General features: G+C 40.0%; 3 protein-coding genes across 6 annotated transcripts; 2 read left to right on the forward strand and 1 right to left on the reverse strand.

The window, feature by feature from the left end:
- The first annotated feature begins 33,203 nt into the window (after positions 1-33,203).
- proza (protein Z, vitamin K-dependent plasma glycoprotein a) lies at positions 33,204-41,404 on the forward strand. Of its 4 annotated transcripts, none has more exons than XM_026207739.1 (10): positions 33,204-33,436; positions 33,609-33,701; positions 34,812-34,981; positions 35,793-35,817; positions 36,392-36,505; positions 37,775-37,903; positions 38,678-38,793; positions 39,145-39,259; positions 39,343-39,668; positions 39,943-41,404. In XM_026207739.1, exons 2-10 carry the CDS (start codon positions 33,626-33,628, stop codon positions 40,147-40,149), a joined length of 1,278 nt encoding a protein of 425 aa, XP_026063524.1. In that variant the 5' UTR covers positions 33,204-33,436; positions 33,609-33,625; the 3' UTR covers positions 40,150-41,404. The 4 variants fall into 4 exon arrangements, with proteins under 4 accessions (XP_026063524.1, XP_026063523.1, XP_026063522.1 ...); XM_026207738.1 differs by having other exon boundaries at positions 33,204-33,421; positions 33,605-33,701; XM_026207737.1 differs by having other exon boundaries at positions 33,204-33,421.
- A 3,817-nt stretch (positions 41,405-45,221) lies between these two features.
- Positions 45,222-70,252, forward strand: gprc5ba (G protein-coupled receptor, class C, group 5, member Ba). The gene is made up of 5 exons (XM_026207741.1): positions 45,222-45,662; positions 50,808-50,867; positions 57,157-58,174; positions 58,250-58,362; positions 65,952-70,252. Exons 3-5 carry the CDS (start codon positions 57,157-57,159, stop codon positions 65,994-65,996), a joined length of 1,176 nt encoding a protein of 391 aa, XP_026063526.1. The 5' UTR covers positions 45,222-45,662; positions 50,808-50,867; the 3' UTR covers positions 65,997-70,252.
- Positions 70,253-70,761: 509 nt separating this feature from the next.
- On the reverse strand, positions 70,762-91,479 carry iqck (IQ motif containing K). Its single transcript, XM_026208716.1, has 8 exons — positions 91,121-91,479; positions 90,783-90,852; positions 90,575-90,701; positions 89,908-89,960; positions 89,713-89,787; positions 89,430-89,514; positions 85,881-85,995; positions 70,762-70,970 (listed from the first exon to the last, which is right to left on the reverse strand). Exons 1-8 carry the CDS (start codon positions 91,176-91,178, stop codon positions 70,762-70,764), a joined length of 792 nt encoding a protein of 263 aa, XP_026064501.1. The 5' UTR covers positions 91,179-91,479.
- Positions 91,480-111,700: the final 20,221 nt, after the last annotated feature.

Consider the following 111,700-nt stretch of genomic DNA (forward strand, 5'->3'; position numbering starts at 1 on the left):
AATATCAATGAGGAAGAACCACCTCTTTAAAGAGTTAGTTCTCCCAAAAATGAAAATTCTGTCATTCGCATTTTAGGGGCTAAATATCACGTTATTGGTATTGTCGCTTCGACCTGCGGACATGAAAAACAACCACAGACTTGGCAACACTGGTTGGCATATACTACACAGAGCCGTAATTCACTGACAATCTACACAAAATCGATTTTTTTCTCGATTTTGAAAGCGATTTTGTGTTAGATGTCGGTGGACTACAGCTCTGTGTAGTAACTGCCGCTCCACCTGAACCAGTGTTGCCACATCCGTGGTTGTTTTTCATGTCCACCGGTCGAAGAAACCCCAATCCCAATAACTTGATATTTAGCGCCTTAAATGTGACTTTTACCAAGGCAACCCTTCCAATAAACGTATATTTCAACCCCGAGAAGCAATTTTTATCGGGGAAACTCCTGGAAACGCGTTTTTGGCTAGTTTTGGACTAGTTTTGAGAAGCAACTGGTCAGGATTTGTTGTGAAAACCTGGCAACCCTGATCTGAACGCATGTGCTGGAAATATATACTACTAATTACAGGAGCGTTACTGATGAGATGAGCACGAAAATCGCATTCGACACAGCCCTACTGAAATTTCATTCACCGTGGCAGGCAAAGAAGACATCTCAGCCAATAAGAATCTCCCTTGACTTCAGTGAATTCAAACATATCCTTGAGATATGGCCATGGGTGATTCCTGTCGGGAATCTCGAGATCATTGCGGGCAGCAAGAGCTGCACTATCACCTATTTTAGCGGTCATCTTCCACCTTGAACTAACTGCTGCGTGAGCGCATGTTGGCAAAAAAACTTGCGTAGTCGCGCGTTCTTTTTTTTCAAAAGAAAACCAAATTTTTCATTGGTTTGTAAAATCAGTGTAATAAAAACTTGAAGCGGGCATGGGGAAATGTATCGGAGTAAAAAGTAAACTTTGTCTTTAATAAAGTAGTGGAGTAAAAGTGAAAGTAGATGCAAATAAAACATACTCAAGTACAGATCCCCGAAAAAAATACTTAAGTAATGTAGCAAAGTATTTTTACTTCGTTACTTACCACCACTGGTCCTATGTCACAAAGTCCAAAGTCATACACTTAACACTATTTACCTTATTTAAAATAGCACTATATTAGTTTTAGCAAATAGTATGCTTAGAGAACATTTTCTCATCTTCTATTCACTCACATGTACACCACTGTCATTTTTTATGGTTTTTAATGTTTTTTTGTTTGTTTGTTTTTTAAGTCTCATATGCTGACCAAGGCTGGATTTATTTGATCAAAAATAGTTAAAACAGTAATATTGTGAAATATTATTACCATTTAAAGGTACAATTTGTAAGATTTTTGTTGTAAAATATCCAAAAAATACTAGGCTAGTGTTATATATTTTGTCCAGCTGATTACTGACAATATCACTAATGTATTCAACTACTTGTAAATTATGAGAAAATTCTAAACAGTGACATGGGGCAGTGCAGTCACCTGTCAATGACGTCAGTTACCCTTTGTTACCGCCTTTACTGACGTAGAAACCACATGACAACAGTGTCGTGGACAAATGCGGAAGTAGCTTTGCGACAAAATTCAACTAGAAAGAGATGCCGATCTCGCTTGTATTTGCTTATTAGTTGTTTTGATTCGTATCTTTACAGAAAACGTATGCTATTATAACGATTAACAAGATTAGTATTATGGGGCGCCAAACGCAGGGCATCGCGTCTGATCCATAGTCTGATCGCGTCTTTGCATTGACTTTGTATGTAATCTACTCGTGCAAATCGCTGAACTCGCATTAAATCCATGATTTATCTTTCCGTCTAATTGACGGCCGTCAGCGGTTGAGTAGAAGACAACAAATCCCATCATTCCACGCTCCTTCTTAGCATCATCAAACCACATGATTGTTATTGTTTTGGTAGTGTGCCCTCTCGTGGCAGGTCCTACAACCTGTACCTTTACATTTAGTTTTTATATTTTGATATATTTTCAAGTGAAATGAATTTCTGTGATCAAAGCTGTATTTTCAGCATCACAGTCTTCAGTGTCACATGATCCTTCATAAATCATTCTAAAATAATACAAGCATTTCTTATTATCAAAGTTGAAAACTGTTATGTCACATTTGATCAGTCTAATGATCTAATGTACCCTTACTATAAAAAAAAGTATTAAATCCTTTAAAACCAAAAAACCCTGAGTAAAAAAGTATTTACAGAGAATGGTATTTATTGTAACTTCATAATACAAAAAATATCAAAATGAAATTATGCTGAATGGAAGTGTTAATTTCAGCATATTTTCATTTTAATATTTTAAATTTAAATGGTAATAATATTTCACAATATTACGGTTTTGACTATTTTTGATAAAATAAATCTAGCCTTGGTCAAACAAACAAAAACAAACAAACAAAAAAAAACATTAAAAACCATTAAAAATGACAGTGGTGTACATGTGAGTAAATAGAATTAAAATATAATCTTTATTACCACATGATCAGGGGTCTTATTTATAGATGTTGCTTAAGAACAAAATGGGCATAGAAATATGTGTACGCAATTTTCCATGCACATATCTGTGATTTATAAAAAAAATAAACTTGCCGTAAATAAGTACACACCATACGGAAATTCTAGACCATGGAACATCCATTGTCCAGTTTGAATAGGACCAATGATAATAGCAGTTGTTCCCATGCATTGATTTATTTATATCAATCTGCCACAATATCAAAATTGGCCACCAAAAATCGATTTTTCAACTTTGTTGAATAAACAGGAGCACTACATGTTTCAAAATCAATTAGAATTTTTAATGAGCCGGTTTAATGAGGATTTTTCATGCGGGCTTAACATGTAGAGCAGGATTGCAAATGTGAACCAGTATATATATATTTATATATATATATATATATATATATATATATATATATATATATATATATATATATATATATATATATATATATATGATCTATTTTCCCCATGGAAAGGACCTCCAAAAGTGTACCACCTGTATTTTCCATTGTTACCCCCGATGATCGAATGTTGATCGCTGCATCAGCGGGTGAGGCAGACTTTTCTGGGGAGGAAGATCCGTCAGTGCTGCTGCCCTCTGGGGATCCGGAAATGCTCTCCCGGGCCGCCAAGAGTGCGAGCTTGATTGGAAAATTCCACCAAGTCTTGAACCATCGACGATAGATGAATGGTATCTCGGGGTGGCTCGCGCTGGTTCTCAGGGCCCCATCCTAGTGCCTTTCTTACTGTAGGTGGATGATGAGCTCACTGGGTTGAGGATGGCACCTTTCACTGCCATAAACCGCCCCAGTGGCCAATCCTTCCTCACCACTCTTGTTGGTGTTGCAGCTAGGGCCTGTAGGCATTTGTTTACTCTGATCAACAGTGCTTATACGGTCTGTGGAGAAGCTGCCTCCACCTTACATGCTATATTGTTGTTGCAAGTGCACCAGGCTAAGGCACTGAGGGACTTGCACAAGGGTGACCATGACCCGGAAGTTCTCAAAGAACTCAGTACCGCAACGAACCTCGCACTAAAAGCAATGAAGGTTACAGCACGGTCTCTGGGTCATGTGATGTCCACTATGGTGGTACAGGAGCACCATCTCTGGCTGTGTCTGGCCAACATGCGGGAAACGGACAAGACACAATTCTTGAACGCCCTCTTATCCCAGACCGACAGCGACATACATGGTGGAGAACTTTGCCCAGCAGTTCTCTGCTGCCCAAAAGCAGACTGAGGCCATCAGGCACATCCTGCCCTGGCATGCACATGCTCATTGCCTCCCTTCACATGCTCCCATTCAAGATGCTCATGCAGAAGTGCATCTTCAGGTGCAACCATCCCCAAGATTGGTTTGCAGCGATCAACCTAAAGGACACGTACTTCCATGTGTCTATCCTTCCATGCCACAGGCCATTCCTGCGGTTTGCGTTCGAAGGACGGGGTATCAGTACAATGTCATGCACTTCGTGCTGTTCCTGTCACCCCTTGTCTTCACGAAAGTTGCAGAGAAAGTTACCCTGGTTCCTCTAAGAGAACAGGGCATTTGCATGCTCAACTACCTTGCTCAGTCTCGGGATCAGTTGTGGGATCACAGGGACTTGGTGTTCTCACACCTCAGCCTGTTGGGAGGACAAATGGGAAAAGAGCAAACTCTCCCCGATGCAGAGGATCTCTTTTCTCATTATGGAGTCTGACTCGATCAAACAGACAGCACACCTCATGCAGGAACGTCAGGGCAGGGCCTAGCATTTTTTTGGGCCCTAAGCAGATTTTCAAAAGGGGCCCCCATACCAACAGTTTCACCTATCCAGCTAGCATCCCATCCCTGTGTACACATTATACACTAAGACCTAAACGTCAAGTTTTACCATTTTGTTTTACTCAATACATTTATCTTTCAAGATATAGATAGGAAATATATTTTGGTAGTTGACAAATATGCAGTAAAAACAATATTCTGGCCCTTCAACTAATTAAAGTTGTCCATGGAGTTTAAAAACAAGATATGGTGTCACACCAGAGGACAAAGTTTTATGTGACATATCAAGTTTATATGCTTTTAGAAATATGGGGATGAAATATTGTTGCCCATTACTAAAATAGACATTTGTAAAATTATGCCTGAGGTATTTATTAACAATTGTATACTTCTCTTTTTCATTTATAAAAGATGTCATTTAATGAACATCCTTGAGACAGTCAAACCAGGAAAATTTTGAGGTTAAGCTCAAATTTAAAATAATAACAATAAGAATCAATCTATTAACAAAGCAGTTTTTATAACAATGGCTCCATGTGAGATAAATACATTTTAAATGACAACAATATTATTCAAATTTTTTGTCTTGTATAACACTGAAAATACCATGTCATGTCAACAACCCATTTAAGCAAACTTATGATTGCTTAAGATAAATGTATCAAAATTCAGTGAAATTAATGTTTCAAGCATAAAGGGTAGGGGACCCACACACATTTTCATTCGATGATTCATGCCTAGAGTTCGGGGCGGATGATTACCAGGTAACCCTGAGGCCCCGGCCCGGCTACATGCCCAACGTTCCCACAACTCCCTTCAGGGATCAGGTAGTAAGCCTGTAAGTGCAGCCCCTGGAGAAGGCAGAACCGGCCCTATCTTTGCTTTGTCCCATCCGAGATGTTACGTAGACCAGACACAATGCTTCAGTGCCCGGTTGCATGAAACTCCTTAAGTGAGGGTTTCCCTGAGGGAGAAAAAAATCCCTGAGGTAAGGGATTTCATTAAGAGCATTGCAAGAAACCTCTCAACTGTCACCCTTACCTAAGTGTTTATACAAAAAACTTAATAACAGCCTTAAGTTCCTTAAGGAAACCCTTAGGGTTTTTTCTTACAACCCAAGTTGTTTCATGCAACCGGGCACAGGACCTCAGACCAGCTCTTTGTCTTTCATGGAGGCTGGCAGAAGTGGAATGCCGTCTCCAAGCAGAGGATGGCCCACTGGATAGTGGATGCTATCAACTTGACTTATCAGATACAGGGTGTGCTCTGTCCGTTCAGGTTGTGAGCTCATTCAACTCGAAGTGTTAGATCCTCCTGGGCGCTGGCCTGTGACACCTCGCTGACAGATATTTGTAGAGCTGCGGGCTGGGTGACCCCTAACACATTCGCTAGATTCTATAGCCTTCATACGGAGCCAGTATCCTCCTGTGTTCTCACCTCAAACAGGTAGAAGCACTAAGTGGCGACGGCTTTGGGTCAACTTGCTTTAACTGCTCCAGAGGTCCATAAAGAATACCCTGTTGAGCTTCTCCGTCCATTAGGCAGCGAGATGTGGCAGAGCATCCGGCGCCAGGCTCTCACTCTATGAATCCGCTAGAGAACCGGTAGAGGGCTGGGTTCCAAATGTAGAGACCTAAGTAGATCCCATATGTGTAAAGTCCACAGTATAGCCTCAGAGCCTGTGTTTCCCTGGCAGACTTCTGTCAATTCTAAAAGGGTTACAATCAACTCCAGTCTTCCATACACACCTAACGGTCGGTCATATGTGTATGTGTAGTTTCCGAAACCCCCTTCGGTAAGGCTGGGGCTTCCGAAGCGTCCCTGTTCCAAGTGGATCGGGTACATTTTCCCAGTGTTCTCCTGTCTTACTGAGTAGGTACTGCCATAGTAGTGGTAGCTGGTCTTCTTGTGCTGAGTCCTGGCCTGTGCCAGAAAATAGGGGCACAGGTGGCTTTCACAGGACAATGGAAGGGGCAGTCGCTGTGGCCCTTTGGTAGGGATCTCAATTCGTCGGTCATCTGACGTGGCGTCGAGAGTGACCGACTGAAAGGGAGACATTTGTTTCTAAAGAATAAGGGGGAATACTTTTTTAAAAAGCAAAAAGTATTGATAATACAGCTGTAGTTGAATAAAGAATTAAAGAAATAATATTTTTGTAAAGGATCCTTATTTTTGACTTATATATATATATATATATATGTCACACCCAGGGGCGGGCTATGCTTTGACCAAGCCACACCCCCTCTCAACTTCCACCTCGGGGAGGTCCCCAAAGCCAACCCAATGACCAAACAACACGAGAACAAGTAGGTGATAAAACAATCTTTATTTAAATATTTAAAAATAGCTTGGGGAATGGGGAAAGGGCAATTAAAACTAAACTGACTCGGCCCTCCAGATGGGCTACGGCCGGGAAGAGGTCAGGGAGCAAGGGGGCCACGGGGATCCGGGGCGTGGGACTCGGGCCCCGGCCTGAGTCTTAGGTATCCGTAGCGCCCTCCTTCTTCCTCCTCTTCGCTGAATACAGCTCACGGTAAGTACTGGTTCACACAGTTCGTTCTTGGGGTGCTCACTCTCTTTCTCTTCCTCCACAGGCAACGGCTGGGACACATGTGGTGTCTTTTGCCGGTTCTCAGAAGAATCAAACTCAGTCAGGGATTTTTCTCTCAGAAGAAAAGACTTTATTTCAAGCAAAACAAAGTCGAGCCCCCTTGCAAGGAGATCTCTCGAATGGTATTTCGTTCCTCCTTATATATTCCTATATGGGGCGGTTCCACATAGTAAAACTTTTCCTTTAGACTATACTTTTCATAAATCACAAGGGAGGGGAGGCCCTTAATGTATGTCTGACCATATGCTTTTCATTAGCTCTGTACATTCCAGGGCGTAGGCAACCTTCTATTAGATTTTAGGCCTATAAGAGTTTAATAGAATAACTTTAAAACAAAAATGGCTAGATTCACATTGATTATATACTTGATTAATTGAAACTTTACTAATAAAAATCTTCCACATATTCTCCCCTTTGAGACTTAATAAGTCTCACATTTGATTATTCTTATCCAGAGTGCTACTCCATAATCCAGTCATATTAGTTATACTACCTAGTGACTAAATAAGTCACATTGTATTATCCCCAGTGACTAGATTATGGAATTCCACTCTGAGGGATTACTGGACCAAACATCTCTCTCCTTATTTGACGAGGAGGGAGTAAAAGATCCAGTCTCCCAAATTCCTTCTTTAATAGTACACAATGTTAAAAGCGTGAGCGTGTAATTGGTTCAGCACTTGCCTGTGGTTATCACAGTTATGTATAAAAGACATAAAATACATACATTACATCAATAATTGAATATCACAAGATTATAAAAGTTGATCTTCAGCTCAGATACCTTATGTATCGTAGAGAGCCTCCCTGGGCCAAAGTTCAACTGGCACTTATATCCAGGGTATGGTTCACCCTTAGACATCTTCAACATCCTCAGAGTCAATAGAACTATCGTCCAAAGTTTGCTCATTCAAGTTCAGTTTGTTTAGCCATCCTTCATAATATTCCTCCAGACTCTTTTCAATAATCCTTTGTTGATTATTTGGGACTTTTATCACTCCCATTTGCTTAACAGTAGCATTGATGATTAATGATCTTAATAAAGGTAATACACAGCAAAATAATAATCCTCCTATTAATATGGCAACTCCTAAAAACATTCCTAGTTTAACAAACCATGCTCCCCATGCTCCAAATCTCACATCAATCCAATCCCAAATGTGTTGGTCTCTTCCGGCATTTGTTGTAATTTCATTTCTTAATTTTTTAATTTTTGTCATAACTTCACTGAAAGCTCCTCCAGGGGCGGTGTTATTTGGGATGAATGTACAACATTGATCTCCAAACATAACACAAACTCCTCCCTTGTCTGCCAAGAGCCAATTAAGAGCCTGTCTGTTTTGCCATGTCATTCTGCTTGTTGCATGCACTTGGTCGCCTAATAAGGTTAAGGCCTCATCAGTATAATTAATGAATCTTTGTTGATTATAATAGATATAATTAATCCACTCTGTATTTTTGTTGGGTGTGATCCAAACCAGGATAGACTCAAAACCTCCTTTTATTTCACTTCTTGCCTTGAATTTATTAGGAATTCCTCTTGGCTGTCCAATTGAGTCTAAATATACATTGGGGTCTGGCTCGTATCCTCTTTTAGTTCTATTGTCTTCCTTGTTTGTGCTCTGTTCTGTTCCCCATTGTGCCATGCTAACTTCTTGAAGTAACCGTACTCTTACACATATCCCTTTCCATCCAACTGGTAATGAAGGCAATAATATTTCCCCTCCACAGATCCAAAAGAAATCTGCTATTATTAATGATTGATCTTCATAAATTTCTATTGGAGGTAAGGCTATAGTTTGATTTTCACATTTTTCAGGTGCTATCTTACTTCCTTTAGTTGTTCCGAATGCTAAAAGTTCTGGAGCTCTAGAAGGAACTCCTGATTTCCAAGAATTTTTCTTATCTATATACCAAATAATAGCACATCTTCCTTTGAATTTACCCACATCTTGGGTTCCTTTTGGTTTATGGAAACACTCATATTCTTGTTTATAATCTATGCTATACCATTTTGGAATCTCTACTTTTTGTTTTTCAATTTTTATATTTTGACCTATATCTGAATACTGACACCAGGATCCCCAGAGTGGTCTAAAGAAATAATCTGTTAATTTAGGATTTCCTAAAAATCCAAGGCATTCAGCAATACAATATGGCCTGGTAAAATCTGTTAAATGACAAAAGTTTCTCCCAAATTGGGCACATTTTCGGTAGTCATATGGATTTGGTATGGCTACTACTTTGTTTAATGGAGATTTGGAGCACAGCAAGCAATTTTCTTTTCCTGTTTCTTTTGCTGTAAAGGCTGCCCATTTATACCATTCATTGTTTTGGGCTGTATCCCATAATGCATCAATTTGACTTACGTCTTCATCACCTTGAACATCATAATCAATGTCTCTACGATTTTTGATTATCGTTGGTTCTGTTGAGTTGATCACATTGTCAGTTTTGTTCAAAGGTTGTAAAGTCAATTGAAGGGAAGTCAGGTTGCTTTCTATCGGTTGTGTTTGAGTCTGCATTATGAGATGCATTAGGCATAGGATGGTCTTCAGACATGTTGTCAGACGTATTCTCTGTCTTCTCCAGTTTGTCTGACAGGAGGAAAGAGCTCTCGTCAGTTTGCACTTCATCATGTGTCTCTGATTCTTCCTCATTGCTCTCTCCTGCATTGTCTGGTTGTCTGCTTTCCTTTCTTTCTGCCTTTCCTGTGGGAACTCTAGTACAGTGGTTTAGATGATACCAGGTTGTGCTTCCCTCCACTTGGACTGCTGTAGGAGTAGCTCTCACCACTGTGTAGGGTCCTTCTCTCCTGGGCTCATTCCATTTTCTCCGGAATACCCTCAGATAAACTTGATCCCCTGGAACAACTGGACAGGCCGTCTCCGATTCCTCACTGGGCTCTTTTCTTTTTTCCTGTAAATAGATAGCTTTATGTATGGCAGTTAGTTTCTTCATATAAGAGCGAAGTTCCATTTGTAATTGTTCTAGAGGCGGTCCTTTATAGGGACCTCTACAATATGGCACAGGCATGGGTCGACCCGTAAGCATTTCATGCGGTGTTAAGTGTGTGTTCCTGTTAGTTTGCATGCGATAGCTCATTAGTGCGAGCGGTAATGCATCAATCCAATTAAGTTTAGTACTTTCACATATTTTGTTTATTTTGGCCTTGATCACTCCATTAACTCTCTCCACTATCCCTTGTGACTGAGGTCTATAAACGCATCCTAGTCTCTGTTTTATTCTTAATTGTTGCAACACTTGTTTCACAGTTTTTTGTATGAATGCCGACCCATTATCTGAACTTATTTCTGATGGAATTCCAAATCTAGGAATTACCTCTCTCGTTAGAAATTTAATTACAGTTCCTGCTCCTAGATCCGCGGATGGTACTGCTTCCACCCACCTGCTAAACCTGTCTATGATAACCAGCATGTATCTTTTGCCTTGTACACGCTTTATCATATCCACATAATCACATACAAGATGTTTAAAGGGGCCTTCAGGTGTTGGAATATGGCCTATTGGTGTCACCATGCCTTTTCTTACATTGTATTTAGCACATACTTCACATGTGGCCAAAAATTCATCCACCATTGCATATAAATAAGGAGACCAATATCCTTGCTGTTTAATTTTTCTTACTACTTCTCCCCTTGCACAATGGTCAAAACCATGTGCATCTGTAATAAGAATATTCAACAGTGAAGTAGGTGCAACAATGTGTCCTTCATGTGTACGCCAGATCTCCTGTGAGTCTTTTTTAGCTCCCCTTTGATGCCACATTGATTGTTCATATGGGCCTGCTTGTTGTTGTATTCGAATAATGTCATCCAATTGAGGATGAGGCTCGATAAGTACAACAGGTGCTAATACTGCTACTTGACACCCTGAAGCTTTTTTAGCTTCTAGATCTGCTGCATTATTTCCTTTGATGACATAGTCATTTCCCTTCTTGTGTGCTTGACATTTGATTATTGCTAGTCGTTTTGGTAGCATCATAGCAGAAATCAATTGCCCTATTTGTTCACTATGTTGGATGGGAGTCCCATCACTCTTTTTGAAACCTCTTTGTTTCCACACTGCTCCGAATAGATGACATACACCATGAGCATACGCTGAATCTGTAAAAATGTTAGCAGTTTGTCCTTTTGCTAACTGACATGCAGTTGTGAGAGCTTTTAATTCTGCTAATTGAGCAGAGCAGGGCTGTACACAATGTTGTGATATCACAGATTCAAATTCTTTTTTGTTTTTCTTCACTACTGAATATCCTGTATGATTTCCTTCGTGATCCCTAAAGCTAGAACCATCTACAAAGTAAGTTACTTCTGCTTCAGTAATGGGTATTGATTCTAGATCTGGTCGTAATCTAGTAAATGCCAAGGACTCATTCACACACTCATGAGGTTCTCCTTCGAAAGCCAAAGGAATTAATTCAGCCGGATTAACTGTATGGCATCTTTTAATGGTAACATCTGGATATGTGAGTAATGAGGAATAGGCTAGAATTCGAGCTTGTGTCAGAACAAATTTCCCTTGTTCTATTAATTCCACAACTTTGTGATGGGTATATATTGTTACTGGATACCCCATAGTTATTGTGGATGCTTTTTCATAAGCATAATACACTGCAGCTAAACCCTGTTGGTAACATGGTGGGTATCCCTGGGCTACATTGTCTAACTTTGTGCTGTAGTATGCTATAGGCTGTTTTTTCCTCCCACTACAGGTCTCTTGCATTAATACAGCTGATGCATAACCATCAACTCTATTTGCCACATATAGATGAAACATTTTATCATATTCTGCCATTCCCAGGGCAGGGGCCTGTTGTAATTCTTTTTTTATTGCTTCAAATGCTAGTAAGGCATCTGTGTTCCATTTTAATGGATTTCTTAAATGTTGTAATCCTGCTTGTTTCATCATTTCTCTCAAAGGCCCTGTCTTTACTGCATAGTCCTCTATCCAATCGGCACTAAAGCCTGTCATTCCTAGAAACGTCATCATTTGTCCTACTGTCTGAGGTAACGGTGTTTTACTTATACCTTCTAACTGAGCTGGAGCTATAGCTCGTGTACCAAATGCAATTAATCTTCCCAAGTATTCCACTTGAGGCTGGCAATACTGCAATTTGTTTTTAGACACCTTGTGTCCTCCTTCTGCTAATTTTGTCAACACCTTAATTGAGTCTTTGTGACATTGTTCTAGTGAGGTAGAACAGATAATTAAATCATCCATGTATTGTAATAGTGTACCGTCTATTACAAGGTCTTCTAAATCATCCTTCAAAATCTTGTTGAATATATGTGGTGAATGTTTATATCCCTGAGGTAGTCTAGAATATGTATATTGCTTATTTGCATGTGTGAATGCGAACAAATATTTACTCTCTTCTGCAAGCGGTACACTGAAGTAGGCAGAGCAAAGATCAATTACAGTAAAGTATTTGGCATCAGGAGGGACATTTGTCAGTAAAGTGTGCGGGTTTGGTACCTCAGCTGGCATATCTTCCGTTATTTCATTTATTGTTCGTAAATCATGAACAAGTCGCCATCTATTTTTGTCTGATTTGATTACAGGCATAATTGGAGTGTTACAGTAACTAGTTGTTTCTATCAATACCCCTGCCTTCACTAAGCCTTCAATTGTGTCCTTTATCCCTGCTTCCGCATCTGCCCTTAAAGGATATTGTGCTTTTCTAGGCAGACGTGCATTTGGTTTAAGTTGAACTCTTACTGGATTTGCTGATTTTATTAATCCAATATCTGTGTCATGTTGAGACCATAGTTCAGTTGGTACCTGACACTCCATTTCCTTAAATAATTCAGTCTCATTTGTGTTTATTAAATCAGATGCTGTAGTCATCTGTGTCACTTTCTTTTGGCTGATAACTACTTCCTGTGGAATTCCCAGCAAACTGGTTGCACACAGAATTTTGATGTAATTTTTGTCAGCTGAATGAAAAATCAATGGGTTTTCTGTTGATTCCCATTTGCTTTGTTCTGCCCTTTTCATCATTGGTCCTAAATCTTTTGCTTTCCAATTTCTTCCTACATATACTGCAATATGCGGGACAGAGTTATTTACATTGAACCATTTTTTGACAAATTCACTTTCTGGTATGTTTAAAACTGCTCCTTCCTTACCTATGATGATGTACTGGGAGACTATCTCAATCTGCTGTCCTTTTGTTTCTTTTTGCCATTTCTGTTCTATATCTTCATCTCTTTCTTGATCATACATCATTGTGCAATGAAATTCTGACTTTGATAGCTGTGCTTCAGGTATCTGTGCTTCAATAAACTTTCCCCATTTATTGACTGTCTGTCTCACATCTTGTTCTATCTGTCCTATCCAAAAAACATTTGCTTTTGGCTCTGCAACCATCATTTGTTTTTCTGTTCCTATTGAATCAATATATATACCTTCTGGAGAGCACCAAATTTGTAGTCCTAATTTACATAATGCATCTCTTCCTAACAAATTAATAGGAGTTTGATTTGATACCAGAATGGGCATTGTTATACTTTGATCTTTCGTTTGTAGACACACTGGAGCTGTTATGGGAATCAATTGCATTTTTCCCGAGAATCCTATTGTCTTTGCAAATTTTCCAGACAAGGGGAGATGTGAAGCATATTTCAAATTAATGCACGTTAAATTTGCCCCTGTATCAACCAAAAATGGAAATGTATCTCCCTCTATTTTAATCTGCATAATGGGCTCTTGATCAGCTTTTGTTGATAAAATTGGAAGCTGACTCTCCCCTTTAGGATTCTCTGGGCACCCCTAATAGCCTGGATTGGGACCTCCCCAAGGGTTTACTGGGCCCTGCACTGGACCCTGAGTAGGCTGTTGCCAGCTCATCTCCCTTCTACCCTGAGGTTGCTGTGGCCATTGTTGTGTTGGACAGTCAGCTTTGATGTGTCCGGGCTGCGCACAACCCCAGCACAATGGTGGAGGCCTGTCTCTGCCTCTGCCTCTGCCTCTGCCTCTTTGCTGTATGGGGTTTTTTCTCCATCCCATTTGTCCTGGCTGTTGAGTATAAACATTTATTATGGGCACAGAGTTCAAGTGTTCATTTGGAGGGACTGCTGTAAGTGGGCTTGACTGAATAGTAGGTTGTGGAGCAATTACTGGAGGTACTAGAGTCATTTGTTCTGCTGTTGCATTTGTTACTGAAGCTTGAATATTTTTCTTATTTTTCTTTGTGAGTTCTTCAAGCTGTAATTGAGTTAGTTTACGTTGTAACTCTTTCTCTTGACTCTTAAGTTTTAGTTCATTTTTTCTTTGCTGTTCCACTGCATGAGTCACATGATCTAAAAACTCTTTGTGTGTTTTAGAAGTTAAACCGACCACATCCTCCAGCTTGCTTTTTACCGCTGGCGGCATAGCATCAATCACAGCTTGTCTAAACAAGGTTGACATTAATGGGTCTCCCTCGGGATCCCCCTCAGTTTCTTGTTTCCACCTTTTCAGCTCTTTTTGGACATAAGTGGTTGGATTCTCTAAATCTCCAATTCCTTCTCCCTTCAGTGATTTAGGATTCAGTCTGATCGGATACTCCGCACGCAATGCCTGCCATACTGCTGGGCGGAATGCATCAAAAACAATCCCATCCATATTGTGAGAGTTCACTGCTCTGTTTAGAGTCGTTGTAAGAAGAATTTCATCCATCTTTGTCCCTCCAATAATTTTAGCCAGCAGAGCTTTAACATCTCCCACTGCCAATAGCTTTCCCATTGTTTCCTCTTCAAACACTTTAATGAATTTCCCTGCACCCTCATGAATATCAGGAAGACGAGTGACAAGCCCCTCGAGGTCCTGTGAAGCCCAGGGGACATACTGTCCCTGCTCACCCTTGATTAAAATTGGGAGCTGTGCGGCCAGTGGTCTAAGTGTCCCTTTATCTCTGCCCTGTTCCCATTTACCGTTCTCAAATAACTCCTCTGCCTGATTCTCATCCTCACTACTGTAGAACAACTTACTCTTTCCTCTCTCCAACTTATTTACCTCTCTGATCTTCTTCCCTGATTCTCTAATTTTCTCTTCCATTTCTTCTTCCAAAGCTTGTACTTGTGCTACAAGATCTCTATCTTCCCTCCGCTTTCTTTCTAATCCTTCCTCAAACCAGGTTTTATCTTCCTGACTTGCTTTCATTTTTTCTAACGCTGTACGTGCTTGTCTGTAACAGTCAAGTTGCAAACCTTCTGCACTTTCCTGTCTGGTTTGCCTCCGTGTTTTTACAGCTGGTTCCTCTCTACCATCCATCTCTAACTGCCCTTCTAACTCTAGTTCTCCTGTTACCTCCATGGTTCCCTTGAGTATTGGGAATTCTCCTGCTAAAGGCAGATAAGGAGGGGGGTCTGCATATTTCTTTTCTTTTCTCATGTTATCTTTCTCTGCCTCCTTCAGGACTTTCCTAGCCTGTTTTATACTCTTCAACATATCTTCACCTTCTTTTTTAAACAGTGAAAGTATTTCTTTCTCTTTTTCCCTTTTTGTTTCTCTTTTTTCTTTTTTCCTATTGATGCTTTTAGTTTTATAATTTTTTATCAGAGTTTCCATTTCCTCACACAATGCCACATCAAATGTCCCTTCCTTTGGCCATTTTGTTGTCATATTTTTTGTTCTCTTCTGCCATTTTTTTGAGATTTTGTCTATTTGCGCTTTACACAGTGGATTTTTTAATCCAATGATTTCCACTGGTGTGGCTGCCATATCTTTATTTATATTATTACCACCAAAAATCAACTTTTTAGTTTTATATAGTAACTTGGTTACAATCTCTTCTTTTCCTTTTACTGAATTTAACTATTTTTTACCCATTTCACCCTACTTTCTATTCTTTTTTATGTGTCATACCCTTTTGAATTTAGTTTTTTATTGTCTAATGCGTTTACACTTTTTAAATTTATATTGTTATTTAACTGTCTATTTTATTTACTCTATTTTATTATCACTTTGTAGATAACTATTTCTAACAATAATTCTTTATTTTTATTTTTACTTTTCTTTCCTTTTTTGTCCACCCATGTATTAAAACTTTAATGTGGGAACTTCCTCCCTTGCTCTCACCCCCACTGTACCGGGCTCAGAAAATGTTCTCCCCTTTCACACAGACATCCAAAATGCAAAACTCTATTATAGATCTCGGTTCAAACTTTATTGATACTATTTCCCTAAGCCCATTCACACTTGCTACACTCTTTATTGAGCCAGAGTGCTTATGCTTGCATACTTTTTCCCTTTATCTAAGGGATAATCAGTCATTAATTGTCCTTTTATTATCAAGGCTCATCATACATTCATCCCTCTCAAGTGGGTATGGGTTGAGTCCAATTCTGCCGGTTCACACTTAAGTGAAGGTCCAGGAACGGTGCTCAACCCTTACCCACTCAATACGGAATTTATTTGTTCATACATTCATCACCATTCACAAGTTCATTCGTCCGGACACAGACACATCCACACAACAAAACACAGCTCTTCCTAGAGCTCCTTAAGGGCCCACCTATTTCTGTCCTTTGAGAATTTCACCTATACTTTCTCAAAGCGGTATCCGTGGGACTTTTTCTCGCGATTCCTTAATCTGCTTATCCGTTTATCACTGTCCTACTTGGTACAGCTATCCAATAAACACAGATTTTACAATGTCCTTTTTGCCTACACTATTTCTGTTTTAAATCTAGGTTACCTTACAAGGCTTTCCTATTAATAAACAAAATATGTGCATGCAGTTATTTCTTCTGGAGTAAAACCCCTTTTTCAATTTGGATATCCTATTTTTTTCTAAATTTGGAAGAGTAGTTTTTAAGTGTCCTTACCACTCAGAACTGACCTCAACCAACACAAACGAATTCTATAAGCAAAAATGCTTACCTTGTTTTATGGTGGCCACCCGGTTGTGTTGATCATTGGTCAGCTCAAAAGCGGTTGTCCACTCTGTCACTCTTGTCCAGTCCCATCTGGGGTGCCAAATCTGTGGTGTCTTTTGCCGGTTCTCAGAAGAATCAAACTCAGTCAGGGATTTTTCTCTCAGAAGAAAAGACTTTATTTCAAGCAAAACAAAGTCGAGCCCCCTTGCAAGGAGATCTCTCGAATGGTATTTCGTTCCTCCTTATATATTCCTATATGGGGCGGTTCCACATAGTAAAACTTTTCCTTTAGACTATACTTTTCATAAATCACAAGGGAGGGAAGGCCCTTAATGTATGTCTGACCATATGCTTTTCATTAGCTCTGTACATTCCAGGGCGTAGGCAACCTTCTATTAGATTTTAGGCCTATAAGAGTTTAATAGAATAACTTTAAAACAAAAATGGCTAGATTCACATTGATTATATACTTGATTAATTGAAACTTTACTAATAAAAATCTTCCACACACAAAGGCACAGTTAATTCGGCTTGGTTTTGCTCTCACCTCTTCGCTGATTACAGCTCACAGTAAGTACTGGTTCACACAGTTCGTTCCTTGGGTGCTCACTCGCTTTCTCTTTCTCCACAGGCAGCGGCGTAAGTACAGTTTTCCTCGGTCTCTCCTCGTGTTACCCACTCTCTTTCCTTTTCTCTCCACAGGTATCAACTTGGGCACAATAGCACAGTTAGTTTGCTTTGAATGGCTCTCACCTCTGGGCTGGACACAGCGTACTGTAAGTACAGGTTTCGCTCTATTTCTCCTCGCGTTATCCACTCTCTCTCCTCCTCTCTGCAGGTATCAACTTGGACACAAAACACAGTTACTCTGCTTTGGATGGCTTTCACCTCTGGGCTGGACACAACGTACTGTAAGTACAGGGTTCGCTCTATTCCTCCTCGTGTTATTCACTCTCTCTCCTTTTCTCTCCAGAGGTATCAACTTGGGCACAAGAGCACAGTTAGTTTGCTTTGAATGGCTCTCACCTCTGGGCTGAACACAGTGTACTGTAAGTACAGGTTTCCTCTGTTTCTCCTTGTGTTACTCACTCTCTCTTTCCTTTCCTCTCCACAGGTATCAACTTGGACCCAAAGCACAGTTACTCTGCTTTGGATGGCTCTCACCTCTGGGCTGGACACAGCGTACCGTGCTATCTCCGGAGATCTGAAGCACGCTCACAACATATACTGTACTGAACTAGGCTAGGACCAGCAGTCTCCTTGTCCTCCCGCGACGAAGTGCGTGAAGGGGGGTTTATCTGACAGGACACACGGCAATACACAGCAGCCCACAGCAATATACAGCACCATGTCAAAATTATAGGTTTTCACAGCACGAAGACTCACCCACCACACTCAGTGTACGAAAAGGACACCCGTCTTCCTTCACTTCGGTTGGTTCGGATCTGGCGATGGAATATGTGGCCTAGCTAGTGATGTCGTCGTTGTGACTACTTCAATAAGTATTCCTTTGGCTCTCCCACCACGCTATATTAGGGGTAGGGCCGCCCTCCTCCTCCTGGAGAGATCTACACAACGCCAGGTCAATATACAGGACACTTTCGACTTGCTCTTAGTACTCACATCAATGCCGCTTCCAATCCCCTTTTTCACATCGTCTCAGTTCGCCGTATAATCCGTTCACTTCTCAACCTTTAAGGTTCGCGATGTCTTCACAATCATACAATTCCAGCCTGAGGCAGAGAGAGAGAGTTAGACAGCCACCAGCAGCGCACCAAGACGGGCACAACACAGTGCTTCACACACACCAGAAAGAGCTCCCAGACTGTGAAATAACTTGGCCTTAAGTACTGCCTTGTCCAGCGTATCCTCCAATCACCAACCGCTGTCCCTAACTAGGCACAGGTGCATCGAATTCCCTGATTTTCCCTCTTACGGCGTGTTCTGTTTTTCCGGTCCGGGCGGAAACACTTCCGGGCGGAACCAAACTTCCCGAATTTTGGTTCCGCCCCTAAAGATCGTCACCTTGTGACATCCTCCCCCGCCAATCCGTTCTAGTCCCTAGAACGTCCTCGGGCTGTCCACTCCCCATAGCGGGCAGGGGGTCGGCCTCGGTTCTCTCGCTGGGATCGTCTCACTGGTGAATCGGGCTCAGCTTGTTCAGGGGCTGCTTCTGGTTCTCTCGGGGCGATCGGGGGTGGTGCCACCACGGGTCTCCCTGGTACCACAGCCCAACCTTCAATCCAGGGGGCCGCTGGTACAGGTTCCGTGGGGACTTCTTCCACGGCTTCAGGGTAGTTAGGGCATGGGCGAATCATGTTCCGGTGCACCACACGGTCGGGGCCTGACTTCCCTTCTGGCCGGATGGTATAGACCGGCTGTCCCGGCCTCTGCTGCCGGCAGACTACATAAGGGGTGGCCTCCCAACGGTCACTCAGTTTCCCCTTCCCCTGCCGCCGATTATCTCTCACCAACACCCTCTCTCCTGGCAGTAGAGGGGCTTCTCTAGCAGTCCGATCATACAACCGCTTACTTTTCTCTCCTGCCGTCTGTATCCTTTTCGACACCTGCTCGTAGGCGAAATGCAAGCGCTGGTGATGGCGCCCCACCCACTCCGTTACACTTGCTTCCTCTTGGTCGGCTGTCACTCCTAGGACCAGGTCAGTAGGCATTCGTATGTGTCTGCCAAACATCAGGTAAGTGGGGGCGTAACCCGTAGTACTATGTATACTATTGTTATAGGCCTGTAGGAGGTTTGGCAATGCACTCACCCAATCGTCCTGCCGTTGTTGGTCCAAGGTCCCCAGCAGCCCCAATAGGGTCTGATTGAATCTCTCACAGCCGCCGTTCCCCTGAGGATGATACGAAGTGGTGTGAGTTTTCGTGCAACCGTACAACTGGCATAGTTCTCTAATTACCCTGGACTCAAAGTTGGCTCCTTGATCGGAGTGCAGAAACTCCGGGCATCCGAACGTCTGGAAGACGGCCCGCCATAAAACTGTAGCGGTGGTGGTTGCAGTCTGGTCGAGGGTGGGGATAGCCCAAGCGTACTTTGTGAACAAATCCGTTATTACCAAGATGTTCTGGTAGCGATCTCGTGGTCGGCCCAGTGTCAAGAAGTCCATAGCCATGATATGAAGGGGGGCCTTCGCATGGATGGGTACCATTGGCGCTCGGACCTCCAGTCTGGACTTAAACAATATGCATCTCGGGCAAGCTTGAATTAGGGCGTGCACCGATGCCTCTAGCCCGGGCCAAAAGAAGAATCTCCTAAGCAGGGACACGGTCCTCTCCTGTCCCTGGTGCCCCAACTGGTTGTGGTACGCCGAAACTAACGCCGTTACCTCATCTGCGTGTACCACGATCTGGCGTACTTCTTCGCCCAACTTCGGGTCACTGACCCTTCTGCACAGAACGCCATCTCTCAGCTCCAGCCTGTCCCATTGCCCCAGCAGCCTCCTCCCAGTATCCGTCTGGGCTAACCTCTCCGCTGGCGTCAGCCGTCGGCCCTGTTCCAGCCATTCTCTTACCAGCCGCACATCTTGATCCCTGGCCTGTCTCTCCCTCCACCGACGGGGATCCCATCCCCAGTTCTCAGGCACGGCCTCTTGTCTGCTGCCTGGTGCCTCTACTGCTCCTACCATATAGCCCTCCTCCGGGCTGGCCCCTCCGGGGCTTTCCGCTTCGGGCAGCCTTGAGAGGACGTCCGCGTTCGTGTGTTCACGCCCTGGTCGGTACTGTAGTTGATAGTCAAAGTTGGCCAGTTGGGCCACCCACCGCTGCTCCACGGCTCCCAGCTTCGCCGTCTGTAAGTGTACTAATGGGTTATTGTCTGTAATGATCGTCACCTTGGCACCCCAGAGGTAGTCTTTAAATTTCTCACTTAGGGCCCACTTCAACGCCAGCAGCTCCAATTTGAAAGAACTATAGTTCGCATCGTTCCTCTCGGCTGGGTGGAGGCTCCGGCTGGCGTACGTGATGACCCTCTCGACTCCGTCCTGCTGTTGAGCCAACACCGCTCCCAGCCCGAGATTGCTGGCATCTGTATACAAAAGGAATGGTTTTGTGAAATCTGCGTATGCCAAGATAGGGGCCTGTAGCAGCTCCTGCTTCAATGTCTGGAACGCCGACTCACAGTTTGCATCCCAGTCTACGTTGGGCGACCCCCGGCCCCGGTTACGACCTGTGCCAACCAGCAACTGATTAAGGGGTTTAGCAATTTTTGAAAAGTCCTTTATGAAACGCCTATAGTATCCCACAAATCCTAAAAAGGATTGCACTTGCCTCACTGTCCTCGGGGCCTTCCAGTCCTTCATGGCCGATACCTTTCCAGGATCTACGGACACTCCAGCCGCACTGACCACGTGGCCCAGAAAGTTGACTTCTCTCCGTAGTAAGTGACACTTATTGGGCTGTAGTTTCAATCCGTACTTCTCCATGGCCCGAAAGACTTCCTCGAGGTGCCTCAGGTGTGAATCAAAATCTGGGGAGTAGACAATCACATCATCCAGGTAAACTAATACTGACTCCATTAACTGACCTCCCAAGCAAGCATCGCTGCATCAGCCGCTGGAAGGTGGCCGGAGCGTTACAGAGCCCGAAAGGCATCCGGTCCCATTCAAATAGTCCAAACGGGGTTGTAAAGGCAGTCTTCTCCCGGTCTGCTTCGGCCACCTGCACCTGCCAGTAGCCACTGGCCAAATCTAGGGTAGAGTACCATGCCGACTGCGTGAGGCTGGCAAGCGAATCTTCGATCCGTGGCAAGGGGAAAGCGTCTTTCTTAGTCACGAGGTTCAGCTTACGGTAGTCCACGCAGAATCTCCAAGCCCCCGTCTTCTTTTGCACCAGCACTATGGGGGCCGCCCACGGGCTGCTGCTTTCCCTGACAACTCCTTGCTTCAGCATGCCTTGCAGGAGTGTACGTACCTCGGTATACAAAGTGGGCGGAATTGGGCGATACCTCTCCCGGCTGGGCCCTGCATCCCCGGTAGGTATATGATGTTGTACCACCTGGGTGCATCCGTAGTCTTCATCGTGGGTGGCGAACACATGCTGCCATCTCCAAAGGAGGGCCTGTAACTTCTGTGTCTGTGCTTGCTCTAAATCCTCCCCTTGTAATGACTCACCCGCCAGGTGGCTCGGCACACTCCTCTCCATACCACCCCGTGGGGTGTCTACTTGTGTCAGGGCCACCTCGATGACAGTGGGGCACACCTGACGAAAACTAATATCCCTCTCTTCCCTTACTTGGTGGGGTGTAACCGTTGTCAGACGGGCTAATCGTTGGTGCCGATGTAGTTGCACCGCGTATGGGTGGACATTCCGTATCCTCATGGGGACTCTCCCCCGCCGGACCGTTGCTAGTCCTCGTGCCACTTCCACTTGTGGACAATCCACATGGGGCTCCACCAGCACCCACTCTTCTGGGCCCGCTCTTCGGGGCGGTACTCGCGCCCACACAACAGCCTCACTTTTTGCGGGAACAGACAAAGCAAAACGACACATCACTCTTCCTACCTCTTCCTGTTCTCTGCGGACTTGGCTCATTTGCACCCTTCGACAGTCAGCTACCACACACTCCCACTTGGGCCTCTCTGCAGGTAGTATCTTCGATACGGGCCTAGCCCGAAATAGCTCTTCCCAGCAATCAGCGAGGACATTCATGCCCAACAGGGCTCGATGTGCACCCAGACAATGGTCTTGCACGATAATCACACCTTTCTGGGGGACCATCACTCCGTGAACCTCTAGGTCCGTCAATCGGTAGCCGATATATGGGATGTCGAGGCCGTTTGCGCCCTTCAGAGTAAGCCAGGGGGCCTCCGCCCCTGGTGCCCCTTGTTTCCCAAACACTTCTTCGGATAAACTCTCAGCAAATAACGTCACTTGGGAGCCTGTGTCTACCAGGCATTGAATCTCCTTGCCGCACACTCTCACCTTCGCCACGGGGCTACGCCCAATCATCTGGCTCCTAGAGCCATCTCCTCTTCCAGGGTCTTCTCGAGGGGTCCCGGCCACACGACCCACTGTGGCCGGCCGACCTAAAAACCCCCTTCTGACGCCCTGCGGGGCCCACACTGGCGGCTATAGTGACCTGGTTTGCCACAGCGGTTGCAGATGGGTCGCCCTTGCTCGTCCCATTCAAAACGGGGCCGGTTAAAGTGGTTCGGGCGCCTGAACGGCTCTCGGCCTCCCTCTGAGTACACTCCGTCTCGGGGCGCCGGCCGTGATTCCTCCCGCGCCCGTCCTTGGCGCAATTCTCCTACGAGGGCTTTAGACAGTTCAGACATCTGATCGCGGACATCTTTCAAAAGTTCAGCCTTCAGTGCTTGCTTCCAGTCAGGGCCTCCGGGTTGTGCTGGTGCTACTTCACTGATGGCCGCACACACTGGGGGACCACTCACCTCAGTCTCATCACCTTCCAGGGCCAGTGCCTCTTTCTTCAGATCTTCGAACGTAAGACCCGGGTCCCTTCGAAACTGGATACGTAGGCTCTGTCTCACCGGACCCTCCTTCAACCCCAGAAGAAACTGGTCCCGCAATAGAGTCTCTCCATCTCCCAACCCGTGGTCCCGACGGGTCTGTAGTCGGGCGAATTGCTCTCGCAACCTCAGGGCGAAAGCTCTAATCGGTTGGCGGGGGCCCTGCTTACAATTGAAGAACTGGGAGCGAAGGACAGCTACGGGGGTGTGGTCACCATACTGTTCAGTGAGGAACTGGAACACGGTTTGGGCGTTGGCTCTAACGGCTTCGGGGGCGGCATGCACCTCTCGCCGCGCTTCTCCATCCAGGGAGTTTAACACAAATTGAAGCCGCTGGGCTGCACTAAGGCCCTGTAGGTCGGCCAGGTACTCTAGTTGGGCCTTCCATTCAGACAATCGTACCTCGGATTCTGTCCCCCCATATTTTTGGATCCAGGGGCTCCCCATAAAAACGGGCATGGCACGGGGTTGGGCTGAAGGCCCCGCGTTGTCGGTCATTGGACGACCTTGGTTACTCAACTCGAGGTGGAAACCCTGCCGACTACGCCAAATCTGTCACACCCAGGGGCGGGCTATGCTTTGACCAAGCCACACCCCCTCTCAACTTCCACCTCGGGGAGGTCCCCAAAGCCAACCCAATGACCAAACAACACGAGAACAAGTAGGTGATAAAACAATCTTTATTAAAATATTTAAAAATAGCTTGGGGAATGGGGAAAGGGCAATTAAAACTAAACTCTGACTCGGCCCTCCAGATGGGCTACGGCCGGGAAGAGGTCAGGGAGCAAGGGGGCCACGGGGATCTGGGGCGTGGGACTCGGGCCCCGGCCTGAGTCTTAGGTATCCGTAGCGCCCTCCTTCTTCCTCCTCTTCGCTGAATACAGCTCACGGTAAGTACTGGTTCACACAGTTCGTTCTCGGGGTGCTCACTCTCTTTCTCTTCCTCCACAGGCAACGGCTGGGACACAAAGGCACAGTTAATTCGGCTTGGTTTTGCTCTCACCTCTTCGCTGATTGCAGCTCACAGTAAGTACTGGTTCACACAGTTCGTTCTCTGGGTGCTCACTCTCTTTCTCTTTCTCCACAGGCAACGGCTGGGACACACAGGCACAGTTAGTTCAGCTTGGTTTTGCTCTCACCTCTTCGCTGATTACAGCTCACAGTAAGTACTGGTTCACACAGTTCGTTCCTTGGGTGCTCACTCGCTTTCTCTTTCTCCACAGGCAGCGGCGTAAGTACAGTTTTCCTCGGTCTCTCCTCGTGTTACCCACTCTCTCTCCTTTTCTCTCCACAGGTATCAACTTGGGCACAATAGCACAGTTAGTTTGCTTTGAATGGCTCTCACCTCTGGGCTGGACACAGCGTACTGTAAGTACAGGTTTCGCTCTATTTCTCCTCGCGTTATCCACTCTCTCTCCTCCTCTCTGCAGGTATCAACTTGGACACAAAACACAGTTACTCTGCTTTGGATGGCTTTCACCTCTGGGCTGGACACAACGTACTGTAAGTACAGGGTTCGCTCTATTCCTCCTCGTGTTATTCACTCTCTCTCCTTTTCTCTCCACAGGTATCAACTTGGGCACAAGAGCACAGTTAGTTTGCTTTGAATGGCTCTCACCTCTGGGCTGAACACAGCGTACTGTAAGTACAGGTTTCCTCTGTTTCTCCTTGTGTTACTCACTCTCTCTTTCCTTTCCTCTCCACAGGTATCAACTTGGACCCAAAGCACAGTTACTCTTCTTTGGATGGCTCTCACCTCTGGGCTGGACACAGCGTACCGTGCTATCTCCGGAGATCTGAAGCACGCTCACAACATATACTGTACTGAACTAGGCTAGGACCAGCAGTCTCCTTGTCCTCCCGCGACGAAGTGCGTGAAGGGGGGTTTATCTGACAGGACACACGGCAATACACAGCAGCCCACAGCAATATACAGCACCACGTCAAAATTATAGGTTTTCACAGCACGAAGACTCACCCACCACACTCAAGGACACCCGTCTTCCTTCACTTCGCTTGGTTCGGATCTGGCGATGGAATATGCGGCCTAGCTAGTGATGTCGTCATTGTGACTACTTCAATAAGTATTCCTTCGGCTCTCCCACCACGCTATATTAGGGGTAGGGCCGCCCTCCTCCTCCTGGAGAGATCTACACAACGCCAGGTCAATATACAGGACACTTTCGACTTGCTCTTAGTACTCACATCAATGCCGCTTCCAATCCCCTTTTTCACATCGTCTCAGTTCGCCGTATAATCCGTTCACTTCTCAACCTTTAAGGTTCGCGATGTCTTCACAATCATACAATTCCAGCCTGAGGGAGAGAGAGAGAGAGTTAGACAGCCACCAGCAGCGCACCAAGACGGGCACAACACAGTGCTTCACACACACCAGAAAGAGCTCCCAGACTGTGAAATAACTTGGCCTTAAGTACTGCCTTGTCCAGCGTATCCTCCAATCACCAACCGCTGTCCCTAACTAGGCACAGGTGCATCGAATTCCCTGATTTTCCCTCTTACGGCGCTACCGGAAGTTCCGGTGTTCTGTTTTTCTGGAAACACTTCCGGGCGGAACCAAACTTCCCGAATTTTGGTTCCGCCCCTAAAGATCGTCACCTTGTGACATCTATATATATATATATATATCAAACAATGACATTTGGCTGTGGAAGCAACATGGTCACCCAGCAAACACAGAACGTTGTGAGGACGTCGCCAGTTAGTCGTCATTTGGTCAGCGCGACATTACTTTATGCTAACGTTGTGAGGACGTCGTGATAAAGTTCCATTTTTTGAAATCTTGGCTAACTTCCCAGAAACGTCGTGGGCACGTCCTCAAAAGACGTCGCTAGTTAGTCCCATTGGGGACGTTGTAGCGACGTGGTCAGCTGGTCTTCAGATAACTTTTAATATTATTGCACTAGATGTATTATTATTATTAAGATACCATTTGAACAGCATATTCTTTGGGAAATATACAAAAAAATTAATCAAGCATGTTAAAAGAATTTTATATATATATATATGCCATCAGTTTAAGAACAATAAAATAAAATAAACAATTTACTTAGCAAATGGTGATAATGTTTGTTAATGAAAGAGAGTACGGGACAAATGAACATTTAAACCTTAAACTAGCAGCGCACGTCACTTTCTGAGTGAAGTGCGCGACGTGCGCGTGCCCGTCATTTTGTAACGGTCAACTTCCAGCGGACAGACACGGAGGAAAGGTAAGTCCTATAAATCTACTTTTATTCATATATTTTAACTGATATAACGTTAAATGCCATCAAAGAGGAGTAGTGTTTTGTATTTTTGTAGGTTTTCTCTTTCAATTTAATAAATAAATACTCTGTTTGGTTAATTAGCTCAAAAGCAGTCTCAGAGGTGGTCTAAGGTAACGTTAACTGTTAAAATCGAATATAACCTTACCTGTTTTAAATTATTTGAAATTTAACACTATAAACTATACAGTATTCACTTTCTAATTATTCAATTTTTAACCGTAGTAACGTTAATTAGTTTGTTTGAATGCCTGCCGCTCGAGCTTGATGATGCTCATGCTAGCCATTCTGTGAACTTGAATATAAACCGCTGTATAAAGTTTAACGTTAATTAGACCGAGGCTGCCGAAATCATGTTCAGTGTAACGTTATGCGGGATTAATAATTTCCCCTTTTCTCCCTCAAGTGGCAGGCTTGTAAATTCTGTCATCTGTTCATTATTGGTGTTGATGGTGTTTTTCACATGCATGCTTTTTAATGCTAGTTTAATTCTCAAATTGATCTGATACTTTCGGTTCACAAAAAGTAAACAATTTGTTAACTTTTTTTTAGGTCTTTACCATAGACTGTATAAAAACAGGTCCTTACTGCCACCAGTTGAGTCAATGATTCAGTGAGTTCCTTATAAGGAAATATATTTGTTAGCACCTAGTAATTTAAATGTATTATTTATTGCTTTAAAATGAGCACATATATTTATCATCAGGGGAAGAGACAGTCTGGGCAGCAGCAACAAGACAACTATTACAAGTAGAGATGGGTTTCAAGAACTGGTACTAATTTGGTTCCTGACTTGTTCGGTACTGAAAACATTTACATAAGCTACAGGATCAATAGTGCTGCTATCAGTATTCTTGTAACATTGATTCATTACCCTTTAGACACAACCACATATCCTCCAAATCACCTTCGAGTGGATGGCAGCAAGGATCCAGGATCAAGAGATCATTCTTCATGGAGACTGTTCCACAGGAAGCAGTTTCTCCTGGGTGAAAAACTAAACCTGGTTGATTCAGCATCACTCAGGCAAGACTAAATACTTTTAAATTGATTTCAGTTGGTTATGTGTTTCAGGTCATCCTGACCATTCTGCTGTCCTGGATGTAAGGCCGTGCTGGAACTACATTTCTCGTTGTTGATAGATTTGTGCAGCGGTATCCAGACATATAACGCCCTATCACACGGGGCGTCAACGCTTCTCGTTTACTTTTAAATGGAGTGACGTCAAGCATGGTGAAATTAATTCTAGAAATTAATTCTAAATAGAAGTTGAAGACTTTTCAAGCGCCAATGCAGCCGTCCTCCAGTCAGAACGTCTTATGCAAATACCCTAGCGCAGACGCAAGCCAATCAAGTGCATGCAATACCAGAAAACTAATGTGATTGGCTGTCACTGTGAGAAGAGACAGTAATTCCGATCCGATATCAGTGTCGTTTTTTGGATTTTTTTAAAATCAATATAGAATTTCTATACTTCTGTGTAAGGGTGTCAATTTTCAATCATTTCCATGATCGATCGTAGTTTAAATTAACGATCAATTAATCGATTAATCGTTAACCTTAATGCTGCAAAATGAGTCTATTGCAGCAACACCCAGTCACCGGTATGACAGGATGTGCAAAAGTGTGTGTGTGTGTGTGTGTGTGTGTGTGTGTGTGTGTGCGCGTGTGTGTGTGTATGTATGTATGTATGTATGTATGTATATATATATATATATATATATTTACAGTACAGACCAAAAGTTTGGACACACCTTCTCATTCAAAGAGTTTTCTTTATTTTCATGACTATGAAAATTGTCGAGTCACACTGAAGGCATCAAGGGCTATTTGAGCAAGAAGGAGAGTGATGGGGTGCTGCTCCAGATGACCTGGCCTCCACAGTCACCGGACCTGAACCCAATCCAGATGGTTTAGGGGTGAGCTGGACCACAGACTGAAGGAAAAAGGGCCAACAAGTGCTAAGCATCTCTCGGGGAACTCCTTCAAGACTGTTGAAGAGCATTTCAGGTGACTACCTCTTGAAGCTCATCAAGAGAATGCCAAGAGTGTGCAAAGCAGTAATCAAAGCAAAAGGGGGCTACTTTGAAGAACCTACAATATGACATATTTTCAGTTGTGTCACACTTTTTTGTTATGTATATAATTCCATATATAATTCCACATGTGTTAATTCATAGTTTTGATGCCTTCGGTGTGAATCTACAATTTTCATAGTCATGAAAATAAAGAAAACTCTTTGAATGAGAAGGTGTGTCCAAACTTTTGGTCTGTACTGTGTATATATATATATATATATATATATATATATATATATATATATATATATATATATATATATATATATATATGTATGTATGTATGTATGTATGTATATGTTGGTGTGTATATGTGGGTGTGTATATAATGTATGTGTGTGTAAAATACATTTCTTTCTTCTTCATTCTTCACAGTAATGAAGGCAGCAACACGTGGCAGATGGGACAGAACAAGAAAGACTTAATAATCTTTCATTGTGCTAATGTATTATAATATGAAAAGGTATGGCTCCTATACAGTGTGCAGTGCTTAAACACAACCAGTGCGCAGATTAATACGCAACACAGAGTCACAGCGTGTAGCATTACTCATAGAAATGTTCAAAACACCAAGGGAAGAGATATTAATGTTGTGTATTATATGTGTGCAATATTTTGAGCCTTTTCTTTTAACAGTTTTAAATCTCAGTTATTGTGCGCTCTTGAAGAGAGTTGTTTTGACTGTAGTAACTAGGGCTGGGATGATATGCTAATCTGCCAAATCAATACTATCCTGATACTTGTGTGCCTATTCAATATATATTTATAATTATATATATAATTGAGTATTGTGATTATAGTTATATAACTATTGCAATTTGTGACTTATCCAAATTGTCTATAAAATGATTTGTTTGTTTCTGTAGATTTGAGGGAAAGATTAAAAACAAGGAGGTCTGGGAACGACTGAGGGGAACTGACAGCAGTGAGGGAAGGAAGTAATCACCAGAATGTAAGTTCTTTGAGAATGTGTTCATTGTTTATTACAAGTTGAGTTTTCATTTAAATGTAGCAATGTACACAGTTGGTCAAACGTTTTAAATATATTTTAAAAGTATAATTTATTTCTATAATGCACAGCTATATTTTCAGCATTATTTACTCCAGTCTTCAGTGTCACATGATCTTCAGAAATCATTCTAATATGCTGATTTACTGCTCAATAAATTTTTCTGATTATTATCAGCGTTGAAAACAGTTGTGCTGCTCAAACTTTTTGTCTACACTACAGTTAAATTTTTTTGGGGGAGGGGGGGCCTAATAGCAAGAATGCATAAAATTGAATACCAGTGGTAGAGAAGACTTTTGTAATTTTACAAAAGATTACCTTTTTTTTTCAATGTTTTGAACTTTGTGTTTTATAAAATAATCATGGAGAAAAAATTTGACTTTCCAGAAATGCTAAGTTTTCTTCCCCATCATTTCTAATATGGGGTGCGTTTCCCTAAAACCAACTGTGGTCACAAGTTCCTTCGTTACCAATAGAGTTCAGTGGAACTAATGACCGTAGTAAGCTAACTGCAGATGTGATTCACATCATTCATGTACGTCATGAGCAGATGCACACTTTGATCATAGAGCAATAATGCATGTAAATGCACTGATTGATGATAATCAGCAATGTTTATGAAAAAGCAGCAAATCAGTGAATATGAAAAAATCATGTGACACTGAAGACTGGAGTAAAGTTACTGAAAAATTCAGCTTTGCCTCATAATTATTTCAATAAATACGTTTAAGTTTATTCAAATTAATTAATTAATTTAGCCTTGGTGAGCAGAAGAGACTTCTCTTGAAAACCATAAAGAAAAGATTTCCAGATTTTGACTGGTTGTGAACATGAGCAACATTAACAAGATGATCCTCCCTTTCAGCTACCAGAGAAGGATGTTGACAGTGCAGGCCCAGGATGAAGAAGAGGAGGAAGAACACATTTAATAATTTTCTCATAAACTTTCCATGTGTTACAATAAAAACAATGAACATGACTACAGTAATATGCTAAATGTTATTAAAAGATTCCAGTTTGCAAGAAATCTGAGTGTCTGACTCTACACTAGAGGAACTCTTTTCTGAAGAAGATCAGGTGCTGAGAAGGAGCCTTGTTCTACAGCAAAACACTGCATCAAGCCTCCTGTCCTTCCCTCAGAAGAGCCTGTCTTCTGCTGCTGGGGTAAGAAACACCCTCTTCCTCTTCTCTATCAGCTGTCCTGCACCTAACTCTGCCTCCTCAGCACTGTCTGAAAGAGTCTTCTCCACAGTCAGTAATCACAGATCACAGATTCTTCTGAGAAAGTCAATACGCTCATTTTCTTTAAAACTTTTGTTTTTTCAGGTGGGACAAATAATACAGGAGAGATGCTAGAAATCTCGATATTGTTCATTTTTCATATCTTTACGCTTTCTTTTTTTCTGAGAAGCTCAAGAATTATGGTTCTTTGGTAATTGCTTTATTGTTTAGGTTAATCCTCTGATAGTGAGCACAGAGCCCTGATCATGACATGCAAGAAAAAGAAAGAAATCATGTCCATGATTTACTAATTCGTTTTTTATACTATTTATACCAGGAGCCTCATATACGATGCTCACGAAAACAGTTTTACTTTGTGCAGTATCTCGGTGCAGTATCTGCTGAATTGTTTCATATCTATTTATCATGTATTTTTTGTTGCACTAAATTATGTACAGTTGTATCAATAAATGTACTGATAATTATATATACTTTTCACTGATGTCATTAACTATCCCCATCCTTAATAAGACAAACATTTTCTATTGTTTATATTGTGTAATCTATGAATTGATGTTCAGTTTTCTGTGCTCATGACTTAGAAACACTTTGCATGGTTAAAGAACATGTGCAATGTTCAAAAAGTTTTGACTTTAGTATTTGTAGAAAGTAGTGCTGAATAAATGTTGATTTGTGAATGAATGCAGTGTGTTTTTGTCTATTTTATATTAGAATGTAATGTTTTTGTATTTGTTTGCATTGCATGTATGTAATTAATGTATTTACTATGAATCCCCTATAATTAGATTACAATTAGATTTCATAAGGTTTATTTTTTGCACCAGAGATGGATTGAGTTTATTAGTTATTTATGTATTTCAAGGTAATGGTGAGGTGAAAATATGAATTACCAATATGATCCTGTAATGTCACGTCCTCATAACGTGACAGTTTGGTCGTTAGGACGTTCTCATAACGTTCCAGCGACGTTCCACTATAACGTCGCCACGACGGATATGGGAATCACAAAGTTACGTCACTGGAACGTTATATGGTACGTCGCTGCGACCAATATGGTACTTTATAGGAACGTCCTCATAACGTGCCAGTTTGGTCGCTGGGACGTACTCATCACGTTCCAGAGACGTTCCACTATAACGTCGTCACGACGGATATGGGAATCACAAAGTTACGTCGCTGGAACGTTATATGGTACGTCGCTGCGACCAATATGGTACTTTATAGGAACGTCCTCATAACGTGCCAGTTTGGTCGCTGGGACGTACTCATCACGTTCCAGAGACGTTCCACTATAACGTCGTCACGACGGATATGGGAATCACAAAGTTACGTCGCTGGAACGTTATTTGGGACGTCGCTGCAACGAATATGGTCTGGTCCAGTTACGTCGTCACGACGTAACTGTGTTAGCTGGGCAGGTGGTTTAATTGGTTCATGTCAATTGTGTAAACCAGTATTTTTCATAAAAATATAATTATATACTGTAAAATTTATGTGAAATCAAATGTAATCTAGTTTAGTATAATAACATTGTGTAAAAAAAAAAATTTAAATCGTAAAACAATTTGTTAAATATTATTTCTAAAAAAGATGTTTTCAGCATATCGTCCCCTTGGAATTATAAGGTTCTATCTGCATTCAGAGTAGTTTTGAGCTTCAACGTTTTTGCATTCCATTCGACTGTATAGATACAACTTTGTTATTTATTTAAATAAAAAGTCAAAAAATTTACAGAAAATTAAAAAAAATCTATCACATAATATAAATAAGTTGTCACTGAATAAGAATATGTAACTCAATTTTGACAAAAATGTCAAATAGAACCTTATAATTCAAAGGGGACGAAATGTCCTGCCAAATATTGCAAAAACGCATTCAAATTTACATTTATAGATAACTAATAAAATATATTTAATGTGATTTTTTTTTTTTAATTAAGTATTTATTTCTTAAGTAAGCTTGCGTGGTAGGTGGATAAAATATGTAATATTTCTCATTCTTTGGCGGTTAACCAATTGACATTTTCAAGTGGCCTTACCTTTTGTAAAACATGGTGCATACGATTTTAAATGACATAAAATCTACATACACTGTTTACATTTAAAAATACATGATGCATGCTTTCAAGTTTTTAAAGTTGCCAGTGATATTTGTATTTCTCTTCTGTAAAGCACTTTAAAAGTTTAAAAAAATAAATAAAACTTTATTTACCTCACAAAAACACTCACAAAACGATCGAACTGATGAAAACATCGAACTATGGCTTAATATGAACTACAATAATTAATTCATTGTGAAAGCTACAACTGCGTCCTCGTGTGGTTATACACACAAACGCAGGACGGCTCGTGCTTGTACAAAACAACAACAATAGATGTTATGATGTCAGCCTGACAGACTATTTCACCTCAACAGATGCGACAGCAGATTGTCAGCGCAGGACGAAATATAATATAGTTGATATCAGATATTATTGTTTCCTCAGTGAAGAGCTCAGATCTGCGCCAGAAGCACAGCGGTGAGTCTCCGTTATGTAATAACAGCCTATAATAAACAAACAATAGAGAACCTACACTGCATTTTACGGTTAAAACCCACCGCTGTTTATTATTGTGATGTTAACTCTAACTGGAAGCTGAACATTCAGGACAAGCGTGGGTATAACATTTAAATTACAGTGAAATTATCCTGTTTTTCACATACAGAGGCGTCGACCGTCATCATGGCTTTCCTCGGAAGAGTGTTTTCTCTCGCAGTTTTGTTTGGCTTTGTGACCGCTGAGTTGCACAAAAGAACAGGTAAGTTAATGCTTTTAAATCTTTTGGTGTCTGTTAAACACGAGCTCTTTTTTCTTGTGGTCTTTCATTCTCCTGCGTCAGTTTTTGTCAGACTTTTGGCAAGTTCAGCGTATAACCATTAAAATGAATCAAGCGAGAGCCTGACATATCAATGAAAGTCCCCTAGAGCTCTTATAAAATGCTTAAATTAAATGCGTTATCATCACAGATGATCAGTCCATATAGACAAGCGGTGAGAAAAGAAACAGGCACCTCGTGATCAAACCCATGCTCGGGTTGCCAGATCCGCCTTTGTCTCGCGGGATTTGGCAACTGTGCCAAGGAGTGTTTTGGTTGTTTTATAGAATATGTTGTACAAATTGCTCTAAAATAATGTCTCATATAATTCTTCCTAACTGATACATTATCACAGTGGGACCGTGTGCTGTTTTGACAGCAGGTCCGGAGATTTGCGGCGTCATTAAGAACTGCGCCATTGTATTTGTTATGTTGCCAACTTCAGGCAGAGCCCTCTTATAGATTCAGAATTAGGGAAAAAAGGGGTTTATTTAGACACAGATAATGTTGTAACAGGTGGTATTCGGTTGACAGTACTGTTCTGTACTTGCAAACAGTGACGCAATGTCAAAAAAGTTTATCATCAAGGCTATAATGTGATTGGTTTACAAAGTAATACAAGGACTGATTTTTTTATTATTAAAATAAAACATTCATCGAATAAAGAATTGTTTTATTTATTACTTTCTAATAACATTTCATATATCCCATAGCAGAATGTACATATTGAAGTTGACCATTTCAGTTTTTAAAAATAAATGAATGAATAAATAAATAAGATATATTTAAATTGTGAATGGGTTGTAAACAAAAGTGAGCAAAGAATGCTACTTTTATAATCACCAAAACTGTCAGTAACTGACTGAGCTCTACACTTTTTGTAATTGAGGCAGTGATGTGTCATGAATTATGAAGATGTCTACACTTAACATTGTGTTCACTGGCTGTTGTTCTTTACGAAAGGATTCACAGGTGTGTTGAACACACTGAGCTCTTTTTTAATGGATGCACTACTGACTAACTTAATAATATTTCTGTCCCCACACACCCCAGCTCCTGTGTTCCTGGAGAAGTGGGATGCTCTTAGTTTAATATCCCGCCAGAAGAGAGCCAACACAGGTGATGAAGAGACTAAACTCCCTGCCAGCCTCGAGAGGGAGTGTTTGGAGGAAGTGTGTGATTACGAAGAAGCAAGAGAAGTCTTCCAGGATAATTATCGCACAGTGAGTCTAAATCTTAATTTGAATTCACCTGTCTAAACTTGGGGTGTGTGACATTTATTCTTTGTGATGAAAATGTATTATTTGTGCAACAATGTGCAAGCAGTCATTATCGAGCATGTCATTACTTTGCACAAAGCAAACAAAAACACCTTGAACTTACAGTGCAAATGTAAGTTGCGACTGACACTGATGGCAGATGGAGTATTCTGACGAGGTGAGAACCACCCCCACTTTTGTGGCATTTAAAAAAAAACTGGTGAGAACTAACCGGTGCTCATTTTAAGTACGGCCTTTGATACAATCTCGTTTAACATCCTCCTAAACAAACTGGACTCTCTTGGAGACATGGGCACAGGTCTGTCTTAGTTTAACTGGTGTTCCCCAAGGCTCAGTTTCAGGCCCTCTTTTATTTATTATTTATCTATCACCATATCATTTTGGAGCATGTCATTACTTTGCACAAAGGAAGCAAAAACAAATAGTGCAAATATAAGTTTGCAGTGCAACTGACACTGATGGCAGATGGAGTATTCTGACGATGCTTTGCATACTTTTCTGGACCTTGACAGTTTACACCTAGTCCCTTCATGCATATTTAATGCATCTTCATTCCAAATACTAAGCCTTAGCCATCTAAGATACCAGTACGAAACACATGCTCAAAATGTTTAATAATTATCATTATCAAAAAAACTTAGATGTCATTTGTATGAATATCACACACTACTAGTCGAATATTACTACTACTATTCAGAGTTGCACTCGTTATTATGTAAAGACTTAAATGGATTGTGTTTTTGTTTTTTTAAAGGATATCTTCTGGTCTGTCTACATTGGTAAGTTGTGAATGTTGCATTATGCATGATGGTCATGTGAGAAAGTCATGTGTAAACTGTTTTTTTCCAGACGTCTCCAGTTCTAGAGACCCACCTACCAAAATGTGTTAGATGTGTTAGACTAATTAAAGCACCTGGTTCAACCCAACAGCTGTTTAGTGTGTTGAATGAGTTGGGAAACCCTGCATTTCAGGTACCTCAATGAAATTAATATAGACAAGTGGGATCAGTTGTTCCACTTGTTGCCCTGATGAAATCAAATTGATTAAAGAAACTAAATAAATATATATAATACATTGGACCTATTCCATGTCCAGGTCAGCTGGTTATTAGATGAAACTGACAACAGGTAAGAAGTATGTTGGACAAAAGCAGTTGATTATGTAGTTATGTAGTGGTCAGCACAAAACAGTATTGCACATGGGATTGCTACGATTGACCAGACATATCAAGCCTTTCAGAGAATCGTGTACTAATGCTCAAGATTTGGTGTATTCTGATTTTATACATTTATAGACCTTTAAAGTTTTAAGTGTGTAACATTCATCATCTCTGATGTTGTTTTACTTGCTAGATGGTGACCAGTGTGCTGAGAAGCCATGCAAAAATGGAGCCATGTGTTCAGATAGTGTGGGGGGCTTTGACTGCATTTGTAAATCAGGCTTTTCAGGAATCAACTGTGAGACAGGTATGTAACTGAACCCTCATCTTGATTGAGCTCTATTTCAAAAGTACACATAAAAGGGATCAAGAAACAGAAAATGTAAATATCCAGAATCAGGCTTTCTATCCTTCTGAAACGCCAGAATTTGAAATCGCCCCAGTTGTGATTTCATTCTCTACGCATCCCTTAACATGTAACTCAAGAGGTCTACCTTTTAAACTTCCAATAACCTGAATCATTCAGAAATCTAAATCCTCTACTTGTCAACTCGATTCTCTTCCAACACATTTTTGAAGGGTGCTCATCTTCTTTGTCTTTAATCACGGAGATTTATTCATCACTCTCTTCTGTTTTATTCAGTCTGAATCCAAAGTTGTCTGTCTCCCCTCTTCCCCCTCCTCTTCGCAGTGCACAACCCCCACTTTTGTGGCATTTAAAAAAAAACTGTGGTGAGAACTAACCGGTGCTCATTTTAAGTATGGCATTTGATACAATCTCGTTTAACATCCTCCTTAACAAACTGGACTCTCTTGGAGCAGTGGGCACAGGTCTGTCTTAGTTTAACTGGTGTTCCCCAAGGCTCAGTTTTGGGCCCTCTTTTATTTATTATTTATCTATCACCATTTTTAGGAATCCTATACATTTTTAGGAAGTACGGCATTCATTTCCACTGATATACTGACAATGCTCAGCCTTATCTATCTTCTATGTCTTTCCTCCACCTTCACTGTTCAAATGTTTGCTGTAATTAAAAACTGACTGTCATCTAATTTACCACTAACTCAATAGTGGTATAACTGAAATTTGATAGCTTCTCTGTGACCATTGTCCGGTCTATTTTTTTACCCATCTATGCTTGTTAAGGTCTGGTTCCCCTCCATTTGTGTAATTTCCTTCCCTTGGACATTTGTAACAGCAATAAGCTTCATACCTTTAAATCTTTTTGTAAAACTCATTTATTAAAACGTATTTAAATTATTTATAATTTCACGTGTACTAAGCAATGTTTTATTCCTCTGTGTCTTAATGTATGTTACAGTATGCTCTATTTATTGTTGTTATATTAATATTCTTAGGATGACTTTTAAGGTGTACTGAGAGTCGTGAAAGGTGCAAAAATAAACATAATGACTAAAGATGCTGAGGTCTGTCAACAACTCATACCTGTCATGTCAGTCACAAGAGCATAAATTTACCACAGGATAAATTAGTATTTCTCAATTGTCTTTGTTATGTAATGCTGAATGAAGTTTGTTGTTGATTCTCACAGATTTTTTTTTTCTTCACATCTAGATCAAACGGTATGTGTAATCGATAAGAGCAAAGGGTGCAGTCAGTTTTGTAAGCCGGGCTATCAGTCGTACGAGTGCTCGTGTGCGTACGGCTGGAAACTGCAGCAGAGAGAGAAGTGCGTGCCAGCTGGTGAGTCCCTTATGTCTCTATCTCACAATCAGTTTCTGAACAATGCACAAACAGGTTAATGCAACAGCTGACGATTGCAGATGAGTTGAGAAATTGTACTGATTATGAAACTTTCCTATTATTATAAGTACTAAAATAATATTAAAAATAACTTTGCAAAAGTAAACTAAAAAATATTAGTTTTTTTTATTGTTTCAATAAAGCTTTGTTTTATAAACATTATGTATGTACTGTTTTTTTATTTAGTTTAATACCTAGATATTGGTTATATATTTAAGAACACCTAAATAAATTTACAGAGGAACCATAACTAAGTGCATATTTTACCATGGTATGAACACAGAATGGGATTTGTTAAGTACTGATTAGGGAGAGAATGATGGGAAGAGAGAAATGGTCAACAAGGATAAGCATTTTCCATTTGAAATGGTCAAAAACAGCCCATCTTACAGTGTTCTATGTAAGATTAAGATTAGCTTTAGCACAGTAACACGATCAGCAGTTTAATTAACTTGTAAGCACAAAGCACAAGATACTTCTCTTTTCACTATAAATAAGGCTTTATTGCGTGAATCTAATACTCTATAAGCACACGCTCTCACACATTCACACAAGTTGCAGGAAGAGAGAAAGTGAGGAGAGTGAAAATGTGAGATCCCAAGTTTATAGCAATATGTGCAAATAGACAGACCTGAACAACTATCTATCACTTAATTAAACCTCGAATTGAGTTCCTCGAATCATCACTGAGTACACATTTACTTTTCTCTTTAGTAACGTTTCCATGTGGAAAAGTGGCAAGTTTGAGTCAGTGGGACAGACGTCAGTCAACCAACACACAGTCAGACTATCAAGGACTCACCTGTGCCCAAGAAGAGTGTCCCTGGCAGGTGAACAACCCACACTTGATCCTCAGGACATCATGTTTGTTGTTTACGTAAAGTCAGAGCCAGTCTGCAGATTTGAGTTCACAGATTTCATAGAAAACCAGATTTCTATTCCATCCTCAAGTCATTCATATTTACTTGAATTAAGTGCTGTTAGAGTTGAATGAGTTCAAATCCAACAAAGTCAGGGTCTAATGTTTCACATCCAAATTTTGAGCAGTTTTTGAAACACACCATTATTCTGTACATACACAAAACAATAATTAAAGACACTCACTGTCACATTTAGATGCCGTGGAAACTTTACAGTGTGCAGGTACTTTACATTGTTTGCATGTACTCATTGTTTCAAAGGCGATGCTGCAACGTGGATCGGTTGGTTTCTGCAGTGGGGTGATCTTCAAAGAGAACATGGTTCTCACCACCGCCCAGTGTGTTAGGAAGCACGACAGCTTTCAGGTGGCGGTGGGTGAGTACCATCAGGTTTTTGGAAAAATTGCATGAACGGTGGTTTCCCAACATGCTTAAAAGATCATTCGTCGCACTCTACAGGTAAAAGGGTGACCTCATTCGAAGCAGGAGAGCAGACGCTTCAGGTAAAGCAGGTGCACATCCACCCGCTCTATGTTGAGGGCAAACCTGACAATGACATGGCTGTAGTAGAGCTGACGCAGAAGATGGTCTTCAAGAAGAGCGTGCTTCCAGCCTGTCTGCCCGAGAGAGACTTCGCTGACAGTGTGCTCATGGCGGGCGACTACATGGGTGTCGTCACCGGCTGGAAGGAAGTTTCCGGTGCAACGGATCTTGAAGGGAACCTCATGTTAAACCACCTTTCCTACGACAAACTGCTTGTTTGCTCACAGCGCCACTCTGGTCAGGTTGGTAGACATTTCAGTATTTTATTGTGTTCCCATGGTCACGAAGAAACCACTTCACAAATGGTTTTCCTCATAATCAAACGTATTATCATCCAAATGATCTTAAAAAATCTTAAAATCATGGTATTAATTGTGCATACACTGCAATAAACTGCTCTCTTTCTCCGTATTTTTGTCTTGTTTTCTGATATATACAGCACAGGTGTAAATGCAGGGAGATTCAAAGGTATTTAAAGGAGAGACATATAACTGAGTGCTTTTATTTTGTCTTTAGGTCACCAACAAAATGGCGTGTACTCTGCCTCGTGCTAAAGCAGACTGCGTCTTGGGACAGGGCAGTCCTGTGCTCACGCTCTACAGAGAGGTGTTCTTCCTCACCGGCATAGTCAGCCAACATCCAGGAACCGACTGCAAGAACGGTTATGTCTTACAGAAAGTGTCCCGCTTCTTGCCATGGTTAAACACATTCATGCGCCCATAATGAAAGAGAAAATAATTCATGTACGATAGATTTCTACCTTGTTTTTGTTTTAGTTGACATTGCCTTTGTTCCCACTTGTACACAGTAAATTATAAACGTTAGAAACAGTCAGAGTTCGTCGAGGGGGGGGCTGTTCCAGAAAACATGGTTAACTTACATGTACCCTCAACTCTCGGTTGATAAACCCAAAACTTGTTTACTCAGGGTGTATCTATTAATACGGCTTTATAATTTAGTGTTTATCTGTGAGTGCCATTATAAGTCCTGTAGCAAATAAAGACATCCTTTTAAATGCGGAGTCAACATGTAAGATGAGAAAAAGTTGGTTTAAGATTTGGAAAGCACAGAAATTCTATGTTGATTTCCACTACAAATACCATTACAAACTATCAACTTTTAACCATTAAAACCATTAAAAATGGTTTCCTGTAGTGTGATTTGGGATATGTTTCATTAGGTATTGGTGGATCGAACAAGCCACCAACAGAAGGTGACCAAATACTATTAGAGACCAGTAGGCACCATTACAGTTTCCATTAAAATCAGTATAATATCCATAATAACTGATAAAACCATTGCAAATTCTGTGATGTTCTTTTTTTTTAAGCGGTAGGGTGGTGGTGTACACATACGGTGAAGCCATCCCTGTCACATATCCTGTTCCCAAGAAGTATGTGTTTGGAAAATAGGATATTACATCTACTTAAATCCCCTGAAAGTTACATCAGTTTTTGGAATGGAAAGCTGAGTTTTTCTGGAAAACCCCCTCAGAAGTGATCCGATTTGTGCTGTAGGTCCTGAACTTTTCTTGTGGTAGTGAACCGTTTCACATTGATTACAAACACATTTAGTTTTATTTGAAGTAACATGCACTGATTAATATTTCAGAGTTACACAATGCATGTGCAACAAAGGGGTCTTGATACATATTTTTTTTATTATTATTTAAGTTCCAGACATAAATTTTTATTCTGGGTTTTTTGTGTGTGTACCAAATCACTACTAAATTAGATATATATTTGACCATTGTATTACTAACTGAGCATGAGTACTGCAGATGGCATAAATAAGACACTAAAACCAATTACAGCTAGCTTTCTATAGACCATTTTAAGCTTGATGTTGGAAATGATTGCACCAACAAAAACTGAACATCTGCTTGAGTTTACCTTGACTGTGTATTTTATCATAAATAATGTTGTATTATTGGACAAGTGACTCCTGGACCATAAATAAAAAACAGTATTAAATAAGAGCGAAACTGAAGTCTGTCTTAAGAAGCTGATACTTCACACACAAACTCATTCATAACCGATATGGCAACTTCAGCAAAAAAGCATTGACGTGTGGATAATCTTAAATTGAACTTCAATCTCTGACCTTCATCCTCTTTTACAGCTGATTCCACAGAGTAAATCAGATCCTGAAGGACATGGGAGACCTTCAGGTCTTTGCTTTAGTGAATTAGTTCCTGCAAGAACTTAGTTGAACACCTTTATAAGAACTTAGCTGATCAGTCTCAGACGTCATGCCCACAGACCATTGGCTAAGTGGAAACACTCCTGTCATCAGTGATTGGTTGAATTGGCTGAGGCTGAACGAAACAAACTGTGATTGGTTGTTTGACATGTCAGTAGAACGGCCTCATGGCAGGACCTCAGCCAGATGAAAGCTCAACTCGTCCGCGGGAGTCTGACATTTGCATTTTTGGTTTTGGGAAATGCGTGCAGACCTATGTCACCAGACTATTTACCAAATCTTCACAGTACTTTAGACCACAATGAAAATACAGACTGCAAAAACTTCCTGGGACAACTTGTTCCCAGTAATTTTGGTGGAAAATTGGCTTTAATTTCTAAAGTTTATTCCAAAACATAGGATACAAAGAATGCTTCAACTCCAACCCCCAAAAAGTTTCTTTAATCTTATTTATTAACCAACTAATATTGTCTTACAAGGCCTTTAATGTCCAAGCAATGTCAGTCAGTACATCAGTTCATCTGAATAGGTGATGAACCACATCTCTCATCACTGCACTGAGACACTTCATCCTTTTGACCTTTACAATGTCCACCTCTGATGTAGCTTTCATTGGAGAAACAGGATAATAAATTAACACATTATTAAATACGTTGCTTACAAATTCAGTGATGTGTATATCATTGTCTATTGTTACATAGAACCTGGTTTGATCTCCTCCTACATTTAAAACAGTACATGTATGGAACACATCTAATGTCACATGTGTTCAGTGTTTTTGTCTCTCTTTGGAACGTTTTCTCCTTATTTCTACTCATGTTACTGGAATGAACCTGCAGTTAGACTCAACTTCTTCATCTTTGGCAGTGTTACAGAATAGCTGACCAATAACTGATGGATCTAGTGGCTGTTTGTGTCCTCATCCCCTGCGAGAGGGATCGACCTCTCAGTGACCACACGTGGGAGTTTTTAGATCTAGTATATCAAACACATTAACCAGACAGTAGCCTCATTTCATTGTATAGGACTGAATTGAATGAGCATTAAAATCAATTCTGACCATCGATCGTGCTCCAGGGACTTTCTGTGAGTGTGTGAAGCTGGCATTACAGCTAACTGCATCCCCTTGTTTGTTTAGAAAGATCTAAACATTACCGATTCAGCCACAGACTTCATCCTAGAGTCTGTTCCTGTCCTGAAGCTCCTGGTCAGTTGTGATATACATGACTGCCACAGACCCCTGACTCCTCTTATCCTTATTGATCCATCATGGTCTGTTGATTCCTCCGGCTCTGGTACGAATCACCAATAACTCTGTCTTGTCTACAAACTACATTTCACAGCCAAACACATGCAAGAAGTGCTGCAGGAAATAACGTAAGATCACCCGTGATACAGGAGTTCTTGTGTGAGACTGGATTTCTGCCTGATGGAAATTTAAGCCTGCAAGAAGCTAATCATCCAAGCTTTTTGTACGCTGGTACAGCAAAAAATAAAGATAAGAAAGAGATGGTTGCTTCCAGAAGCCATACTTGTTCTGTTGCAGATCTATTATGACTCCTCCCCTGACCATTCCCTTGCCCTGTATCTGCTCTCTCATTGGCTGTAGGTCTACGACTCCTCCCCTGACCATTCCCTTGACCTTTATGTGCTCTCTCGCTGGCTTTAGCTCTATGAAACATCCCCCGAACACGCCCTTTCCCTGTATCTGCTCTCTCATTGGCTGTAGGTCTGTGACTCCTCCCCTGACCGTTCCCTTGCCCTGTATCTGCTCTCTCATCAGCTGTAGGTCTGTGACTCCTCCCCTGACCGTTCCCTTACCCTGTATTTGCTCTCTCATTGGCTGTACGTCTTTGACTCCACCTCCAAATATTTCCTTGCCCTGTATCTGCTCTCTCATTGGCTGTAGGTCTGTGACTCCTCCCCTGACCGTTCCCTTGCCCTGTATCTGCTCTCTCATCAGCTGTAGGTCTGTGACTCCTCCCCTGACCGTTCCCTTACCCTGTATTTGCTCTCTCATTGGCTGTACGTCTTTGACTCCACCTCCAAATATTTCCTTGCCCTGTATCTGCTCTCTCATTGGCTGTAGGTCTGTGACTCCTCCCCTGACCGTTCCCTTGCCCTGTATCTGCTCTCTCATTGGCCGAACATCTGTGACTCCACCCCAAACATTTCCTTGCCCTGTATCTGCTCTCTCATTGGCTGTAGGTCTGTGACTCCTCCCCTGACCGTTCCCTTGCCCTGTATCTGCTCTCTCATTGGCCGAACATCTGTGACTCCACCCCAAACATTTCCTTGCCCTGTATCTGCTCTCTCATCAGCTGTTGGTCTATGACACCTCCCCTGACCGTTCCCTTACCCTGTATTTGCTCTCTCATTGGCCGAACATCTGTGACTCCACCCCGAACACTCCCTTGCCCTGTATCTGTTCTCTCATTGGCTGTACGTCTGTGACTCCTCTCCCAAATATTCCCTTGCCCTGTATCTTCTCTCTCTTTGGCTGTAGGTTTATGACTCCTCCCCAAAACATTTCCTTGCCCTGTATCTGCTCTCTCATTGGCTGTAGGTCTACGACTCCTCCCCAAAACATTTCTGAGCATTTGTTTCAATTTTCACAAAACTTTTAGTGATTGAAAATCAGGACAAAAATTGTTTGTGTGCCCAACATATTTGTGTCAGAGAGCTCTCGGATTTCATCAGAAATATCTTAATTTGTGTTGAGAAGGTGAACTGTCTTACAGGTTTGGAACGACATGAGGGTGAGTATTATTTGTGTGAATTATCCCTATAATCAGGTTATATGAATAGATTAATTTAAGGCAGATGAAGTCCGCGAAGGATAGAGTTGCAGTCTTTATGATAGCACACACTGTATAAAGGTCCTAGATTGTGCTATTTTCAAAATTACAACTTTTAAAACCATTTTCTGGAGTTTACGTATATATTTAAAGTTTTTATTCCATCAACATTTAAATATGTCGCTAACCAGATTAAGGTATATTACATTTTTATTTATTACATTTCTAACTATTACATTTCTATTAAGTGTTTGAATGAGTTGTGCTCCTATCTCTTAGGCAAAAATATCAGAATACATAAACATTTTTTACAATTATCGTTCTGTATTACAACACAAAGAATATAGTTAATTTCTTATTCTCAGTAATGCACAGATCTTTATATTCTCATTGTTTAAACTTTTTTCCCTCTGTTACTCATCTATTTATTTGGAAATATCACTGTGCCACTCTCTGGCTGAATTATGTAAGGACACTGTACCTCTGCCAAAAATATATCAACCTGTGTTTATCACAAATAAAGCAAAATACAATTAATCATAATCTATTGCTATGACCGGAATCTGCTCTACCTATATATCCAAAATACCTTGCTGTCTATAATTGTATACAATATTTTGTTTCTCTTGTCTTTATTTTCTACATTCTCTTCATCCAAGTTGGTGTCTTTTTTGAAACGAATAGAAAGGTTGGTAAACGCAGACAATGGGGTGGGGGTTGGAGGGGATTCCGTACATGGTGAAGAGCCGGGCTTGTTTGTGGTGAGTGACAGCGGGGGGCGGGGCTTGTGATGCGCCGATGGATCGAATCAAACAGCTGAGAACGCGCGTGTAACGCCAGAGGGAACGCAGCAGATGCACCGAGAGAGCGACACAGCAGCGCGTTACAACATCTATCTATCCACGAACACACGCTTCTGCGGCAAACAGATGAAAGCCGATAGATGCCTAACGTGTTCGGTGTGTGCTGTAGACGCGATGATGCTTCGATGAGGACGCCTGGTATTTGATTTCTCTGTCACTGAAGAGGGAATCCGCGTTTTGTCACGGTTTTTATTGTTGATGTTTGGCCTCGTTTATCAACTCCCGACTAAACGAAAGATTCAGGGAGGAAATCAAATAACCATTTTTAAATAGCGAGGAGTGGAAGCCTTTGTCGTGAAAATCAACTGCAGGAGCAGAAATGTGACATTTTTCACACGACCGTCGACCATATCGGGTGCTTTAATCGATAAAGGTACGTGCACAGAGCAGATACTCATATTTACAGGAGGTTTTCTGGCAGCTGTCATCAGATGTTGTATATTTATACGGTTAAATAAATAAAGAAATGCATGCACACATTACTCATGCCCATGAACATGCTGGATTCATTGGTCTTTTATTAGGTGGGACTGGGTTATGTAAATGTGAGCAAAATTCATTTGAAGTCAACACACTGGAAGTCATTTTGCCATTAATATAATAATGATTTTAGCTCTCTGCAATGATTAATAATGTATGCAAAAAGCTGTTTTATAATTCGCAACGTAATGTTATTTGACATGCTTTAAAGGGAGACAAATCGGATCTGAGTAATTGCAGAAAGGGAAGATTTGAAATATTATAAGTCAAATTAATTCGCATCAGTGCATTGAAACCAGTGACATGTTTAATTAACAGGAGCGGAAAACATTCATAGCCAACCACTGAAGGCTTGTTTGATTTCTAACAGGTTTTATTTATTTATTTTTTGCATCGTGGCTTTAATTCGATCAGCCATGTTTCTAGTGTCTTGCATGTCTTGAAGATTCTGCATGCTGTAGGGTTCAGCTAACTTGAGTCTCCAAGAACTGGATGAACGGATGGAAAGATCACATTATATATCTGCTGTAGTCTGGATCAGTGGGGGTTCTAGCTTTAGCATCTAGGGCGAACCCCTTTCAGCGCCCCCCACCCAAAACACTTCTGTCAACAACAACAACAAAGCAGCATTCTGCTCGAGTTTATATCCACATATTTGGAAAAACACATCATTTTAAAATTCAAAATATATAAAAATGAAAATTTCTACACAATATGACTCAAAAGTAGCAAGAGGAAGTCGTGTATACTGTTTTTTATTATTCGTAATGATTTCTCAAAAAAAAGTTGTATTTATTCATTAGCAATACGGTATGATATTCAGATGACATTTTTTACCAATGACTATAACCTTATATTGCAATTTCTAAACCACACAACTATCATAGACATACTATTACCATGATAGTTTACTTAAATTGGACAAACTTTGTATCATTAAAATGATTAAGGAATCTCGCTTTAATATTAGACTTTTTTTTATGGGAAAATCAACATATCTTAAAACTAATGTGTTAAACACTTGTAATGTAGTTGTTCATTACTTGGTAGCTGCTCCCAAAAGTCACTTTTCTCAACTTTGCATTGCTGGACACCCCAACATCTGATCGCTGAATTGGTGCCCAACCACGTTCCTGGATCCTCCAGCACTAGACATTTAGCATGCGTCCTTTGTCTGAAACCCCCATTTCAGGTCTTTGAGCCTCTGCTAATGAGCTGATTATCTGAATCAGACCACTCGTCTAGATGAAGCTTTGACAAGGCCCACTTTTGCAATATTTGGCAAGTTAAGTGCAAACTGAGTTACTTAAATATGTAAGAAAGCTATTTTAGCAAATGGACAGTTTAGTAATTTGATAACACATTAGTATAGGGACCAATTCTCACTATTAACTAATTGTTTATTAGCATGCCTATTAATAACATATTGGCTGTTTATTTGAGCGTATAAAGTACATATTCTGCATGACCATATTTACAATAACTAAATTTAACAAACTACCTTACTATGTATTAATAAGAAGCTTATTAGAAATTTGCGGCAAAAGGCCTTAAAATAAAGTGTGACTAATGTTTTGGTAGATCAAAGATTAGCGGGAATAGTCTTTTAATATGGGTAGTAAGCAACTACGTTTTTTATTTTATTTTGGACAATCATTTCCCAAAATGTCATTTGGGTGGAAATATTAGGATATATGTAAACAGGATGTTAATGGGGGTCCGAGACAAGACAAGACAAATGCAAAGAGATGCGCTAGCAGAGAAAATAATGCACCCAGCGGAGCAACATTAAAGTTTGCGATGCTCAAGATGTTAGAGGAAAGTCTAAATACTGGATTGGAAGTGAAGGGTTAAGGCTGTCTTCAGAAAAGCTTTGGCGGCATTTTTATTTCATCTTATCTCTGTGTAGACATGCATTATGATAACCAAGGAAACGCAATATTGCTGCTATTCCATAGGCGCCACCTACTGTCAGAGAGTGAATTTGCATTTTTAGCATTATTGCATTATTGAATGCTATAATTGAATTGAAAACTTAAATTATTCGACAAGGCCGAAATCAAGTCACTCTTGTTTTGCTTTAAATTTAACAATTACACAATCTAATTTAAATAATAAAACTGCTCATGCTACTTTGTTGTATCATGATTATACAGTGACTTTAAACAATCGAGTCGTTCTTGATCAAAGACAGTTAAAGTGAGCATGTTCACACCACACAATGTTGCCTGTATGATTCTTCACATTACAAATAAGCCGTTCAAACCATGCACAAATGTATTTTTGAATTGATAAGTCAGGCCAATTTTGGTGTTTGGTTCTAAAAGCACAGGCTGTCATGACGTAGCCTCAGTGCTAGCCATGCAGCAGAACTGGTGAGAGCTGGATCCTTGTTATGTAAGAGGAGTCGTCGAAAGCAGCACAAAAGAGTGGGAGAAGACTGGATGGGGGTGCTTTCACAAGCCTGTCGCAGGAGAGGGCCAAGCACGGCTTTCATCGCACACATCCACATTCCCCAAATCACGCCATTTCCTACACCAGTCTGAATCAGAATAACCTGAGAGACGTGTGAGATATTTCATGTTTAGATGCTCTAACGTGTCTTTAACTAGTGCGTGACGAGCTGCTATTCTGTCCACATTGAGTGTAGCTCAACACAATCAATCCCAAAACAGCCAATCACAGCGCTTTCTGTGTTTGCACACTCTCGCACACTTGCAGTGCGGTGCAGCTGAAGAGAGCGACACGAACCTTATATATTCAGGACTATCTTGGTGCTTCACTTGGGTTGAATAAATGGTGCAGCATTGCAAAAATAGTCACAAGCAATTAATAAAATGCAATGTCCTTTCTTGTAGTTATGACAAAAACCTCTTAAATTGTAAGGGATGTTTTTATTGCTTTTTATTATATTATCAAATGTTTTTTATTCAAGTTTTTTAATGCAACTGGCTGCAACAAGCATCGCTTCATGGTTGCTTTGTCTCATTTTCTGTAACAGACACAGGAAGAGAAACTGTTCCTCTTGTACATTACATTCAATCATCCCAGTATTGACAGAAGTCATGAAAATACAAAGTATTGGTTCTGTAGCGCTTCACGATTGTGTGTTAGAGGCCTGTTGTTGATGAGCTGAGGATCGGCAGACACCCCCCACATCTCTTTATGCCTCTTGCTGTTACCATGGCAATCACTGCACAATTACTCATGACATCAGCGTTTCCCTTTTTTCTCACACAGTAGAATGACACGGAAAAAAATAAACTCTGCAGAGTTCAACTTTAAAGGAACCTTTGTCTACCTTTTGCCAAGTAAGAGGCGTTATGGGCAAATTTCAGGTGAACTTTTCTTTAAAATCAAAGAGCAAGATGCATCTGCTATTAGTTGATTCATATTTTTTTGTTGTTGAAAGGAGTCATGCATTGAGGAATCTTTTCACTTGATCTTTGAAACATATGAGGTCATTACGCCCCTTGCTTTTGTACATGATTAAAAAAAAAATCCATATGAAGATGTTATCATGGCAAGTTTTATTTTTAATCATGCAGAACTTTTTTTTTTTTTAATCAAGTCGAACTTTTTTTCATAGTTTGGCTGGTCCTGCGACTTATAGTCAGATGCGACTTATTTATCAAAATTAATTTGACATGAACCGAGAGAAATGAACCAATATAAAACATTACCATCTACAGCCGCGGCTGTAGACGGTAATGTTTTCTCTTGGTTCTAAATAAATGCAATTTATAGTCCAGTGCGACTTATATATGTTTTTTTCCTCGTCATGATGTATTTTTGGACCGATGCGACTTATACTCAGGTGCAACATATATTCCGAAAAATATTGTACATATGTACATCACATTATAGGTCCCACCCACTTAATGGTTGGTTTTTGGTGTCATTAATTGATAACATATTTAAAACGGCCCACAAAAACATAGCAAAAAAACTCCTGACCAGCATAGCCTGCGGTTTACCAAAACAAATTTTAAATACCAATTAACAGAAAAAACTACAACCTACTAAATACAGACATCCCACCCTACAAAATGTAGATGCAAAACTCTGGCAAATCAGATGCAAATTCAATATCTGCCAGCAGGTGGTGCTTATGGCACAAAAGTACTACAGCGTTACCTTTGTAAACAAAACATTAATTGTTAACAATAATTAGCAATTAATAATTACCTCATTTTTTAAAGCTACTAAGTGCAAAAATGTGCAATGTACACACAGAACACAGCACGTGAGCACTGAATGTAGCTTTGTTTAATGTCTTGCTTGAATTCTTTAAAATCGCTTAAAATTGGCAAGGCGTAAAACGCATAAATATGCTATACTTTCGTGATGACGTCTAAAAATGAAATGTCTAAGAAATGGAATGCTTTTTCATTAAAACACTCAATGAGTTGTTATATCAAAAAAAATTTTTTAACACTTGTACCTTACAAGCCAACTTTGTTTTTGTTCCTGTTTTTTGGTTTTAAAACTTGTACACCATAATAGCCAACTTTTTCCCCTTTATTTTTGGTTTTAACATTTGTAACTTAAGAGCCGACTTTTTTCCCCCCGTCTTTTTTTGTTATAAGTAATTTACTTTTAACAGAAAACAAAACATAGTGTTAGTTGAGAGATTAATATGCGATTTAATACTTGTATTATTTTCAACCTTTGTGATAAGGACTTTTACAGTGTAGAATGAAGTTGTGGAGGACTATTTAAAAAGTCAGTTATTGTAATGAGACGTTTTGCCTTGACCACTGCTGTATAATGTTACATGTTATTTATAAAGCACTGAGCATGTGAGCACTATAAATAATCAGAGTTTGAGCTGTCTCACACAACCATAGCATCAACACATGAATACTCTCCATTCCATTGCTTACACCAATGGACTACCAGTGCTATCAAATATAAGTTTTGAATCCTCCCAAAGTGTTTGTAGACATTTCATTTGGAGATTGTCTTTTTCATGAGATTGTAACATGAAATATGTGACTACTAAAACTTTTTTTTTTTTTTTTTTTTGCCTGTGCAGGGTCCATCTCTAAGACCATCATTTTCAAGGCAACTACCACACCTTATATCTTATAATAAGGTAAGATGTTAAAATGAATGCCTTTCTTAGTTAATAGTAACCCATAAATACTTTATGCTGTAAGTTATTTTTGGTATAAGCACATAAGATCACTTTAGAAAGAATGAATATAAAAACTACTTATACATCCCGTGGCCTTGACAATAAATTCAGACGTCTCTGAATGTGATCGCATTATATGCCAAAATGTCAGTTGAAGGGATGTATATACAGGAATATATTCCATTTGCAAATTTCATTTTACAAATATAATTTTAAGCACATAATTTCACATGTTGAATTGGTGAATCATACAACATTGTCTGTATGTGTGTATTTTTTTATTGTTGGTTTATGTAAAGATTCACTAGTTGGTCACCTTTGGGTGTTTAACGGCTTGACGCAAGTACAAATGCCTCAAAAACATGCATTAATCCATAGTAAATGATCAGTAAAATGAATACTTTTCTTGAAATTATGTATGCTATCAAATGACCACAGCTGCGGCACAGCTATGTGAAATAAGCCGTAGTGCTTGGCACAACCACGCTTTGAACCATGCCATCTGGTGTCATAACCCACATGTGCAATGCATGTTTAATGACTGAATCATTAATTAATGTAACCCAGTCTGCATGTAATGATCCTCTTGTGATTTCATGAATATTGGGCTTTACCACATCATCATATCTTCAGTGGGATATGTTACACTAATCAGAGTTTAAAGGTACTCAAATCTGCCAGCAACTCTGATTATGCAAATAAGCTGTAGTGGTGGTGGGGGCTTTCCTGTTCAAACTTACAACTTTATTTTGGACAAGGCCATTTTACAAGACCCACAGTGGTGCAGAGCAACAAGGATAAATGCTCAGCCATGGGGAAGCAGTATTGGAAATGTACCAAACCCAACCACTTTGCAAAGGCTTGTGAATTACAACAACCATAGAAACAGAGAAACATGCGTGCTGTCGATAACAAGACCAACTAGGACCTTGGAGACCCCCAGGAGCTCTTCACTGATGCAATACCAAAAGATCACAGCAACGTGGTAAATAAACAAGCTTTTGTGGAAATTGAGACAGGCTTAACAGTCTCCAAAATAAGATTTGGACTGGACACGGGGCAGAAGTCATTATCATTCCAGAAAACAAGATTCAAGATCTCATCAGTCTCAGTCAGTTAAAACAAATAACACAATGGTTGTCAGGATACTGGCGAAAATTGACATCTGATTTAGGTTTCAGAAGTGGGTGGCAAAATGGCTCGAAAGCGCCACCTGTAAAATTTCAACTGAGTGTGCCTCGAGTTAGGTTTTACGTACATGTATGAAAATCGGTACACACGTGTAACACACAATTACCTACAAAAAAGTATCTGGTACAAAATCCAAAACCCAACAGGAAGTCAGTTATTTTGAATTTATTGTACAATTATTGTGCAGTTTTTGCCATTTTCCGGCCTCGTACTTTGACAAACTTCTCCTACAGTTTTAATCGTGTCATCTTCAAGAAAAGACCTTTGTTGGTGTTAACTTGTGAAGAACTTGAGTTTTGTAAAAGGGCATGTCCCTGGAGGGCTGACAAATTTTGATGTTTTGCCATGAAACACGAAGTAGCTGGAACTCAGGCAAGCAATGTCCGATCTGCCCCAAACTTCACATGTTTGATAGGTGTTTAGTCCCCTAAACACATACACATACCCATGCCCATATAGTTTTTGTAGTGAGTATACTGTGATAGCCTCATACTCGCCTGTCCCAGAGCGACACCCCATAAGCACCAACACACTCACTAATGCATACAGTTTGCATCTACATGTTGATATCAAATATGCAGTCTTTCAGAATGGTATCAGTTACATGTTACAATTTATTATAAGCAACACAAGACTTTAATAGCCAATGACATTTACAGCTGGGGAGACTGGATTGATTTTCTACTGTTGAACTCAGACAGTTAAGAGGTACATTTATCCTTAGATGTTACATGAATTAGATCCAGTTTTATCAGCTGGCAAATTTCAGTGCACATGTAAGAGTGTCTGTTTTTTAATTCCCTAGCCTGACTTTCAGTCCACAAGGCTGGCCAAGAGTTCCCATCTCTCTCATCATCTGTAAAAGGAGATATAAACATTGTATTCGGTTTAATGCTGTACACAGACACAGTATCTGTTTTATCTCTCCCCTTCACCCGCATTAATTGATCTACCACACTAACTTTAGAGACGTTACTCTGGTTTTAGTTACTAAAACCAGAATACTGTTATATTGTTTATTAAACTTCTTATTTTTCTGAAACCCAGAATTTTCAACCCTATCCAATGGCTTTAATGCTACATGCACCAAACTCAGCAGAGACCTCTGAACTTCATAGTTTATTGTTATATCTTTTATAACTGATTGGATTTACTGTTTTGGTATAAATAATTCTGAAATATTTCCCATATACTTGAATTGGCTCTGCATAAATGACCCTCTAAAGAACAACTTTAGTCCATTAGAGGGAGCCACAGGATAAGAAATATTTTAACTGGACTGTAGTTTAGTTTTCAAACGGTTAAATTAAAAGCATACATTTCCTTTATGCTGCCAAGGAAACTAACATATTTGACCATGAAATCATGTCTGATGGCTAGAGGCCAGTGTGAAAGACGCTCGGGACAGATCTGTCACAGCTCCAATCAGGTTATGCTGCGTCCTCATGAAAGTTAATCACAAAGATTTCCAATATTGCAATGTAACGGTGACAAGTCACCCCACGATTTTGCGATACGCCACTGCGAGGGGGACCAAAGGAAACGCTATCAATCACGGATTGCTACCCAGGAGGACGATATCGCGAATGGACCCTCTGAAAGTGATTCAGTTTTAATCATAGCGTCACCTACTCCTACTGTCAATAGGAAGTGACATGTTTAGCACTGTGATGCACTATTAGCAACACAGTAATATATGCCATTGTGTGCTAAACATGTTATAAACATGCTCGTAACACTTAGCTAAGTGCTAAAGCATGCTATTAATACCATAAAACAGGAAGTTGTTGTAACTAATGCCATGCCCAATCTGCCCAAACTTAACGCTTGATTAGAGTCCTGGCCGTAACGCACCTTAAGCACAATATTCAATAATAATCATAGCGCCACCTGCTGGCAACAGGAAATTACTTTGTTTACAATAACTATTATTTACTTAAGTATTCTGTTTTTATTATGCAATTAACAAAAGCAAAAAAAAAAAATGTCTCTATCACTAGCTTGCGCTATTCATTTTTGTATTATATCTCTTTTCTTTTTATTTATTTTATAATACAAAAACTTGCTACGTGTACTGCGTTAAGCTAACTAAAACTTGTTATAGCACTTTCATATCATTGCTCTTTTGTTGTTGATTTTAATTGCTTCCATTGTCCTCATTCGTAAAGTCGCTTTGGATAAGTGTTTGTTAAATGACTAAATGTAATTTAAATATACTTGTATGTTTTCTTTAGGTGACCATAAAATCATATCTAAAGGGGGTCATGAGAAATTGAGATTGAGAAATCAAATTTTCCATGATCTTTTGACATACGAAGTCATGGTACTGTAACAGCTTTATTTAAACCAAGCTGCCAAAGTGACTCTTTTGTACTTGTCTTCATGATGTAACAGATAAATCTGTCAATGCAAGACTGTCTGCACATGAACAGATCCACACCTGCTTAATTCTTCATCATCACCTCTTTGTCCTAACCACTGGCACATTAGTGAGTCCGATCCAGCCTGTGAGTTTAATGCAAGACCAGCAGTTTTTGCTGTGAGCTGTGTCATTTCTTAATATGCTGCCAGCATCGATGCTATTAATTACTGACATGTTTCAAGAAGAATAGATGTTAAATTATAAATTATATACTAAACAGCTTAAGCAAACAGGTGAATTGCACATAAAGTATGTGAGTGCAATTGGACTATAATTTAATGGGGTAATTTCCCAGTCTTTTAATCGTTTAATTTTGATGTTTCAACTATTAAAAACATTTTGAAATATTTTGGTGCTCTGACTACATCAGCAATTTACAGTCCAATAAGAAATGAAAACCTTTAAAGTGTGCAAGTATAGCTGAAACAAAAACAGCAAGAGTCATCTTTTTCAATCTGGGGTCTGTTTCCTAAAACCAAATAAGCCAGGCTTATTTCAGTTATTCTGACTTATTGTCAGCTGACTTGGTTCTAAATAAGTCTGACTAACTGAAATAAGCCTGACTTATTTGGCAAACTTGTTTTATGAAACAGGCCCCTGAAGTCATCCTTTTAAGCTCCAGTGAGGGCCAAATAAAGCTGAAAAGAAGTTGGAAATGCACAACAACTTTGTTTATCTGTAGGCATTTTGCTTTTACTACTTTCTTTCCCTCTTTTTTTTTTTTTTTATAGTTACACCTAAAAAAAAATCACTAGCCATGTGTTCAACAAAATGCTCAAGACTAGGCGGCACAATGAGCATATGACAATAGCACACGGTCAATGAAACAAGGTCAAAGGCCCCTTGCACAAACAATAAACACATCACAAAAGCATATGAAACTGTGATTAAGAACCCCCACCGTGCGCTCTTGACAAAAGACAAAACATGAGTATGCAGATTCCAACACTGAACTGAAACCAAGCCCCAAACACACAACACACGCTATGGACTGTAATGCCCGCTTGTTTTTTTTTTTTAAACCTGTTATATTAGTACATGAAATCCTTTGCCATGGTTACCGTAATTTGTGATCATACTAATGAACACTTTTTTTTTAAATTCAGAAATAATATTAAGCCTTTATATTTGGCTTTTTAAGTTTGAATTTAATTAGGGCTGGGAAAATAAATCAATGCATACAGAGATTTTTACGAATGCATCGCAATTCTTTCTTGAATTGATCCTGAGCTTAGTTTTGAACAGCAGATGGCGCACTGCATGCTTTAGAAACAGCCGTACTCTGCTCGTTTCCAAATCCTTATACATACTTGAACCTAAAATAATCATTCATAAAATTCGGTTGAAGCGAATTACAAAGGTGTTCACATTACGCTGTATTTACATTTTATATATATATATATATATATATATATATAACATTCTACATTTTAATAACGGTTTGTTATTTAACAACTGTTAAGCACTCACATTGTTGCTTTAAGGAAAATAAATATTTTGTAAGATACCATGCATGAATAACAAATGAACAAAGTTATAATAAACAAAATATAATAAAAATGACAGAAGGCTTCTGTAGTATTTTTCACATGTAATAAAAAAAAAATATGGTTCTCTTCAGATATGAGCTTCTCAGGTGTACTTGTGGACTAAGACCTGACTGGCTTCATACATCCAATAAAAAGTACCTTGAAAGTAGCTTAAAGGGCCCTGTTATTCTTTTATGAATATTACATTTCATGCAGTGTATAATATAGCTGTTTGTGAATGTAAAAGTTCTGCAAAGATTTAAAAATCAAAGCGCACAACAAATACAGTTATTTTCTCCTGAAAGAAAGAGTTTATTCTGAACTGCTGAGACAAGTCGTCAGCAGTTCCAGTTCCACTTATGAAACTTATCTGCAAAGATCGTCTACTTTTATCTGCCTTCAAAAACTTCAGTTTATGGTTTGTGATGTGATGCAATTCTCTGCAGTGCAAAAGCAGATTTGCATGTTTACAATTCCACAGGACAAGGATGTGAAGGGTCAGTGGTTAAAATAAATGTTTACGATACCACAGCAATAGACCAGTCACAGCAGACTGAGCTATCTGACCAAAAAGAGCAGTGTAGGCTTGCTGAAAGGAGGTTTTTAAAGGGCCTAAATCTAATACAAATAATTGACAAAAGTAAATCATATTCATTGACATCCACACTTGAAAGGGACTTAGATGACCAGAACATTTTTTGTGCCACTGTATTTGTCAGACCAAATTTTAGGGTGTGTTCACACTTGTAGTTCGGTTGTAATATTCCAAAAAGAATAACAGGGCCCTTTAAGCTACTTTCAGTTCGGTTGTAGTTCTTGTCATTACTTTCTGTTTTTACTTAGTTTAAAAGTATTTGGTATGTTGTGTTCGTATTTAATTCAAACCGCACCAGGACAAGTGGGCCGAGGCCGCAAAAAAGATGTTTGATGCACATCAGGATTCGGATAGCAGCATTCACACTTACTCAAATATACTGCACTAACCAAGCAATCGTACCAGAGTTTGTAGAAATTGAACCAAACAGGACAAGTGTTAACACACCTTTAAAAGCAAATTGTACAAAGAGTAATATTGACTCATTCTTGTTTTTTCTCTCTTTCTCAGATGTCATTATTTCATGTCGTGTTCCTGCTGCTCACTGGGCCGGGCGTGAGTTTGTCTCAAGCTGAGCAGCCAACCGTCCCATTTGGCTGCAGTTTTGGAATACCAAGACCATACACTCTCTTATGTGACCTGGATGCTATGTGGGGGGTGGTGGTGGAGGTCGTAGCAGTGGCTGGTGTGTTCGCTGCCATTTTACTGTTGATCGTGTTACTTTGTCGCCTGCACTCAGTGACTGAGGCACCAAAGCGAAGTGGCATTGGTCCAATTCTCTTACTTCTAACGGGCATTATCGGGCTGTTTGGGCTTAGCTTTGCATACCTTATTGAGCATAACGAAAGCATTTGTGTGGTGCGACGTGCCCTCTGGGGTTTGTTTTTTTCCCTCTGCTTTGCCTGCATGTTAGCACAGGGCTTGAGGCTGCGCAGGCTTGCACGTGAGTCTCGTAGCCCAGGCGGGTGTGCCCTCGTTGGACTAGTGCTAGGGTTAACAGCAGTACAAGGTATTATTGCTGCAGAGTGGCTTCTTCTTACAGTGCTGCGGGAGGGTAATCCGGCTTGCGACTATAAGCAACTGGACTTTGCACTCGCTTGTGCCTATGTGGTTGCACTCCTGCTGTCTGCCCTAGTAACTGCAACATTAGCACTGTGTGGGAAGGCACGACAATGGCACTGTAATGTTGTGTGGCTTCTAGTCTCCTGCTTGCTGTCCATTCTCCTGTGGGTGGCTTGGGTTGGTTTCTACGTCTATGGGAACAAAGTACTTGAGAAGTCTCCAGACTGGGATGATCCAGCATTGGCTGTGGCCCTGGTAGCACAGGGTTGGTTGTTATTGCTGTGCCATGCTGCTCCTGAAGCCCATGCCTGTCTTCGATCACCACCTCAGCCTTCAGCTCCAGACTATTTTGATACATCTCAGAATTCATCACGCATGAGAGAGGCCAGCCTTGATGAGGACATCCCACTTTCGCACAGGCAGTTTGTAGAGAATCAGGGATATGCATTTGATGAAAATGCTGCAGGTACAAGGCACAAAGACTAATATATCACTGAATATACATCAAACAGATCCTAACATCCATTCTCTATTGTTGTAGGGTTGAGAAGTGGTAGCCATCATAATGGCAACACAGGAGCCAGACCCAGTGCACCCTTCAGAAGTAACGTCTACCAACCTACTGAGATGACCATGATCCTAAATGGAGGAGCAGTGAGTACATAACTTTTATAGTATTATATATAGGCCAAATTAACAAACTTGTAGAAAACTTTATTCCTAGCTTATTGCAACTGACAAGGTTTAGTAAAGTGGTTGACTAACTAAAGCTTGAAACAAGCTTTGTTTATTCCTCTGGAAGGAAAAAAACTGTCATGGACTCCACATATTTTGTTTTGATATTTGCTCATAACTAATTTAGTTGTAACTGTAGATTTGAAGAGGTACATGGTTATAATCAATGCCTCAAAAGAATGTGCCTGTGCCAACACTCATCAGATCTTCCAGTCTCTTCTTCAGAAATATGGTTTTTCTATCCACGCTTTTTGAAAAGCCTTTGGTTTATCATTTGATTGCTGTTTGTCAGTGTGTCATTCTGTGTCCTCAGCACAGAAGTCCTTGGACATGCACAGTAATTGTATGTTTCTGTTCCTGTCACATGCAACCGATTTGTTGTTTTGGGCTTCCAAACATTTGGGCTATGTGAAAAAAATATATATATTTTAGTAGGCGGTGCACATCTCAGGAAAACAACAGGAAAACAATCTTGCAGTAGCACCATTTTGACTGTCCCACATTTGATTTTCGAACCTGGTATCACTCCTGGACAGGCTGTTTTCCATGGCTTAGGTAGGCTTACATTAGGTGTCTCACTTAGGAGTCCCAATCACCTATGAGCACTACAAGAAATGGCTGGTGACTATTGACGAGTGGAATTTGCATGCCAAGCCACTCCCTGTACATACGGGTACACAAGATGTTGGCATGGATCCACTCATTCAGGTTTGTGCTGAGGAGACAAGAAAGCATCCTGGCATTCAGCGAAATTTCAGGGTTGTGGCAAAATCTCTGTTCCCTCCTTCAGAGAATTAAAATTATATAACATATCCGTGCTGTTCCCTTTTATTCAGTCACGTTTAATGTTACATTGACACTGTTTTTAGGGGTTCCTATGGAGAGTATGCAAGGACAGATGACCCTCAATCCATAACCTGCCTAATGCCACCTAAGCCAGCTAATCAACCATCTACAAAGGGCTTACCAAGGAAGCAAAAATAATGTTATTCAAATATACTCTCAATATTTGTTTCAGCAACCATAAGGTTAGGAGTACTGAGCCTGGCAAGAGACTCCTCTGAATGCCACCTGGCGCTGGAGGAACTTACTGGAAGAAGACAAGGAGCATGAATATAACTAGACGAATGGCACTGCAAGCAATACACTGAGTCAGTCCTCCTACAAATGACCTTTTCATACTCGACACGTGAGGAAACCAGTTCCACCCAGAGATGAAAGAATCTCAAAGGTATTAGGTGTCACCTAGCCCACATCTTTGAAGATGTCTGCTAGAGAGGTGCCGTGCACCAACGCCTGTAAAGCTGCACAAGTGGAGTGACCTCTCACCCCAGGGGGCATGGCTCGTATTGTGTTTGGTATGCCAAGGCAATAGCATCCAGGGACAAGCTCATCTTGAGCCCCTTTCACACTGCACGTCGGACCCGCAATATTCCCGTAACATTGCCTGGTCGCCTTCTGTGTGAAAGCAACCACGTCCCGGAATTGATTACCGAATCGAACCCGGGTCGGGGACATAGTAACATTGCGGTAATCGATCCGGAACGAGCGCTGTGTGAACAAAAGCCAGATCTAATTCCGTATCGAAGTGATGACGCGCGTTATCGCGCGACTCTTTTACCGGCTGTTTTGAAGGAAGATCAACATTCGCGACGAAAACATATGTGCAAACTGTAATGAAGCAGAGATCAGTTAGTTCCTCACTTTCCACACTAACACGGAGATCGTTTGCTTGCTTCAGTTAAAGTATAACGTGCCAAGCGTTGTCGACTCGTACATTACACGTCACACGCTGATGTCACGTGTCATTACGGGATCTTCAAGGGTTGTGTGTGAAAGCGCGCACATATACCGGGTCATCACTGGCAGTGTGAAAGTGCCAAATCTAGCGACCAGGGAACAATTACAGGAACGCTTTACCCCTGTATTTGCCGGAATGGCAGTGTGAAAGGGGCTTTGGAGACAGCCTTTCCCTTCTGCTGACCTCTAAAGCAGACATAAAGCTAGTCAGAGCTTCTAAAGCTCTGGGTGTGTTCCGCATAAATGCGCAAAACACGAACAGGACACAGCAACACAAGGCCTGGATAGGTCATCCTCCAGAAGCAGCACTTGCAGGGAAGCAAACAGGTCTGCCTGGGCTTCCTCGAATTGACTCCAAATCAGCTGCACCACTTGGGGATAGTGTCTCCATTCTCCCAAAAGGGTAATCTGTCAAGAGTGCACACTGCAGTTGATATGCACTGCATTGATATGACACTGCAGTCGAGGTCCCATCCATAAGCCTGAAGTTGTGTGGCCGTTGCATATAATGATCTAGCCTATCCTTGATGCATTTGTTGTTAAAATGTGCCTCAACACTTGCTCCAGGGGCACACTTGCCCTTAGAAAACCAAGGTCTGACCATAGGGAGTGACAAACCAGGGTAATGCCCACCAGGTGTGTACTGTGGTACTATGCCCATGTCGGGACTCGGTTGTAAAGCCAGTGCCAAAGCTTTCTCATGTGTAACAATCCGTGCATACCATATGACCCAGGAGCCTCTGAAACATTTTAGAGGAACCACTGATTTTCCCCTGAATGAATTCAGGCAGTTCAGCACTGACTAGGGTAGAGCTTGCTCTTTTCCCAGTTGCCCTGAAGCCCCAACTGGCTGAGATGTTGAAGCACCATATTCATGTGCTCGCACAATAGATCACATGAGTGACCTAACATAAGCCATCAAGATGGACTCAGATGCCCTTCCTCCATGGTGGAGACAATTTATGCTAAGGTACAGGTACAGCCCGAAAGGGAGGACTTTGTACCGATACACTCAACCCTTGAAAAACAAACTGAAGAAACAAAAACCATGAAAGTATGCATCCTTCAGGTTGATTGCTGCAAACCAATCCTGGTGCTGAATTCATGAAAGAATGTTATGTTTTCTGGGAGTCTAATTTGAGATGGATTTGGCTTAAGGCAGGAATACCACTGAACTGGTGAAGAAAGCACAGCAGAGACTTTCTGAGGGTTCTTTGTTCACTCTGTCACCATCCGGCAGACGGTACCGATCCATTAAAACAAGGACAAATAGATTCAAACATACTTTTTATCCAATAGCTGTACATGCTTTAAATGCCTCAAGACAAATCTGAAGTAAGGGATTTGTGTATTTAGTGCTTGCACTTGTGTTTTTTACAGAATTGGTGCAATTTTGAATGTAAGCGGGTATTTGCACTTTTTTTTGGAGCGAGAGACAAAGTGATTTTTGTTTGGACTGGTGGACATATGCCAATATAGGTTTTAATTTGTTTATTTTGCATCAACATCTTGAATGGAAGCATGTGAATGGCCAATTCAACACTCAGATCCAGGATTGGCAGTAACCCAACACTCTTCTTGGGTACAATGAAATAAGGGGCTGCAAAACCTGACTTAATCCAAGCCGGAGTAACGGGCTCATGCATCCTTCGCAGAGAGGACTGCGATCTCTGCTTGTTGCGATAGACACCTTATCCTCTTAAGGAGCCCCGAATAAACGATTGGGTCCTTCATGGCATAGACTGGCATCTTTATCCAGGAGCTCAATGGTACTAAGCAGGGCTTCTGTGTGGGCTGGCAAAGCAGAACTGGACTGGGTAGAATTCAGGGGGAGCCTCATTATAAATGAGAGCTGCAAACTCATCATAGCCATGGACATGTGCTCACAATGCTGACATGACCAATCCAAAAATGGTGTCTCAGCATGCATATTGCATTGCAAGGTTCAGTGTCAGTATTGTTCCTGCTCATCTTGGGTCTGTTTGTACTGAACCTCCTTGCTTTAACATCCTACACCCGACAGGAGCTTTTGGATATCGGTGAGAACTTTTCCAACAGTTTTATCACCAATCTTCGACTCATCCCTGAGATCTCCAGAACACCGGAGGCTACGCACTCTACGCGGCTAGACAGAAGTGCTAGCAGGCGTAAACAAAGGCAGGTAAGCCCGGAGGTCTAAGAGCTAAGATAAAGCTAACACTCCGGCTCTCTTTACCCAGTATTTTCCTCGCTAATGTGCAGTCACTGATCAACATAATGGACGAGTTATGACTTTGCATCCCCCACAGTTGCTTTGAACGAACTTCATACAGCCATTAGTAAACAACAGACTGCTCACCCGGAGGCTGCTTTTATTGTCGCAGGTGATTTTAATCACTGCACATTTTAGACAGTGCTCCCCAAATTTCATCAGAATGTTTCCTGCCAAACCAGAGGAGACAAAACTTTGGATCATGTTTACACAAACATTGATGAAGTTTACATCGTGACCCCACTTCCCCCACCTTGGACAGTCTGATCACCTTTCTTTGTTTCTTACCTCAACATATTCTCACCCCTCATCAACAACGTGAAGCCATCAATGAGGACCATCAAAGTGTGGCCAACTGGAGCAGACTCTTTACTTCAGAACAGATTTCAATACACAGACTGGAGTATGTTTGCTTCTCAGGCTGACTGTGGTGGACATTGATATTTATCCTCATCTGTACTGAATTAAATCAACACTACCATTGACTGTTACAACAGAAATACAGATCACAACATACCCTAATCAGAAGCCATGGATGAACAAGGAGGTGCGACTTCTGCTGAAAGCCCGCAACACTGCCTTAAGCTCAGATGATGCTCAGGCCTACAATAAATCCAGGGCTAAACTGAAAAGGGGCATCACAAAGGCCAAGTACTGCTACAAGCTCAAGGTAGAGGAACACTTTTCCAACTCTGACCCCCGATGCATGTGGCAGGGCATACAGATCATCAGTTACAAGTCATGGAACTCCACTCCAACGGTCACAGACGTTTCTTTCCTTAACAAGCTAAATTACTTTTATGCTCGCTTCAACAGAGACAGCAAGGAGACGACCACTAAAATCTCACCCTCAGCGGACCACCAACCTCTCAAACTCACCTCCACAGATGCCCATACTGCATTGAGCCGGATCAACGCACGCAAGGCTGCTGGCCCGGACAGCATTCCTGGATGTGTGCTTAGGGCATGTGCAGAGTAGGGGTCTTCACAGACATATTCAACCTGTCCATCACCCAAGCAACTGTGCCAACATGATTTAAGTCCACATCCATTGTGCCAGTACCGAAACACTCCTCAGCATTAAACACTGTCATTCCCTCCAAGCTGACCACAAAACTTGGAGACCTGGACATTAACACCTCCCTCTGCAACTGGATTATGGATTACATGATTGCAAGCCTGTGCATGGATCAAACTCCATCAATAAGTTTGCAGAAGACACCACGGTGATTGGCCTCATCAGAGACAATGATGAGACTGCCTACAAGGAAGGACTACAGCACCTGGCCACATGGTGCGGTGGTGAAAACTGCCCAATGCATCACAGGGACACCACTTCCTGCTTTTGAGGACATCCAGAAGAAATACCTGTATGTACTGGGAGTGGATTAACATGCAGATTCCTCTCGCCAGTCCTCAGAAATGATTGGGGCTCCTAAGTGAGACCACTAATTTCAGTGTTGACAATTTCCAAAGTAACTGACTAAAAGGGGAACCATGGTTTAATATGTAAACATGTATGGTTCATGGCTCAGTATATGTGAAAATATTATTAAGTATAAAAGGTTTAACTTTGCCATGAAATATGCTGGGAACATGTTATGGGTTGCAAAATTATGATTTCACATCAACTATATATAAATTTGAGGTTAACCTGATCAAAACAAAATGACCTGTAGTTGGCCAGAGGGTTGCTATTGAAATAATGTGTCAAAGGGGTGAAACTGTCGACTATATTACCAGTCAGATAAAAGCAATTCTTAGATACTGCAACAGTTGCTATGAACCTACTCTGTGACTGTGTCCACTATGTTTGACACAGAATGTTAAATTATGAATGATTCATCCTTGTAAGGTATTTTTTATCTGCACAGGTTGGAACTTTGCATAAAAAGTGCATTTACTCCTTCACTAAAACTCCTTTCATAATATTGAGAATATTTTTGTAGGTTAGGATGTTTTATACACAAGTTTTTGTTCATAACACTGATTTTACAAACTATTGGCCAGTTTTCCCAGTGCACGAATGTTGTTTTCCTTAAACATTTGGTTCTTGGGTGATGAGTGATGTGACATGGAAGAGAGTAAATGTCTCTTTAGTGGGGGAGGAAATAATTTTCTCTGCCTTGACCCAACTATAAATAGAACAAAACCTGCCAACAATGCAACGCTGCAGCCAAGGCCTTGTCAAAAACAGAATGAACATTTATCCAAACAAGAGCAATATTTCTGCTCAAAGAGAACGAAGCAATGTGCACATGTGAATGTAGAACCAGTTCAAGGGCGAAACCAGACATCACCAGCTACCACAGACGTGACTGTAATAAAAAATAAATAAATGGAACGTAGTGTGACTTAAAATTTGAGACTAAACGAACCGATTCAACAAACTCCAATTACTAGTGATTATTTGATGCATTTATTTTTAGTTAAAGATTTGTTATGGAGAAACCTTGAGACAACATCGAAGACCTAAACACCTGAAGTCCTAGACACTGATTCCTATGACCAGCTAGGCACACATTATGCCTACACCTGATAAAACTGCAATGCACTTTTTAAACAGGAAACATGATCATTATGCTTATAGGCATTGATAAGCCACTTGTCCACTACTGGACCAGACTACAACTCTTCTTTCTAATCTAACCCTGGTCCCAATCTTTAAACAGAAGGAGCTAGATTAAATTTTTTGAAAAATATCAATCCACAAATCTGACTTGTGATGCAGCTTGAAATCATACAGTAAATCACACCTTGCGGCCAGAGAAGAAACGTCCTGTTACTAATCCAAGTTTTTCTCCATTTCTGTCACTTCATTTTCGTTCATTTCCACCATCACATCTGGCTTGCTTAGTTGGGGTTTAAAGACACTTCACATTCAGTAATATTTTCTATTTGACTGCACTGACACCATCGGATGAGAACAAAAGGTGAACTGAATTGAGCTATTGTCACTGTTGTCTTCTGGGAAATTTGTTTGTGTACAGCGACAGCAGGGATAGTCATCCATGGAGAGGTGGAAGTATTAAATGAGTTTAACCAGGTCTTTATTTGGGAAGGTGTCCATAACTTTATAATTTTATGAGTTTTAAGACAGCTAGCATCTATTGTGGCATTTTAAGTACATGATCAGCTCTTCGTCTGTAGGAAATTACTTTAAAGCATTATCTGAATTTTGAAAGGTTCTCTCTTAGACAAAGGTAGGGTTGTGAAAAGAGAAGCTAACTGAAACAGAACAAAAAGATAAGAAAGGGTTCTAAATTATGTAACAAGGACAGATTGAGGAGTTTGGAAGCAGCAAAAAATAAAACCAAGCTTACATAACAAATTGTACGTTGTTTAATGCACTTGAGATGTGTTTTCCCACTTATGAACCACCATTTATCTTTTGTAAATGTCTTGTGTTTAAACCTGCCTGCTTCTAATTGGATCATTTTGTTTCTCCTTGTCACAGGTTCCATCCGCGCCTCCCACGTACACAGGAAGACAGCTTTGGTAAAGGAGTCTGGGAGAAGGGTGAATGGAAGAGAGGTGTAAGCTCCTGCACTGTAAAAGAAACAAAATCTCTGAAGTGAATGCGGACTTACAGTTAGTGCTCCAGTGAGACTAAAATAAAGGACTTGTTGATGGTGTGTGTGTGTGTGTGTGAGAGAGAGCAATTTGACAAGCATGATAGAAGGATGTTAAAATTCTTCACCATCAATAGCTGTAGTGATTTGGAGTTAGTGTACTGGTAAAAGTATTGATGCAGTTTCACACATTTCTCCATTAATTCAGCTTTTCATTCCAGCAGTATTTTCATTTCATCGCCATCTCAGATACACGTGAATTTCAGATTTCACCCTGAAGTCAAATTGGGCTCTGTATGTTACATTTACAGGAATTTGCAGATCTGTCTGTACTGCAGTGGTGATTGTGCAGTAAAACTTGAACATTTGATCATTCTGTGAGAACTAGATACAGTACTTGGATTTCTCTGGTCAAAGTATTTTTAATTTCGTGAGTTGTCTGCGTATGAATGACTGGCGTGCGTGCAACTGTAGCGCCAATCCCCATGCAACATGCTGCGACAAATCTTTAGCGCTCTTCTATGGACTTTATAGCTCAAATCTCACTCTGGGCTGTATTTTTATACATCAAATTGCTCTTGTATTTCGCCACTGGAGCCACGAAATATTTAATCAGTTTTGAGCTCTGCTCTGTTTAACAGTTAAACAATTAACCTTCAGCTACCTAGATCCCAGTGGAAATAACTGATGCAGAGCAAATGAGGGAGGTGAGGACAAGGGTTAGGTTTGCTAGTCTGAATTCTGATTTAAATCTGCTCTTAAGTGGCACATACTCACTGTAAGATTTGGGAGTAATGTGGGAATAAATATGTTACCCACATAAGTTACAGTGCTTGATAACTATATCACTGTTAATAGGTATATTTCGTTTTGCTAACTTTAATACATTTGTGTGTGTGTTTGTGTGTTAATTTTTCACCTGACTAACAAGTAGGAATATTATGGTTTAGTCAATGGGGTCCAGAGATTTTAAGCTTCAAAAAGGAAATAAAGTAATCCAGAAATTTGATTTAAATAATTGGAGTTGTATGGATTACTGCGAAACATTTAAATTCACATAGATTTTTATTTTATGTACAAAAAGAGGTGAACTATATTTTGCTGTGAAGATGAGTAAATGATGACAGAATTTTGTTTTTTGGGTGAACTGGCACTGAAAAGAGTGACGACTGCAGTATATATATGTCCACAGTATAAGAGATCAGAGAGCGGTTATTTGTTTCAGACGGGTCTCTGTTTTTTCCTCTCCGAGAGTGATAATGTGCTTAACAAGCTGTTTCTGTCATTGATGTTTGCTCCTTATACTGTGCTGTGAAGGACAGGGAGTTGTTGAGAATAACTGATTTCCTTTATAGTTATGTATACAGAGTCCTAAACCACATCACACAAACAGAGATATATATATAACAGTTCAGTATTCGGCTGTTTTCACAAAACCAAGTGTGAACATTTGGTTGATTTCTCAGTTCAATTCCGAGTTTGATTCCACCCTCCTTTCCTGGTTATACAAGGTATAAAAGACAAATAATATGCTGCCATTAATAACAGTTATACTCTGAGAATGCAAAGATGTAAATTACACGTCATCAATAGCAGTTTATGTCCATAAAATTATGCTGGATTGCTGGAGTCTATCTGAACCAAGTACAGATTTGGAGTTGGGGATCTTTAAAGGTCTTTTTGCTAACAGTTTTAGGTTCATTGTAGAAAGCAGTTTATCTTAACATGGTCTAAACCCTCAATAACTAAAAACAGGGGGACTAGGACTGAGTGAGTTAGCTAATATATGTATGTGCATTTAACCCAAAGAACAAAGGCCTAAAATATAAAAGCAAACAGACATTAGTTGGGTTTCCATCCAAAGTTGCAAATTTAACGTATCTACAAAATATATGAAATATAACATAAAACATTTGCAAATAAACACCGTTTCCATCAAACGAGTCTGGTAGAACTAGCACTAAGGCTATATATCACTGTGAAAATAGGAGAAACGCCTGAATATAATATTTTTCATAAGCTTATATAATAAATTATTTGCGCCTCAGAGCGAGCAGACAAAACAAAAGAAACACATTATACAGAAATACGTTGATGACTGACTTTGCTCGGACATGAGCATTACATTTCAGATACTGAGGAACTTTATTGGTCCACTGGTTAGGTTTTGGCGTCCCATAGCACATGACTTGTTTGATGCGCATGGAGAAATCTACTCTGCAAATGGATTTCCATCTCCTTTTATTCACATTAACACTTTTTCGTCAAAAAAGTCCAAATCGACCTCAAGCGAACGTAAAACGGTGATGGAAACATAGCTAGTCACAAAAGTCAGCACTTAAATGAGCGTTTCAAAACAATAAGAGGTTAGGAATAGAACGGTGGATATTGATTGTTAAAGAGGTCATGACATACTTCAGCATATTTTCTCTGTCCATTGCTCATTTGGATGCTGCTTCAGTACGGATGGCCATATCTTTGGCTAACATCTTTGGATGCTCTCGCCACGGTGCATACAGAATTGAAATTATGTATGCAGAATAATGGCAGTCATTTGAATATAGTGGTATATCAGCAGTGCCCAATCCTGCTCCTGGAGAGCACCTGTCCTACAGAGTTCAGCTCCAGCCTGGCCCAACACACTTACATGGACGTTTCTATTGACCCTGAAGACCTCAATTAGCTGCTTCAGGTGTTTAATTGGGGTTGGAGTTGATACATTTGAGAATGCTTTTTGTTTCTAAATGCTCTTCGTCCACACTAGCAATCTCAAACATTTCTCTTTCACCACATCAGAAAACAATAAAATCATCTTACTGTGCATGAGGAAGATTTAACACATTCTCGCCGGGATGATATAGAGATGACCAGAGAAATAAAGTTCTCGTGCCATTATTCTGGCCCTATCATTTTGTTAGCAAAAAATCTCCCCCATTTACTGGTAAGTCCAATTCACACTCAAAATTTTCAGTTGATGGTCCAAGAAGGTGAGGTGATCCTGTGCTAAGACTTGGGTTTTTCATTATATTTTCGGATTCAGCTCAGTGTCATGACCCCTTTAAAGTGATCTACTAGTCACTAGTTGAAGTGGTTGGTACCTAATGTGCAGGCTTATCAAATTATCAAAATGATTTCCAGGCGTTTTGATGGAAATTGCTAGAAACTGGGATAGTTTGACAGTTTTTTTTCATACACAGCAGGATCCAATCAAATAACGGTTATGTCCTCTCGTCCCGAGGTTCTGAAGGTCATAGAGCAAGGTAGAAATCTAAAGCTAAGATACTCTACGCAACTATGTGAGTGTACGCTTTGTGTCACGAACTGCACTTTGATGCATCAAATCCAAGTACTTTACATGTTGCATTCTCAGAACTGGTGCTATAGCACACATTAGCATGAACTTCCTTCTGCTATGGTCACTTTTTTAAGTCAACTACTGTCCTGGTGGAGCAGAATATATAAAATAACTCTCTAGAATAGAGAAAATAACTTAGTTACACTGTTAAAAGTTACCTACCTGAACACTACCATGTGTGGTTTTATGGCACATACTGTATTTGAAGGTAACTATTAACCTAGAGTTCAATGAGAAGCTCACTTGTAATGTATTGATGACACATGTGTACCTAGGTTTGCATAAGGCTTGCTTCGGGCCTCAATCCTGAGGTGCAGGGTCCCACTACACAGGCATTAAAAGAGTTACTGAAGGTACTGTGTGAAGGGAAAGGGTCCTGTTGTGTACTAGAGACTTTGTATTAATATATTGTTTGTTGTTTATGTTGTTTGGTCAGCTCCTGTATATGTGTGTGTATATAATATGCACACATGACACGTTTGTCAGGGTTAACATGACGGTCAGAAAATAACCTGTGTACTGTATGTTCACAAGACTGAAAATAACGAAAAGGGCAATGTCAGTGTGATATAATGGGATGAGGGTTGGTTGGTTACCTATGTTCATAAAGTTAGAAAAACATTAGTGAGATATGCACATAATGTCTGTTTCCTGAAATCTTCCATCCTATTGAATTCCCCTTGTTTCTGTGTTCATCACATCGTTCACCTCTTGGTTGTTTTGCCCTAAGACTTGACTATCTGGAGCTGTGCAGTGATGCAGCATGTCTATGTTTAGAGAGATTTCCCCCAAAAAATCAGTATATATGGAATAAAACAATTCAACAACCAGTGACCGTGTTTGCATTTTTTCTATTCAAACTGATAAAAGGATTCAAGGTTTTTTTCTAACTATCTAAATCACCTCACTTTACAGGGTTTATGTAATGCTAAATTCCTCCAAATCTGTTCCAATGAAAAACAACAACTTTATCTACATCTCGAGTAGCTAGAGAGCAAGTAAATTATTAACAAAGTTAAATCTTTGGGTGAACTATTCCTTTAATACACAGACCTGTCCTACAGACCCCCCAGCACTGCACATTTTGTATGTCTCCCCCATCAAACACACCCAATTGAACTCTTCAGCTCATTAGCAAAGACTAAAGACCTGAAATGAAAGCAAGCAGTTTTGGCCCAGATCCGGATCCGCATGGATTTCACACGAGCCAGATGTGGGCCGGATCTAGGCCGAAACTGCTTGCTGTCTGGGAATACAAAAAGAGACATAGAAAATGTGCTGTTTTGGGGGTCCCTAGGACAGGTTTGAGAAACTGAAATAGAGCCGTAGCAGTGAATACTTCATTCTGCTATGTTGTTGACATGATGTAAGGTGGCGGTGCGCTGGGAAGAGAGGCTTGGCTTGAGCAGCTCTTTTCTCTCCGAGGCGCTCTGGGGTGCTGGTGTACACAGGACTCTGCTCTGAGGTGTAGGAGGAACCACCTCAATGGACACCCCAGCCTCCACATGCTGGTCAGCACTGCCGTCCAGTTCAGCCAGCTCCGACCAGACTGGAAAAACAAACAAAACAACAACAGGTCATCATTCAGTACAATCAAACATGAGATTTGAGCAAATAACCTTTCAATATATCAGCTTCACCTGATGCTGAAAAAATATCTAATATAAATGTGAAATTTATCGACTAATGGCTTAATTATAGATCCTATCCCGGACCGTGTCTGTCAGCTTACCAGAAATCCCGGCCGAGTTCAACCCGAGTTCGTCTTTTTTCCCCTTTTCCATAAACAGCTTATAATACTTTTTCAGCTATTAAAATGGTTCAGTTTCTTATGTAATGGTAAAGTAATTATATTTTGTTTCATTTTCTTACCAAGTTAAAATATGTAGGGAAGATTTTTTTGTTCATTAAATGTATGTTTTTGTTTTTTAAAGTGGGCTGTAAGAGCATATCCAATTGTTTGTGCGGAGAATGGAGGCTCTGGATTTATCGTAAAGCCATAAGTCCATCGTAAGAAGACAGATTTATGTGGTCATCTACAGGACAATCAGCAGATTACACCAACTTTATTCAAGTGCTTTATTCATGTGTCTATAATTCAATTTGAATTTATAAATGGAATAATTAAAAAGTGCAGAAAACTAAAACAGAAATACACATCTAAAGTAAACGACTGAACAAAAAAAAAAAAAAAATAGTAAGAAGTAATGTAGGAAACATGCTTCAAAGACTGAAAAAAATAGGGATAAACTGAAAAACAAAAAAACCTGTCAATGACTTATTGTCTTGCAAGCATCTTGGGCCTGGAAATAAAGTCTATATAAATATACTTGTATATAATATAATATAATATAATAGTTATAAGTTTTCTGGAACGCAGCATTAGATTAACATTTCAATAAAAGATTTGTGTACTACAATTACTTACGATTCTAAAAGGTGACATTTCAGCACTTGACAAACGGACAACAACTAAAGCATGTCTATGTGTGACTGTGTTAAGTGCATTTTTGGGACACGCACGTGAAACAATAACCAACTTTTGTAAAATTACTCATAGAAACCCCTCTTAAGCGCCAAGATCAATCGTTATCCGGAAACCTGACCTAGCATGTGCTTTGTGCGGTCTTGTTCTTCACAACAGGAACGCTTCACAGAAATGACAAACTCAGTGATTAGCCTACTTGCCTCACAGAATTGAAGAATATATAAGGGATGTGCATTTCAAGCAAAAGTAATAATCGATAATCGCTGGGTATTATTCAGTGTAATAGTGAATAATCGCACCCCTCTAACGCATGCACTCACGCACTCACACACATAAACACACACTCATATAAAGAGAGAGAGGGAGAGAGACTATTCAGGCATTCAATCTGTATGATAACAAACTGTTTAATTCATTAGAGAAAGGTCTATCCTAACCCAAGCCAATTGATGGTTGTATGATTGCTGACACATATTAATATAACTGAATGACGACACTTATTAACATATCAGTCTGTCTATTATCAACTGCTAAGGCTGTAGGAGCCTAGGACATTTCTATTTTTAAAATGAGCATGAACATTCATAGCATTTTTTTTTTTTTTATGTTTACAGATTAATTAAGATTAGAATAAATTAGGTAGTACTTATAAGGAAACTGAGGGGGAGCTTTTAATTGAAAAGGGAGAACTAATACAGAGCCATACACAGCCCGGCCAGGGGCTAACCAGATTTCTCTGCCCGAGTCTGACCCACAAAGTGGTCATATTTCATTTAGATTCTTTATTAATTTAATTCAGAAATATGACTGGAACATTTTATATTGGTTAAATTCAAGTTGTTTGTTTTTTAACAAAGCGGCCAGTGCAAGACCGTGAGTTGAGCATTTTTGATCAGTTTATCCTTCTCAAAAACAAATAAACAACAACACAAAAAAAAAAAAGATTAGCGTCATAATATTTTAGGAATTAAGTAAAAATTTCGACAGTGAAATCAGGTTACACTTCATGACGTAAAATTTAATATATTACACCTGTATACTCCGGCAAAAATTTTATTTAAAAAAGGATGTGGCACCTGTCATTCTTCGGGCTTAAAACGAAAAACAGCAATAGGCTTACTGACGATTTTTAAAACTCAAATTGATTGATTTCACGAGAATCTCGTTTGTATTAAATTGTTCTGTTTTTTTCCCAACATGCACTCAAATATTTATTCGTTATTATTTTTGTGCTGCAAATATTAAACAGGAAAATATAATTGATTCACATGCCGCATGAAAGGAGGCGAATGTCACTACAGATTAAAGAGCGTAAAAAACATGTTTGTATTTTATCTTAAAATTGACAGAAGCCTGAGGCTTAAAAAAAAAAGTAACAAAGCCCAAAGCTTATTGCGATTAAAACAATACATATTATTTCCAAGCATTTACACCATAAAAAGCTTGTGAATAGTCACATAACGTTGTTTACTTCAGAATAATCAACATAACAGAGTCAAATTTTTAAATGGTTTTAAAAATGTTTATGGTTATCAAACCAGTGGAACATTACATTTTATTCCTTTAACAAATAACAAATAATTTTAATTAGAGCCGGTACTTTAACGCGTTAATTGAGATTAATTAATTACACAAAAAATAACGCGTTAACTAAGATTAATTAATTACAGAAAAAAAAATCCCGCATTTTTAATAACTTATTTTTGCACCGCGGAACGTTTCTCACTGGATGAGTTTCGGCGGACCGATTATACTGGAGCACCAACTAGCATTCGCATATACCGCGCTTCACATCCGAGTCTCAAGTATCACCTCAACGCAAAACATATAGCAGCTAGCGTGGACTTTACACTTGATGTTGAACTATGTATTATTTTGTTGGTGCAACAGTTTATGTTGAACTCGTTATTGTTTTGGCCAAGGTTATTGAGAGTTGGACTTAGTATGTTATGGCCTCTGAAGCAACAGAGAGATGTTTTCTAATAGTCAGGGTTTCCAATGTTCTGAATGTACTTGACAGTATTGTGTTTTACCTAAAAAAAACACCTTACAGAAGGTTCCAGCACCTATAAGCTTCCTGAATTTCTGAAATGTAATATTTCTAAATTGTTTCTAAATATACTATTGCTATACTTCATGGCAAAAATTGCACTGGTCTGCTAGACTTGGTTGAACAAAAATAAATAATATTCTGTTGCTTAAGCTTATGTATTCAGTCATTATTCAATGGTATACTATAAATTCATGTGAAAAAAAAAAATTACTTCTCACTGTTCTCAGGTCAAATATTTATATGCGATTAAAATGCAATTAATTTCGATTAATTAATTACAAAGCCTCTAATTAATTAGATTAATTTTTTTAATCGAGTCCCGGCCCTAATTTTAATGTATCTAGCTCGTAATCACGACTTGATAACGTGGGAAACAGGAAGTTTCTCTCTCAGCACAGGGAAGTGCATCGTTCTTGTTAACTTTGTGATTCATTATTTTGAGTCGTTTGGGACGTGGTGACACAGAAGACCCGCTCTCAACATACTGCTTTATAAATCTATTGCGTTTGCCGCTCAGAAACGTTCACGTAATCATGCTGCACATATCAGTAGTTCTCTTGCTTTGGGTGTAAGATTCGCTCGGGCACGGTTCACATCTTTAGAAAATAATCGCACAGCCTTATCGATAATTGGTCATTAAATCAACTAATCGAATATTCGAAAATCGTGACCATCCCTAAAATATATCAACAAAAAGATTTTAATTACTAGTTTAGAATGAAATAATTCAAATCAAAAACAAAAACTCTTTTATCATAAGATCTGTAAAAATGCAGGTCTCTCTATAGACGCATGGTCGCCTTGATTTTACCAATTAAGACATGTTCCTGGATCAACATTATTTTACAAAATATAGACGTAACCAGGGTTCTAAATTAACTTTTTTGATGACCAGCCAATGTGGCTGGTAACTTTCTAAAGTTACCAGCCAATCAGAATTTCCACTAGCCATTTTTTTTTTTCGGTAAAAATAACAAATGATGAGTGCCACTGAATTTCCAATCCGTGTGCACAGATTTTGTAAACCTTACCCTCGGTTTTTGAATCCGTACCCAAAAATTCATAATCCATGCGCACGCTTTCGCAATCAGTTCCCACGGATCTGTAAACCGTACTCACGGATTCATGCAGCAAGTTCCTGTTAACATACAGTTTTATTGAATATTATTATGTGGAATAGGTTTAATAATAATAAAGGAATAATCTTATAATAGCACTTGATTATTATTGTACAATAAACCTGCCATTGTGACTAACTCAGGAGTTATTTTTTCCTCGGTTGTATATTGTTTTGGATAAAAGATTCTTATGCATAACCTATATAATAATATATAATAATGATAAAAATAAAGTTATTTTTATAATTTTAATTTGTAGGCTAAATAAATGAGTACAAGAAAATAATTCATGAATTGCTTTATTTTTTAAATAAACTTTGACAGTTTTGTAAATGCTTGTGTACAATTCTTTCTTAATATACATGAAGACTTATTTTTCTGATTTTATTATACTAAGCTCCATCCACCCCACCTGCCTGAGTTAGATGCAAGTTTCACTGTTAATGTTATTATTAAATAATGAGGCCAAAAATAACATTGCATTCAGTTAGAGAGAAAAGGAATGAAAACATAACCAGCAAATTATTTGTTTTGTTTTGATTATGAATTCGTGTGTACGGATTCAAAAACTGACAGGACGGTTTACAAAATCTGAGTGCACGGATTGGGAATTCGTGGGTACGGTTTGTTTAACCAAGGGAAAAATTTATGAATTCGTGAGTACGGTTTATAAACTGAGGGGACGGATTGATTTTTTTTCTCCTACAGGTGACGTGTGGGGCTCCGTAATATCCTCATCCCCTGCCTAGTTCCTCTTTTCGCCCCCAGAAATCTGTCCCAATCACCGCCGCATTTAGTTTAATCTCAATTTTTTTCTTTAATAGCTAACTCCCTCCTCTTTCAGTCTATGCTCCATGCTCTGGCTCCATTTGTTCTTCTTCCTTGTGTTTTCTGATGGACGCTCTGTTCCTTGTTATTTCGTGCTGGTTTCACTGCAAACTGCGTGCAGCCAATGGGCATATGAAACGTCATCACGTAGGATTACAGCATAGTGTTCATGGGAAATGTAGGAAGTGTTGCCAGGGGGATAAATGACCGAGAACAGAGCCTCATGTCATGCATCACCAGCCAAACTGGCTAGTAAGTTTTAATTAACACCCGCAAAAATGAATTTTAACCCGCATTTGGCGGGTTGGTGGGTGTTAATTTAGAACCCTGGACGTAACCCAATCCCTACCCCAAAACCTACCCATAATTTCTTTCTAAAATCAGTAGGAAATGGCAGCACCACGCAAAACATTCCTGAGATGCTGCCATCTCTTACTGGCACTGCTGTTTGGTTTAACATGAAGGATATCCTCAAGCACTTGTGCAAACTCTTCCATATTGTCTTGTTCACATTTCTTATTGGTGTTGATTCAAAGCCTGCCTCCCTTTTTAGTGTGAAGCAGTGTCCTCTGCAGCATTTTGACCCTCCTGATCTGAATGCCAGTCAGGACTCTGGTAAGTTTAACACTTGGCATGTGGTCAGAATCAGGTCTAGCTGGTGACATCTCCAGGAAACTTTATTCTGTTGTTTTATGTTTAAGAAAGTGTTAGTGATGACCTGACCTTGGTGGCAGCTGAACTCAAGAAGGCGTTTCCCACTTCCTTCATCCTGACACTTTCCCGAACAAGTTGCTCAGGAATTGTGATCAGTGCCCACTCTAGCATTAAAGCTACCAAGCATAAACTGTGGCTGATTTGATGGGACACTGTTGACAATGTTAAGAACATCATAAAACTTAGTTATGTAACCCTCATTCCATGAAGGAAGCAACCGAGATTATACACTTACATACCGATGTATGGGGTGTCACTTTGGAGCCCCAAACCTCGGAGTAGTAAAAAACAGGCCAATGTGTGAGTGTCAAGCCACTTCTTTGTTCAAGCAGTCTGCTTGGCGACAAAATCACTGGCAAAACACCACTGAATGTGCGGTTTAAACAAAAACTCCAGTGAGAGGGTTGTTTAATTTACTCAAGGTGAATGAATGAGCATTTACTATGACAACCACTAGGCTCTGAAGCAAAAATCTGAACGAGTGGATGCATGCTACCTCCTTATAAACCTGTGTACGGAGGAGTGGCTAGGCTTGCAAATTCCACTCGCAAATGTTCATTGGTCTGTTTAATGACTGGGGGTCCCAAGTGAGACCCTATTCGATAGTATGTTGATGTAACAGAGAATGTGAATGACTGGAAGAGAACTCACAATGGCAGTGACGATGTGTTAAATTGTTATCTTTATCAAAAATTGTCCTCATACCGCTATCTTTTGTAAAAAAAAAAAATTGTGGTACAAGTCATACACTCAAAAACAATATCTGGGTGTTTATTTGATTAAAATGACAGAGTATTTTGAATCAAATAAATGTATCAGTTTAAGAGATGTACAAAGTTATTTCAAGTCAGTCTAAACTAAATCCAGGGAGCTCAATTTATTTATACTGAAACAACGAATAAGAAATGAGTTAACTTCTATTTCTACGTATGCTCAGAAGACAGCATTTCCCCATGACCTCGTCAGTTGCTACTGATGCCATTGACGTAGTGAAATAGTCCTATATTACTTTTATACATAATAGTATATTATATATATATACCTTGTCGATATTTTGCTCATAGAGAGTATTAACATGTTTGGAATAGTCCGATACGTTATGTGTTTAGAAAATATTCAATATTCAAGTAAAAACTAATGAATAGATATTATATTACATTTATGTTTTAAGCTTAAGGCTGTGTTGTCCATATGATACTTCTGTACATTACTGTTATGATACAGTATTGTTACGCATGCTGTATTTATTAATTCATTTTTAATTTTTATTTCACAGGTTTTAAAAGAAGAGCATTATAAACTGCGTCCTTTGTTTGGCTTTAGTCTGCTTTCATTGGGTAAGTTATAGAAAATCTTGTTGTATAATGTTCTTAAACTAATTATTTTTTTTTCTAAAACCATTTATTATTGCCACAAAATAAATGAAAGTTTTTTTGTTTGTTTTATTGATTTGTGTTTGGACATACTTAATATTTTGGTTGCTAGTATAAAAACATATAATAGTCATTATGAATGATTTCAGATTACCATACTGTTTTACTAATGATTGAAACCTGTTGTCTTACAGTGTGTCCAATTAAAAAAACATGCAGCCCATTTCACAGGTTGCTATATGAATAAAAATTAAAAATCACATCGATCTTTTATGTATTTAATTATTATTATTTATTTCTTTTGTATATACTTTTTGTACACTGCAATTTGGTTATCGATTTTGTAATGTCAGATATGTCCATTCATTGCAAGTTGTTTAATTCTAAACTTAACGTAAACCTAAACTTAACGTAAACTTTCATGAGTATGCCCTGAAAAACAAGATGGTGGAGTAAGTTGATCCAGTTCAATCTTGTTCTAAGCTCAACACTGAGCAGATTTCTTTTCTATTTAACACAGTATTTTTCTTATTGAAATATCAATATTGTTAGTCCTCTTTATTTTGCATTGTAGTTTGTTTCTTTGTATTACTTAAGTGTCAACCTAGCTGAAACTTTTAAAATACAGAATTTGTTTATTTAAACTAATTCTGGAAATACTTCTTGTTTTAAGTAGTTTTGAAACTTTTGAAAACAGCTCAACACTGAACAGTTGCTGTCTTTTTCTTTTGAAATTGGAATAAAATAACACAAGATATTAACAGTGAGTTTTTTATTTATCTGTACATTAAAATACATTTAGGTGGAAATATCAGTAATTATAAGCTGGTTAAAGTAAACAAAGTTGTTCAGTTAAAACATTTCTGGTTGTCGTAATTAAGTGGTTAAAATGAATTGGCTCAACAAGAGTAAGTTAAATCCACAAGATAATTCAAATGAACATGATTTAATCTCATTGGTTGAATATAAATTTTGCTCTTTAGCTGTATTTACCTAGATTAAGTTGAGATAACATGATTCAAATGCATTGGAATGGGTTAATTAAGTTGTGCCAACAATTTATTGTTTGGAGTGTAATGCGAGTAGATCATTCACCCTGAAATTTCCAAAAATTAAAAGTGCACTTTAAATACCCAGATGATGCACCTTGATTAACTCATAATACGTCATGTTCAACTGTTCAACAAGACAAAATAAACTTATATAATTAATATAAGGTTATTATATTGGTTGAATACATAGTGCCTAAGTACATATTGTATGAGTGCATGTTGTATAGTGCGACATTTGGGACGCAGCTACGGTTTACTTTAGCTGCGTTTAACTGCAGAACTTGCTAACTAGCATGTTAATAGGAAAAGCAATTTGCAAAGATTCATAAAAGAACCTTATACTTGCTTCTTCTGTAGGTGAAGCTGCTTCACAAATGATTTGCGTGAACAAATGCATTTAGGTAGATCGGGGGTGCATTCCCTTCCAAAACAAACGTAAACCACTACATCTTCACTGGCTCAGATGTTTGGAGTAAATAACAACTGCTATGTTCATTATTACAGCCAACAACAAAGCATCTCGATCTCTTAGAAAACAATTTTTAGCTACCCTTGCTCCGACATTGAACCAATAATGGCAGACTGTTTCCAGCTCACTCAGGGCGGGTCTAATTTAAAACGCCAGTGTCAATCAAAACAGTAGGAGGGGCCTGGGTCTGTAACCAGACAAGAAACCAATATAAAGAGGTAATACTGTTGCTGGTGTCTTTATTCCACATGGACCATTCATCTCATTCAAATTACCACATCTCTCCTTAGCAAATGCACTTGACTTTATACAATCCATTACTGCCACCTAGAGGACTAAACATCCCACTCCTTAGACTTGATTTGAGAAAAGGATTTAAAATAGGGATTTTAAAAATAGTGGAGTGGATTTTTTTTTATCATTATAGTGTGGATGTGTACAAACACTGCCAACACACATTTATGTTCAAACATGTAAAAGTGAATTTTGCATCTGATGACCCCTTCAAGACCGCTCTCAATCAGCCCATAGAGGAAGAAGAAAGCAAAACGCAAAGGTCCAAGAGACACAATCAGCCTCAACTAGGGATGGGCTATATCTTATCATTTGTGATATACAGGTAGAAAATCTTCCAAAGATAAGAATTACTCACAGTAGTAACAATAAAGCCTACAACCCATTTGCAAATCACATGCAGAGCAAAAAGCAAGTACAGTTGCTGATTATTGCTTATTGTTATTGGTCCCTTGCACTTAAATTTCATAACTCCCTTCCTCACTCAAGTATAACCAGCTCCAGGATAAACACTAACATTTTTCTTAAAGCATCTGTATTTTAAGGCTAAAATCAATGCATGTATGCACACAGATCTTTGTCAACAGACAGACAGAATTAAAGTGCCAGCTTTCTAATATACACTAATGTCTGTTTTATCAACATTAAATCACAAAAGAAAAAGAGAAAATACCTGTCTACTGCCGACTGAATACCTTTTGTACCTTTAATAATAATAATAATACATTTCCTTTTTGTCAGTCACTTTTATTGTTGTGTGGAAATACTGAAACTAGTGGTTACTCTTGGGAACCCACACTCTTCTTATGTATTCAGAAAAGACCAATGAAGTGACAAGTGAAATTTGTATGTCCAACCACTCTCCTGGACATAAAAGAAGACTGACACACCACTCATTCAACTTAGTTGCTACTCTGTAGTGCATAAGATGTGTGTTTGGGCTCTGAAGAACTATTTCCACAAACCTTGCTGAAATGTATAGCATGCTATAGTGTTCTCCTCTCGTTTGTGCACAGATAAGTGCAAGGAGATCTCCTGGGTGCATCAACAGTGGCTTAGAAGAGGTCATTTCCTTTCTAAGAGAGAAAAGCATGGCAGATAAAGTCTTTTTAAAGATGCCTTTCATTCGTTGGTTTAGTTTCTGTCTCCTTCTGAAGGCCATGCAAACTATCTTTAGTGCCCGTGTCATTCTCATGTGGAAGCTTGGGTGATGGTCATTGGGAATATTGTCAATGACAACTCTTCTGGTGCAAATCTAAAAACAAATCATTGCATCTAAAAACACAAGATGCATATAGCTGGCAACTTCCACCACGCAAACCTAAAGACAGTTTTGCCAAAGTTCTACCAACATGTGAACTTTGCAACAAGGTGAAACACACTGGACTTTGTTAATACAACAGAAAAGAAATGCATACACGACTGCACTTCGTATACTCAGACTACATCTCTGTTATGCTAATTCCAGCATATGGACCATGTCTCAAACTTGCAAATCAGATTCAAAAGCAGATCACAATGTGGCCAAACGATGCTACCTCAGCATGCAGGACTGCTTCCAGGACACTGAATGGAACACCTTCAGAAAGGAAGTAAAGTAAAGACACCCGGACCCTGTGGCAAGCCATCCAGACCATCACTGGCCATTGATGATGACACATCCCTCCCAGATGCACTCTACCACTTCTACTCACGATTTGAGATCCAAATGAAAGATCTACACAAAAACTACTCACATCTGTCTCTCCAGCCGATGTAAGAAAGACTCTGTTTAATCTTTATGTATTCTATCTGTTATCTTTTTATTATATAATTAAAAAATTCTTTGTTACATGTACTGCGTTAAAGGAACATTTTGTATGATATTTGCAGTTAAATATCCAAAAACCGCTAGGCTAGTGTTATGCATAGTACTGTGTATAGACCACCAGGGCCGTATACAGAATTCCTAAAAGAATTTGAAGATTTCCTCTCAGACCTTCTAGTTACAGTTGATAAGGCGCTAATCATGGGAGATTTTAATATTCACGTTGATAATGCAAATGATACATTAGGACTTGCGTTTACTGACCTAATAAACTCCTTTGGAGTCAAGCAAAATGTCACCGGGCCAACTCATCGTTTTAATCATACACTAGATTTAATTATATTGCATGGAATCGATCTTACTGCTATAGATATTGTACCTCAAAGTGATGATATTACAGACCATTTCCTTGTATCGTGCATGCTGCGTATAACTGATATTAACTATATGTCGCAGCGTTACCGTCTGGGCAGAACTATTGTTCCAGCCACCAAAGAAAGATTCGCAAATAACCTGCCTGATCTATCTCAACTGCTATTTGTACCCAAAAATACACACGAATTAGACGAAATTACTGACAACATGGGCACTATTTTCTCTAAAACATTAGAAGCTGTTGCCCCAATCAAATTGAAAAAAGTTAGAGAAAAACGTACTGTACCATGGTATAACAGTAATACTCACTCTCTCAAGAAATTAACTCGTAGTCTTGAACGCAAATGGAGAAAAACTAACTTAGAAGTTTTTAGAATTGCATGGAAAAACAGTATGTCCAGCTATAGACAGGCTCTAAAAACTGCTAGGGCAGAGCATATACACAAACTCATTGAAAATAACCAAAACAATCCTAGGTTTTTATTTAGCACAGTGGCTAAGTTAACAAATTACCAGACGCCACCCGATTCAAATATTCCACCAACGTTAAACAGTAATGACTTTATGAATTTCTTCACTGATAAAATAGATAACATTAGAAATACAATAGCGAATGTAGATTCTACAGCGTCTAACACTTCAGTTTCATCCATCGCACCCAAAGATAAACTGCAGTGCTTTACAACCATAGGACAGGAAGAGCTAAATAAACTTATCACTGTATCTAAACCAACAACATGTTTATTAGATCCTGTACCTACTAAATTACTGAAAGAGCTGTTACCTGTAGCCGAAGAACCGCTTCTCAATATCATTAACTCGTCGTTATCTCTAGGTCACGTCCCAAAACTATTCAAGCTGGCGGTTATCAAGCCTCTTATTAAGAAACCAAAACTAGATCCTAGTGTACTGGCAAATTATAGGCCTATTTCAAATCTTCCATTTATGTCTAAAATTTTAGAGAAAGTTGTGTCTGCTCAATTGAGCACCTTCCTGCATAAAAATGATATGTATGAAGAATTTCAGTCAGGTTTTAGGCCCCACCATAGCACAGAAACTGCACTTGTTAAAATTACAAATGACCTGCTCCTTGCGTCAGACCAAGGCTGCATCTCATTTCTAGTCTTACTTGATCTTAGTGCTGCGTTCGACACCATAGATCATGACATACTCATAGATCGATTACAAAACTATACAGGTATTCAAGGGCAGGCTCTAAGATGGTTTAGATCCTACCTGTCCGATCGCTACCATTTTGTTTACTTAAATGGGGAGTCATCTCATTTATCATCAGTAAAATATGGAGTGCCACAAGGATCCGTCCTAGGTCCCCTTCTATTTTCAATATATATGTTGCCCCTTGGTAATATTATTAGAAAATACAGAATTAGCTTCCACTGTTATGCTGATGATACTCAGCTATATATCTCAACGAGACCAGATGAAACTTCCTAATTATCTAAGCTAACAGAGTGTGTTAAAAATGTAAAAGATTGGATGACACACAATTTTCTCCAATTAAATTCGGATAAGACAGAGATACTAATTATTGGACCAAAAAACACTACACAGAATCTTGTAGATTACAATCTGCAACTAGACGGATGTACTGTTACTTCCTCTACAGTCAGAAATCTGGGTGTTATATTAGACAGCAATTTGTCTTTTGAAAATCATATTTCCAATGTTACAAAAACTGCATTCTTCCATCTTAGAAACATTGCCAAGCTACGAAACATGTTATCTGTTTCTGATGTATAAAAGCTAGTTCATGCATTCATGACCTCTAGACAGGACTATTGTAATGCACTTCTAGGTGGTTGTCCTGCTTCGTCATTAAACAAGCTACAGGTAGTCCAAAATGCAGCAGCTAGAGTCCTTATGAGGTCAAGAAAATATGATCATATTACCCCAATTTTACAGTCTCTGCACTGGCTACCTATTAAGTTCCGTATCAGTTACAAATTATCATTACTTACCTATAAGGCCCTAAATGGTTTAGCTCCTGCGTACCTAACTAGCCTTCTACCACGTTACAACCCATCACGCACCCTAAGGTCACAAAACGCTGGACTTTTGGTCGTTCCTAGGATAGCAAAGTCCACTAAAGGAGGTAGAGCTTTCTCACATTTGGCTCCCAAACTCTGGAATAGCCTTCCTGATAATGTTCGGGGTTCAGACACACTCTCTCTGTTTAAATCTAGATTAAAAACACATCTCTTTCGCCAAGCATTCGAATAATGTATCTTTTTAATTGTGAGTGTAGTTGCATCTGTTCAAAGTTGCATTTTTATTCATTAGCTTGGGTTAAACTAATTTTACTTTGTTGGATCAGCAGCTATGCTAATGATGTCTGTATTTTGTTTCTATGTTCGCCACGGGATTTACATCCCTTGGTAACTAGGATTTACACAAGCTCCAGTCTGGATCCAGAACACCTGAGAAGAGATGATGCTGACCCTCAGAGGACCTCAGATGATGCTAACCCTGAATCAACAAACAGAACTAACAATTATTGCTAAATGTGTGACTGAATCATATAATAACTTAATTAATAATATTGATAGTTCATCGTCTAGCTGACTACGTCTTGTATTATTATTATTATTTTTATTTTTTCTAAAATCCTGTCAAATGTGCACAAACTACTAGCTACTACTAAATATTGTAGAAACATAATTTTCTGTAAAGTTGCTTTGTAACGATTTATTTTGTAAAAAGCGCTATACAAATAAACTTGAATTGAATTGTTATATATTTTGTCCAGCTGATTACTAACAATATCTCTAATTTTTTTTCAACTACCTGTAAATGATGAGAAAATTCCCATTCTAAACACTTGTTTATGGAACATAATTACTGTTTACTGTCTGATCCATAGTCTGATCGCGTCTTTGCATTGACTTTGTATGTAATCTACTCACGCAAATCGCTGAACTCGCGTTTGAAACTTATGACATCAAACACAACATTTATAAAACTTTACCTCGTCCATTAAATCCATGATTTATCTTTCTATCTGATTGATGGCCGTCAGCGGTTGGGTAAAAGACAACAAATCCCATCATTCCACGCGCCTTCTTAGCGTCATCAAACCACGTGATTGTTATTGTTTTGGTAGTGTGCCCTCTAGTGGCAGGTCCTACTACCTGTACCTTTAAACTAACTGAGACTTGTTATAACACTTGCATATCACTGCTCTGTTGATTTTGATTGCTTCCATTGTGCTCATTTGTAAGTCGCTTTAGATATAAGTATCTGCTAAATGATTAAATTTAAATGTAGATACTGAGAAAAATGAAAGAGCACCATGGACACAAATTAGAATTGAACCGTTGTAATACACAGTTTGAACAGTTAATCATTTAGATCGGATTCCAATCGAGAATAAACAAAAATCAGATTTGGACTAACAGTTTTTGAACAAGGCTAAAGAAGTTGATGACGTATTACTGTACAGGTACCCTTTTATACTGACAGTTGCACAGGTAGTAACATCACGGACTGTTGTCGGCCAATAACACTGTCCCATTTAAAGAAGGGCTTTCAGTTTAAAATTACAATTTGTAATATCTACTTGATACTTTCTCATTTTACACAAAAATAGCTTAAAACAATCCTTTGTGGATATTTCACAGTCAAATATATTTTGTGATTAGTTTAATTAATTAAATGATGTGTCGATGAATTAATCTTATTAAAAATTTTACTCGACTGAGTTATAGACGTTTACCTTACTTTCAAAAAGATATTCCAATTAAGCTTAATAAGTTCAAATAATGAAATTAGTCAGGTTCAAATATTTAATATTCTAAGCAAATACAACATTTTTTTCAGTAGTTTTGTTGTGGAAGGCTTTTTAGAGAGAGCATTTATCTTGTTTTTGACCTCTGTTCTCCTGACGTGCCCAGAAGTCTTGAACTGTTTTGTTGATGTCACAATTTTCTTCCCGCAGTTCTCTCTGCCACTGTCTTAACTCTTGGACATCTGGACGCACACGCACCTGAAAAACAATGTGTTGACATCATTTAGCATTCACTACTCTACTGCTTTATTACTACTCTACAGGACAAAGGACAAACAGATGCTTTAGGGTACACAAGATCCTTCAAACATGAGAGGAGTCTTATTCATTCCTCCATACATGAGTCAGTAGCAGTTTTTGTTGCTCTTGTTGCATTAACACGACCAGTAGATGTCCTCAGCATGCTATGTTTTAAAATAAAAATGAGAGTGAATTGAGACACTGAGTGCACTGGAAGCACTGGTGCTTTTTCATAGTTTATGCTTGCTTTTTAATAATCATTTGAAACTTGCAGCTCCAGTAGTAAGATTAAATCTTGAACTCTGTCATGGAAATTATTTATAAACCCTAATAAATTTTTTTTATAATCAATTAAAAAAATAGTTTATCTGTACTGTTTTATAATGTATGCTTTGGAAGAGCTCTAAGTAAATCATTTTAAATATATTGGCAACATGCGTCACACTCTAGGCTGACACACAAGTCTTTATTATCACAAGATCTCTCATTATACACCTCTTCTTAGGGGCCGTTTACACAACAACATTTTCAGCCAAATACAGGAAAGCATATTTTTGCAAACGGGTTTCAAAGTGCACGTCATGCACATGCGTAGTATGTGTTAGATATGTAGACATGCTCAGTACATGTCCATTTTGAAGGTGAGCACACACAAACAGACATAACAATGGTGGAGTGAGTACATGAAACTGTTGTTGCTGCTCAAGAGTTTGCTAATGCTTCTTCTGCAGAGTGTGGATTTACTTCAACAATAATACAACCAAAAGTGGAGACACATCATATTCACACGGAAACAGGTACTGTTTTCTAACAAGGTGACAGCGCCAACTATTGACCTGACATACATTACAGACCAAAAGTTTGGACACACCTTCTCATTCAAAGAGTTTTCTTTATTTTCATGACTATGAAAATTGTAGATTCACACTGAAGGCATCAAAACTATGAATTAACACATGTGGAATTATATATGGAATTATATACATAACAAAAAAGTGTGAAACAACTGAAAATATGTCATATTCTAGGTTCTTCAAAGTAGCCACCTTTTGCTTTGATTACTGCTTTGCACACTCTTGGCATTCTCTTGATGAGCTTCAAGAGGTAGTCACCTGAAATGGTCTTCCAACAGTCTTGAAGGAGTTCCCCGAGAGATGCTTAGCACTTGTTGGCCCTTTTGCCTTCTGTCTGTGGTCCAGCTCACTCCTAAACCATCTGGATTGGGTTCAGGTCCGTTGACTGTGGAGGCCAGGTCATCTGGCGCAGCACCCCATCACTCTCCTTCTTGATCAAATAGCCCTTGATGCCTTCAGTGTGACTCTACAATTTTCACAGTCATGAAAATAAAGAAAACTCTTTGAATGAGAAGGTGTGTCCAAACTTTTGGTCTGTACTGTACGTAATACAGCGTTTTTGGCCATTTTTGTGGATACATGTAAACGCAAAACATTTTGAAAATGTTGTTGTGTATATGTGAAGCTGCTTGAAAATGTAAGGGAAAAACTTTTCAGTTTTTGATTATATTATTGTCGTGCAAACATAGCCTTAGGAAGCGCTGTCTTTGAAGCATGTTTTACTGCCTTGTTCTGGATTAAATGCTTAAATTCTCATAAGAGTGAAAGACGTCAATCGGATTGAATTGGCCAGATCCGACTAAATTTTCGATTGGATTTTAGGGGGTGGTTTATCCCTTTTGTAATCCGACTGAGAGGACATGTAAACACTTGATCGGATTGAAAATCGAAACTGGAAAGTACCATGCATGCGCAGTGACAGAAATAACGTAATGATGTATGACGCACGGAGCGAGGTGTTCTTCCTGGTGAATAAAGTATCATAAATAAGAGTCCTGTCATTATAAATCTCCCCTTTCACTCTGCGTATGTGGAGTGGAACAGGACCACGTCCCACCAGTCCTCGTTTAAGACTCTCATCAACAGACCACTAGTTTTGGGTGCGAGACGGGGCACTTTTCCTACTTTTTTTTTTTTTTGCTAAAGTTAAGCAGCACAACAGTTTATGTGCTGGTCGTCGCCTAATTAGGAACTGAAGTAGATAAATATCACGTGTGCTTTTTAAAACAGCATCGGGAAACTGTATATACATGCAGTGTGCGAATGTCAAAAGAGTAAATCTGATCAGAAGCTTGTGACATGTGAACACACATATCAACCCGATAACTTTATTTAGCTACCGTTCATGTAAACACTATGTTCGGATTCGTCAATCAAAATGAATTCAATCCGATGGAAGCAAAAAGTGTCCATGTAGACACACCAAGTGATACACTGCAGCTGTTGGCTTAAAGTTCACACCCATTCCTACTACACACTGTTAGTCAACAGAACAAAACTGAGTGGAACCGGTGAGGAAAGTGAAAGTGAAACTAACCTTGTGTTATCCTCCAAAGATGAGAAAATAGTTCACAAAAATGTGACAGATATTGGTGACATCCAAGACTGACAACACAACAAAAGACCATCCCAGCGACCAAACTGAAAGGTTGAAAATGTGGGCTGATATTTCTCCGTCAACAAGTAGCACTCATAGCAGGGCTGTCCCAAAGCAGGAATTGATTGTGTCACCCTTCATAGCCATTACTCTTTATGAAACACGATCCAAAAGAAGCAAGGATATAACAAGAGCAGCATCTTACTTCATAGGATAGGATGTGATGTGCCTAAGCTAGGGCTGCATTTTGAGTTTGAAACCATTTAGGGACTCACCGGATTGCCTCAATAACAGAGATTATCAAAAAAATGTCTTGACGTTTGGTACCAAATTGGTGACTGGCTGTGGCAAGGTATCAAGGTAAAACACTAGTTTACGCTGGTTATGCCCAGATGTGGCTCACACGTGTGTAAACATCCTAACCCCCATAGATGTAAAAGATGCAGACAAGATCAAAAGTGTGTCTTTTCACCAAAATTAAAGTGATTAGTTTTTTATATCTTCATGTATTCACTCAAAAGTCGTTTTAAACCTGAATGAGTTTTCTTCTCCTTCAAAATAAGGTTTATGCTTCGCAGAAGGTGGAAAACCAAACAGTTGCGGGTTCACAGTGATTTTTTGCCTTACTTTCAAAGTCAATGTGGACCAGCAACTGTTTGGTTATCAGCTTCTTCAAAATATCTTCTTTTGTGTGCAGCACAAGAAAGAAAATAATATACTGTAGGTTTGGGACAACATGTGAGTGAAGAAACAATGACAGAAATGTAATTTTAGGGTGCACTATACCTTTAATTCACATGGCAGCATGTAGCCTACTGTCCCAATACAGATTGTTTTAAATAAAATTGTATGTGGTTCACAAATGCGACCTATGGGACAGGTCTGAAATGAGACTAAACTGATGCAGCATTTTCAGGGACCAGTTTTTGTACGGTCCTTACCTTGTATCCCCTCCAGAAAGCCTGGATCAACACTGCAGCTTGCTCATCTGTTAGAAGTAGAGACGCTGGGATGGGCGGCCTGGGACTGACACAGAGAGAGAGAGAGAGAGAGAGAGAGAGAGAGAGAGAGCATTTAGACTGTCTGTCTATACATGTCATGCCAATAAACCGCCTTCAGAGCCGAAATATAAACTGAGAGTATGTCAGAGTGTGTTTATTAGGTATATTACTGTTACTATTACTCTTATCACTGCTAAATATCACTGTATATTACTCTACTTACTGTTCAAGAAGCCAGCTCTGGACGAAAGGGATTGAATGGAAAGGTGTAGGCGTTCGATCTGCCCGAGGGTTTTTACTGATGGACAAGAGCGAAGAGTAAAGAACATATTTAAACACATTTAGCCATTACACCATATTAAAGTCACAAGGAAATAAAGTGCTGGCATACACACAGCGTCACTTTTCTCTGACTCACTTGTACAGCCATTCAGTGAGGAAGTCACAGCCATTAAACGCCGTCTTTCTCCTCTAGATCATGTGAGATAAACACAATGATGAAGATGTTATATTATAAGACTACATGTGTCACTGATCAGAGGACAATCCTGGTGTAGATCATGTAGTTGGGAGACATGAAGTGTCTGTATCATTAAAAAGTTTGAAAACATTACGATTTTGAAACGTTTTTAATAAAAGTCTCCTCTGCTCGACATCTTCTGCTACGTTTTTGTGCTCAGAAAATACAATAACATTGTGAAATAGTATTACAAGATTAAAGATCTGCAATATATGTTGAAATGAAATTTATTCCTGTGATCAAAGCTGTATTTTCAGCATCATTTCTCCAGTCTTCAGTGTCACAGATCTTCAGAAATCATGAAAATATGCTCAATAAATATTTATTAATATTATTATCAATGTTTAAAGTTGTGCTGCTTAACGTTTACGCAGAATACCATTGCAACATTTGAATGGTAGTATAAGTATACATTATATAAAAGGAAATACATGACATAGTTTGTTTATTTCAGAAACGACGCCATACTACCATTTAAATCTTTACACAGTATTGGAAGTATACGTGATATAATAGGAAACAAAAGTAGAGCACATTATGAATGTGTACTTTTATTGAAGCGGACCTCGACGCAGCGGTGCTCCAGTGCTTCCGCGAGCAGAGCCTCGAGTCCGGGCAGAAGCACTGGAAACACTCTCTCCTCCAAATAACACCGACTGAGCCCTGGACACAGCCCCGGGGACACCGAGCATCTGGTGAGGGAGAGATTACAGACGGTCAGACGACACTTGAGATCGAGAGCACACACGTGAAGAGAGACGATCTCAGATTACTGTGTTTGAGAAGAGCATCTGATGAAGAGCCGGAAGTCTGTCACACCTGACGACTCGTCCATGTGTTCCTCTGAAAAACAGGACAGAACTCGTGTGAGACCTCTCACTGGAACAACACCAGCGAGCTTTTAATGACTTTATCTTCACTGATGCTGACACAGCGTTCACGCTGAAGGAGTTAGACGATGTAGGGCGAGCGAAAGAAGTACAAGAAGAAGAACGTGTTTGGATCGAGGTCGTGTTTTTTCACCTGAACAACGCTGCAGTGAACGATGGGTCTTCACGATCAAAACAACGCGACAGAGAGCAGTGTGTGTGTGTGTGTGTGTTACACTCACCGTTTGTAAGGTAACAGCGCACAGTTCCGATCTCGTCAGGCTTGTTTTCAGTAACCATAGTGACAGTAACTGAGGAAGTAACGACAGTTCAGTCACGTGACTGACGCGCCCGTCGGCTCTCCATCGGTATTTATCCCCTTACTAGTAACCCCCCTTTTTTGGCATGGAGACCGAAATTACATACCCAAAATAAAAAGGTTTCTGCTCATGATTCTTTCTCACTAGATACATAACCAACCTTTATTCACAAAGCTGACACTTTAAAGTTTACTGTTCAGGAATCAGAATCACTCAGACTGTTATGATAATAGAGATATATAAGCTCAAACATAAAAACAAAAATAAAAATATTAAAAACATATGTTTTAAATGTATTTAAAAAAATGTTGATGTAGGAAATGAGTTTGAAAACACAGTGTAGCTAAGGCCACAAGTCTTCCAAGACTTCATAAAAAATTTCATAATCGAATCTGTAAAACTGTGAATTTTATGAAATATTTTCTAAGGCCATGTCGTGTGTTTTTAGAGAAGGCTCATCAGATTGATTTATGGCCCTTGTCATCTCTGTAAGATCTCACATGTAAACTCTCCTGTGCTCTTTGTGTATGTTTCACTGTTGAAAACTGCCCGAATCATGATTGTATTGTTCTCACCAAACGGTTCTTTCACACCTCCGCCAAGTATGACACATTATCCGCATTATTCTTTTATCATTATTCTTTTGTTTTTATTCCACCTTTATTAGCCTTGATTGTGGTTTTTCAGGCTTTACAAAGCAACAAAGCAGCGATCTCACTTCAGTCTCTCTTTGCATTTAGCCCTTATTTATCAAAAGTCTTACTATAAAAATACAACAAAACATTTTCTTACGACCTTACGTGAATTATTGAGACAAAAATGCATAATGAAGAAGAAAAGCACCTGCTATTAGAAGCATTGGTGCTAACGTTAGCATCAAGCTACATCTGACAATTTATGAAATTATTAATACACTTTTACTCAAAACTCACTTTAAACCCCGATCGAGTGTTTATAATAACTTCCTTTAGCGATCAGGGGTGGAATTTGGTCGTTTACTGTTGTAAAAATATGTTATTTGTAGCCTTTTTCATCGCTGCACAAGTTAGCATTTCCGATGTACATTTTCGATTTTTTTTATAAAAACGCCCCAGATCTCAAGAAATTCTCATACCAAGCTTTACTATCGTAATCGCGGGTTTATTATTCGGATATTTTGTGTGTACAGAGGTGTTTCAGTGTTGTTTTGGCCAGATAACTACCAGGAAGTGTGCAGGAAGCATGTGACACGATGGGGCGGTGTCCAGATATTACACTCTCAGATTGACGTTTGAAAGACCCAATCAGAGTCTGAGTCACACACCGCACGAGCTGTGACTATTGCACGCACACAGAGATCGCTGGGAGAGGCTGTTTATCATCTGATCGCGTAAATCCGTGGAAAATGAATAGAAATGACGATTCTGTCTGAAGAAATATGAAGTAAACATCAGTAAATATATCCATATATCTCCGCAGATATGCATCTTTGGTCTGTAAATCCTTATTGACGCTGTTCAGTGAGTCTATGTGAACACAAATAAACCGCTCTTGACGTGACTGAATATGAGGGAGTTGTTAATTTCTATTCAAAATGTGGCATAATACGGATTTATTATTTTGCACTCCTGACATAAATCACTAAATATCTGTCACTGCAACAATGTTTTATCAAAATATTGGTCAAATATCGAAGCTTGAGTCTTTAAACTTTCCATTGATGCACAGTTTGTCCAGATGAAGTAAGACAGTGATGTTTAATGTGCTGTGAAAGTGAAACAATAATAAACTGGGGCCGTCAGCGATGTTTGCACTCAAAGGGGTTATATCACCCAGTCCCTCCAGAAAAACGCGATTATGCGATCGCGTGATTTTATGCATAATCAGCCAAGGGCCGCATATTTATGCGGGGGTCGCAATTTTTCAAATACGCCGCACTTTCGCCCATAAAATCCCGATTTCAGAAAGGAAAATATGCGGAGGTAGCATGATTTCATAATAATAATAATTTTCGTTGCAAAAAAGTCACAAATATCTTAGCAGAAAGTTGAAAAATGTTGCGTTTACTTCACACAAGTAAATTGCCATTATTTCCCAATGAGAACCAGTGACGTAATTGCGCGACGTGAACATCATCTGTGAAGCCCGCGGTGAAACCAGGGTGAAGCACGCAAATCATTCTCATCTGCCAACAAAAATAAGCGCAAAAGACCGCGCGAAGCAGTTACCCGGTGTGTTACATGACAGTGGGGGAAAATTATTTTGAGAGAGAGATGAGGATGAGGATGGCGAATGATAAGCCAGTGTTAAAGGCTACGCAGTTAGTTTTCATTTTCACAGTGGACTGTTGTAGTTTCATTCAGAAGTTGATGCACCTCTACAGTTATAAGATTGTACTTTTTTTGTTACAGAATAGTACCAAAACCTTACAGTTGTAAGTATATTAGTAGTATGTAAAATAATTTACGTTGCAATAAGAGATAGCACTTTGCAATTCCTTTAAAACAGCATTTGTATATTTGTGTGTATATTTGTATTCATTTTTACAGAAGTAGTTGAATATTCCTTTTGTAAAGCTAGAGAACTTGTTTGACTCAATGTTTTGTAAGTTTGGGCCATGTGTTAATTAAGGTCTGAAATAAAACAGAATGAGAACTTAAATATTATGTGATGTAGTATGCTTGCTTATCATAGGAAGTCATAAGAAATGACTCATTACAGTAAGGTAGTAGCCTAGTGAGAACGTGCGGGGGGGGGGGGGGGGTCACCTTTTTTTCTCTTTTTCATCTAACCGCAGTTTTTGCAAGTTCCCGCAATTTCATCGCATAAGATTGCAAAAATATGCCGCATATTCCATCGCATTTTTTAAGATAATCTGCCGCAAAATCAAGGATTTTTGCCCGCAACAATCACAAAAAAAAATTCGCGTTTTTCTGGAGGGACTGATCACCTCTCTCAGTACAAGAAAAAAACACAAATGTGAATTAACGGTAGGCTTTGGGAATCGAGACAGTCTTTTCAATCACTAAAACAGCGGGACGATCTAAAACGGAGGTCATTTTCAAAGTTTAAATCCAATCACTTGATGAAGAAAGCAGATGAGCCTAGATGAACGCATCAAGCGTTTTCTTTGTATAAGAATATATCTTTTTATTATTATTTGAACTGTACCGATTGACTGTACTCTTGGCACAATAATAATAATAATGTGATATTAATGATGATGATGTGTCAAAGCAGGTTTACTCGAGGCAACAAACACAAGATGGGAGTGTTGTATTACAGAAAGAGTTCAGATGGTGATTTCAGTGATGAGCGGTACATTGATATGGAAGCATATGGGTAGCAATATTCAATTTGGAATGTAATATGCAAAATGACAATGCAATATGTAAAATGGCAATGCATTTCTGTATTTACATTTACATTTTCCAATACATTTGTGCAACGTTTGGTGCAAAATGAAAATGAAAATTAATTTATATAATTTTCATTTGCCATTTCATGCACTAGTTTTATTATGTAAAATGAATATTAATTTTAACGCTTTATAAGTTGCAAAATTAAAACGAAAATCTATTACAGAAATTATTTGATATGTGTAACATGTTCAAGCAAAAACTGTGGCAAAATGATCATTCAGATGTTATTTTTCTTAATTGCATTTACACTCACAGTCAAGACACTTACGATTGCATTTTCATTCAGTGTCCCGCAATGAATGTAGCAAAATTCAATGAGCACTTTGAAAATGCATTCTGAGCCGATCAAGTCTCCGCCCCCTCCCGCCACATCAATCACTGCGTGAACAAGGCGGGGCTTGCAGAAGGGCAAGAGACTAAAGACTCAAGAGGATTCAAGTGAGAGAACATCGACAAGACAGTTCCACAGCTTCTCCGAGAAGCTGCCCAAGCAATAGAGCGAAGTGCAAATGCTGCCCCTTCAGATTCAGAGAGGCCATCGTCCAGCTTAAGAATCATGCCCCCGGATTGAAGTGGTGGGACACGGGGCAAGTTGGCAAGAAAGAGAAAGAGACAAGGGGTCTTTCCTCAAAAGGTTAGGCCTTGGGTTGCCAACTTTCACTCGGGGTCAAGACTGTGTGGAGTGTAATGTTATTTGACGATCACACTCTTACGTAGAGTGTACGAAAAGTGCTCGTTTTGGCAACAAACAAAAAAAACGGGGTGACACCTGCAGTCACATTAACTTACTAGACTTTAAGCATGCAAATATTACCCAAAAACTCAAAAGTCGATCCAAACCGTTAATATATCACACCTGATTCTCCACTTCACTGAAAAAATGTGGTATTATTTTATTTCAGGAAACTTAAAGGACATGTTGGATGTAGGCCTATCGATCTTTTATTTGTCACGTTATACGAAATCGCTATTTCAGAGTTGACCGAATTTGAACGTTGAAATGCAGCTTGCATGATCCCCCTCCCCCACTCGCATGTGTTTGAATACAAGTCAGCTGGCAACCTTGATATAGCATTAAACAGTCAATTTATTAAAATACCAAAGACTAACATATACATTTCATATTTTATGTCCCATTTTATTGCAGCAGAAGTTTTACGATTGTTTGCACCATACTCAAATTCACGGGGCCGCGTGCCTAAATGTCCCAACACTGCTGGACCTTCAGCAAAAAAATCTAAAAGTGTGTCCTACAACCATCGTTTTTTTTTGCCTATCCAAAAGAAAGGAATGTGAGGTCCCAAGTCCCTCAGTGAAAAACAAATTAGAGAGGTCAGGGATAGGAGAAAAGAGGATAACCTTTCCAGGTAAGTCAATAAAAAAAAAATCTGCTTGTTTTTTTACAATCTTACTCATAATCAGAATTTAAGTTGCATGTCTTTTATATTTTATCTTTGTTTAGACAAATATGGCACTCCACAGGATTTTTCAGACCATCTTTTTCAGCATTTCCCCATCCTAAAAGAGTGTGGCGGTTTCCAGCTCTTGCGATCCAGAGGATCAACACGTTAAAAAATATTAGAGACAATACCCTGTCCAGACGATGGCTATTGCCCTGAGTACCTCTTAAGTGAGTCAGTCATGATTGGGCAGGCTGTCATATATATCAGGCCACTCCAGAAAGATATAGATGTGCAGGTAGGTTTATAAAAAAGAAATGGTTAAAAACTCTGCTTCATAATGTTCTAGAAGTTGGGGAAAAGTTTAAATTACCAACAGTAAGTAAGTGATAATCTATTTTTAAATAAGGTAGTTTAGGAGTTTACCAAAATTATTATTTTTTTCTAAAAGAAAATAACCCTACTATCTGTTAGTGACCTTTAAAAAAAACAAAAAAAAAAACATGATTACACAACATTTTATATACATAAGCACTTTTTTCCTTTAAAATAATGGTTAACACTCTATTTCAATAGTCCACTTTAGACATTCTACTAACTATAAGTAACTTTTCAACTACATGTCTACTAACTGTCATTAGAGAATTAGTAGACTGTCTGCTTAATCGCTGCTAAAACCTTATTGTGTTGTGTGGGGTCAGTAGACATTCTACTGACTATAAGTAACTTGGCAACTACAATTCAACTTATTCTGCTAACCCGAACACCTAACCTGACAGTTATTTGACATGTAATTGAAAAGTTACTTCTAGTTAGTAGGATGACTAAAGTGAACAACTGAAATAAAGTGTAATCAAATAGGGTATATTTGATGTGGTTCTCTAATCTATTAATGCAGATTTACAATTTTTGGACCATTTTCACAGACCTTGGTGATGCCTTCAGCAGAGCCTGCCACTGAAGGTGTCTCCATCTAAATGAACATTACTTTCTCTGTATTCGCTTTAGCACACACATCATGTTATTAAATCATCATATCAGTTATTTGTATCTTTTGAAGATTTGTTGTAATCACTTGACTGTGTTTGCATAGAGTGGAAGATTGAGCCTGATCTTGAAACAGCTGCCCGGCTGTTTCGAAGACATATCTTAAAGAATGCTGAGGACAAACCAGACCTAGTTGTTACACTAGATCTACACAGCTGTGAAAAGGATCGAGAACGGGAAATGTAAACTTTTTATAAACGTCCAAATATTGATTGGATAAGTCCATTTACTGTAAAACTGAAAGGTATGAATATTTGTATATAAAGGCATTTAATATATTACGTAGCATTCTTGCGTACTATTTTCATATTTTAGTTTCAGTAATGTGGTTATGATGTACATTGTAATTTGATCTCAAAACAGGAGATGCTGCATTAGGGGATGGAGTAACAAGGCACTTTTTTTCATACTGTTCAATAATTGATGATTCTCATCACCGATATAAAATATAAAAACCTACACCTAGGTACAGGTTAACACCTGATGATATTTCTTCTGGGCTGTTGAGTTACAACAAACCTGTTTCAGAAACACATGGTTATAACAGCCAGAGAAAAGACTAAGACTGAAGCCAAGGGTCAAGAGCCCAACTAAAGCAAACACTGATCTCTAACATGGTTACTTCAAATGAAACAATAAATCAACATCTCAATAAGATCTTCTGTAGACGTCTGACAGAAATAAAGTCAGTCTGGTTATTAATAAGTGGAGCTGGTGATACTGTTTGTGGGGTTGTTTAATCAGATCTTGAGAGATTTCATGTATTTTATTTCAGTTGATTTCATCTAAGGCTGTGTCTGAAGTCAGTTGTAGTAGTTCTTGTGTTTCTCTTTTCTTCAGTGATTCTGTTTGTTAGCAGCAGCTGTTCATCACTAATTCCCAATTATCACTCAGTTAATCACTTAATTACTTAAATGCAAAGTTTTAAAACTTACATGGTTTAAATCAAGGCAAAGTTAAGTTACTTGTCGGGTTTTACAGTGCAATTTCTTTTGTCTGTTTTCTTAATTGCAGAATATTTATCATGTGCATCCAGTCCTTCGTACTGTCTTAGTTGTAAATTGGTTTAACGGGACAGAAGTGAGAGACTTATTTACCCTCATTTGATAAAACTTTTTTTGAAAAAAATAATTTTACATTTAGAAATTTCTAGAATCTCTGGTTTTTATTAGTGTAAAAACTTTTCCAAATTCCTTTTTCCAAAATAAAAAAAGTAAGTAAGTGAAATTTTCACTTATTTTTCACAAAATCTTGAAGTGTTCCTGTAGCTCAGTGGCAGAATATTGCATTAGAAAGCGCAAGGTTGGGGGTTTGATTCCCTGGGAACACATGATAGGTGAAAATTGTTAGCCTGAATGCACTGTAAGACGCTTTGGATAAAATCTGCTAATTGCTTTAATTTAAATTTACTCAATAAAATTCAACAAGTCAAGTTACATGTACTTATTAGTTTTTTTTTTATTTTTATTTAACTTAGTTAAGTAGATTTACTTTATTTCCAAATGTGTTAAATTTACTTGAAAAATGCTTGCGCAAAAACTTGCCAAATAAAAATTAAGTAAATTTACTTATTATTTTTTTCAGTGTAGAAGGCTTACTTTGTATGAGGGAGAAAGCACAAGGTGCAGCTGACAAGACTGCGAGGGAAATAAGCTTACTAACACCCCTCACAAACTTGTCAGCTGCCCCCCGCTACTCTCTCCCCAGTGTTCAGTGAGTCCAGCTTGCTGACATTTTGCATGTGGCAACTGGCTCGGGCTCTCACTCAGCTGGTTTGCCTCACACTGTTGATTGTGTATGCATGTTGTCTGTGCTGACTGACTGTGCCCGGCCACGGCATCTTCTCTCTCCTCTGGGGTCAGGGCTTCCCAAACCCCACCTACCATATTACTGGCAGTTATTCTGTCTTCTAGGAAGGGGTTGAGGAAGCCCATGACCCCACTGTAGCGCCATGGCCAGACACTGCTCGCCCCTGCTCCACTCCTCTTCCTCTCTGACTCCTTCCTTCTCTCTCTTCTATAGGTGTCTCTAAGAGACTTCCACCTTTTCCTACACTCATCCGCTATTGAGAAGACAATAGAAAACACATATTCAATATAAACACCTAATTACCCACAATTCAGAATAGTTGGTTTATATGCTATGTCTGAAATGGCACAGCTGTATGTGCCACTGACTGTATATATATTTAAGCCTAATGACATGTATCATTATTTTTTTCCAGCTAAGCAATTTGTTGACAATACCAAAGGGGAGACAAGCTATAGAACACTTTTGTTTTTTAGAAAAAATAAATAAATAAAGAATAGGCAGAAGGGTGTGCTTTCATTTTAAAATACGTGACAAGCACATCTGGTCTCCATCAGATGTACGTTAAACCAAAAAAAAATATAAATAAATTCCAATATGTGTCGATATGTCAGAAATATTCTGCAGCAATAATACTGTTTTGAAAGTTCTTGACGCTTGAGTTAGCATGTAATTTTTACAGAAAATATATAATGTTAACATTAATGCACATCATCAACTCACAAGGAACACCAACAATCTCAGACACCTTAGTCCACGCATAATTGTATTTATTTATGCCCCTGTACGCAAACAGGGACACGTCGTAGATAATTGGGAAACCCGCAACAGCAATGATCAATCTCTCCTCCATTTCGCTTGGGAACTAATGTGGTCGGAACCAAAGTTTGCAGGACTGCGTTCTCTGGAATCCTCTCTAGCGATGGACTTCTACGTTCCAATTGGTTGCTGCCCAACCGCGTCATAGCTCATTACCATAAAGTTGCCTTGATTTCAACTCTCCTCGACGCTGTCAGCGGCCAAGTCGCGCCGCGCCACTCATCGCCGCTGCTCGACGCCGGCTCACATTGAAAATGAATGACTTCCGGCCACTTTGACGCGGCGTGAACGCACCGTAACAGAGTAATTATAATTACACTGTTATGCCAACAGGTGGAGACAAGTGACTTAAACGAAGATTCGTTTAAAAAACATTGATTGATTCAAGAATGAAACAAGTGACGTCTGAGCAAGGTTAACAATCATTTTTTATTTTATTTAATTAAACATAATATATTTTTTGTAGAAACTCCAGTAAATTACATGTTATTATGCTTAGTTCTTTTTTTTTCAGAATTATGGTGGAAGAATAGTGATATCTATTTTAAAAATAAAATCTTGTTACAATATAGTTAATTTAATATGAAAAATAATACTTATTTCTAAAGAAATGTGTTAACTATATTTGCTCAAGAACGTTTTTAGGTTTAGCATTTTGAGTTTGTTCAATACACTTGTTCAACCAACTGCCCTAGAAGTGCAATTTGGAATGAAGGGACCTCCAAAGTTTCTTATTTCTAGAGAATATCTCCAGAATCTTGTGAGCATGCAGGTGTCTATTCCATGCATTGCTCAGCTTCTTGGTGTGTCAACCAGGACTATTAACCGCCGTCTCAATGAGTATGGTATTTCTATAAGAGATACATACACAACGATAACAGATGAGAAACTTGACAATCTTGTAAGCTCAGTAAATGCTGAAAGTCCACATCTTGGCCACAGAATGATGAAAGGACGGTTGCAAGCTCGTGTGCCATGGACAAGGGTGAGGGATTCCATGCATCGAGTGGACTCTGCTGGAATACTTTCAAGAATGATGCAGCTGAGATGTGTCATCAGAAGAAAATACAGTATTCCGTCCAGGGCCCACTCCATCTTGTTCACATAGACACCAATCACAAGCTCATAAGGTCAAGTCATATTAATTCACGCATACACACACACACACACACACACACACACACACACACACATATATGGCATATATATAACGAGTCAATCTTTTGTTCATTATCTGGCTCGGCTCGGTGTTCATCTTCAGTTCTCTCTTCACAGCAGTTCAGTCAGTGTACTGTTTGAGTAAATGAATTACTCAGGGATATTGGTTTGTTTGAACTCAGAGGGAGTGTCAACCACATTAAAAAAGTTAACAGCTTAAGTCATTTGTGGATTAATGCGTATTGGAGACGCGAACCGTTTAAAACGATTCAGTTCGATTTGGTGAACTGTTTAAAAAAGATCTGGTTACATCGAATGATTCGTTCGTGAATCGGATATCACAAACTGCTTTGTTTTGAACTCTCTCACAACAGACACGTGTAACCCTGATGTTATATTTGTGATTTTCTATATTTACTGAGGGTGCAATTATGATAGAATGCTTTATTTTAATTTATTTATTTTTTATTTTAAATGTTTAATATGTATTATTTTTTCCTTTCCTTTATTAGAGTATGGTTGGGGAGTACAGGTGAAAAACGTGGCAAACATCATTTTGGGTTGTGAGTTGATGTGCATTGGACAACTAAGAGACTGACAAGTTTGTAAGCCAATCAGATTTTCCTATAAGTGGGAGACGGGAAAAAAGTTTGAGAGAGAAAAGCAGAAAGTTCGAGAGAAAGTTAGAGTGAGAAAAGACGTGAGTTTAAAGAGGTCTTTGAGTGTTTAACATGAGAATCTTTCCTTTAATCAGAAGTACTGCTCGTATTTCTGCATGAAGGAGGTGGCTCGTTAGGACTTCGAACTGTTTCATGTAAGTTTGCAGTGACTGCATGTTTGGCTCGGCCAGAGTTGAACGCTGTGCATGTTGGCATACTTTTGAGACTGAAACTGTTGTGTCCTCTGCTTAAACCGAGCGGAGTTTCAGGAAAAAGAACGCAGACTTCTGTTTCCTGGGATGAAAATATCGGCGATTGTCGTCGAGTGACTTTATGAGAATCCGACACACAAATAACCAGCGCACCTGTTGTGCACGGAGACATTGTGGCTCGGGACCATTTCAACGTGATTTAAGCGTACGTGTTTCAACGCATACTAGCAACCCAATTGAGGTAACCATTTAAACCATCTTTTTGTTTGCTCTCTGGAGCGAAGGGGCCGGTTTCATTTTCCCGGCCACTACGCACTCAAGCTTCGTATCAGGCCTGCAATGGGGTGGGATGTGTTTAAACATTTGAGTGCACTAATGATATTGTGACTGTTTTTTCATCTTTCCATCTGGAGTGTATTTTGATTGTTAAAAGCTTAAAAGGTTTATTCGAGCTTACACAATTTATACAGAGATTTAAGTTAATTTGATAGTTTAAATTAAAGTTAAACAGGCCTTAGAAAAGGTTTATGCCTTTATGGTTAACTTTAGTGAGTTAAATACATTCTGAAAGGTGACACAAAATTGACAGTACTTGTGTGATACTGTAAAAAAGGTGTTTAGTTACTGTTAAAAGGAAGGCAATCACAGACGGTTGTTTTGACATTTTATTTGTTTTGTTTTCATTTACATAGTCATTCAAATTCTTGATACATTTCATTTCATTTAAATACCAAGTTTCAATTTCATTGATATTTAATACAATCTTTATTGGTTTAAACGTTTATTTGTGAGTGTGTGGGTTATTGCAGTTTAAAAGTAATTTATAAGCAACTTTTACGCTAGAAGTAAATCGACTTGTGATTTCTTGGAGGTTAATTTATATTAGAAGACAGGGTTAAAAGATCATTTAGAAATAAAAAGAACTCGGGTCCTTATCAAAAACTCTAGCCTATGCAAATGGTTGGTGGATAGGGGTTACATAATGGAGGCACCGCTGGGATCTCCTGTCTTCTAAACCAAAGGTAAAAGAAAAATGTCACAGAACGATCTTTCACAAGAACTTTGCAGCTGGTCTGCAGATGAGAAAATTGATCCCCAACATGCGATTTTGCTTGTTTGTGTGCCAGCTGACACCGATGTTGCGTTTATCGAAGACACTGTACAAACAGTCAAAGTCTTTGGTCGAGTACGGGCTCGTGCAACAAAAGAAAGCACAGTTCCTGGGACACTTTTGGTACTGTGTGAGTGTAGAGAGAAAATCTGCCCCGCCCAGGTGCCGTCTGAAGTGTTGCCATCCTCTGGGGAGACCTGGGAAATTGTTGTGATAAAAGATGAGGATTCTAATATGAATGCCTTTTCAGACAGGTTAGCTCAGTTCCTAAATAGGGAGGGCAAACACATGACTGACCTTCAAGGCTTGATGAACCCTTTGTTTTCAAATGTTACATCACCCGAGACAATCATTCATGCCATTGGGGAGTTATTGGAGAAAACTAAGCCTACTAGCGATGGTCAAGCCTACCGTCGCTTACGCATATTTTCTGGTCTCGAGCCTACCCCTGTAGGTGAAGAGAATAGTGAGAATTGGCTTGAACAAGCTAGATTGATGATTTCTGAGTCAGACTGCTCTGCCAAGGAGAAGCGCTAGTGTATTGTGGAAAGCCTTAAAGGGCCAGCGTTAGAGGTAATAAAGGCAGTAAGAGCCCACAACGCAGATGCTACAGCACTCGAGTATATTGAAGCTTTGGAGAGTGCTTTTAGCACCTCAGAATCGGGTGAGGACTTGTATTTTGCTTTTCGTTTGCTTCGTCAAGAGCCTGGGGAGGCCTTATCTGATTTTCTTCGTAGACAAGAAAGATCGCTAACATTAGTGATCAAACGGGGAGAGTTAATTCCTCAGAGAGCTGATCGTGCTCATGTGGAACAGTTGTTAAGGGGTGCGATTGAATCAGATTTGATGCTATTGAAATTGCGGCTGCATGAACGGAAAGAAAATCCCCCCACGTTTCTTAAACTTCTTAATGAGATTCGAGAAGAAGAAGAAAACGAAGCGGCTAGACATAAGCTTGCTGCCAGTGTGAAAGATAAGCCAGTAAAAGACAGAAGGAGAGGCTCACTGTCAAATCGAGACAACTTGAAAGTTGATGCTAAAGAGTTAAGACTCCAACTGGGCAGCACAAATCTGTCGCAGCCCTCAGAGAGGGATTATGTTAAAAGCAAAACTGAGGTAAGGCCCTCAGACAACCCGTTAAATGCAGAGGTGCTAGCCCTAAAAGCTCAAGTAGAACAACTACAGAAACAATTGTCTGTGCTTAGTGTAGTGGCGAGTAGTCCGAATACTCAAGATTTCCGGGTAAGCCGTGGTTCTGTTGCTCCAATAAGATCGGCAGGTAAAAGCAGTGATGGCTTTTTCTGTTACAATTGTGGAGGAGATGGCCACATTTCCAGCAAATGTGAACATTCTGCAAATTCTGGTTTAGTCATTCAGAAACTGTTACAATTACTTCGCAAATCTAAAGAGAAAAAACCTGCTTCAGGACAGAGAGATACTGATGTGGGGAAGAGTGATAGTTTCTCCAAGAAAAGCCTAATTGAGGTTCCTGAGCCTAGTCTTGTACCAGCTGGTCTAGTAGGGCCATCATCCACAGTCAAGGTTAATGGACAGCCTTGTTTAGCTTTATTAGATAGTGGGTCACAGGTGACCATTGTCTTTGAGAAGTGGTATTTACGTCATCTACCTCAAGTACCCTTAAATCACTTTGATGGGTTAGCTATATGGGGTTTGAGTTCATCCAGCTATCCTTACCGAGGGTACATTGTGGTAGACATGGAATTCCCACAGGTTCTGATGGGTTCATCCGAGGTAATTTCAGTACTTGCATTGGTGTGTCCGGATCCAGTTGGGCCTGAGCAAACGCCAGTGATTGTGGGGACCAATGCCAGCTTTTTCCAAAGATTAGTTGACATTGGTACTGGGAGCTTAGGGCCCAAGACCTCTCATGTTATGAGGATACAGTCTTAGTGGATAACAGATGGGTTAGTCCCTTCCAGTGAAATTGCTGCTCCTGAAGAAAAGCCTGTGGGTGAGGTGAAGTGGGCGGGTGATAGTCCTCTTACACTCCCTCCTCAGACTGAGACATGTGTGGTGGGTCACATTGACTGTCAGTCTCCTCTGGAGAAAGATATTTACCTTGTAGAGGGGCCTGAAGATGATGTTCTTCCTGCAGGAGTGTTAGTTCCTCCGGTGGTGGTTCCCTTTTCAGCCATGGGGGAAAACCAACTCAGGGTCTTGGTGCGCAATGACACTTTTAAGGAAAAGTTTATACCAAATGGGACTGTGTTAGCCAGAGTTTATGCTACAGACACAGTGAGAGATGCACGGGAGTTAACAAAGAACCATCAAATACTCGATCCAGAATTGTTTGATTTTGGTAACTTACCTGTGCCTCAAAAACTGGAAAGATCGACTCAGACAGAAATTATCAGAAAGAGTGAATGTGTTTTCCTTATCTGATATTGATGTGGGGTTAGCACAAGGAGTCAAACACCATATTCGGCTGAGAGATGACACCCCTTTCCGTGAACGGTCCCGACGTATTGCCCCTGCGGATGTTGAAGACGTTTGTCGGCACTTAAAAAATTTGATGACTGCCGGAATTATTAAAGTGTCGAGGAGCCCATATGCATCCCCCGTCGTCATTGCTCGGAAGAAGAATGGCGATGTGAGAATGTGTGTGGACTACCGCACTCTAAATAGTCCCACCATACCCGACCAGTATACTACCCCCAGGATAGATGATGCGTTGGACTGCCTAGCTGGTAGCCAATGGTTTTCTGTGCTGGACCTCCGGAGTGGATATTATCAGATAGAGATGGCCGAGGAGGATAAAGAGAAAACTGCATTCATCTGCCCTTTGGGGTTTTTCCAATTTGAGCGCATGCCCCAAGGAATAACTGGAGCCCCAGCCACATTCCAACGGCTGATGGAGCGGGCCGTTGGGGACATGCACCTCCTCGAAGCCATCGTCTATCTTGATTATATCATTGTCTTTGGGCGAACTTTAGAGCAACATGAAGAGTGTCTTTTCAAAGTTCTTGATCGGTTGGAAGAATGCGGTTTAAAAATCTCCATTGACAAATGTCAATTTTGCCAGCTTGAGGTTAAATATGTTGGTCATATGGTGTCGGCAGAGGGTATTGCGGCCGACCCAGCAAAAATCGAGGCAGTAGGCAAAATGGAAGCAACCACATGATCTGAAATCGCTGCGGTCCTTTCTGGGCTTTTGCGGTTATTACCGCCGGTTCATAAAGGGTTACTCCTCCGTAGTACGACCGCTCACTGATTTGACGAAAGGGTTTCCACCTGCCGGAAAGGGAAAAACAAAGCCTAAGACTGCTAGTACTCAGGGATACTTCAAAGAGTCAGAACCCTTTGGAGATCGCTGGACTCCCGAATGTACTGAGGCGTTTAGGGAAATTATTTGCAGATTGACGCATGCACCAGTTTTGGCCTTTGCGGATCCGTCCAGACCATACATCTTGCATGTAGATGCCAGTATGAATGGTCTTGGGGCGGTCCTTAATCAAGAAAACCCAGACGGGTTGCACCCAGTCGCATACGCCAGCCGTAAGTTGAGTGAAACGGAACAGCGCTACACCATCCATCAGCTTGAATTCCTTGCCCTTAAATGGGCTGTGGTCGATAAATTTCATGATTATTTGTATGGGGCAAGGTTTACCGTCCATACCGACAATAATCAGAGCAGTGCTAAACTGAACGCCACTGGACACCGATGGTTGGCTGCTCTTGCCACCTATGAGTTTACCATTCAGTATAAGCCAGGTCGCATTAATACTGATGCTGATATATTGTCCCGCAATCCACACGATGACCCAGCTCCCATTAAATGGGCTGAGATCCTACCTTCTGGGGTCAAAGCTGTATGCAAACTCAAACTCAAGTTGATGTCCCTTCCAGTACTCCTCACAGGTTTGTTGATCAGTTAGGAGTTCATCCTGATGGTCTCCCTGCGGCATTCATTTGTCCGGTGCAGTTAGGTGGTGAGTCCTTGGAACTTTTATCTTTAGATGACTTAAAGGAGGCTCAGGATACCGATTCTGTAATTGGAGTTGTGAAGAAGGAATTGGACACCGGTAATGTAATGTCTACTGGGAAAGGAGATAACCCAGCTGTTACCCTACTGCAGCGACAAAGACAAAAATTACATATTTTGAAAGATGTTTTGTATCGCATGACACAGACAGATAACGGTGAAGAACGTACACAGTTAGTCTTGCCTGAAGTGTATCACCTATGAGTTCTAAGGTCTCTTCATGATGAGTCAGGTCATTTCGGTATTGACAAGACCAAGGAATTGATTAAGGACAGGTTTTACTGGCCAAAAATGGATAGTGACCTCCTACGTGAAAAACTGTGGTAGATGCATTGCTCATAAGACTATACCACAGAAGGCTGCACCGTTGAATCAGCTAACCAGTAGAGGCCCCTTTGATTTAGTCTGTATAGACTTTTTATCCCTAGAGCCTGACAGCAAGGGATTTGCAAAATGTGTTGGTAATTACCGATCATTATACTCGTTATGCTCAGGCGTATCCCACTAGGGACCAAAAAGCGAAGCGAACTGTGGCAAAGGTCCTGTTTGAGAAATTTTTCGTCCATTATGGTCTTCCTGCATGGGTACACTCTGACCAGGGGCGAGATTTTGAGTGCGGACTGATCCAAGAGTTTCTCCGAATACTAGGCATCCGAAAATCCAGGACCACGCCCTACCATCCTCAGGGTGACCCACAGCCGGAGCGCTTCAACAGGACGCTTTTGTTAATGCTGGGCACTCTGGAGTCGGCAAAGAGACAAAGGTGGAGCCAGTATGTTAGCTCAATGGTACATGCATACAATTGCACTTTCAATGAGGCAACGGGTTACTCTCTCTATTTTTGGTTATTTGGGCGAGAAGCTAGATTGCCCATTGATGTTTGTTTTGGACTTTTTCCCCATGGGGAAAAACTTACTATGATCGTAGAGTCCGGCATCAGGGTTTAGTTAAAGGGGACAGAGTGTTGGTTAGAAACTTGGGACTCAAAGGGAAACACAAACTTCAAGATAAGTGGTGTTCCGTTCCGCACCTTGTGGTGGAACAATTGCCCAATTTGCCGGTATATCATGTGAAACCCGAAAATGGGTTTGGGCGAGAGACAACGTTGCACAGAGATCATTTGCTTCCAATCGGAGAGTTTGTTCGGTTTGGTAACTTGGTAAAAAGTCTCTCGTAAACCAGTGACAAGGGGTGAACGAGCAAGAAGAGAATCCATAAAAGCATCACGAACCGAGGCTGCTCAGTTAGACAGCTTATCTAGTTCTGAGGATGAAAGGTATTATGGTGAGTCAGCAATTTGCCAAGAGATACTCGATTCCTTCAGAAAAGAGCCTGAACATGGTGATAGCAAGCCGGTAGTGTTGGAGAAAAATGATTTTTTGTCTGTCAGTGAGCAGAGTGATGTAGAAGAACCACCTGTTGTACATGATGAAATGGTTGGGAACGATGCTGAGTCTGGTGTAGCTGAAGCAGTGGAGTCAGAGTCTGAAGGGGGAGACAATTCCGTGTCATATGACTCTGGTAAAGCTGAAGAAAGTAGGCATACTTATAGACTCAGACGCAGGGTAGAACCAGTCATACGACTCAGTTATGATGAGCCAGGAGTACCTACAAACCGGCCTATTACTTTAGTACATCGTGGGCTTGTCATTCGGATAAGTTACGAAACCCGAGATGTTAATTCATTTGACACAGGTTGTAAATGTGTACCTGTTTCCTCTCTATATAAATGAGCATACATTTAAAGTCTGGTCTTATGGGGGCATGAAGACCATCTGAAGGGGGAGAGTGTAACCCTGATGTTATATTTGTGATTTTCTATATTTACTGAGGGTGGAATTATGATAGAATGCTTTATTTTATTTATTTATTTTTTATTTGAAATGTTTAATATGTATTATTTTTTCCTTTCCTTTATTAGAGTATGGTTGGGGAGTACAGGTGAAAAACGTGGCAAACATCATTTTGGGTTGTGAGTTGATGTGCATTGGACAACTAAGAGACTGACAAGTTTGTAAGCCAATCAGATTTTCCTATAAGTGGGAGACGGGAAAAAAGTTTGAGAGAGAAAAGCAGAAAGTTCGAGAGAAAGTTAGAGTGAGAAAAGACGTGAGTTTAAAGAGGTCTTTGAGTGTTTAACATGAGAATCTTTCCTTTAATCAGAAGTACTGCTCGTATTTCTGCATGAAGGAGGTGGCTCGTTAGGACTTCGAACTGTGGCTCGGGACCATTTCAACGTGATTAAAGCGGACGTGTTTCAACGCATACTAGCAACCCAATTGAAGTAACCATTTAAACCATCTTTTTGTTTGCTCTCTGGAGCGAAGGGGCCAGTTTCATTTTCCCGGCCACTACACACTCAAGCTTCGTATCAGGCCTGCAACGGGGTGGGATGTGTTTAAAAATTTGAGTGCACTAATGATATTGTGACTGTTTTTTCCTCTTTCCATCTGGAGTGTATTTTGATTGTTAAAAGCTTAAAAGGTTTATTCGAGCTTACACAATTTATACAGAGATTTAAGTTAATTTGATAGTTTAAATTAAAGTTAAACAGGCCTTAGAAAAGGTTTATGCCTTTATGGTTAACTTTAGTGAGTTAAATACATTCTGAAAGGTGACACAAAATTGACAGTACTTGTGTGATACTGTAAAAAAGGTGTTTAGTTACTGTTAAAATGAAAGGCAATCACAGACGGTTGTTTTGACATTTTATTTGTTTTGTTTTCATTTACATTGTCATTCAAATTCTTGATACATTTCATTTCATTTAAATACCAAGTTTCAATTTCATTGATATTTAATACAATCTTTATTGGTTTAAACGTTTATTTGTGAGTGTGTGGGTTATTGCAGTTTAAAAGTAATTTATAAGCAACTTTTACGCTAGAAGTAAAGCGACTGCTTGTATAAAGTGATTTCTTGGAGGTTAATTTATATTAGAAGACAGGGTTAAAAGATCATTTAGAAATAAAAAGAACTCAGTGTCATGATTCTGCCTTCATGTCCCGACTTTTCTCTAGTCTTGAGGCAGGATCATGACAGACCCGTGTTTTGTGTACAAGCACATGGCCTTGTCTTTGGGCCATGTGCTTGTGTTGTCTCATTCCCTTGCCCCGCCCCCCTTGTTATCCTAGTCTTGTTGTGATTGCCGTATCTGTGCCACCTGTCGTGTCTTAATTGTTCCCCTATTTAGATCTCCTAGTGTGCTCTGTCTTTCGTCGGTTCATTGTTCTACTTATGTGTTCCTACATGTCATTCTCCTGAGATACCTTGTCCTAGAAACCCCTCGAAGAAGTCTTTGTCTTGCAGTGAGTGTTTGTTAGTATTTAGTGTTCAGAGTCTTTGTTTACCTTGTTTATTGTGTTTTGTAGAATTCTTTTAGTGTTCACCCTAGCCCTTGTTTTCCCCCTCGTGGGTTTTGTTTTTCCCCTTTTTGTATAATAAATCTTGTGTTCAGTACATCCTGTCTGCATCTGAGTTCGTCCCAAACCCATCCTCACAACAGAATGAACCGACCAAATAGGAACTCAGCAGACAGGATGTCCCCCACTCCTCAATCCCAATTGGAGTTCCGCCAACAGTGTTGGATGTCGTCCCCCGCCGAGAAGAAAAGGGTTGCCCTGCCATACTCGCCTGAGAACGAGTGGGTTCTCTACAATTATGCCCGGCTGTGGGAGAAGTTCTCCCAGGAGGCGCCGCAGGGTACCCCCCAGAGGTCCCCACCTACCCAGCTGCCGGCGATCCCGGAGGGTCGTGTCCTGGCCGTGGCAACCCTGGGGGATCAGTTACGTCCCTCCCAAGATCCTGAGGTACCTCCCACTACCTTAAGTCTCCCCAACAAGCGAGGGAGACGGCTTTCATGGGAGTCAGCTTCAGAGTCTTCGGCGTCCGAGGCTGCCCTGCCCGAGACCAAACTCCCCCAACCCGCCTCTGACCCAGCTGTAGCCTCTGCACCGCGCCCGAGGAGGAAGAGGAGGAAGAAGGGGCCTGCCGGTCCTGTGACCCTGTCTCCTCCCGTGCCAGCAGCGGAGAGAGCTGGCGTGCCCGAGCCAGCAGCGGAGAGAGCTGGCGTGCCCGAGCCAGCAGCGGAGAGAGCTGGCGTGCCCGAGCCAGCAGCGGAGAGAGCTGGCGTGCCCGAGCCAGCAGCGGAGAGAGCTGGCGTGCCCGAGCCAGCAGCGGAGAGAGCTGGCGTGCCCGAGCCAGCAGCGGAGAGAGCTGGCGTGCCCGAGCCAGCAGCGGTGAGCGTGCCCGAGCCAGCAGCGGTGAGCGTGCCCGAGCCAGCAGCGGTGAGCGCTTGCGTGCCCGTGCCAGCAGCGGTGAGCGCTGGCGTGCCCGTGCCAGCAGCGGAGAGCGTGCCCGAGCCAGCAGCGGAGAGCGTGCCCGAGCCAGCAGCGGAGAGCGTGCCCGAGCCAGCAGCGGTGACTGTGCCCGAGCCAGCAGCGGTGAGCGCTGGCGTGCCCGGGCCGGCAAGGATGAGAACTGTCACTAAGTCAGCAGTCACGAGGGCGGAGGAGAGAGCCGCGGCCGACTCTGCAGCCAAGGCTTTACTACAATCGGTCTCATCTCGCAAGGAGATGCCCATTGTAATAGCTGTAAAGTCTTTTTCTGATTATTTGTCCCGTCTTGTTCAGATTTTAGAAGTCCCCGTCAGTCCTGTCTCGTCCCCGGACCCTGTCCCCAGAAATCCCGAGTGTCCTGTCGTTGCCTCCCCGTGTCCCGTAGATGTCGTCTCCCCGTGTCCCGTAGATGTCGTCTCCCCGTGTCCCGTAGATGTCGTCCCCCCGTGTCCAGTAGATGTTGTCCCCCCGTGTCCAGTAGATGTTGTCCCCCCGTGTCCAGTAGATGTTGTCCCCCCGCGTCCCGTGTCTGCTCCTGTCATGTCC

This window comes from Carassius auratus, chromosome 28, assembly GCF_003368295.1.
Source record: "Carassius auratus strain Wakin chromosome 28, ASM336829v1, whole genome shotgun sequence".
Lineage (NCBI taxonomy): Eukaryota > Metazoa > Chordata > Actinopteri > Cypriniformes > Cyprinidae > Carassius > Carassius auratus.

Excerpts from the sequence above, each read along its gene's own strand:
- proza (XM_026207739.1), top strand. The coding sequence starts at position 33,626 with ATGGCTTTCCTCGGAAGAGTGTTTTCTCTCGCAGTTTTGTTTGGCTTT. Across the intron at positions 36,506-37,774 it reads AGGAATCAACTGTGAGACAG|ATCAAACGGTATGTGTAATC; the intron begins GTATGTAACTGA and ends CTTCACATCTAG. Across the intron at positions 39,669-39,942 it reads CACAGCGCCACTCTGGTCAG|GTCACCAACAAAATGGCGTG; the intron begins GTTGGTAGACAT and ends TTTTGTCTTTAG.
- gprc5ba (XM_026207741.1), top strand. The coding sequence starts at position 57,157 with ATGTCATTATTTCATGTCGTGTTCCTGCTGCTCACTGGGCCGGGCGTG. Across the intron at positions 58,175-58,249 it reads ATTTGATGAAAATGCTGCAG|GGTTGAGAAGTGGTAGCCAT; the intron begins GTACAAGGCACA and ends CTATTGTTGTAG. Across the intron at positions 58,363-65,951 it reads TGATCCTAAATGGAGGAGCA|GTTCCATCCGCGCCTCCCAC; the intron begins GTGAGTACATAA and ends TCCTTGTCACAG.
- iqck (XM_026208716.1), bottom strand. The coding sequence starts at position 91,178 with ATGGTTACTGAAAACAAGCCTGACGAGATCGGAACTGTGCGCTGTTAC. Across the intron at positions 90,853-91,120 it reads GCGCTGTTACCTTACAAACG|AGGAACACATGGACGAGTCG; the intron begins GTGAGTGTAACA and ends CCTGTTTTTCAG. Across the intron at positions 85,996-89,429 it reads CTTTCTGGAGGGGATACAAG|GTGCGTGTGCGTCCAGATGT; the intron begins GTAAGGACCGTA and ends ATTGTTTTTCAG.